Source organism: Labrus bergylta, chromosome 15, assembly GCF_963930695.1.
Source record: "Labrus bergylta chromosome 15, fLabBer1.1, whole genome shotgun sequence".
Classification (NCBI taxonomy): Eukaryota; Metazoa; Chordata; class Actinopteri; order Labriformes; family Labridae; genus Labrus; species Labrus bergylta.
This window is the reverse complement of record NC_089209.1, coordinates 21901844-22019391: the sequence shown is the minus strand read 5'-3', so window position 1 is coordinate 22019391 and position 117548 is coordinate 21901844. Positions and strand designations below refer to the sequence as shown.

At 39.9% G+C, this 117548-nt stretch overlaps 10 protein-coding genes and 1 non-coding gene across 11 annotated transcripts; 8 read left to right on the top strand and 3 right to left on the bottom strand.

Moving 5' to 3' along the window:
• Window positions 1-1417: 1417 nt before the first annotated feature.
• Window positions 1418-5245, bottom strand: sf3b6 (splicing factor 3b, subunit 6). The gene is made up of 4 exons (XM_020631522.3): window positions 5086-5245; window positions 3743-3861; window positions 2969-3107; window positions 1418-1964 (listed from the first exon to the last, which is right to left on the bottom strand). Exons 1-4 carry the CDS (start codon window positions 5113-5115, stop codon window positions 1875-1877), a joined length of 378 nt encoding a protein of 125 aa, XP_020487178.1. The 5' UTR covers window positions 5116-5245; the 3' UTR covers window positions 1418-1874.
• Window positions 5246-11971: 6726 nt separating this feature from the next.
• On the top strand, window positions 11972-28230 carry tdrd6 (tudor domain containing 6). Its single transcript, XM_029276928.2, has 18 exons — window positions 11972-17870; window positions 18109-18176; window positions 18289-18369; window positions 18515-18554; window positions 18776-18855; window positions 19007-19061; window positions 23043-23110; window positions 23199-23262; window positions 23389-23465; window positions 24565-24619; window positions 24788-24855; window positions 24943-24997; window positions 25207-25253; window positions 25345-25408; window positions 25520-25587; window positions 27302-27340; window positions 27461-27515; window positions 27655-28230. The coding sequence occupies exons 1-18, from the start codon at window positions 11972-11974 to the stop codon at window positions 27744-27746; spliced, it is 6975 nt and encodes a 2324-aa protein (XP_029132761.2). The 3' UTR covers window positions 27747-28230.
• A 1131-nt stretch (window positions 28231-29361) lies between these two features.
• On the bottom strand, window positions 29362-35394 carry pla2g7 (phospholipase A2, group VII (platelet-activating factor acetylhydrolase, plasma)). The gene is made up of 11 exons (XM_065963970.1): window positions 35091-35394; window positions 34492-34619; window positions 33775-33925; window positions 33202-33295; window positions 33029-33097; window positions 31648-31819; window positions 31234-31347; window positions 30910-31001; window positions 30543-30713; window positions 30306-30454; window positions 29362-30187 (listed from the first exon to the last, which is right to left on the bottom strand). The coding sequence occupies exons 1-11, from the start codon at window positions 35152-35154 to the stop codon at window positions 30087-30089; spliced, it is 1305 nt and encodes a 434-aa protein (XP_065820042.1). The 5' UTR covers window positions 35155-35394; the 3' UTR covers window positions 29362-30086.
• Window positions 35395-37061: 1667 nt separating this feature from the next.
• On the top strand, window positions 37062-44314 carry ints9 (integrator complex subunit 9). Its single transcript, XM_020631535.3, has 17 exons — window positions 37062-37160; window positions 37886-38013; window positions 38108-38168; window positions 38296-38358; window positions 38689-38828; window positions 39107-39193; window positions 39267-39387; window positions 40412-40546; window positions 40660-40771; window positions 40910-41090; window positions 41643-41703; window positions 42056-42227; window positions 42320-42444; window positions 42679-42846; window positions 43164-43262; window positions 43379-43516; window positions 43944-44314. The coding sequence occupies exons 1-17, from the start codon at window positions 37152-37154 to the stop codon at window positions 44118-44120; spliced, it is 1977 nt and encodes a 658-aa protein (XP_020487191.1). The 5' UTR covers window positions 37062-37151; the 3' UTR covers window positions 44121-44314.
• A 2717-nt stretch (window positions 44315-47031) lies between these two features.
• Window positions 47032-50765, bottom strand: glrx5 (glutaredoxin 5 homolog (S. cerevisiae)). The gene is made up of 2 exons (XM_020631549.3): window positions 50351-50765; window positions 47032-47741 (listed from the first exon to the last, which is right to left on the bottom strand). Exons 1-2 carry the CDS (start codon window positions 50640-50642, stop codon window positions 47569-47571), a joined length of 465 nt encoding a protein of 154 aa, XP_020487205.1. The 5' UTR covers window positions 50643-50765; the 3' UTR covers window positions 47032-47568.
• Window positions 50766-51005: 240 nt separating this feature from the next.
• prkrip1 (PRKR interacting protein 1) lies at window positions 51006-52676 on the top strand. Its single transcript, XM_020631523.3, has one exon. It carries the CDS (start codon window positions 51051-51053, stop codon window positions 51624-51626), a length of 576 nt encoding a protein of 191 aa, XP_020487179.2. The 5' UTR covers window positions 51006-51050; the 3' UTR covers window positions 51627-52676.
• On the top strand, window positions 52346-52623 carry LOC114920207 (small Cajal body-specific RNA 13). Its single transcript, XR_003808517.2, has one exon. It is a non-coding gene; the product is annotated as a small Cajal body-specific RNA 13 (non-coding RNA).
• A 1652-nt stretch (window positions 52677-54328) lies between the features above and the next one.
• On the top strand, window positions 54329-63546 carry clmnb (calmin b). Its single transcript, XM_029276935.2, has 10 exons — window positions 54329-54748; window positions 55229-55290; window positions 55386-55481; window positions 56115-56198; window positions 56307-56399; window positions 56522-56748; window positions 56837-57030; window positions 57374-57456; window positions 58488-60049; window positions 62319-63546. Exons 1-10 carry the CDS (start codon window positions 54664-54666, stop codon window positions 62443-62445), a joined length of 2613 nt encoding a protein of 870 aa, XP_029132768.2. The 5' UTR covers window positions 54329-54663; the 3' UTR covers window positions 62446-63546.
• A 6058-nt stretch (window positions 63547-69604) lies between these two features.
• On the top strand, window positions 69605-72327 carry LOC109982361 (alpha-1-antitrypsin homolog). The gene is made up of 5 exons (XM_020631541.3): window positions 69605-69735; window positions 69982-70609; window positions 70856-71126; window positions 71362-71509; window positions 71707-72327. The coding sequence occupies exons 2-5, from the start codon at window positions 69991-69993 to the stop codon at window positions 71896-71898; spliced, it is 1230 nt and encodes a 409-aa protein (XP_020487197.1). The 5' UTR covers window positions 69605-69735; window positions 69982-69990; the 3' UTR covers window positions 71899-72327.
• Window positions 72328-76160: 3833 nt separating this feature from the next.
• LOC109976286 (alpha-1-antitrypsin homolog) lies at window positions 76161-81651 on the top strand. The gene is made up of 5 exons (XM_065964011.1): window positions 76161-76299; window positions 76812-77436; window positions 77597-77867; window positions 78954-79101; window positions 79726-81651. Exons 2-5 carry the CDS (start codon window positions 76821-76823, stop codon window positions 79915-79917), a joined length of 1227 nt encoding a protein of 408 aa, XP_065820083.1. The 5' UTR covers window positions 76161-76299; window positions 76812-76820; the 3' UTR covers window positions 79918-81651.
• A 605-nt stretch (window positions 81652-82256) lies between these two features.
• Window positions 82257-94378, top strand: LOC109982326 (alpha-1-antitrypsin homolog). The gene is made up of 6 exons (XM_065964012.1): window positions 82257-82522; window positions 83591-83682; window positions 84181-84805; window positions 84944-85214; window positions 92902-93049; window positions 94031-94378. Exons 3-6 carry the CDS (start codon window positions 84190-84192, stop codon window positions 94220-94222), a joined length of 1227 nt encoding a protein of 408 aa, XP_065820084.1. The 5' UTR covers window positions 82257-82522; window positions 83591-83682; window positions 84181-84189; the 3' UTR covers window positions 94223-94378.
• The last annotated feature ends 23170 nt before the right edge of the window (window positions 94379-117548 follow it).

The following is a 117548-nucleotide window of genomic DNA, read 5'->3' as shown; positions in this document are numbered from 1 at the left end:
AGAAAGGTTTCAAGACTGATGTAGAGCTGGCTAAACACTGAAGCTTCAGTGTCCTCCACATGACAACCTGTGTGCACAGGACTCTTAGGAGGAGGGGGCGGGGGGAGACAGATATCTCCAATGTTTTGAATTTGGACTGAAGTACCAATTTTAAACATTAGGTGTCAAAGTTACATATTGCTCCTTTAAAGTGTGTGAAGTGACACTACAGGAAATCCAATTATATAAAAATGTTGGTTCAATTTAATTCACGCTGTTTCAGCCTGTGTTTTTTATGGTGGTATGATCCATATTTTTAGATTTCCAAACCAACCCATTTCCAGTGTTTCATCTATGTATCCTATCCAGGAGTCACATTTCTATATCATTTTATTCAATGTGGATGAAGTGCATCAATGAACCTTGGTACTAAGGAACAGGATAGGAACATCTCAGAGTTTGCTAGAAAGCAAATTTAAGTCCACTTAAAAATGACAAAGTATTAATATACGTTTACATAATACACAAAGAAACGTTGTATCAAATGTTACTTTAAGATCATTCATATGATGGTTTGTCCATCACGGTAAAGTGATGAATGTATTTTATACTTCAGCTCATCTTAAAACAGTGCAGATTCATTAAATACAACTCAAGTAAAAGCCTAATGTCTAATCTCAAAATCTGTCCGTTGTGTTGAAACTCTTGCTCTGTACTTCTAGATAGCTCGTGGAGGGCAGGATTACTGTGGAGTTCACACAAGTGAAGACTTGAGGTCTTCTTCCCCCACTACACTCGGTCTGCAAAGAACTGCAGTAAACTACACAGAGCTGATAATTGATCTTGAACTAAATGTACTTTCCCACCCAACATGGGATCATAAAGCATCTGAAAATACTAAAAGCCAGTGAAATTAAGTTTTGAAGATATATTGTTTACTGGCATATAATATTCTATGTAATGTTGCTTACCTACCACCAGATGTCACTGTTGAGAGATATTTGCTTTTATTGGTGAAAAGCCTCTAAAAACAGTTTTTCCTTCAGGGATTATTGTTTCCTAGGTGGATTTAAACAAGCAGCAACAGTAACTAGTGGAAATACAGTAACTCCCTTTTTAGAAATACTTTTCAGTCTTTGTAGGAAGGGGAAGGCTGAAATGTTTACCCATAATTCTTTGGTAAATTAGCATTGAATACTCAGGTTTTCAGTTGGAAGCTGTTTTCATCAAACATATACAGCCAACTGCAAAGTTAGACCTCTGAGACTGCATCCCCACCAGCTGTTAGAGGCTTCAGGCAAACTAGAGACTGGGAAACCCCTAACCCCTGTGCAAATGTGGAAAATACACAAGTCTATTTAATCTAAAGGGTTCACACAGAGGACAGCACTTCCACTATGTTATATCAACGGAGTGTAAAAAGTGAGCAGACTGGAGATTTTAGAAAAGGAACATTTATTTGACAGAATACTTTACATAGTCAGTACTCAAACTTGATTTCATACCACACTCTGGCTAGCTTTAAATTAAAGGTTTGTAAAAGTATGAAAAGGACTGACAAAAAAAAAGTGGAAAAACTATTTTCTCAAGCAGATTTAACATCTTACAAGGATTAACACAATGACCGATCAACGTCTGATTCCTGGAGTCGTGTTTCATGCTTTTCCCGTCTGTAAGACAATTCCTCCCTGTCTAGAAGATCACTTTCTTACAGATGGTCTATCCCACATTCAGAGGTTTCCAAGATGGACATTAACAAAATTATCAAATATAAAAGAAGAAGAATATTTTCGACCTGCAAACCAGCAAATCCTGACCAGCAAACAGTAAGTAGCTTGTAAGGATTGTAAAGGTAAAAACAAACAAGCGGCGGTGAAGGTGGATGTGCTGAACGGTTACTTTGGAGGGTCTGTGTTGATGCCGTATTTCTCTTTTAGAAGCTTCAGCTGTTCCTCTTTCTTCTTTGTGTCCATCTTCTGGAAAGCCTGGAAAGAGATGATAACACAGAGACAAATTGATTTATCCGTCATATTACTTTCTCATATTTATTTAATCTAAAGACCTATAATGTTGCTTTATTTTCTTCATTTATTCCTCAGGAATATAACCAGCAAAGGACAAAATACCCCCGACCCCACTCAAAAGGTTAGGGTAAGGGCCCACTCGTTACGGATGTAAAAGAAAAAAGTGATTAAAGTTTAAATGAACAAATACTGTCTGTGAAAGTTAAGTGTATTTAAATATGCTTAAATAGATAGCAAAATAATTCAATAAAAAGGAGGAGAACCCAAAATGTTATTCTAATTTCCACACGGATGTTCTTCTTCAGCATGTAATAGGCATTTTTCTCAAACATACAAAAGGTGAGACTAATTTATAATATACAAAAATAGGTTCTAGTCCATCCAGCAGAAGGAGACTCCACCATATGGTTTTTTCTACCATTATAGCAAAATAAATGCCATTCAATTCAACCAAATATTTATTTTCCTGCATCCTGAAACATTTTAATGCACCAGTTTGTGATTTTTCTGCTACATTTATAATTATGATCTATTCTTGTTTCCTGCAGACTGAGATTACAAACTGTTAAATAACCCTGACTTTTTTAAAACTCTAAAAACTGAGATCCAGTCCTCGCTTCCATCATCGCCTACCTCAGTTTCTCTCTGTGCATCTGCTCCTTTGACAATTACCATCAGGAGTTTGTTTCATTAACAACACAACTTGTATAATAAATAAGATAAATTCAATCTCAATTCTGTTATCACAGCAGGTGAGCCTCAAGTGAGAGGGCTTTTTTTAATGACGTAACAAAACTAAGAGAGTGAAGAGTTTAACATTTAACATAAGACGTCAGCCATCTTTGCATTTCAGAAGAGACGTGACAGCGGTCCTCTTTCTCTCTCTTTGATCATCTGCAGAGTTTACAGACACGACTGTCCTCCAACCTGAAGAAGCATACCGACACAGTATTCAAAATACATACCCTGTTTGCATTGTAGTAGAGGACCACCAGGTAACGGTTGCAGACGTTGAAGCCTGACAGATGGTCACAGGCGTTCTTGGCATCAAAGATGTCTTCATAAACCACGTACGCTGTTCCTCTGCTTTCAGGTGTGTTCCCTCTGAGAAGCAAGAGAGACCAAAGCACACAGAAAATAAATAAGAGAAATAACTGCAGTGTCAAACAAGTGTTTTAAAAACAGAAGTTCATAATTAAACATTTTGTAAGTCATGGGAGCGGCAGAGCGGCCCTGGGTGGGTGTGCACAGGTAATCCTGAGTCTGCCGTCATAAACAAGCATCAAGCTTAATTTGCAGCTCATGCTCGATGGACGCTTGCTGCTCTGTGTTTTGAAGTGACATTGCACCCTGAATTGAGGCTTTATGACGAGGCTGCGCTGGTGCGATGCAAGTTGAATGAAGTTCGGGGGAAAGTGTCACAGTGCGTTTGTGAACCAACTCGCCATTGAAGACGGCATGACCTGATTTATGAATTAAGAATAAAGTCGCTTATTGTCAAATTTATCTTGGTCATGTGCTAATGCGTTTGTCGCGAGGTGGGATGCATTGCTAGATTACTATTGAATGTTTTATATGTCTGTTTTTGAATTCAGTTATCCTATTCCTGCTCATCTTTAACTGTGTGCAGTTTCAAACTTTATCTCTTCACTCATCTCTATAAACAACGACAACCTAACAATTTGTGATAAGCACTTTCTTTTGCCCATTTGGCTGAAGTCCAGAGAGTAATTACTTACGTTCTGATTTGCCGTATCGGTCCATATTTCCCAAAGATATCGTACATCTCCTCAGCTGTGATCTTGTAAGGAAGATTCCTGATGTAGAGGATTCTGTTCACCTCAGGAGGTAACCGTATCTGCAGCACACAGCAACAAAATCACTTTTTAAACATCTTCAGCTTGCTAGTGAAACAACAAAGAGGAAAAGTTTTAAAACTAAAAAACACTGGTGTAAATGATCGAGGTCCAGGCACTGAGGACGGCTTGAAGGCCTTTGGTGTATAGGGCTAGAACATTTAAATTACACCAAAGCTTATTGTCTTGAGCCTTCTTCAGGGTGTAGTGACAAACTGAGACAAAGAAAGTAATTATCCAAATAATTGGGTCTTTTTTGGCGTTAAGTTTTCCTTCACTTTTATTTTATTTAACCTTTATTTTACCAGGCAGAATTACTTGAGATCAAATGACCTCTTTTTCGAGCACGGCCTGGCCAAAATGGCAGCAGCAAAAAAGAAATATAAGACAAACCCAAAAAGAAAGCACAGACATGAGAAAAAGAGACAAATACAGTCCAGAAGGTGAAGAAGAAGGAGGAGAAGATCATGTTAAACAAAAACACAACACCACAATACAATACACACTAAAAGAACAATTTTGTGATGGTGATAAAATACTGTGCAGTGAAACATTTACACACTCCGAAATAAGTAATAAATATAATATATTTTGAAGTATTGTCTTCCATGAGCACCTGTAGTTTCAGTGATATCAGAAGAGCTCATGTTGTCTCTCTTTTTTTAAAGATGTATTTACTTTGACAAAATGAATCTTTCTTAACAGTCAAAATGTTTCAACCAAAGCAAAAGTTTCAATTTTTTATTAAACTCTGAGAGTTTATCACCCAAATGTATACAATGTCCCTACTTTCTCCAAAGAGGAGTCAAACAAAGTTATTTGTTTACGTATAATTGAACACCTTTATGATTATCAAGGTATCAACATTAGTGTAAATTCTTATTATTATTATCATTATTAATAATAATAATTAAAATACCTCTAAAACTACATTTCACACCGCATATAGTCTCCCTACACTCTTACCGTCATCTGAACATGTGAGTTTAGATTTATAATGAACAGCTTGAGAGCTATAATGTGTAAAGTTAAAGCTATAATGTTTAATAATGTTTAATAATGTTTAATAATGTTTAGAGTTTAACGTCAGCAGTGTGATTGTTTTCAGTGTGTTAGCATGCTAACTGTTAGCTAGGACTCGGTAAAGACAGCTTCTAGCCATCACCAAGCCTTCACTCTGGGCTATTCCTATAAAATAATATACTAACCACCAAGTTTATACTCACATTTGCGCGTTTCGCTGCTTGCATAGCCATGGTAAAATCTTTTTAAGGGTCAATTAAGCAGCTGAAAAACAAGCACGCAGTTCCGAAACTCTTCACTCTCCACCTCAAAATGGCAGCAGTCGCCAGCTAGTGACGAACTTCCGGTTCAGGGCTGAACGACTGCACGGAAATAAAGAACAGTGCTGCCCCCCGCAGGGCAACAACAGTTATTACAGCACTTCACCTTTCCACCTGGGATTTTCAACATTCAAATTAAATAAAAAACGATGCTAAAGCCACCTTTAGCCACCTACAAGTTATATATTGTGACTAAAGTTCTATGAAGACATTTTTGGGCTTAGTACACATGTAATATTTGTAGAAACACCTACAAGTTTCAATCTATGTTTTCATATACTTAAAAGTCATTTATTTGAGATGCATGTAGGCTATCATTTATGGATGAATAAACGTTGATTTAGATTATAAAGGTCCCAGTTTGGACACTCAAAGAATCCCAGTCAGTTATGAAAATCTTTCCTGTAGAGTCAAAGCGTCCTTGATAACTATTATGTCAAATTTAGCCTATGAGACTGTTACATCACCTTTCTATCAATAAATACAAACTAAGTGAAGGTTTCAGATAACGATAGCATTGTATATTGTATTAGTTTATAGATTTGTTTTATTTGTAAAGGGACCATGTACAATTAAACCTAAATGATGCCATGTGATGTATAGAGCCAGAGTTAGCTTGGAGTTCATTTACATCTGCTGTCCCATACAACCAAAATACAATAGATGCATTGCTTCAAAAATAAAGAATGTCCAACAAAAAAAGGAGAGCTGGGGTTGATCAGCTCAGTTTATTCTGTTGCTGCGCCAAATAACAAAATTTACTATAATACTGTTTCTTTCTTAACATTATAACAGTTAAACAGCTCCACAAACCAAATAAGTAGGTTATTTGGAAATAACATGCTGGTGTATTGATGACAGAGCAAGTATTGCTTCATTTTATTTTGAAAGTAATGCCAATTTCTCATACAGAAAAACAGAATACTATAGTAAAGACCAGTCAGACATTAAAGATAGATAAATAAAATAAGATAAGGTTGAGCCTAAAAATGTGAAGCTGATTAAAAAAATAGATTTAGAAAAGAAAAAGATTGATACTCTATTTTCTTTGCAGGATGTTTGTCATTAAACTTGTTTGACATAACTTCCTCCATGCTGATGTCACGGGGACTGATCAATCACTTTACCAACCATTAACCTACTGGTGCCCCAATATTTTCAATATTATTCAAATACTAAGCCATGGGGTGTGTAATGTAAAATATTACATGCAGAATCTTGAAGCTATAGGAGCTGCCTGCAAAATAGTGTGAATGAAAGGTTTCAAGCCCATGATGAAATGATCAGGCCAAGCTCTGCTTCCGTTTGTATGTAGATCTGATAAATGACAGCTTGTGTATTGTTTGATCAACAGCCCCTCCATTCACAAATCACAGTTTAACAACACTTCTCTGTGGTAACATAAATCATGATGCTGCTCTTGCCACAAATTAAAGCTAACTGACGGTTTTGAAAACGTGTGGTGGCTGTTCTCCTATATCTATGTACACACAGTGGCCAGTATTGTTTGTTGTTGTTGCAGTCTTCCTCGGTGTAAAGAGGAAGTTGCTGGGGAAATAACTCTTGACGCAACACTTTTCTCTATCATCCTTTCTTAAGTGTAAGTTCTCTCTTACATTCTTTTTAAAAGCTGTCAGTTAAAGACACTCTTAATGTCCTGGATAAAGTAAAAATCTGTTCATGAAAAAAAGAGAAATGTATGCTACAGCAATTGAGGTGTAGGTCTATGCGTATGACAGAGAGAAAGACACCCTTTTTTTTTTTACATGAACAAAAGACCAACATGTTCTGGTTTGAAGAGCCTCTTAGAGAGGTCTTAACATAAACTGTTTTTCTGTAAGTTTAAGCTTTGAAATATGTGCATTATATTATTTGTATTAACTTTCATGAACAAGAGTCCTTTAATCCTCTAAGAGCTGATGTGCTGAAGAACATATCAAGAATTAGAGGACTTATGTCCCAGCAGGACCCGGACAGACTTGTTCAGCATGCTTTTATCTTCAGTCGACTCGATTGCTGTAACAGTGTCTTGACTCGTCTCCCTAAAACATCAGTCAGACAACTGCAGCTGATCCAGAACGCTGCTGCTAGAGTCCTCAGCAAGACCAAGAAAGTGGATCACATCACTCCAGTTCTGAGGTCTTTACACTGGCTGTCCCAGAATTTAGGGCTAAAATACATTAGTTACCTACCGAATAACAATGAACCATCCAGGTGGTCTGGGACAGGTCTGCTTGCATAGAGAAACAGTGCTCAGGTTCTTTGCTCCACATATCTGGAACAAACTCAGAAAAATGCAGGTCTGCTGAAATGCTCAGTTTTAAATCACCTGTTTACAGCTGCCTTTCAGTAAATTAATTTAATACATTTATTTTAATAAGATATTGACCTATAACTCTGCACTGTAACTGTTAATATTATCTCTTTTATATTTTAGCTGCTTTTATTTTGTCTTCTCTTTGATATTTAAGGTTATTTAATCATTTTAATGTGTTTTTCAGCCCTTTGTCATGATGCTTTTGATGTCTTTATGTAAAGCATTTTCAAACTTGCCTAGCCTAAAGTTAATTTCATTTTTGTTATATTTTGATTAAAAATTAAAACAACGAATTTCTATCGTTTCAAAGTAACATAAAATTAGAAAAGTAATCAGAAAAGATCGTTCGTCGTTTCTGCCTTTACTTGATCGTCAGGGCAACGCGAAAGCCACTTCCGGTGCGGGAGAGAAAAAAAGGCGAAAAAAAGCAGTCAAGTTTCTGCACGCTGCGTGGTGTCGTGCTAGTTAACGCTAGCTGATAATAACTAACCTTTACTAACTTTCGGTTTCATGTGGTGTTTTTTTTTTTTGTAATTTGTCGCTTGGATAAAACATCTTCGTCAGAAAAAAGACGGATCATCTGTCACAGCAGTGAACATCAGAACAAACACGGAGAGAGGATTAGCATAGACGGACAATCTGAAAAGTTTTGGCGGTTGGAGGGACGTTAGTAGCACCGCGGCTGTTTATGGATTCACCTGGTTAACTTACCTGGTTAACTTACAACTGTACTTTATTTGGCAGACCTCATTGAATAAAAGAGGTGAGTTTTAAGTTTGACAACTTGTTTCATGACCTGTAAGCTGACGTTTTTGATGTTAAATAGTACAGAAAATGAGTTAGCTTCATGTTGTAGATTGGTGAGTATTACTCAACAGCAAACCCGGTTAATCGATGTTTTCATTCAGTTGTTAACACAAACCAGACCAATATGAGACCAATAGATGCTGTTACCTTCACATAACGTTAACAGATCGATATTGTAGCTGATAGATTAGTTCTCATTAAATTGTATTGTCTGTTGACTCATAATTTCGACCCGTTTTTTCTGTCTTATTTACAGAGATTCAAGAGCATATTATACATCTCTGTGTTACTGTAAGATAGTTAAAGGTGCTAAATCTTTAAGGGCCTTCATCATTTCTTTAACTAATAAGGACGCTAATGTATGAGGGACAAAAAATGACTAAAATATAAATAAATAAATGTTGGGAGAAATGCATACAATAATGTGTAAATAAATACATAATTAAATTAAAGCATCAATACATATATAAATAAATATATTCATATATTTATTTATGTGTTTCTGTGTCCATGTTGTACAAGGAAAAGTAAATATGTAAATTAAGTGGGCCGTCCTAACATTACTGAAGTAGGATTGGTAAATTTTGAAAAACAGACAGAAGCAAATTTACATATATACTTTTCCTCTTACGACCTGGACACATAAATAAATAGATGTGTAAATGTAAAAATACAGAAATAAATTAATAACTCAATTAATGTGGAAGTGTATGCATTGATACATATATAACTGTAGAAATACGCTAATAAATGAATAAATACATGTAAAAATATATAAATAGCCTTTTTCATTAACAAAGTGTATTTATTATTTATTCATTGATGTATTGTTTTCAGCATTTAGATATTTATTGATGCATTTATTTATTTATTTATACATTATTGTTTGCATTTCCCCCAACATTTATTTATTATTAATTCATTAATTAATTTATACTTTAGTCATTTTTTGTCCCTCATAATTTACAGAGATTCAAGAGCATATTATACATCTCCGTGTTACTGTAAGATAGTTAAAAGGTGCTAGATCTTTAAGGGCCTTCATCATTTCTTTAAGTAATAAGGACGCTAATGATTCCCACAGTATGCAAGTAATTTTAGCTATGTGTTTTTTTTTTTTAAATGTCAGCCTACTCTGAAAAATAAGCTTTTTGTAATTTAACTGAACTATGGTGCAGTAGTGTAGATGTAGCAGTTCTTTGTTTGTTCACTGTTTTTATTAACAGTTTATAGAAATGTTAAGCCAACCCACCAAACATTTGAGTTTAGTTTAAAACTGCCCTTATCTATGTTCTTCCTAAAATAGAACACCCTTACTATTTTTTTGATGATAGATTAATTATTCCTCATTTGCAGGAAAAGTTGTTCAAACAAGATATTATCTCTTACTGACTTGGATTAAACTATGTGAACAAACAAGCATGGCCTGAATGTAGTAAGCTTATGTTTGTTGTAATTTTTCCTTTGACTCTTCTATTAATCCCCTTTAGAGTTAGTTTAACTGTTATTACTTCAACTAAACCCTACGCAGTCTATTTTGAAGACAAACAAATGCTTGATTCAATATCAGAGATATATCATGATATTTCCTGGGCCTCATGATTTCAGATTTCCCTCTGCTCTCTGCAAGACTTGTGTCAGCTCCATCATCACCTTGATAATCAGAAATAGAGGGATTTGGGTGAGTAATTTGGTATAATGGCAGTGTTTTCCCACCTCATCACACCACTTTTCCAGCAGACGTCTTTGAAAGTAGTTTAAACATTTGTTTCAATCAACTGGTTTCTAAGAGTGTACAATGATTCCTTACCTTTGGATTGCAGGAGTAAGGGCTGCTTGATTTCTTGTTCAACATTGATATTGCAATGTAATCACATTGCAGTGTGTAAATTCAAGTAAGGCACAAGAAGAAAAAAAAACACTCAATCCTAGAAAAAAATTGTGGCTTAATTACAATACCAAAACTTTAAAGGTTCTACTTTAACACGGCCTGTTTGGGTATTTAATAGTGAGTGAGTGATTAAGTGCAACTCTTTGCCACAGTGTATATAGTGCAATGACAGTTCTGCATGAAAAGTTTGTGTGTGGTCTATCTGTAAACATGCACATGAATTGACTACAGTTACAGACAATTCTGCCTGAATTCTCTAGGCATGTATTCAATTATATGATTGGCTTTTGAGTGCATGTATTCCAGTTATCAATGCCACCTCATCAATGTGCTGTTTAGCACTGGGGCTATATGTGTACAAGTACTTAAAGGTATGTGCAAGTACTTATAAGTGTGTAGTGTGTGTATATTTTTTTACTTGAACACAACACCAACAATAAAATACTGTCTCATAGCATAAAACCTTAATTATACCACTGATCTCTCTCGCTCCCTCTCCCTCCTCTCTATCTGCTCCGTGCTTTGTGTTTGGACCGAGTGTGCACTCACTCACTCTCTCGACCATAAAAAAAGAAAAACAACTGAAGTGGTTCTGCATATAATTCTCTCATATAGCCTTTGCATATAATATTCTGTTCCCCATAGCCGGTAGAGTGCGTTCCCAGCAGTTTGCTGATCTTGTTCTGTACCGGTGTCACTGCTATTGCTTACTGTCAGACTAACTTGTGTCATTTCCTCAAGTACAGCCACCTGCACCTCCCGTTTTTGTCCCTCTTTTAAATGAACAAGGCGATTGAAGTGCAGATCCAGATAACTTTCTTTGTCCAGCATCATATATTACTTTTCCTCGCTATGCTGCTTCCTCAGGGAGCTGCAAGATTTTTTTTTCTTAATCTCTGTCACTGCAGGTGGTTTGTCTGGTGTTTGCTTGTTATTGAGCAAAACGTGTTTTAAGGGTAGTACAATGCTTTTTCCCTGAACATTCATTTCCACATCTGAATGTTCTTTACATTTTTTTAACTCGATTATATATTTGAACTTTGAATATTCTTTGACAGCCCTATCTCCCACACAAATACACACACTCTCTCTCTGTCTCTCCTGGTGCAGGACTCTGATCCAGATATGATTATGTGTGTGCCAGCACAGCGGGACTGTGCTGGCACACATATTCCATGTGTACTTGCTTATCTGCTTGTCGATTTGGTTGGAATTGTGCATTAGGAAAGTTGTTTTTGTTATGGATTTTTATTATTAATTTACTGGACATTAAAAATGGGTCCACTCAACATGCGGACAAAAAAAAAAAAAATCTATCCTCTGCAGCACCTATAAAGTAGCCCAATTCTACGAGAAAATTGGGACTTAGTCAACCCTGCTCCAAAGTTTGAAAAAGTCAAATTCTTAACTTGGATAGGTTTAGGGGTATAGCTTACATTTGTAATGTGTCTTTTTAAATTTAGAGAAATCCATGAAATAGAAATGTTGGTGTGATTAAAATGACATATCAGGTGATTAATTATTTGTAAATAGAATTATTTAATACTTCACTTACTTTAGATACTTTTAGCAGTGCACTTAACCCATTTAAACTTGAACCGCAAGTAAAATATTCTTATTGTATTTTGTTTTAACCTGTATCATTGTTTGTGTGCCTGTGTTTGCTTACATGTTTTCCAGATAACATCTGGTGCCCCCAATCCTTGATCAGAGCTGATAAATGATGGGCATCTTGAGTTCATGAAACCTTCAAAATGACTTCAATATTAGGACTCCCTACACGAGGATCAGATGTAACAATCCTCATAACCAAGGTCCACTTGCATCCCCTTTGTGTGCTTGTGGAGTTCTGGGGAAAATTTAGCCAGGGGAGGGCTGCAGAATATGAGTGTCTGGCCAAAGAAATTCAGTCCCCTGAAAACACTTTAACAGAATCTGAAGGAAATTCTGGTGACCAGTGCTTGGTTCAGATTGATAGCACTTGGTATAGGTCCCGGATAGTCTCAAGAAATGGCTCAAACTACAGTGTGTTCCTCATTGACAAAGGGGTGACATTGACCACCTCCTCCAGTAAGCTTGCATGGGGTAAGAAGAACCACTTCCAACTTCCACCTGAAGTGGAATTTTGTGTGCTAGCCAATGTTTTACCACTCTCGCCTGAGAACAGATGGTCTCCAGTGGCTCTGGAATTTCTGAAATCACTCTTTGGAAAGTCTGTCAAGGCACATGTGCAAGATGTTTTGTTGCCACACAGAACATTTCTGCTGCACATCCCTTGCATATCCAAACAAATGTATGAGATGGGAATTGCCAAGAAGGTGTCTCCAGATGTGTTCCAGGAATATGTCCGTATGTCGCTACAGTCCCAAAGTGGAACTCAAGGTCCTCTAGGGAATGGGTGTACTCCAATGCTGAAAGGTGAGAGACTGCACAAACAAGAGCAATTCATGTACCCAGAGCTGCAAGCAGGAACAGTGGAGACAGTCATAGTCACAGATGTGACAAATCCTCTAAGGATTTTTTGCCAGTTGAAGGTGTTCTCTCAAGAGTTGAGAAAACTCTCAGAACAGATTACACAGTGTTGTGAGGGAAGAAAGACCAATTGTGTTATAGGTCCAGAAATGATTGGGTTTCCATGTGCTGCAAGGGGAAGTGATGGCAGATGGTACCGCTCTGTTCTTCAACAGGTATTCCCAACCAACCAAGTGGTAGAAGTGTTGAATGTTGACTATGGAACAAAACAGTTGGTTCAAGTGGAGAATGTCAGACCACTGGCTACAGAGTTCTTCAGGATGCCTGTAGTGACTTATAATTGCTCCCTCCATGGACTCATTGACAAAGGGGTTGTTTGGACAACCAGGCAGATCGACTATCTCAGAACACTCCTTCTGAGCAAGACAGTGATTGCCAAATTCGAGTACCAAAGCATCTCTGAGGGTGTTTACTATGTCACACTCTATGGGGATGAGAACACAAACATGAACAACTTGTTTGGTTCAAACTTGAGTTGTTCCTCAGAGAGTGAAAAAACACTTGAAGATTATGCCATTTGTAACACTCCATACAGGCGCCAGCATCCACCACCGCTTGAAGGATATCAAAAAAAGATGTTGGAAAAGGAAGAAAGGAAAGGAGTTGTAGAGAAGTTACCAGCTGAAGACCTGTCCCTCAACTCCTCACATGCTGCTGTTGTCCAGCATGTATCTGACCCATCAGAATTCTGGATCAAAACCCAGAACTATGCAAAAGAGTTGGATGAACTAATGGATGAAATATACCATCTGTACAAAGATTCAGTGAATAAAGTTGTAAGAAATCCTACAGTTGGCCTGTACTGTGCTTCCAAGGCAAAAGATGGTGACTTCTACAGAGCAACTGTGACTGAAGTTGGTGAGACAAAAATCAAGGTGTTTTTTGTTGATTATGGAAACACTGAAGTAGTTGATAGGAGTCACATCAGGATGCTTCCTGACAAGTTCAAAAAGCTGCCACGCCTGGCATTGAAATGCACACTGGCTGGTGTCAGGCCAAAAGATGAAAAATGGAGTCCCAGTGCCTGTGACTTTTTCAACACATCAGTAACAGACAAAGTACTAAATGTACATGTGATGGCAAAATATGATGAGAACTATGTTGTCCAACTAGCAGATCCTGAAGCAGAGGGAGAAAAAGATCTTGCTGTACTGATGTGTAGTTCTGATCATGCTGAAAGGGCAGAGACTTGGAGACCACTCAAAGCCAAAATGTCAGTGCAAACTGCTATTCTACCAACTGTACAACTTCTAGATGCCAGTCTCTCGGGAGTACAAATCAACAATGGATCATCTTTCCAGACCCAAAATGCAGTGGGCCTTGCCAGTAATCTAAGACAAACTCCTACCTTCAAGGAGCACATGTTTCCTACTGGAAGTGTCCTAGATGTCTGTGTGTCCTACATCGAAGGCCCAAACGACTTTTGGTGCCAGCTAGTACAAAATGCAGGATTCCTGAAATTGCTCATGCATGACATTCAGGCTTACTATGAAGGCAGCGAGTTTCAGCCTCCTGTAGAAACTGCTTGTGTCGCTCGCCACCCAGATACCAGAATGTGGTACAGGGCCCTTGTGATTCACAGACATGAAACACCTCATGTGGATGTCTTGTTTGTTGACTATGGCCAGACAGAAACTGTCTCCCTCTATGACCTACGGAGGATCCGTCCACAATTTCTCACTCTTCAAGGCCAAGCTTTTCGATGCAGTCTGTTAAATCCTGTTGATCCCACGTCTGCCACAAATGAGTGGAATGAAGAAGCAATAGCAAAGTTCCACAGCTTTGTTCAAACTGCTGCATCCAACTTTGTGATTTTGAAGTGTACCATCTATGCTGTTATGTACAGTGAGCAGAAGATTGTCTTCAACATTGTGGATTTAGAAACTCCATTTGAGAGTGTCTCTACCAGCATGGTCAATCTACTTAAAAGTGCACCTCCCAAGAAACCAGCTGCATCATCTTTCCGCCTGGACACATACTATTTCTCTACACACAATGTTAAAACTGGAACAGAGGAACAGGTCACGGTGACAAGTGTGAACAATGTCAGTCAGTTCTATTGCCAACTAGAGAAAAATGCTGATGTGATAAAAGATCTCAATATCAAAGTTAGCAATCTCTGTCATCAGCTTGAGAATGTAAAGCTCCCAAAAGTGTTTGGAACGTTATGCTTTGCAAAGTATACCGATGGACAGTGGTACAGAGGACAGATCAAGGCCACGAAGCCAGCAATTCTTGTTCATTTTGTGGATTATGGGGATACTATTGAGGTGGAAAAATCGGACTTACTTCCAGTCCCCAGAGAGGCTATTGACATCATGTCTGTGCCTGTGCAAGCCCTTGTGTGCAGTCTCTCTGATGTCCCTGCCGATGCTCCCGCTAAGATGAACAGCTGGTTTGAGACAAGTGTGACAGAATGCAAATTTCGGGCACTTGTAGTGGCTCGAGAACCTGATGGTAAACTGCAGGTTGAGCTGTATCACGGGAACACTCAAATAAATTCAAAAATCAAGAAGATGTTTCAGATTGAGATGGAGCATTCAGAAAATATGGTTGTTCACCAGGGATGGAGAGCACATGACACTACAAGAAATCCAACTCCAAAGAGTCTAAAAGCTGTTCCACAACAGGCTGAGGAAACTCAAACTGTCAGAAAAAATCTTTCTGACTCAAAACCAGCACATAAACGGAGGGATGTTGACAAGGATTTTAAGTCTGAACCTCAGCCTTCTCGCAGTCTTTGTGAAAATGGTCAGAAGGCAAAAGCTGCTCCATTAAGACTGTATCAAACTCCACATCAAAGGAAGGCAAGTGAAAGGACACCGAGTAATACAGAAAATGGGGTTGAGCCAGCAGCTGCCAACATCAAAGTAAGAAATGTGACTCTTCCTACAGAAACTAAACAGGTTGTCAAGTCCAAGTCACCTGCCACAGAATCTCAGAATGAAAGCAATGTTGGGAAACTACCTAAACTTGCTGAATTACCCTCAAAGTCTATCACATCAGGCATGGAAGCAGAAGTGTATGTCTCCCACTGCAACAACCCATTGAGTTTCTATGTGCAACTTGTCAGAGAGGAGGATGACATATTCTCGTTGGTGGAAAAGCTCAATGATGCTAAATCCATCCCCCAAACCAACATCAAAGATGTGCAACTAGATGACCTTGTTCAAGCAGAATTTGCAGAGGATTCATCATGGTACCGGGCAGTTGTAAAAGAAATTCATAGTAACGCGATGGCACTTGTCGAGTTTGTTGACTTTGGAAACACTACAATTTTGCCAGTTTCTAAGATAGGCAGACTCCAAAATTCCTTCTTGCAACTTCCCATGTACAGCACACACTGTATGCTGAGCCATGCATTGACTCTTGAAGAAGAGAAGGTGATTGACCCAGAAGTGGTGTCAGCATTCAAAGAAGACATGGGTGGTAGTGGAGAAAAGGTGCTCAAGTGCATGTTTATCAGGCAATCTGGATCTGTGTGGGAAGTCAGTCTTACAGACAGTGGTGAGGATATCGTTTGTAAAGTGCTTTCAAGGTGTTCAACTGATTGTTCGGAAATTAACTCAGGAAAATCTGAACAACTGAAAGATATACCTGCCCAGAACTCTGACATCAGGCAGGTGCCAGAGATCTTACAGGAATCACTGAAATCCTGTTCGCTTTGTTACCCCAAACAAGAGCTTTCAGAGGGACAAAAGTTAGAGATCTACATCACAACTACAAATGACGATCAGACATTTTGGTGTCAGCATTCAGACCCAGAAAAGCTTGATAAGATAACATTTAATGTTGCAGAGGTTGGGGATACAGCCAACCACAAAGTTATTGACCCAGGCTCTCTTTCCCCTGGTAGCCCATGCATTGCTCTATTTTCAGATGATAATCTTTGGTACCGCGCAGAGGTTATCAACAAAGAAGGGGATGAGCTGTTTGTTTTCTTTGTGGATTATGGAAACAAGTCCAAAGTCAGTGTATCAGATGTGCGGGAAATACCCCATGACCTGACTGAAAGTCCTCCACAGGCATTTTTATGTGAGCTGGTAGGCTTGGATGCCTCAAATGGATCCTGGGACAGCGGTGCAGTAGAAGAGCTGTTGGCACTCACAGTGGACAAAGCCTTGCAGCTGATTGTCACAAGAGTAACAAAAGAAGAAGGTCAAGTCAAATACATTGTGCTGATAGAATGTGAAGGTGAAGTGATGAACAAGGCACTGACAACCTGGTGGAGGAGCTCCATGACTGAAAACAATCCTGTTGCAGTTGAACTGACCAATTCAGACATAAGAACACTGCAATGTGACGATACAGTGGAAGAGACTGTGCCAACAGAGGATGAGCTAGAGTGCCAAAACAAAGAGATTGATGCTTCTGTTACTTGGGTTTACCCTCAAAGATACCACAGTGAAGAACAGAGTGTAAAAGACCCTCATAACTGTCTTACAGATAATGGGGTCCCAAAACTTGCAAGTAGTCCAAGAAACAGTAAAAGCTCTGTAGATAATGTTCATACTGATTCTCTTGATGTTTCTGAAGAGGAGGAGAGAAATCAGATTTCAAAAGAAGGCAATGTGACCTCTGAACCTCTAGTACTGAAAACCACAGAGAGCCTGACAAGTACTGTTTCCAAGGAAGGGGTGTATATGGTCCCTACTATGGTGGTGTCTCTAACCTATCCAAAATTCATTTTGACATGTGATGGTGGTATAGATGAAGCCAAGTTTACTCCTGAAACAGAGAAAGACACTGAGGAAGAGGGTGCCACAATGATGGACACTTTTGAACCTGATGACTTACAGTCTCAGTTGGATGAGAAAGAGGCCATAGATGAGTCAGGGATTGCAATGACTGACTTGGATTCACTACCTGGAGAGATTGATTCCTACATCATTGATAGCAGCTTGGATGAGACCATTTTATCTACTGAAATCAACACAGGGATGGAAAAGGAGAATGTTTCAACGATGGACACTATTGGGCAAGATGACTTATATTGTCTGTTGGATAAGAACCTGACAGAGGTCGGAGAGGATTCAGGGATCACAACATCGGTCTTGGAGTCTTCACCTGGGAATGTTCATATCGACAACATGGAAAGCAGCCTTGACACCATTTTTGCTGGTAAGCAATGGTTTATTAATCTTTTTCATCTTTGTTTCTTGGTTATACGCATACCATCAAATAGGCAGCTTCTAAAATTAACCCTTTGTAATTGTAAATTATGCAATTGTAGAAAATAACTATAAAAAAACAGTTGTATCATGCTCATATTGGCTTGTTAATTTCCATCAAAACATAACTGAGGTCGTATGTTGCTAGGCTGTAATGTTTTTTTGTTTTTGTTTCTTTGCATTTCCAGATTCAACTCATGAAAATGGGGATAAAGAAAGGGATGATTCTGTAAGCAGTACAACAACAGTGAAAATGGTAAATTATGCAACAATGCATATATAATTAGTATATACATGATGCATACTACAACTGACTTGGATAAATATTGGTATTTGATGAAATCTGGTTTGGTGTTTTTTTTCTAAAGTTTCCCCGTGAAGCCATTTGGCCAAGTGAGAGCCTTGATCCGTGTGAGACTATTGGCGACACTTCTGAAGACTTTAAAGAGGTATGTGGAAATATCTGTATCACTAGGTTCTATCTTAAAGTCTTCTTTAAAAAATACATTTAATTACTACTGACTGTAGTTGGTCTGTTGGCACGTTATGATTTTTTTTATGTTTCTGTTTGACTTGTGTGTTCTGTCACCTCAGACTGATTTAGTGCTGGCCTCCTGTGTACTTCCTGCGTCTGGTAAGGGATTGATTATGTTATTATGTAAAAATCAGTAAACATGCAACATTTTCAGGACAAGCAATTACATTATCCTTAAAAAAATGTCCCCTTCAGGTAGCTTCATAGACAATAAGGCACTCTTTGAATTGGGGTATTTTAAGTGGAGATAAATGCGTTGTACTGTGACAGACTGTGTTGAAATAAATGATTGACAAGTGTAATTGTGATTGTCTTCACAGAGGCTAACTCTGAGCAGGACTTCGTTGCTAAACTTGATGAACCAAAAGAAAATATGTCATGTGTTACTTCAAATGACAAGGTAATGTTCTCAAGAGCAATTACTCCTTTAGCTACTGTATGTTCCATGCAGAGGATTAATCTGTGTATGCTAGTTTTCGTTTCTGATATTGATAGAAGCCAGCTGTAAACACATTCCTCAGGCTAATGATGGATAATCTGTTCTGGTTTAGGACGACTTGATGACTGAAGAAGAGACTATGGGTCTTCAGGAGGACAAATGTTCAGGTACATTCCCCACAATATTTAGTTTGCCATATTGAAATGTATCGTAGTGACTATGAATAAAATGCCACTAATAGACTAAGTGGCCATTAACTGTGACTCATTCCTTAAAAAAATATAGCAAAGTCGAAATGTGTTTGATTTGTTAATTAAACTCAATATTGATAAAGTTTTCCAATACAAAGTGCAAAACTGTGACATGGCAGTAAAAACATAAAAATAAAATCCCCCACTGTCAGCCCCTTTAGCCCTGTTTCCACCGAGCGGTCCAGTATGGATCAGTACAGTTTGGTATGGTTTTGTTTCCACAGCCAAGCGTACTCTTTTTTTGGGGGGGGGTAAGCCGGATGCTGATAGCCGCGTAAGCTACGTAATAGCGTGACATCATAGCAGCGCGACACAGTATACCCCGCTAATAAATTCAACAAAAGAAGAACGCGACACAGTAAACAAAGAGCAACAATGGAGGACATCCAGCAATTCGTGGTCTTTCTCATTGGCTTGTTGTTCTTTGTTACAAAACGCAGTGAAGCTTTGTTTCAGACCGGCTGTATGCCGCGAGGAAAAAATACAGCCGTCCTTTATTACCGCTGTCGCACAGGAAGTGACGATTCTTTCGACCAATCAACGGACTGCAGTGTTTAGCTCCAGCTTTTAGGGTCGGATTTGTAGACTTGGCACTAGAGCTGTAATCGGGCCTTAAAAGTTAGGCCCGACAAGGCCCGAGCCCGACAGAATTCGGCCCGAGCCTGACAAGTACATTTTGATTGACAGCTTTTTAAAAGCCCAAACCCGTTTACAGCCCGACATTATTCAAATGAGCACACGCACCCAGCTCTTTTGCCTTTTGTCAAGAAAGAGTCATTTATACATTTTTTAACATCATTTATTCATGAACAACGTAGGCTATAGGCCATTTGGAAATAAATAAAATAAGTCTTCTGTAACATCTCAGCACTCTAAATAGGCCTACGTAAAACAATTTTCTTTCTTAACATGGGGCGCGCTGGTGGCGCAATGGTTAGGGCGCGTCCCATGTATTGAGACTCTCGTCTCGAGCGGCAGGCCCGGGTTCGCCTCCACCCGTGGCCCCTTTCCGCATGTCATTCCCCGCTCTCTCTCCCTGGTTTTCGACTCAATCCACTGTCCTCTCTCTGCATTAAAGGCACGAAAAGCCCAAAATAAATCTTTAAAGAATTGTCTTAACAAATTAAATCAAGATAAATTCTAAACTAAGATAAGTATTTGGCAATAACGAAATAAAGATAAAGGTTCAGCGGGATTTGCTTCGCCACTTCTCTTCACAATCTGGGCCGGCCTCAACACGACGGTGAACAGCAGCTGAAATTGAATTAAAGAATAATGCCAACATTAGCCTATATACTCCATCTACATTATGCATTTAATAATCAATAAATATTTAGTTATAATTTGAAAGACCTTTACTCACCAAGATTAGGCTACATGTTTTTGTGGAGGAAAATTATTGAATCCACTGTAGATGGCTTCAGCAAGGTCCTGCGCTCACTGATGGTGCGTCCAGCAGCACTGAAAACCCTTTCACTGCTGCTGCTACTGGCCGGGATGCATAGTACTGGTTTGGCTAATTTTGCAAGTTTTGGGTAGGATGGTTTGTTGATCTTTCACCAGCCAAGAACATCCAGTTCATTTTCCATGACAGCCGTTTCAATGTAGTGAGTGACCTCGTCATCTTCCCAGTCAGCTTGCTGTACATTTTCCCACTCTGCAAAATTTGCTCTTTTTGCGGGAGGAGGAGTGGGTTGGACTCCGGAGACCTCTGGGTCTTGAATCTCCACATCTGGTGCACCTGCAGCTATGGCTTGCAGAAGAGTGCGGGCATGAGCATGTACGGCATTCCTGTCTGATTGTGACAACATTCTCAGCTGGTTAAATTTTGGCCAGAGGAATGTTGCGATCTTGTGGAGGTCCTGTATTATCACTTTACGTGTGAGCCAGTTTTCGTGCCATTTATGCACGACAGCTTGCTGAGGGGAGTCCAGGGCATTGGGCTGACAGTAGCGTTTCAGTTTCTCAGACCAGAGACACACACGATTAAGTGTTGGATACTTGTCTCCCTCAAGTTCCCGCTGTGCTTCATAGAACGGCTTCAGAAAGTCTATCAAAAAGCCCAGTGTGTCCGGTGCTATTTTTTCAATGCGCACGCTCTCCCCTCGTTCCTCCAGCTTTTCATGGAGCTCATGATAAATGGCCTGTATAGAAGTCAGTGTGAGCCACACGGTACTGAACTGAGTGTCTCCCAATTGCAGCAATGTTGTTGACAGTTGCGCAGCCAACCCCGACTGTTTAACGTACCTCACTAATGCTTTAGCAGCAGAAAAGGTATCTCCTATGTCCGGAGCACTGTCTGCTTTGGATAACTCGGCATTGTCGAGTCCACGGCGCAGTACCGTATTAATGACATGGTCAATGCAGTCCAATCTCTGGTATGGCCGCAGAGCTAATTTAATGTTTGCCCCTCATCCGTCACCCATACAATTTTGCTGAGAGAGGAAGCGTCAAGGCCAAACTTTGTCACCAGTAGTTAGAGTATCTCCCGTTTGATATTTTCTCCCATCTTTGCCTCTTCCAAAGGGAACATTGTAGTTGTCAGGGTTTTATTCACCAGTTCCATATCCTCACTTATGAAATGGCATGTGATTGTCAAATAACTAATTTTCCGATAATCCTTTGTCCACATGTCTGTGGTCATTGCGACTGTGCCATCCTTCAACAAAGTCTTGAGTTTCTGTACTAAAGCTGTCCTCCTTTCTTCTGCCATGTCAGTGCACCTCTTCGCAATTGTCACATGGCGGGGAATAACAGAGTTTACGGGAACCCTCCCATACGCTGCCCCGACATTAATTAGTTCTTGCGCCAGCTCTTCAAACCCCTCGCCATTTACGACATTAAAAGGCCTAATGTCTTTACAGCAAAAGCTGACACACTTCTCCGTTACCGTTTGTTTCACCTTTGCAGGGATGGGTTTTGATGCTGTAATAAATGATGTGATAGTAGGTTGATCCTGGGCACTAGTGGCAGGTACTGAACAGCTTCGGTCAACATGCCTTATCAGCGACAAATACCCTGTCGTTTTGCTGTCGAAATTAACAGAATGCCGCATCTTTTGCATTTCACATAACCCACTGGCTCATTATTCTCAGTATGCACATGGTCAAAACTTGTCCACACCTCAGACTTTACTTTTTTTGCCGGTGCAACCAAAATGTAATCCCCAAAGGACAGCCTCCGTTTCACCTCCTCAGCATCCATTTTCGCATCTTTCTCGCGCTAATTGAAACGCATCACCTGACCGCTCATTTACTGCGCAAGCCCGAGCCCATGTGAAATGATAGAAATTAAACCGAACCCATCGGGTTCGGGCAAAGATCTTCAGCTCTACTTAGCACCCCAACAGAAGGGTAGCAAAAAGTAGGTCGGTACGGAACGGTAATTTGGGGACCGTTCCCGACTTTTGATAGTGGAAACACCACAAAATGCATGCCGTACCGCGAAGAACCGAACTGAACTGCTTGGTGGAAACGGGGCTTTTGTCTTAGTCAAACCGCTCTACTGAACAGGTAAATAATGTGACAGTGCAAATAACCAGAGGTGATCTTTGGCCCATTAAAGTTATGCAGCCAAAACAAGAAGTCACCACAAGCGTAATGCACAATATGGCCCCTGCGTACTGCTTTAAAGACCCTTTAGTCTTTTCCCCGTCCCCTTTTCAACATGTGGACCCCAGGAAGAATAGCTGAGCTCTCTGGTACATATAATGGGAATCCTAACATACAACAAGGAAAGAAAATACTTGTCAGTGAATAAAAACTTTAAAGAAATGCAAACTTGAGCCTTAATGTAATGAACGATTAATCAAGTTGTGCACATGCAGTGTGATACTTTTCAATAAGCAGGGAAGCACTCAGAAGCTTTTAGGCAACACATCTCTTTCTGAATCTGCAGACCCTCTAGCTGACACTGATGAAGCTGCCAGTGAGGGACACTCCTGCACAGCTTCTTCTCAATATCTGGTAATAGTTTAGCCAACACAATTCTAAAATTCAGCCTGCAAAAACTTCCCCCCTGATACGTGAATTCGGTCTCTTTTTGGTTGCACAGGATGATGGGGTGAAAGAGGTGACCTGTCCTGTTGAAGAGGCTGGTTTGGTAGATTTCTGCCCAGGTAAAGTAAAACAGATATTCTAACCATGAACCACATCAAGTTGCTGTTTGGTAGATGGGAGTGTATGCTTTTTATTTCTAAGTTTATCCTTCAATGTATCAATGATTTGTGTCCTTTGGACTGCAGATTTTAATGAGCCATGTGACGGAGAAGTCTCCAGTACACAAGACGATTGTCACTACTGTGTGACAGCAGAGGAAATGGTAATTTTCAACACACTCAGTTTCCCAATGTAAGGTACTTTATCAGTGTATTTATGCTGAGTTTCAGGCTATGTGATGTAGTAGTGAAAGCCTAGGTTTGCAAAAACTTAAATATGTTTTGAATTGGCTGGCAATCAAAGCGGCATTCACAAAAGAATCCCTGTATCATAAAATAAGTCTGGGTGTTAACTGGAGATGTTCCTAGGTGACTAATTTCAAAGTCGATTTAATGCCAATTTAAATTCAGACTGGAGTGTGGTTAAAGGTTAGCAGTGCTAGCACCAGCATTCTTCAGCATCCGGATGCCTGTCCTGAATGCGGTAACACATTGCTCTTGTTGATTTGCCGGTTTAATCTGACAAAGTCTTCAAACAACTTCACCTCCGTTTTCTAGATTAAAGTACTGCCAAACCGCTCTGCTCATACAAGGGTGTTTTCCCTGACATTCGTTTGGGTTGGTGGCCCACAACCCAAAGACACAACCTCCCTCCAACCCAAAAGAAGTCACAAAATACTTTTGAGCATTCGTTATATTTCAACAGAGCATGACAATTTTTTTTTCGCGCTTCACTGGCCTGTTCAGCCATTTGAGAAAAACATTTCCAGAATGCCAGTACGGTTTCTTACCTGTGATTGAGATTCAGCCTACATCCGTCTGAGTCTGAGTGGGAAAATGTCCCGAAAATTAGTTATCCAATAAACTAACTAGTAATTCTGATGTCAACTAGTGAGAATGACAGATCGTTGAGTTGGCTTGTCGCGCACATACCTAGGGTTGTGGACTAAGTTGTTGCCAACATGTCTTATTTGACATTTCAACATAATGTACATTTCCAAAGAACTAATCCCAGTATTACAAAATTAAAATGCATGACCAATAGCAGGAAGGTTGGGTACTTTTTAATAGGTTGATGGTAGTATTTAGAACCATTTGTGGTAGCTTGACATTCATCAAGAAAAGTAATACTCAAACATTGTTTGAAATATAGGCCTGGTTTCCACACCATAATGCTGATATTACATGTGAAGTACGTAAATTCTGGGAACTTAAATTTTATCTCCTTTTTTGCACTAAAATGGTGCATTTTCTTCAAATTAGGTCCAAAGAGAATCTCTTGTTTCTTGTATAGAGCTTCCTCATGAACAATCAGTTGGTGAGTAAATACACTGTAAAGGGGCAATGAAACATTCTGCAGGCTTGGTTAAAAGGTGTGATTTATAACAATTGTCAAACAGTTATTGGTCCTCTTGATCCCAACAATATTTGCTATAACAATATAATATATATATTTAACAATATATTATTGTAATTATCTTCACAGAAGCTCCCTCAAAGCATGATCTAGAATGTGGAGACATTTCCCTCCAGGATGAGGCCTTGAATAGCAAGGTAAGGTGACCTGATTTCTGTCAATAGAGAATGTGAATACAACGTTTAGCTTTTAAGATAAGTTTTTAATGAGGTGGTCTGTTTCAGAATAACTCAACGATTGAAGACAAGCCTGTGGTTCTGCAGGAAGATGAACTTTCTGGTTTGTTCTGTTTTCTTCGTTGTTTGGATATGAAGGTTAAATTAAAACATCTTTGACACCCCAAAATTAAAACCTTGTCAAACCCGCTACATACTATATTTCCCTTTTGTATACTTTAAAGACAAGTTTACTTTAGTTACAATGAACCAATGTCAAATTTGAACACTGCATCCATGAGATATTTTTGTCGTCTGTTTTTGTGTTTACAGCTCTGCCAACTGATTCTGAAGTTTTCTCAGTTTCCTGTCCAGATCTGGTAAAAGAGATAAATCGACACTCGGCTGAAATAAGACATAAGAAAAACATGTGACACTGACAAGTGAAAGGTTCCTTTGTTGCTTTTTTAGAATAACCTGGTTGAAGAGGTGACCTGTCTTGTTGGGGAGATCTGTCTGACAGACATCTGCAGAGGTATCAGACTGGATAACCGAAATGTGCCAGCACTGCAATTTAAGCTGCAGAAAGAGATCAAATTCTGTTGGTTTGAAAGCCTGATGATATTAATACTTCTTTGTTTTGAAGAACCACCGAAAGACACAGAAACAGAAGACAGAGAGCAGATGGTGCAAACATCCACCGAACAAAAAGAGGTAACTGTGATTCGCTTATATGCTACATGATACATGGCCCATAATAACCATATCATGATATCACAACAATACAATAACACAAGAATACAGAAAGCCCCTTAAAAGGATCAGTGCAGGATTAATGTATTCACTGATGTTTGGTGTCAGTTTCACCTCTTATTATGCTTCATTACTTTAATTCCTTTTCTCTGCTGTCCAGCATTATCTCGCTGTGCTCTTCTTTTTGTCAATTAACTTCTGTTCACTTCACCGTCATTCATGTCAATAGCACCACTGTGAGGAGGCAAATTGCCAGGAAGTCTGTTTAACCCTGTTTTGTATTTTTATTAACATGTAGATTTTGTATGACCAATGATTTGACAGTTCTGTCCGCAGATAAGGAGAACAGTATATCACCCCATTTATATTTTGTCCCACCCAGAGTGTTAAACTTCAGGAAGAGCTGTTGCCTAATTTGTGTGAATGCTCACACATGCTCAAAGTAGTACTAAAATTCCCCATTAAGTACTACATTTTCCAGATTTTAATTCCAGTGTTTCTGTGATAAATGTAAATTTTGTAATGTATACCCAAAATATTTAAATTAAGCATTATCTAAGTATTTTTATATAATGTTTTTCTTTTCTTTTTCTGTACAACATTTCAAGTGTCCTTCACTCGGGGCGTTTAGTCTAATCTAACGATCCAATCAAATTCATCCCAATGTCATGTCCCGCCTTCTATCTTGTGATTGGTTCTATCCCATTTCAAGTGGAAATGCATCACAACACGGCAGTTTGACTCTTGAAGTTGCGTTTGATGGTGATGTTGAAATGTGAAGCCTTTGTGATGTAGATGGAATGTGTGAGGGGGGTAGCAGTGTATGCATACGCTGTACAAAAGAAGTGGATGTAGCCATGGTGATGTCACCTGCCGGTACTTGTTTTTTTTAACCCAACCCTTTGAATCTCATCTGGTAGGCTGTCACCATCATGGTATTTTGAAACCATAAAAGGTCATGAGAGGGTAAATAAGCATGGGCTATCTATTTCCTGGTCGATAAGCATCAGTGGTAAAAACCTGTTTGTCACAGATGACATGCCCTAAAGCATTGCACCGGCTATATCCTTGATCTCTTGATTCTGCTCCAATTGGTTCCTTAAATTAAAGAATAAACTTAATGCTATATTGGAGAAGACTTTAAACTAGTGATTAAAACCTGAATGAAAATGTCAACCTAAGTATTGACTTAACTGTAGAAGTGACAAATCTTAGTTGTTTTTGCAACCACTGAAGTCTCCCGCTGCTGGCTTTTAGAAGGAATGCAGGCTTCAGGCACTTCCACAGTGCCTTAAATGTTGTAAGAAGAGGCTCCTTCTAGTGTATTCTCTGAGTGTCTGTAGCTGTAGATTTGCTTACACACAATGTTAATAAGGCACTCATGATCTGTTTGTATTTCAGTGCTTGGACTTGTGCCCTTGATGCTCAGTAGGATCGTAGGTTGCCCCAAATAATGTGATTTGGACTTGTGTACAGTCCAGTACATTTGTAAAAAAAGGGCCACTTTAATTTGAACCTTGAGAATGTTAATAATTGCACTCATACCCTGGTATTATTGTTGATGTAAATATGATGATGATTCCACTAAACATGACATGTAGTTTTCAAATTCCACATGATTCTCACAGTAACCAGGTTTCTGATCTTCTTCTGTCTCTATTTTTCACCATCTTAGCCGTTACTCTCACTACCACCAGAGAGTTCAGAGACCGAGGTCAGTTGCTCTTCTGTGAGAATACTGTATTTTCTACTCAAGCTAGCTGCCAGGGCTGTCATAAGGATACAAGTGCACATGTGAACACTTGTTGTCTAAGCTTGGTTGATGATTTTTCAGGATTTCAATGATGGTATGATGGAGGAAGAAACGTCCTCTTCTGATGACAGTTTTGGTAAGTGAAGATATAAATAATGCGGGTGAATTCAGCTTCAGTTCACAACTCCATCTTGCTAATTTCCACTGCAGGAGTTAATCTACATAAATCTACAAGTTCTGTATGCAATTTAAAAAAAGATAACTTCCTTCCTTAGAAGATCAGCTGTTGAAAATCACTCATCTCTCGTTGAAGATAAATGATGGTTCTGCAGATTCTCTGCCTGTTGAGCAACAGTCAAAGGAGTGACAACCTTCTGTTCCCTTTACGAGTCTTTATCAGAGACCTAAAACAGAAATGTTTCTACTGTTCTTTTCTTTTAAGTTGTAAAAAAAAAAAAACAGACTCAAGTTCTTTCTTTGTTGTGTTCCTTACTCGATGGCAGTCTTGATTATTGGATTTACCTGCCAGGTTGTCTTTATCCTTTGGCCCATTGGCTGATTTCATTGTTCACATGAAACAAAAACATAGTTAAAAGTGCCACTGTGCAACAACAGCAGTCATTATCTCAAGATTTTGTTATTGGCACCTGCTCAGCCTTACTTTGGGCACTGTTGTGTGACAGATGATCTGTCCTGATAAACTGATGCGATGCTTTGAAAGGGACTGAATCTTTGGTTTAATATAAAAAAATGCAGCAGTTTTCAAGAAATGGCCCTGTGTTCTGTGTGGATTCATGCATGTGATGAAGCTGTATTTATGTTGGCACAATAAATATCGTTAAAGAGCCAAAGGGACGAGTCTGTTGTTCTTTTATGTTCCCTTTGTTGGTGAAGCTGAACATACAATGTGTGTGATGGTTCTTTTTCTGCCCCAAATTAACAAATAATCACTAAGAGTAATAAGTTAATAAGAACTTATTGACACTGCTTCTTTGCCTCTGATTATATAATAGTGTACAGTGTTTTATCAAATAGTGATGGTTTGAAAAGGGTCCAACCTTCCCAAAAAACTAGTTAACCTAATTTTTTTCTAAACTGGAAAATCCACCCTTTTAAGGTCACATGCAAATTTTAACAAACACTTACCATGTTTTGTAACACTTGTGTGCCTACCCTGTCTACAACCCCCCTCCCCCCAAAGTATGAGAAAAGTCCATCCTCCCCATCTATTGCCTGCTCCACTTTTCAGAAAACGTGATAAAATCAGAGACAGTAAATATTAATGGATGAAGCCTGAGTGACGTCAGCCATCTGTTAGGCAGGAGGCCCTGGAGGCTCATCAGTAGCAGCCGCCATGCTGGACGTCCTGTCTCAGCCTAACTTTCAGTCAACATAACGACAGGCTGAGAGCTGGAGTGGATTTTAAGCCTCCTGATTAACCGTTACATCACGCCCACCTGTCAATCATGTACTGCTTCAAAAACTGGCTTTTTTTGGCTGTGGTGTGTATCTGACTGGGTTCTCTTGGTGCCAGCCTCAAGTGGTCACTCGAAGAACTGCAGGATTTTGCTCTTCGCATTGGCTTCATTTTCCAACACCAGAGGTTGCCACTTACATCTAACAGGCCAATTGGAGATTTTTCTTTCATGACATCACACAGGTCAGTAACCCCTCCAACAACTACGTGTTTGTTCTACCCTCTGAGTCTGCCTTCTACCTGTAAATAATCGGACATGGAGCGAGAGAGCCAAAGCCACCCAAGCCCTTCCAGAGAGGGGCTGGGTTACACACAGCTCATTTACATTTAAAGCTACAGAAACAGTCTGTTCTGAGCAGGGCTGAAATAGAGGGGTTTATAGACATGATCAGAGTGGATTTAGAACAAGAAACTTCACGTGTTTATAGGAACTCTAAGAGTTATTTAAACTGGTTGAAAAGGAGAGAAACAAATATGTGACCTTTAACTTAAGTGTCAGACAGTGTGTTTGTATACAACCCAGGTTTATTGGATTTATGGTGTGTATAAATGGCACATGTTTACAAAGTATAAAAGTAGAAGGCTGTCACAGTGACTCAGGATGAACAGTGTGAACACTGAGTTATGGCACATTTGTTTTTAGTGTTGGTGGAACCCTTAAAATTAAACTCATTTGCTAAGATGGCTATCTACTTAATGTAATTATACATTTTTGCTATCATTGGTAGCTTTTAACAATGCCCATTTCAAGCCCATTGTTTGGACATATTCTCATTCAAGGCCTAGTTACATAATCACACAGCAATCATAGTATAACTTGTCTCTGTTGGAAGGTCATATCCAAAAAGACAAAGGAAAATTTGGGTGAAATAACATAATCTCAGTCTGCTAAAATAGAGTCCAAAATCAGAAAGATTAAAGGAGTTTTCATCGAGGTGATAGTGAGATTTTCACAAACGGTGAAAAGAATCATTCAGCTGCTCATATGCAACATTCAGGCCTCATGAAACGAACACTGATCCACTGATTGTTCTATGTGTCCAGACAAAAAAGTCTGTCCTACTGGTGAGGTAGACATGATCTTTCCTTTCCATTACCACATTAAAATGTTATCCTCAGTCTTTACGCAGTGCTGAGTAGACCTGGCCTATCCTTCTTGGACCGTTCTACTGAATCCCACGCAGCAGGAGATGAAAGCTGACGGCCAGAGTCCTCTGTATCCTCTGCTGTTTAAATGGCAGACTGAAGCACGGTAACATTCGTTCCTTGAATTAGGTTTTCATCTTGCCCATCAATCAGAGGATCCCACTGGTTAAAGTTTTTCTCGAGGCCTGTAAAAAGCATGATAATGTTCATTCAGGACTGTAGCACAACTGAAAATGTGCATTTCTGCTCTTAACATGACACAGACTTGTGATGCACTGCAGGAAATGTCAGTACTATTCATACCTAGATGGCGTTGCAGAAAGGCGAGGGTTGCTCTGTTGCTGAGGTCTAATGCGAGCTCTGGGTCGATCTCTCCCTTCAGCTTCATCAGCTTCCCGATCCAGTTGCCCGTCAGGAAGGTGAAGTCTGGGAAACTCTGGTGGACTGTTCCTCTGAAGGACAACAAGAAGGGGAAACCTGTAACAGACTTTCACACCGTCAATAACACTTTGTATCCATTGAATCAGCTTTCATTTCTACCTGATTGTGATCATTTTTCTCTGAATGACAGCCGAGTCCAGCTTCTTCATGCGGCTGATGTTCCCCGCCCACTGAAACTTCTCCGAGTTGATGAAGAAGATCGGCTGCTTCACACGGGCAAATATCTCATCGTCTAAAGGGAACATCCAGGAGTCCAGTGCAATGCCACACCTTAAACAAGTGGAGGTCAGAGAAGGTTGTCGTAAAACACAAAGAAGATAGATATTACTTTAATAATCAGATCTAAAACTTGGTATTGAGCTACATTTCACGATAATAGTTTCCCTTTTTTTACTGATACAAAAAAAAGATTGTTTTCCAACAAAACAGAGAAATGAAGATGGATGAACACTGTAAGTCCACATACTTGAATTTAACCTCTTTGCACAGCGCTTCAATCACTGTTGCTCCACCAAATGAATGTCCCATCACAGCTATCCTACACATATCCATGGAGTTCTGTCGGCCAGGGGAAATAAAAACATGGTGAAAAACAAGATCACTGAAAAAAAAAATCACCCTTAACTGTTATAAGGTATAAGGACACGTTTGAAAAGATGAAATATCTTCTCTTCTTAATCATTTAAAGAGGTTCAGCCTGCAGTAATTGCCAGGCGCTTTGCTCTTAGTCAGACATCAGATGTCTAAAACCAGACTTAAAAAGTCAAAGGTGATAATAAAAAAAGTTTACCTCCAAAGTTGTCCAGTCAAACTCTGTTTGCAACACATTCTGCACTGCTATTCCTGAGTTGATTTCAGAGAGTTTGTCCAGAGCAAGAATGCATTCATCTCCTCTCTGTTTCACCTTTGAAAGACAATGATTCATGTAAGTGAGGAGAAGGGCAAAATAATTCCCTACTGAAATGGTTTCACATTAATCTCGAACTGAAACACAGTCTCAACATAAAACAGAGAAGTATTTCAAAACAAAGGCAGCATGAAATGCCAACGTAGGAGAGAGGAAAGTTACTTAAGTGAGACAGAAAAAAAACACATGACAGGCTGAAGAAACAAGGATGTGGTTTTTAGTTTGCTTAGTGAGTCTAAGTTCAGATATGTTGTAATGCAGCTGCTGTCATTCAACAGTGAACTGCATGCTTCTCACCTGTCTATTCCGGAGCGGGAATTCGCTCTCCCCGTGCCTCAGACTTCTGTAGTACATCCACTCTATAACCAGGTTGTCTTGAGCTGAGGCGGATGTGTTCGGCACGTTTTCACTGGCCTTTTCAGACTCGGTTTTCTCACGGTAATAATACGTAGCTGACGCTGACTGGTCTCTGAAGGCCAAAGAAACACACAATATGAAATGTTTAAAAGTCACATACATTACATACATACGTATATTATTGCAATTCTTTTTTCAGAGTACCGATGAACCTTGACACCTTTGAATCGATTTATTACGATTTTACAATTCATTTTTACAACCCTACAGCTCACTTACATTTAAAGGTACAGACACAGAAACTGTCTGCTCTGAACAGGGCTGAAATAGAGGGGTTTATAGTAATGATCAAATACAGGATCAGAGTGGATTTAGAACAAGAAACTTCACAGACATGTTTTGGGGAGCTCTGAGACTTATTTAAACTGGATGAAAAGGATGGTAATATGTGACCTTTCAATGAGTAAAAACCGGCTGAATACATAAATGTACTGTAACATTGACAAAGGATGGACTTTTATTATTGTATTGCTTGTATTTGTACATGTCCACTTAAAAGTAGTCTTGCAAAAGCAAAACAAAGTTGAGCAAAGATTAAAAATAACTCCCATTATGTTAGATGTAAATACTGGGTAAGCGTGAGATCACATCTTCCATCCTGTTTTGTTTGGTCAGTGACTAAGCGTACTAATTTGGCAGTGTGACAACAACAACACTGGCTGAATGTCTGGACTGACCTCTGACCATGCAGCATGTGAAACATAGACTGTCCCGTGTCACAGCTTTGAAATACGTCACCACACAAGCACATGCAGTTTGGCCTTCACCTAGCTGCTAAAATTCAGTGGAATACCACTTCAGTCCACATTGAGCGACAAACTGTGGCCATGGTTCATCTCCATATGGTCCCCTTGTCTCTATACTGAAAAGAAATGTGATGAGCTGGTTCGTACTATTGTCCAAACACCCTTTCCATTCCTACTCCACAGATAAACAGACAGCCGCTTGCAGGAGGGACTGACCTCTGTTATTGTTTGTTTGGCTAAAGTTCAACTAGAATTTCCTCCAACCAACACGTGACATTAGTTTCTAATTTTAGCGTACGTATGCTGTACACGAGCCTACAGTTTGAACAACTGAAGATTGAATACACCATGAATTACAACGTCAGTTCTGTTTGAATTACTGCCACACAGACAATCTGGTTTCTGCTTACTTCAAGAGGCTCCCTTCATTTGTAAAATAAATAAATAAATAAATCCACAATAAGAGAACATATGAGCTTAAAGTACATTTAATGAAGTTATTAATGTACTCGTACCTGTGTTCAACGGACGCCACAATGAAGCCCTGAGAGGCCAATTCTGCACATATAGCTGAATACAAAGTCCTGAGAAAACACCAAGGAGACATCCATTAGACTCGTCACTGAGGCTTATGACCAATTGATGATGAGCAAACATCTAAGCAGTGTCAAGATTGTTTTTTTTATACCTAAAGGCTCCGAGGCCGTGAGAGAAGACAACCACGGGACATTTCTCTTTTGATTTAAATGGAGCATCCAAGTAGGCTGGGATCTTAAAGGACCCTGAAAGACACAGATTATAAAAATAAAAAAAAGATTTAAACAGCACAATAACATTGTTAAGAAACATTACAGACATTGTACTGTAGATTACGAGGACTTTATAGTGCTGACGAATATGACTATCATGCCCACACATTTCTACACTGAGACAATGACACCAATTTACAGAATTTAAACTAACAAGAGTGGGATTCATTTAAATCCCAGTAGATATGTTTGCTTTTGTTGATGTCAAAGTTATTTTTTCCTCTTGATTACATGGGTCCTCTCTGTAAACATAACATTTCAATAATTACATTTCTTTTGCACAAGCAAAACTCTGAACTTATCCAGGATCAAACGTTCACAGATTATTCCACAAGTATATTGAATATGTCATATATTAACAAAAACTTGTGCAGAAATTGCTCATATGGTTGTATGGAAAGCCTGGAGAGAAGATTTTACACCAGTAAGAGTACTAACGGGAGGTAAATTACCAAAGAGGTAGTTGAAAATCTTTTCACTGAGAGACCTGTTGATTTTCATGAAGTCTGCGAGGCCGTTAAAATATTCCCTACATGGCACCCAGTCTGGTTTCTCTGCTTTTTCCGTCTCCTGACAAGGATAGTAGAGCCGGAAGAAGCTGCCCTGTAAACAAGACAGAGTGAGGGGTTTATGCAGCAAAGCGTACACACTTTGTTTTGTTATGGACTGACCTGAATGTCCCAAATGGGATTACATTTCTCATACACATACTATCATGTTGAACTTTGGAACTCTTGTCCTCGTTGAACCGAGGCAAGATCGACCAATGAATGGAAGTGGGAAGTGATTGACAGCTTTATAGCAGACTAAGCTTTCTGCTGCCAGTGTCTCATATCATTTTTTATGTGTGGTAATCAAGTAGTTCACACATGGTGCTACTCTTAAAAAAAATTAAAAATAATTGTATGTATGAATTGTCATAGTATCACTAAGACCATACTGTAAAGTTTTACATCTTAAACAGATCACGATCTCCATTTCAGTTTTCTCTCAGTTTTAAAGTAATCTTCCTTTCTTAAGTAGTTATTTTTGTCTTATTTGTCATTGTTTTGTGAAGAAGAGATTATGCTACACCGCCACTCCTATATAAAACATGTCACATCCGAATCAAACAATAAACTTTTAAAGGATTTTAATACACACACAAAGTGTATGTATGCTGGCTTTACCTTTTCAGTGTGGTCCATCATGAAGTCAGTACATCCCACAGCATGGGGGCCCTTGGCAGGAGGGATCCCGAGATGATTACTGCAGGCATTGCCCATGGTGAAGAAACTGAGCGTGTATCTCTTCTGGTCTGTTAAATACCAAGACACTTGCTCCATAAAATGCATACAAGGGAAGCAATGACTAAGCACTGACAAGGAGGACAGTCACACTTATCAAGATGTGGTTTTTTTGTCACATGCTGTCAAGGCAACAAGAACTTCTGTAAAGCTGCTGCTGTTGAGTTAAGGAAGTGAATATTGACATGATTATGAATACAATTCTGAATAAAAACTCTTACAGCATCAAAATGCTTAAAAACACGTTTCTAACATGAGTGATATCTTGTGTTTTTGAATGTGTGGGGACTTGTGCATGCTGTCAGTTTTCACCACGTGTTTGAATTAGTACTGCTTATTATTAACTCAAAAGTAACACAAACATCGTTATAATCTGTGTGGTGTGACAAACAAATCCATAATACTTTAACTCATTATTATCAGATTATGTAACTAATTTGACGTAAAGGAAATGTATAGGTTAAAAAAAAAAAAAAACATACCTGTTCTTGCCCACTCGCAAATCCGCTTGACTAAAAACTGTACAAATCCCCCATGAGAAAACATAGACCTCAGTAGCTTCACAGCCAAGCTAACAATTGCATTTTCTTGTTAGCTGCTAGCTGTTAATGTAAGAGTTTAACAAAAAGTAAAACCGACTGTAGATACAGAAGCACCAGGGTGGCAGAGTTACACATCAGTTGCGCAACATGTTCACGAAGTCATCTTGACTTTCTGTGATAAATGAAACGGCTTGAATCACTTGGGAGTGGTTTGACAGCTCGTTAAAGTTGGTGTTTAGTTAGCCACCGCTAGGCTAGCATGGGAGGGGCTAAGCCGCAGAAGTGAATGGTGATTGGTCGGTTCGACGTGTAAGCCCCGCCCCCTATCAGCGGCGATGTGATAGATGTGTGATAAATGCTGTATCAATAACAAGCCTAAGAAAATGTCTTACAAAACATTACATCTAATCTACCCAGTCAAACAGGTCTTAAAAAGGTTACGTGATTTATGTGACTCTTGAGCAAGATTTCTCATGTTTTCATTCACTGTGTTTCAACAAGAATATTTAGATGAAGATGAAGCCAAATTACATTTAAGATGGATGTTGACATTAAGGAGTTTGATGTACTTAAATAATACAGATAATATTAGAAATGAAATGCTGTGTCAACTCATTATTATTTTTAATATTCACATGAACAATTTAACTGAATCCAAACCAACTTTCCTTTACTTTATAAATGAAGCAGAACTTTTGTATTAAATAATAATAAGAATAAAGCTATTAAAACATTAAGAATATTGAATGACAATGAAATGAACATGAGCTCATGGTGAATGTAACTTCGTTGTTTATATGTATGATTATGTATTTTCTTCTGCGTCCAATGTTTTAAAGTAATATTGTAAAAAACAAAACAAAAAAAAAAACAGTTTGTTAATAAAAAACGACAAACCAACTAGGACAAGGGTTTGCTGTCAAGTACCATGTTATAGGCTTTTCTTCACCTGGCTGTCCTTTGTAAAAACACGTAAATACAGGTCTAGCGAGTCTGTTGCCTGTGGCCATGTGCACTTGTTGACAGTAATTATCAGTGTTTTTATTGAACTTAACTTTTCAGGAACTTCTTGCAATAAACTGATTTTTTTAACCGTCTTTATTGACAAATTTAACATATACATAAAATGTTTATATAAACTCTTAAAGAGGATGAACATACAGCAGCAAAATACACAGGAACAAGTTAATTCAAACATAAATCAAGACTAGGGGGGATTATATATAAAAAAATAAAAAAATACAAATCAAACTTTTCCAAAAGAAAACATCAGGCAAATGTAAGCAGACAACAAACTGGAGCAAGGACAAATAAATTCAACAAGGGCCAGAAATCAAAACAACAAGAATTTCGATAAATCAGCACTAATCTTTCTAGCAATCCTGCTAGATTTCATTTTTTTCAGAGATAAGAAAATAATATTTAAAATCATTTATAAACCAGTCAAAGGAGGGTTTGCTGTTTCTCCACTTACTACAGAGAATATGATATTTATTCATGAGTAAAATAACATTTACCATGTCAGTAATTGAAGGGTTTAAATTATCCATAAAATAGAGAATACTATAAGTATCAAAAGATGTGATATCATTAATTTTTAGCGACAACCAACTTCTAATGTTGACACAAAATCTTTGAGACACAGGACTGAATAGAAACAAGTCTCTTCAGATTCACCACAGAAAGCACTGAAGGCTTCACATCTAAATTTAACCTTTTTTTTTTTAGAAATGCAGCAGTTGGATAAATCTGGTGAATTATTTTAAAATGGGTTTCTTTCACTTTAGGGAAAACAGACATCTTAATATATATGTAATGTGCTTTAGTCAGAAGAGAAAGCTCAGTGAAGTGATGTTTTAGTTTGTGACTGTAGAGACACTCCAGCCCTGTAGAGGGCAGTAATGAGACAGAGCCGGACAAACACAGACACACAGTGGGAGGATGCAGTGTTAGCAACCTGACCACTTACAACTAATAAATCACCCCTAACTTGTGGTGAAAATGAAATTGGTGAGTAGACACACTTTTAGCGATTAAAGTAACATAGTAATCCCAGCTGACTATAACAATGCGTCACTAAATCGTAAGGAAAGCGAGTTTAGATACTCTGTTAGCTTCGCAGCTATCATCAGTGTATCTCACACACTGGGGCTAACACATGGATGAAGATAACAGGTTGGGTTTGACAACTACTTCATGAAGTCACATGTTTAATCTTGTGTTGCCAAACGGAGCATTTGATCTTAAAATAAGACTTACACTTAGGACTGTTTTTTTTAAAAAGACCTGTAGACTGAAGCATCTCCTGTTGTTGTTGTTGTTGTTGTTGTTGTTGCTCTGTTTGCCTCCATCCTTCTTCTTGCATCTTTTTCTATCCCACTTTCCAAGACCAACACAATGTCTGTTCAACATAAGTCTGGTTTTCTCGAGGTTTCTGCCTTAAAGAAAGTCTTTTCTTTCCACTGTAACTTTGCTAAATGTTTATTAATGTTGAACTCATGATGGATGAATGTTGGGTCTTTGTAGATCATAATATAACAAAGAGTGATATCTTTTACCTGTTCTTTTGTAAAGTGTCTTGAGATAGCATTTCTTATACAAATAAAGATTGATTGATTGATCAGGGTGATGTCGTCTTAAACTTGCTTGTGCTGTATCAACCAGATAAATTATGGTTGGCACATCGAAGTTGTTTCCATATTTATCACTGAAGACGTTCCTTTAATGTGTTTCAGTATTGTCTGTCTGGTCATCCTACATTGCCTTGCAATGTTCTCAAATTCAAATCCACCACGATCATGCTGGACTGTGGGCTGGACACCACATCTGTCCTGAACTTCCTGCCTCTTCCTCTCGTTCACAGGTGAGTCACCAACATCTCCTTTGTAACTTTCATGTTTGGCTGACCTTTTGCTTTAAAAAATAATATTATATTTGTATGTTTTTGTTTCTTTCAGCCCCAGACTCTCCAAGCTGCCTGGTTGGGTCTCTAAGGATGGGACGGTAAACTTAGAAAAGGTATGAGGGATTGTTTTTGTTGTTTTCAATTCACTGAGCAAGCTGTCTGCCTCTGTGTCTGCCACCTGTGAATAACTAAAGATTTGACAGCGATGCTAAACAAGGCCTTTCTTCCCGTCTTTTCCAGGAGCTGAAAGAGTGTGCAGGAAGAGTGTTTGTGGACTCACAGCCGGAGTTCTGTCTCCCTGAGGTAGTCAAATCAGCCATCACACATACTTTGAATTATGTAGCAAGTTGACCTTTGGCTATAGATGTCGGCAAAATGCTTTTAATTCATATTTTAGCTGCAGGAAGTTGTGCTTGCAGACTAAAAAAACAAACAAGAAAGCCGCCTTGCAAAATTAACAAACGAAAATATTTGTGTTTATCAGTAATATTTGCTGCATGGTAGCTTACCAGTTCAGGCTTTTCAGAACTACCATAACTTCCAGAATCCAGTTTTTGATCTGTAAATTATACTGAAATGCTCCACTTTATATAAACAAGTATATAAATCTGTCCAATAATCTTTTCCTCATAGAGAGAACTGCTGGATCTATCTACTGTTGATGTCATCCTGATCTCCAACTATCACTGCATGATGGCCTTACCGTACATTACTGAACGCACCGGCTTCACAGGGACAGTGTACGCCACAGAACCCACCCTGCAGATCGGCAGGTGGGACATAAAAGGGGCAAAGGGTCATAATATGTTTTTTTTTATATCAACTGAAAGGAAAAGATGCATGTTATCATCACACCGTTCTCTATGTTGCCATGGTTTATTTATAGAGATTATCTTTAGGTCTTCTTCAAAGCTTTGAATTAAATGTTGTATTTTTGAGACGTCACAGGAGAATAAACTCTGGGTGATATTGTATTGTGCATCAGAACACATTGACTTGGGTTTCAGATAATGAATTAATGCATTCTTATTGTTTTTTTTTTTTCTCTCAGACTGTTGATGGAGGAGTTGGTGAACTTCATGGAAAGAGTTCCCAAGGCCCAGTCTGCCACCTGCTGGAAAAATAAGGAAATCCAAAGGTGGGTAACCTGTTCAGTCAACACCAATGCACATAAAACTATAAGACATGAATGAATATGTTTTATACATCAGGATGCTCCCTGGTCCACTAAAGGATGCAGTAGAAGTGTGGACGTGGAAGCGAAGCTACAGCATGCAGGAAGTCAACTCAGCACTGAGCAAAGTGCAGCTTGTGGGTTATTCACAGAAAGTGGTAAGAAGTTGTTTCTTCTAAACTGTCTGCACAGTCACACTTTAACACTGATGTTAAACATCTTACCTTTATGATTCATATCAGAACAAGTTCAAAAACAGCATTTTATCATCTTGAAAATAGAGCCAGAATTAGGGGGGTTGTTTCTCATAAAGACCAAGAGAGGCTCGTCCATGCTTTTATTTCAAGTAAGGTTGACCACTGTAAAGGTCGTCTAACTTCCTAAAAAGACGATTAAACAACTGCAGCTCATTCAAAATGCTGCAGCTAGAATTCTGACCCGGACCAAACAAATGGAGCACATTACTCGGGTTTGAAAATCACAACACTGGCTCCAAGTTAATTTAAGAATACATTTAAAGTGTTTTTACTAGTTTACAAGTCACTGAACTGTATAGGCCCAGAATATATTTCTGACATGTTTAAAATGTTTCAACCAAGCAGCAGAAACCTCAGATCTATTGACTCTGGCCAGCGTGTTCAGTCCAGAGTCCTGACTCTGGTCACATTGTGGTTAAATAGCATTTAGTCACTACGCTGCCTGTAACTGCAACAAGCTGCCATCAGAGATTAGAAGTGCTCTAAACATAAACATTTTTAAATCAAGGTTAAAAACATTTATTTTCTCGTGTGCCTTTGAATGAGCCTTTAAGGTTACACTTTATTTTTATCATTGCACTTCACAAATAATATCAATCAATATAGTAAATCTATCTATCTAGCTAATCTAATCTATTAATCTAACTGCTTTGAATTATTTTAATGTCTCTTTTAAAAATGATTTTATTCTCTTTGATTTTATGGACGCCTATTTTGTCTGTATTTTAATTTTATTTGAGCCTCATATTTGTGTAGTCTCCCCTGTGTAAAGCACATTGAGTTGCCATATAAATAAAGTTGTCTTGCCTTGATGTCAGACAGACACATTGTCAGGCTTCACTTCATACAACTCATCAGACATCAGGCTGTGATGACTGTTTGTACTACTTGGCTCCCTCTTATTTTTTCCCTCTTCTTTATCCAGGAGTTGTTTGGAGCTGTACAGGTCTCCCCCTTAAGCTCTGGTTACTCATTGGGCAGCTCCAACTGGATCATCCAGTCTCATCATGAGAAAGTGTCTTACGTGTCGGGTTCATCCCTCCTCACCACACATCCACAGGTAGGTCAACTGGCCTTAAGCCAGATGTGACTACACATGTGGGCAGAGACGAACGTGCAGTGATGAAGGTGGTGATGTAAACATTCAGTGTTTGTCATCTGCTCTTCTCTAAGCCAATGGACCAAAGCTCCCTGAAGAACAGCGATGTTTTGATTCTGACAGGCCTCACACAGATGCCCACAGCCAACCCAGACGGCATGCTGGGAGAATTCTGCAGCAACCTAGGTAGGTTCAAATTTTCTGGATAGGTTGAACAGACTGTTGGATTATTACAGTTTTTCCATTTTGAAAACTTTCCTTGCAATGTTCCATCTTTGGTTTGAAGTGTTTTATTGTCACTATGATTCATCTCTGTACCTGTAGCCATGACAATTCGAGCAGGAGGAAACGTGCTCGTGCCATGCTACTCCTCAGGGGTGATATATGACCTGCTGGAGTGTCTGTACCAGTTCATCGACAGCGCCAACCTGGGCACCACACCGTTCTACTTCATCTCACCTGTCGCAAACAGCTCGCTGGAGTTCTCTCAGATCTTTGCTGAGTGGTGAGGAGCTATTCATCAAAGTTTACGTTGAAGTGACTTTCCTGAAACAAAATGTGTGAAAACGTGTCTGTGTTTGTACATCGGTTAACAAAGTACGAGCATTTCAGAAGTTTGGTTACTTTGAGTTCAGCTTCTTAGTCCTTTGGCAATGTTCGACTTTTAAGATGTCTTAGCTTATATAACCGCAAAAATGTGTATAAAACATCCTAAAACATGTCACCATATACATCTTGTTTACCTTTTCAAACAATACAGAAGCTGAAGCTCGAGTGAATTCTTGAACTTAATCATTTATTGTCTAACCGCAAGAGTTCTGTGTCTACTGGTTTGAATTGATAAAGCTACAGTATTTGAATTTTTGTGTTTCCTCGTGATAAAAGCCTAACCGTACATTGTTTACAATAAAGGTAAACAGGGCTTGTTTACAATAAAGGTAAACAGGGCTTGTTTACAGTGTTGCTTATTGTCAAAGGTCACCTGATACACTACTTGTCCTCTGCAACTTTCTCGATTTATTCTCATTAGATTGACTTTTTATGGTTTTTATTTCAGGCTTTGCCACAACAAGCAATCCAAGGTTTATCTTCCAGAGCCTCCGTTCCCTCATGCAGAGGTGAGTCCTGCCGCTGCTTCTCACTTTGGTGAAGAACTGTGCACTATTTCAGAGATCTCTCTAAAGCCAGTCAAAGCTTGCAGAGGGTTTCTCAGACCAAATGTAGTTGCCTGACATTAGAACAACGTGGCAGATTCTCCATTACAGTACAATTGAAAAGGTTATTTCCATTTATGTGTTATTGAGCATTCCACTGGGATAGCAGTTTACATTTAGGGAATGATTTATTACATTATAAAATATAACACCATTAATAAAGTCTGAGTAAGAGAATGGATTTGAAATAACGGAGTCTTCGCACCCTCTACTTTCTGCACAACCAACTCTAACAACGCCTGCTTCTTTGTTTCAGTTGATCCAAACCAACAAGCTGAAGCACTACCCCAGCATTCACGGAGACTTCAGCACTGACTTCAGACAGCCGTGCGTGGTTTTCACTGGGCACCCGTCTCTTCGCTTCGGGGACGTGGTTCACTTCATGGAGCTGTGGGGAAAATCCGGCCTCAACACCATCATCTTTACTGGTAACCAAACACATCAAGTGATGAAACATATTTCTCCTGTTATTTTAAAGCTATGCTTTGCCTCTAAAAGTACTTTTCTTACTTCTAACCAGAGCCAGACTTTTCCTACCTGGATGCCTTGGCTCCGTATCAGCCGCTGGCTATGAAGTGCGTCTACTGTCCCATTGACACGCGGCTCAACTTCCACCAAGTCTCAAAGCTGCTCAAAGAAGTCCAGGTAGCGCCCACACTCCATTGTCATGACACTTGTACTTCATGTAGTTGTCCCTTTTATAGAGATTAGAAATGTACTGAACTTATATGAAAAAGAATGAGTTTATAGAGGAGGTTTTTGATATAAGACAACAAACGGCAAATAGATAAATATTTTATCCAAATCAAAGTAATGTATGTCAAATCACTGTGTCCACATCTAGAGTTAAACCATGTCCTGTCTTTCCCTCCCCCGCAGCCCCTCCATGTGGTGTGTCCAGAGCAGTACACTCAGCCCCCACTGACCCAGTCCCACCGCTCAGATCTGATGCTGGAGCTGCAGCCTCCTCCGATGCCCTACAGACGCTGCTCTGTGCTCAACCTGCCTTTCAGACGCCGCTATGAACGTGTCTACATACTGCCTGAGGTGAGTTCACACAAGAGCAGGACCTATGGCAGCTAGAAGTCTGGGAAGTGAATATGTTCCCCTTCAACTTGTCTGGTAAATAAGGACCCAATAGACTCAGATGACAAGTGTGGAATAAAAGATCAAATCAGTACTTTTTGAAACAGGTGCTGAGTGCATTCTTTGAATTCTCTCCTGTGTTGGTAGAGACGATGACAAATTGCATGCAGAAAGCTGTGAGAATGAAAGAATGAGATGCATTACGGAGATATTTAAACTGCTGCCGGAGAACAGGTGGCACATTTTAAAGTCTAAACGTCAGATTTTTCTCTTTCAAGCTGGCCAACTCCCTGGTGCCCTCTGAGATTAAACCTGGCATCTCCCTGGCAACTGTGTCTGCCGTGCTGCACTCCAAAGACAACAAACACACACTGCAGGTGAGTGTGTGTCCGTCACACATGTTCATATGACATGTGAGCATTAATATATAAAGATGGGAAGTTTTGATTCCATTGTTAATGGAAAAAATGAAAGTTTCTCTCTGTGTTTCCAGTCGGTGCCCAAACCCCCTCCAGTGGCCCCGAGCAAGAAGAGGAAGCGGGTCATCGAAGAGCCTCCCGTTGTTCTGGCCCCGAAACCTCTGCTGAGTGGAGCTGTGCCGCTGGATGCTTTCCTCTCCACATTGCAAAAGGTATTAAACCTGCAGACACCTGTTTGTAGCAGTATTCAGCACTTAAAATAGATTTGTTTTTACTTTGCCCACCCCCCATATTTACTGCAGCTTTTGTGACTTAATCTCATCAGCTCTGATATTACAGTCTCCTCATGCATAACGCTGACAGGATTTGTAGTTTATTGTTTCAGAAGCCAAGGAATGTAACTCAATAGATGAAAAGAATACAACAGAACTAAGGGTGCACTCGTATTGCATACTGCCTACTGTAAGCATGCCCCAGCAATAAATATAAAATGAGTTTAGTTTAAAAAACACACCTACCTAAACGTAGATGGACACTGCTTTTGCATTTCTGTTTCCATGAAGCCATGAATGAATGACACAAAGGGAAAAACAACTTCATAAAAACTGTACTTTGCATACTTCCCTCTCCCCTGCGCAGCATGGTATTACAGAAGTTAAGGTGGAGGAGACAGCAGACGGACACATTCTTCACCTTCAGGCGGAGGACACGCTGATTCAGCTTGAGGAGGACGGGACACACATCGTCTGTGACAACAACGAGCCGCTGCGCACAACACTGCGAGACTTGGTGCTCCGCTTCCTGCAGAAACTCTGACCTGAATCCCCGTCATACCTCATTGTTAGTTTTTTTTTTTTTTAAATATCTGTTTATTGAACTGCCAGACGATGTTAGAGACAGAGGACGTGAGGAACGACTGGACTGTCCACAACTCAGCTGTATCTAACATTGTGAAACATTTACAGTAGTGTTACTGTTGTAAAATATTTTGTATTAAAAGATTTCATCCACTTTGCAAGTCTCTCTTCACTGCTACTTCTTATGAAAGAAAACCTCAACAATCAGATAAATGTGAAAACTTTACTGAAAGCTGCTCTCGCTCATCTCAGACAATTGTTACTGGTAACTGGTTAAAACAGAATGTCTATCTTGTGTCAAAAATTGGATCCCTGCATACATTGAATCCTGATTTCATGACATTTGGTGAGCAGCTCTATGACTGAATCTGTTGCAGCAGGTTTACAATAATCTGATGAACCAGGAGCCTGAAAATAGAAACAGGTTGGGTGCTTAGAATTTGGTACCAGAAGTTCATTTGAGGAACAGAAACAAGCACAAAAAGACTACGAGATCGATTGTTACATTTGTAAAGAATGAGTGTTAATGATGATGATGGCTTCATTCCATTTAAGATTGTGGGTCCTTGTACTGGAGATCTCTGCTTCACTGTGAGGTAGAATTATATGCAGCAAAGAATCCAAAACAGTGGTCTCCATGTTTACATGTCTACACGTTTCAGCTTGTGGCCTTCATCAGGCTCATCTCTCATGGATGACCCCGATGAAGACCCCCGATGAACCGGAGGGTCGCCGGTTCAAGTCCCAGTGTAGACCAAATGTGGAAGTTGGTCTGGTAGCTGGAGAGGTGCCAGATCACCTCGAGCAAGGCACCAAACCCCCTCCCCACCACCAGCTCAGTAGCGCCCACTGTGGGCCACCCCGTCACTCTGACATCTCTCCCTTAGTGCATGTCCATAGGATCCTGTGTGTGTTGCATGACTACAGAGTGTAAAAACTGAAATTTCCCCTTGCGGGGATCAATAAAAAAGTAAATCTTAATACCACTAGTGTTGCTGCAGCCTTTCACTCTCCATGCACCTTGGTAGTTGAAACTTTGTACTGTTGGCTGAGATCAGTAGTCAGTTAAAACATCTGAAGAAGAAACTCTCACATGTTGAGTGCCATAACAAACGAAGAAAAAGGAACATTCAGGGCACTCGCTATTTGTGTCACAAAATATTTAATTGGTGCAGGGTTTACATGTGGCTAATAATATGCTTTCAATGTACAATACTTTACAGTGTACTACATGACCATCGCTTTCATAATACAACTGTGTGCAGCAGGAGGAAAATCTAGGATTCAAAGATGTCAAAGTCTCTGAGGCTCGTTGAGAACTTCAAACACAAAAAAAAACACTCCCCGACCCCTACAAAAACAGACAATTCAACAAAAAACCACAGACTTACACTGACGCAACAAACTTCAAATATAAATGCTTGTCTCTTGTTTGTCCAGATTTGCTGCAAAATCAGTCATCAAGTGAGAGAGAGAGAGAGAAAGGTAACAAGGTGAGTTTGTTGCGTTTCAGCGAGTGTAGACGTTAGAAACACGAGGACACATTTTGTATGTTGTTCAAAACAGGGAAATGAAAATAAGGGACACTGATGTTGGTTCCATCAAAGTCATACTGATGTGTATGTGTGTAATGAGGTCGGCCCGTCTCTGTCAATTCGAAGCTTGTTCCAAAGGCAACTGGACTAGGTTGAAAATCTTTAAACCAATAGCTTCCACTAAGTCCAGTTGGCTTTGGATCAAGCTTCAAATCTACCCTGACCTGGATGACTGAGAACAGACCCCCGTGTCTGTAGATCCCTCCACTGTTAAAACCCTTTGTTGAACAGGTCTTTAATGTGTGAACAGCAGTATTGCCCCCTCTTTTTTGTGTACTGAAGTCACAGGCAGTGCATTTCTGTTTGGAGTATGATGACACATTTTCACACCCTGAGGCTCAGTTGGTCTAACACACACACACACACACACACACACACACACACACACACACACACACACACACACACACACACACACACACACACACACACACACACACACACACACACACACACACACACACACACACACACACACACACACACACACACACACACACACACACACACACACACACACACACACACACACACACACACACACACACACACACACACACACACACACACACACACACACACACACACACACACACACACACACACACACACACACACACACACACACACACACACACACACACACACACACACACACACACACACACACACACACACACACACACACACACACACACACACACACAGAGAGAAAGGTGACCAGGAGATGTAGCAGGACTGTTAGGAGGGAAAGATGATAAAGGCTGGAAACGCTCGTGTTACCTAATCAAAACCCAGAGAGGGAACCTTTAAGTCTCTCTTTGGCAGTAGAAGTTCAACCTTCATTGTTAATGAGTTCACTAACAGTGCAGATAGAGTTGGATCATCATCGCTGAATTCACCACTTAAAGCCTGCTGGTAAGGTTTTCAAACTGATCTCCTGTAACTATGGTGATTAGAGTGTGCAGGTATGAGATGAGGGGTGTAAAGTGGAAAAATATGAAAACCCTTTAAAATGCTGGGGGAGGAGTGTAAAAATCAAAGAGCCCTCTGTGTGTTCATTGAAAAGGTTTTGTTTGAAATGGATCATAATGACTTTGACTGTGATGTGAAAGAAGGGAAATGTCACCAAGCTGGTCCAAAGCTTGACTGTTTTATGTCTCTTTTTTTTTTTTTGCAGCTGAAGGAAGATGATAAACAGTGTAGACTACCAGCAAAGCGCCAAGTGGAAGACAGCACAGATAGCAACTAGCAGCAAGTGGAGGCTGACATTACTGAAGCAGAATATTTTTAATAAATGTGAATGTTGTTAGGAATAGACAACTTAGTGATATCAACTTAAAAGGTATGTCAGTGCTGTTTTTAGCAACTTGGAAGTGTGACCCCCAAATAGCAAAATAATATTGATTAAGATTTACAAAGAAGACGTGAAATCTTGATATGAGTCAGGTAAAAATGATTTTGGATCTCTGTGCAGACACATTATTTCCCTCTAGATTCAAGTCCTTGCTGGCCAGGTGCATATGCTGCGAAGTAAAGCAGTGCAGCTCGAGCTCTGTAAAGCACTCCGTGTTGTTATGATGTATGAAACATGATGATGCGTGGATGTTCACGACTCGTGATGCAGTTGCTGCTCCTTGTAATTTCATCTGCACTCTTGCTGTGCCGTATTTGCCGGAGGAGGTGAGTCCGTTTTGTCCATGACTGCCTTGTGAGTTGATTTTTCTGCGATCATCTGAGTGGGGAGGGGGATTTAACCTGATACATGTGTGTCCTCTGTCTCGTCAGTGGTTTGGAGTTTATCCTCTTCCTCTACTTAGATTCTTTCTCAGCGTTAAGCAGTGCAGAGCTGATGCCCAGCTTCTGTAACTCGTCCACCAGGTCTCCATTCTGGTGCATCTGGAGCAGGATGTCACAGCCTCCCACAAACTCTCCGTTGAAGTAAACCTGAGGGATCGTGGGCCAGTTTGAGAAGTCCTTGACTCCTGTGGAAGGCAAGTGGCATTCATGTCAGAGTCATAAATATACTCAAAACATTAACGGATCAGGTGTCAGGTTTAGAAGATCACAAGAGGAGTACAAACAAAGGCTGCAACAGCAAGAGATCCTCACTGAATATTAATACATTTACATCTATCTCCAGCAATGTATGTTGTATTTAATCTTCATATTTAAGACTAGTAATGCTAAGTTAAATCCTGGTTGTATATATTCCCATTCTTAAGTTTTTTTTTTAGTGTTTTTTACTCATATTGTGTGTTTGGACAACCTGCTGCTGTAACGCCACAATTTCCCAGTTTGGGATCAATAAAGTAATTCTATTCTATTCTATTCTATTCTAATCAGCCCCATTAAAGTCAATGTTTCACTGTAGACAATATCACATGTTCCGTACAATTACTGTCAGTTGCAAAGACAACAAAAGGAATTGAAATAGGGCCCGACAGATATGGAATATTTGGGGGGCGATATCGATATTGGGCAGAGAAGAAAACATTATACCGATCTTTCTTGGATCTATGTTCTATCTGTAGAGATAGTTAAATATACACACATCTATTGCGTTGATCCCTCAAATGCAGTTAACATACTTTTTTATTATTATTTATTGTGGAAAAGATATACAGTATAACGAAGACAAGATGGTCACTCAACTGGAAAGTAACTGGGCATGTACGTACATCTCAACTCTCTGGAGAGTGATGATGCTCGTTGTAATCCATATAGCGCCCTCTGCTGGTGACAGTCAGAAACAGAACTACTAGTGTAATACTATGATACTCAAATAAAATACTATTTGACTGTTTATTAAATCTAGCATTATCTGCGCATATCTGAGATAAAATGAGTCGATACCAATAGTCACTGGATATGCTAATATCGGCTAGCCGATTAGTCTGTTGGGCTCTTATTAGAATATATCATTTCTGGGGTTTATACCACACAAACACTTCTGTGTCCAAGTTATGTAGGATTCAAGTGCTAGATAACCCCAACATGGTACAATTTGATGCTCCAGACCAGAGAGTGACATGTTTATGGTATGATATCTATTAAATGTCTTAAATATGGATATCCCCAGTACTTATCAATGTTAATCTCTGTTATAAGGAAGTGAAATTATCTTTTTTTACCCATGAAATGATGATGCCTCAGAGTTTCCCCCCTCAGTAACAGTACTTAGTATGATGTAAACAGAGGAAATAAGGAGTTAGCATGAGCCGAGGTTAGCACAGTGACTCATTCTTCAGCAACTGAAACCCAAAAACAGGCAGAGCTCATATTATCACCAACTGTTTAGTTACCGAGTGAACTCATACTGTATAAGTACGATTTATAAACACCACATGTACCAATTTAATATGTATTGAAACAACAAATGTGTTTGTACACCTCACTGTTACACTGGAGAAGAACGGATTGTTTTCTAATGTTCCCTAACAATTTAGTGTAAGACGACATTTTAAAAAGTTAACAGTATGTTCGAGGTAAATGGCCAAAGTAGCGCGTTCCCTTTTAAAGCCCTTCACTGAAAATGTGCTGAGAGACCTTGTGTTTATAATCAAATGATGTTGAAGGAGCAAACTACTGATTGTACTTCAGATGAATTTGTTAAACTCGAGTTCCTTTTAACAAGTTACAACAGCTGTAGTGAGAAGTCGACTCTACAGCAGCACATGTACATGAATCCTCTGATGTGTTTTACTACTGCTAGATTCAACACATTACATTTAACACTGACACCAGAAAGCTCTGTTTGCAGCCGCTGTTCTTGCTATGAGGTAAGATTGTTTATCTACAAGGTATTTGGACAGAACTCATTAGATTAAAAAGGGATTTTTCCCTGCACTTGTTGGTTTGCCAAAATGTGTGTGTGTATGTCGTTCCCTGAACTCGCTCCTCTTTGGTCAAAGTGCTTTTAGTGTGTTCTAAAGTCAACTTAAACTAGAGCTATTAGTTGGCTTGACAGATTTCCAAACAGGATAAAGGATCATTCCTTGTAAAATAAAGTTACTCTGAATGTAAATCCTTAGTGAGAAGTCTTGAATCCAAACTTTCTGTGTGCAAATGTTGAATCTGTTGATTGTCTTATTATTAATGTCTTCTGTATGAGTTTGGGTGTTTTTGTGGTTGAAACTGTGTGTTGCTGTTATTCAACATGCCATGACTTGGCATAAATCTGCTGTTTCTGGCCTCAAGCGACAACATCCTTGTTCCTTATGTGCTGCCTGCCACCATTCAAAAACACAGGAGACTTCAGTAGCTTCAGTAGCAGTAAATGTTAGACATAATCATACTGACGGTGTCATGTTTTACTCAAGAGCCACACCCTGTGGTCCTGCTGCAGAGCACTGATAATAAGAGAACAGTAGAAGTAGTTGAGATGGTCGTTGTCAGAAGTCTGATATACCACAGAAAGAAAAGTCGTGTAAAAAACCAGGACAGATACAAGGGGATAATATTTACATACCGTACAGGTTACAAGCAAACTGTTTGGTGACACGTTCACTGTCCATTTTGAAGAATGAAAAAAGACTTTCAGGTGACAACTTGTTGCTGTCATGTCCTGAATGGTTCACCTGAGTTTACTGACCTTGTCTGAGGTCCTGGTCCTCCAGCACGTTGTACGCAGCATACTCGTCTACCCCATGCATCCTCAGGATCTGAACAACTGCATTACTGAAGCCACACATGGGTTGTGCCGGTGTCCCCTTCATAAACACGACCACTTTGTCCTTCTTCACCATCTCACCAAGGTCTTTCTTCACGTCCGCGCACAGGAACCGGGCCGGGGCCGACCAAGCGCGTCCGTCGGCTGGTCTTGGCAGATAGGCTGGTGCCCCTGACCGCAGACACCTCGCAGTGATTTTAATTAAACTATTCATAGTCTTTGGTATGTGTTACCTTTGAACGAGGAGGAGAAATGTGGTAGAAAGTGACCAGCCGGTCCTGTACGAGGCGGAATAAATGTAGTGCGTCAACACACTTCACGTTCGCGGAGGAGAGGCGGAACTTGAAGGGTGATTGGATCCCGAAAACTCTAATCTGAATGCTATTGGTCCAGCTACACGTCAATCACAACAGTCGATAAAGAACAAAGGCACAACTTCATAAAATAAAAATAATACCGTCGCGAAAATGTCACTGTCGCATTTGTTAATGAATTTGGGAAAAGCAGCCACAAGAAAGTTAAATACAAAATAAAAATATTAATCCCCGGTTACAAAAGCCCTCAAGTACTTCCGGTGCGACCTGCGCAAACCGGAAAAGGACCACCAGCGAAAGTTTGAAAGATGGCGGCGCACGAACAGAAGAACAACAAGCCGAAGAAAAGCGGAGGTAAAGAGGCTCAGCCTCTGATAATCGCCAAAACTCCGGCGGAGGAGCAGCGTCTGAGGCTGGAGAGGTTGATGCGGAACCCGGACAAGCTGGCTCCCATCCCGGACCGGCCTAAAGAGTGGAACCCGCGGGCCCCGCCGGAGTTCGTCCGAGACGTGATGGGCTCCAGCGCCGGGGCGGGCAGCGGAGAGTTTCACGTTTATCGACACCTCCGCCGCAGAGAATACCAGAGGCAGGACTTCCTAGACAAGATGTCAGAGAAGGTGAACGAGGACGTGGACTACCTGGATAAGGTGGAGCTAAACAAACAGGCAGCCGAGGAGAGGACAGCAAAGCGCAGGAAGAAGCGGGACAAGCTGAAGCAGAAGAAGATGATGGCAAAGAAAGCAAAGCTGGAGGCCAAAAACAAGAAAGATGACGACGGCAACAAAAGCTCGGAGAGCAGCGAAGAAGAGGAGGACGATGATGATGAGGAGAAGGAGGCCGAAGATGATGCCGAGGCTCCTAGCTTCATCATGGGGAGGAAATGACACCCTCTGTCCTCTGCAGGGTGATGGACACCCTCTGTCCTCTGCAGGGTGATGGACACCCTCTGTCCTCTGCAGGGTGATGGACACCCTCTGTCCTCTGCAGGGTGATGGACACCCTCTGACAAGACAGGACACTGCAATTAATGCTCCTCTTTACATTGTGGGTGGATTATTATAAAACCATACTGCAACCTGAACAACCAGAGGAGACCAACATATTATGAACCAGTTGAAGAGCCCAGTACCAGACAATCAGCCTTCTGTAGAAGAACTGAAACATAAGTGCCGAGTTGAATAGGCAGAGAAACTATCTTCACTGGACAATGTTAAGCATACAAGAGAAGTCAGACTCCAGCTTGTAAAAGAGACAAACATGTTGAGACACCTATTTTTCTTACAGCTTGTCTGATTGATGTTTGTGGTTTCCAGGTCTGCTGTTGTCTTCAAGTGCTGTTTGAGTTTGTCAGTGTTTTCAGATTTTTTCCACATGCTTCTCAATGATTTCAAATTGTGATATTGTTTGGGAATCCGCTTCGTTTTACTGGAATATTCTCTATGTTTTGAATGAAAACATAATAAAAACAATGTTTTGATTAAACCATGTACACTTGGGGTGTTTTGAAGTTAATTCACATATATGACATGAGTAAATCATGATGTTAGTTTTACGATGTAATGTGTTGAAGAGTGCGTGTAAGTATGACTGAATGATGTTCTCGACTTTGCAGCCTTGTGAAGTTGCTCCTTGCAACCATTATTGCTCGTGAGCTCAACAAGGATGCAGAAAGTATCTCAAAGAATGAAAAGGCGTGACTTCTAGAGGTTTCTGGAGTTTCACGTGCGATGTTCCTTGGACACAGTCCTGCTTTCCACGGAGGTGATGGGCTCTTCCTGTGTCTTTCACCTTTCTTGAGGCAGGTAGAGAAAAGTACTCGACAGCGAGATATTGTTTGTCACAGGAGAGATTACCTGTCAGACACTTTCAGCTGTCACAATGTCTTCACATTTTCTTTACATGCATAAATAAAGTGCGTTTTTCAGAAACTTCAATTTCAAGTTTTGTTTTGTAGGTTCTTCACACTCATGGAAATAAACTTGACGCACGACAGAGCTGATAGCAGATCAAATGTTGTTGAAGGAAAACACGACTGAGCCACATAGTCTGACAATATGATGACACTTCTTTAAATCTAAATCATGTGCCTGTTGTTGGATATTTAAAATCAACCCCCTCCTGCTCCCTTGTAGTTAATTTTCTTGAATATTTCCTGCTCCTTTGTCCTATTATCTCAACTTCCCGTGGCAGCTCACCCCACAGTTTTCAGGAGTTCTGCATATGTGTGAAAGCAGTACAAGTGATGTCAAAGTGTTTCCGGTGTGCTGTAACTGCATTTGTTTGACACCTACCTGACCGCAGCCGTTATGGGTATTAAAAATAACTATCTGGAAATAAGCAATGTTGTTGCTAATAGTCTGTTTGCATTTGAGTGTCCCATAGAGACATCAGAGTATTTTATAACTCGTCATACATTGTCACAATAACAAAGACTACAAATTATAAATCAAAGCATGTCTCTGTATGTTTAATCAGCTCATCAGAGGCTCAGGACTGTATACGCTCTCCTAGCAAAAAACATCACTATACAACACAATACCACCACCATACACCAGAATTAATGAAAGTCACATATCAAGTGTTTAATATTTTGATATTTTTAAAACAAACCCTCCAGAAAGAAGTAGAAAATATAAGATTTTGCTGTGATGGTTGTTTGTTACGGTGGTTTACTTTTGTGGTCTCCAGGGAGCCAATCTTTTAAAAACACATCTTTTAAAAACTTAATTCTTTGCACTTTCACAAATCACAATGTATTTGTATAGCGCCAATTCAGAATCAGAATCACCAATTTTTGAGACACTTTACAAAACATCAGTCCACCATGAGCACTAAGCAACATTTAGTCAAGTTAAAGTGGAAAGGAAAAATGTCCTTTAAGAAGCACAAACCTCCTGGAAAGTGGGCTGGAGGGAGATGGAGAAAGAAGGAGAAGGACAGAGACAAACAGAGCAACAATAAATAAGATAGATTTATAGCTACATTGTCAGTCATAATGCTAAAAGTATGAGTAGTAGAAGCAGCAACAGCTACTGTAAGTGTTAAAACAGACTTTTGCTAACATTAGCAGCTGTAATGATGATGAAACAGGGACATCTGATTATGTTGATTATTATAGAGGTTGAAGTTGAGCAGCTCTAAGATTCACTTTAATATATAGAATAATGATAATAGATGTAAGGCTGATATTATAGATGTAGCGGTTGGAGTCTGGAGGGGGGGGGTCCATATCACCAGAGAGCTCAGGAACTCCCAGGAAGATATGCGGTTATTAACATGCATAATATAAGAACATTTACAGACAGTGACGTGCAGAGATATGATGTGAATGCACGAGAGAGGGAGAGACAAGAGCTCTATGATGATGACATTAGCTGTTGGTGATCAGGGTTATATGGGCCAGAGTAATAAAAATAAGCTCAGAGAAAAAAGCAAACTTTGGCCACATCTGCTCATTCCTGCCGACTACTCACTCCCTCCCTGTGACTCTGAGCTAACATGTCTCTCTGTCAGTGAAGCACTCTGCCATACGAGAAAGATTTATTGCAGACATCTGTGTAGGGACAAAAAAACAGACACTCAAAAGAGTTACACCGGCTGATTTTTTCTAACAGTGGACGACTTAATGCTTCCAAAGAAAAGTTTTATGAACCACACACTGCTGAAAGGGTTCAGGTTGAGTTGTCTCAGGGGAGTGGATGATAGAGTTGATCAACATTTTGGAAGGAGGTGTAAGCATGTTCAGGCAGGACGCACTGCCTCACTCTGCCTACCACCTACGTCTACTTCTTCACTTGTAGTCTGTGAGGAAACCAATGAGCACCTCCAATGGCTACATGTGCCTTACATTCAAAACTGTTCTCTGTTCCTGTTTTAATCTCGTCAATGGATCATAAAAAAAGGAAGTGTGACTGACTGGAAATGAGAATGCAGGACAAAGCGGATGGGGATTCACATGAGAAATCAATGGGGGAGTTCAGCGATGAACATGTTCAGCAGCCTCAAGGTAAAAATGAGAAGAAAATCTGTTTTAGGTTTATTGTTAGGATTAAGCCACTTTGTGATAATGATAAATTGTGTTATGACACACATACAAAATTAAATACTATCTAAAAAGACCACATTTACCTGAATCTCTCCATGTCATTTCAAGGTAAGCGTTATTGCGTTATTGCATTTTGTTGCCCAATCATACCCAATTGTCTCGCCTGATGATAAGTGTCTGAAAGAATGTGTGATGCATGTGAAATAATCGATATAAAGGGGTTCAAAGACGTGTTTGGTCATCTCTAATGTCTTTTTTTGCTGCAGTCTTTTTGTGGTGCAACACTAATTTCCAATGTTCTTGAAGACTCTATCCTTATCACAATCAACACAAAATCTCCTGTTTGCCACTCTTTCAAAGCAGCCTTTGCCAAAATATTACGTGTCAACTGGAACACAACACTATCCTCTCTGCCAAGTCCCTGTTTTGTTTTTCCAACAGATGACAGGAAAGCAGTGCAGAGGAGAACATTCACCAGGTGGATGAATGCTTTGCTGCAGAGAGTAAGTCATAACACAATGCAGTTATACTGATACTTTATTAATCTATTATTAAGCTTACATGCAGTCATATTGTTTACAATTATTTTTAGTTCCAGTGTGATCCTCCAGTTGAAGTGCACGACCTGTTCACAGACATTCAGGATGGCAGGATACTGATGGCTCTGCTGGAGGAGCTGTCTGGATGCAAACTAGTAAGAGTCATGCTTTATAATAGAAAAATGTATTCACAGAAAAGTAGAAAATATGATTAAATATGTTTTAGCCTATGTGTGAGTCTATCGAATCCCTTAAATGAAACAAATAAATCTGAAACATTGAAACCACTCCCATGTTTTGTAAAGCAGACATGATCTAGCGGCCAGTGAGCTTGGCTTAGCGCAAAGAAAAGAAGCAGATGGTGAACATCTATTTGCCATTTTTACATTTTTACATTGTTGGCGTGGACAACTGTTAAAATGTTGTACTGTTGTGAGTTGTATAAAATAATAAGGAAGAGTTTACAATTAGGCCTATTTATTGAACAGTTAAGGAAAAGATAAATATGCTATTACTTTGGCAATTAGACTCTGTCATGACAACTTTATGAACTCAGAGGGCAAGTGAGGCTGACAGCAGGATAGGATAGGAATCAAATAAGTCTGTTTAAAAAAAAAAATGTTTGGACAGAGCTAAGCTAGGTTTCCCCCGTTCCATAGGCAAGTTTAATGTCTGTAGCGTCATATTTGCCGTACATGAGCGTGGCATCTGTGTTTTTATCAGCGCAAATTGAGTTGGTTCCACAAATGTTGAACACTTCCCTTAATTACTGTAATTTTTCTGATAAGCTCTACAGGTATAGGTCATCCTCTCACCGCATTTTCAGACTGAATAACATTTCCAAGGCCTTGGCTTTCCTGGATGATAGACATGTGAGTTTATTTGCTTTAATTGAACACAATAATATTGTTCAGTCATGTTTTACATTTACATCTGGAAAAACAATACTTCAGATGAGGTCTCCTCCCTCCTCCCTACAGGTGAAGCTGCTTGGCATAGATGCCTCTGGGATTGCTGATGGCGTCCCTGCTGTTGTTCTTAACCTCGTCTGGAACATTATCCTGCATTTCCAGGCAGGTCTAGTTTAAATCAATGTCATTAATCAATCCAAAATGTAATGGATTATTTCACCTGCCTGGGTGGTTGTCTTTGTCAACGACCTTACATACCACTCTGCTTTTCTACTCTTAAACAGGTAAAGGAGGTTACAGGAGGCCTCCAGAGGCGTTTGTCTTCAAGCCTCTCTTCCTTATCGATGAACAGTCATCCTTCCTCCAGTGACCTCTCACCTGAGCCGAGGGACTTTAGCAGCCATTCCTGCAGTCCAACGCCAAGCAAAGGCAGAAGAGCCACAAGAAAGCCAAAGTATCATGGGAAAGCATTAAAGACTCTCCTGCAGTGGGTCCAAGGATGCACATTGAAGTGAGTGTGGAAATAAGAGAATCTTTTACCAAGAATGTTTTGTGAATTTTGTGTGAGCTGACTTTTTTTTTCTATTGTGTAATTTCAGTTTTGGGGTGGAGGTGCTTGATTTTGGGAAGAGTTGGAGGAGTGGGCTGGCGTTCCTCGCTATGATTAAGTCAGTAAACCCATCCTTGGTTGACCTGAGGGAGAGTTTGACTAGAGAGCCAAGAGAAAACATTCAATTGGCTTTCAATACAGCCCATTACAGTCTGGATATACCACCTCTGCTGGAGCTTGAAGGTAAACACTTACTGAATACTAAAGTGGATAATATTGATCCATTTTCAAGGTCAATATTTATCTGCACCATCGCTTAAACAGTTCTTCCACTTCTCCTACTCTAAGAAGTTGCTGGAGGCCCGTCAATCTGTAATGATACGACCCATCATGTAGCCACAGGTGTATATCAAAAGCTCACTAGAAATGAACAGCCAAGTTTATCACTTTATTGACAATCTTTTTGGTATATTTTCAGTTGCCCATGGCACCTAAACTAGTCCTCTTACAGAAGGGCTGTCACCTTGGTTACCTCTGAATGCACTCTTAAACTCTTAGATTAAACAATCTAGTTTTCTATCTGCAGATGTGTTGTGCTCTTCACCTGATGAGAAGTCCATCATCACCTATGTGTCCATGTTTCTGGTGCATTGTTCGGACATAGAGGAGGTTAGTATGCCTTGAATCTTTTTACATGTTTACTTTTTTGACTTCTTTTTGAGATATGGAGTACATTTCTTCCATTTACACTGGATTATTTTAAAAAATGAAGCTACGCAAAGCTGCTAGCTTAGTGTTTTGATATTAGTTACTCATGAAAACGCAGGCCCACGATTGTCAAAAAGAATCAAAATCTGTGTATCAACAACTCTTTTTTAACACATTATATCTTGCTTGTTTTACACAAAAACTCACATCTTAGTAAGTGTATTTATACATTAATCAATTTCTAGGTAAACATGTCTCAATACACTCATTATAAGCCTGATTTATAAGACAAGTCCAACATTTTATTTCAATATATTAAAAGCAAAAAACAAGGCCTAAATTGTTTGTTAAAGCAAAATATCTGCCAATGGAATATTACATTTTACTCGCTGAGTGTTGTTAAAAGAGATGTATTTATCTTAATTACAAAGTACATTTATTAATTACAACAATTAAGGCCTACTTTTTTGCTTTTAATATCTTGAAATATAATGTTTGCTTGTTAGATAAATATGGCTAATAATGAGTGTATTTAGATATCTTTGGTTAGAAATAAGACAAGTTATTAGAGTTTTTGCAGTAACATTATGTGTATTTTCCAGAATTCATGTGCAGGAAAATTTGCTGTCTTGGTTAGTTAGTTGAATTGACTTTGTACCGATAAAGCAAAGAGATTTTAATATTGCTGAAGTCATTTCTAGACATACTGTGGTCAGATTTTGTTCCCTGTGGACACAGCCAGACAAGCTGCCTTCTGTTTTCCAGTCTTTATGCTAAGCTTGGCTAACAAGCTGCTGGCTGTTTGAAACACTATGAGAGCAGCATCAATCTTATCGGAAAAAATAGTTAATAAGATAATTTGCCCAGATTTCTAATCATTTTTTGAACCCCAAAGACATTTTCACATTTAACAATCACTGGATATCCTCAAAGATACTTACATTATTTGCACTGATGTGATGTACTAAGAAGTCATAAACGCTTTGTTACAGAACAATGCCTCAGATGTTGAAGTTCCTGCGATTCCACACTTTGGATCACTTGAGTCTGTCACTTTTGGAGAGATCAATGCCGATGAGCCAGAAGCCAAAGCTCTGCTCATAGGCTTTGAGAAGAGCACCGAGCAGCAGCTATGGAAACAATGGGCCAGAAGACACTTACTTCACACAAATGGCGCAGTGACTCCTGACCTCTCCTCCAGTTGTGGTGACATCTTTTCAACCTGTCACAGCCAAAGCACCACTGAACAACCAGCAGGCAGTCCTGAAACCTCAGCATTCACCAAAAAGAGAAGCAAATATCGAAGTGTTTTCAAGCCACCCAGTCCGCTGGATGCAGGCGTCGTCAGCCTGGAGATCCGATCATGGATGGACGAAGCATCTGGAGGTCAAGGCTACAGCAAGCAAAAGGCAGGTGAAAGTCGCTTTTCTCTGAGCTCTGAGGAAGGAGTCTACAACTTGTCAGCACTGGACTCAGATGAGGAGGAAGCCTACAGCTACATCCTGGAGCTGAATGAAGAGGATTTCCAACCAAATGATCAGCTAACAAGGAAAGTACCAAGGGTTGAAGAGGAAACTGCAGAAGAAATGTTCCTGAACGGACAGCTGAGTGAAGAGTCCAAACCTCTGGAAGTTCATGAGAATCCAAAAGCCAATGGATATAAAGACCAAGAAGTCCTTCTCAAACAAAACGTTGAATTGGATAAGTCAGAGGCTCAAAGGGAGTGTGATTGGGACAAAAATGACAGATGTTCCAAAGAGATTGCAAACAATGGATCAGTGTTAGCCATGCAGTCAGAGAAAGATAGAAAATGCAGAAAGGGAAAGAAAGAGGACAGAGTTGTTGGACAAAGTGATGGACGTGGTGAATATTGTGGGGAAGACAGGAGGAAGGAGAAGTCAGATAGTGCTTATTTGATGACACATGGGTGTACTAAAACCGAGGTTTTGAATGATGAAATAAAGGAAACAAATCTTTCTGAGGTTGAGAAGGCAACTGAGAGAGGGCTTTATGAAAGATGTGGACAAGTGGGTGAAAAGAGATTTGGAAAGGAAGAAAAAGACAAGGAAAAATATACAATATTTGAAGAAAGGAAGTACAGAAAGGAGAGGAGGGAAAAGGAAGGTAATAATGTGAAGGACCAAGAGAAGGGAAATCAACCAACTGTTTTCAATGAAGAAGGTTTCAAGGTAAATGAAAACACATTAGTTGACCAGCCTGAAGTCAAAGGAGCTGCTGCAACTAGAATTAACACAGAAGAAGATAATGGCAGCAAGGAGACCCCGACAGTGGAAGATTTGACTTCTCAAGATGAAAACAAGAAAGAGTACAGGGATAAAGTCAAACATTTGATTGATGCTGAGGAAGTTTTAACCAAAGAAGAAAAAGACATGGAACTTCAGGTCAAGAGACGAACACTGTCTGTTAAGAAGGCAACAATAATGGACCACCGTGGTAAAACTCCCCCCCAAAATGACACTAATGGAGGGGTTACAGTCCATAATGATGACAAAGGTTGGACTCCTGCTGACAGTGCAACTTCTCAGTCGTTCAGGTAGGTCCTGACATTAGTAAGTAACCTTATTTAGAAGCATTACACTCTTACTCCACTAACATCTCCAGCACATATGCAGTTTCCAATGATAAATGTGACACACTGAAACTCTATTTAAGTGAATTAAATGTATAAGCAACATGGTTTCATGATTCAAAGTGAAGAAACTTATGTGGAAAGAGTGATGTACCAGGTAAAAAGTCTATATCCTTGCTAGCCGATGAGCCATTCAAAGACAAGGATGCAAGTTGAAAATGGGTCGCTACTCCTTACTATAAAGCTAGCTCCAGTATTATGTAATTAAAACATTGTTCATTCAACCATAACCCTTGGTTCATTTAGTTTGCTTCTGTATAAAATATACTGGAACAAGTAGAACTTGGGTATTCACAGTCAAAAAGCATGTAATCCGAGTTTTTGTTTTGAGAAGAGAAAATAAACAGCTGATCAGAGTAGTTGCAAACATGAATACTAATCTGCTGCAACAAGTAAAGAAAAGGACAGTGTGAACACCAAATTATTCTCGGAGCTCACACAGGATAGACGCTAAAAGCCTTTTTTCCCTCTAATATAATCTTTAACCTCACAAAACAGTGTTGTGAACTAGCGGCAACCCCAAATGTTGAAAAAAATGAAGCCAATACACAATTGCAAAGAAAGTACCATCCCTGTTGGTCCACTCCAAATATATAATATATATAATTTAACAGCAGAAATAAACATGTCTATAAGGCTGGAGTTGAGGCAGGTTTTAAGCCTCCTGACAGACAGCTCCAGTGCGCCTGTCCATCAGTCAGGTCAGCCACGTACCTTATTCTTATCCTTCATAAAATCAAAACAGATACGTTATCCAAAAATAAACCCCTTGTACAGTGTGAGCTTATAAAGACATGCGCTATTCAGATTGTTTTAGAACCAGGCTCTAAAAATGTTTAATTTTTGCATGGGGTGTGTATGTGACTTTAAGAGCTTCTGCAGCCAAACTCAAGCAGACACTTGAGGACCTGCAGGTTTTTTATGCACTTCTGCATTGGCTTCATTTTTCAACACCAGAGGTTGCTGCTTGATGATGTCACTGAGACAATGTTCATGTTTTATACAATGTAGTTACTTGATTTTGCCAATCAAAGCAAACCTATAAGCCACTGATTAGTAGCTACAATCTGAATTGACGTGTAGACTTCCGTGTGGCATGGCAATGACTCAATTCACAAACATTTGTGCAATCGTACTCATGTGATCTACATACACTTATCCATTATAACTTGAATGCAAACACAGGCTCGATGTTCAGTCCACGCTACAAATAACAACACTGGTCAAAAAACTGTGCCTCCAATGGTAGGCTGCTCACCTGGCATTGATTACCTCTTCCTGTACTTGTACATTCATCATACGCCATTGTGAGTATGCTACCCACTCAGAGGCGATTCTAGAGTCTGGTGGGACCCAGGCAAAAATCTATTGGGGGGGCCCTCTCTCCTAAAGACGGGAATGACACATAATCCCACTTCTTTTCAGAACTTTATCGCCAAACATTTTCAGAACATTTTCAAAATGTTTTCACCAAACGATTTCAGAACGTTACTGTCCAAACGTTTTCCGAAAGATATCGGCGTTGCTTGTCAACAAGCAACCCACTGTGATAACTAGAAATTACAACCAAGAACACACACTGAAAACACAGCAATTGTATACAAAAATGGCTTTAACATATACAGACTTCCCCATGACATGCCCCTTGCCTCATTTACAAGATTATTAGATTAGACTTGAAAGAAGATGAATACACAGTTGAATCAATTTCTTTCTTTCTTTTTCTTTTTCTTTTTCTTTTTCTTTTTTTTTGGGGGGGGGGGGCTTTTTTTGCCTTTTTTTGAGAGATATGACAGTGGATAGAGCCGGAAATCAGGGAGAGAGAGAGAGAGTGGGGAATGACATGCGGGAAAGGAGCCACAGGCCGGATTCAAACCCGGGCTGCCCGCTTGAAGGACTACAGCCTCCATACATGGGGTGCCCGCACTAACAACTGCGCCACCAGTGCCCCTTGAATCCATTTCTGAAACCATTTACCCCATACACATTGCTTAATCTTAAACAACGATTTTATAAGTGCTGACGGATGAATGGTCTTATCATTTACAACAACTGTACAGAAATATACCCTTAGAAAAATGTAATTGGACCATATAGTTCCTCTTTATAAATGTGAATTTAAAGCGCCTTTCTCTGGTTCTAACACTTTCATGTTTGCTCTACTATCCAACAGAGGTGCAGGATCTACTCTTCGATCTCTAGCGGCCTCATGTGGCACAACCCCATTAGAGCTGGAAATGCTCTTGGTCCTGTGGATCCTGCTCTACTGCTGCTTCATCCTGCCCCAAATCAACCTCTGATCCCATAGCAGTGCATCGTCCTTATTAAGACATGCTGATTCTCCCGGTTCCCATTAGTGTGCCAAGCAGAGACACTTCGGGTGGAATCTTTATCTGTGTCACTTAATTTCCCTCAAGGCACCTTAATGATTTTTTGTTTCGTACTGGCAGCAGAAATTATTTGTCATCTGGTTGTTAGTTTCAGACAAACACATAATCCTGTTAAACCATTTATAACACACTTTTTCAGCTACTTTGGTCTTAAAGTTCACAAATGATTAGACATGTTTTGTGGGGTGTTTGTTCTAAAATGCTCTGTTTATTTGATGTATTTAGCAGAAATAGTCTTTTTGATTTCAGTTGATGTTATCATCCACAGGGTGGCATCGCAGCATCGCAGCAGCTCTCTCAAATGACAGACTCTTTTAACAACATTGTGTTTACTGCTGAGAATCCCATATGAGCTGCTGTTTAATTAGACGCTGTATTGACATGGTGAGATTAATCTCATAGTATTTAATGAGCACTTTGACATTTGGCAGTCTGTCACTGTGTCACTGGTTGCTTTGAATGTAAACTGTTTCATTGTTTTTTATGTCCCAGATAGGATATAATAGTTAGACTTGGCTTTTTTCCATTACATTTTCTGTGAGATATGAATAATAAAGCAGATACTGTATCTGGGTAAGAGTTTGGTTCTTCCCATGAGATAGACCCAGCCATGTAAATCATCAACCATTGATAATTGAGGGTCACCCTCATTAACTATGATGCAGTGAATACATATATAAATGACAAACAAATGAGTTAAGCTACCACAGGAAATACAAATCAATAAAAGAGCAATAACAACAATAAAATATATATTATGAAATTAAAAATGATTTAAAAGGCTTCAAATTACTAAAATGATTAGTCAACAATAAAAATAAAATCAAACAGTTACAGGGAGGTATTGGGCAGTTAAAAAGAATCAAAGTGACCAAGAGGGATAAAAGTGCTCAATTTCAGGTGACGTTGTAAAATATTCCAAGCAGTTTTTCCGAGTTAAGTCTTAGCATGAGGAACTAAAAGGAAATACTGTATTTGTATGTGCTGAAGACATAAATTGTTGATTTTTACTGTTTTAATGTCATGAGTTTGTGTGCACATGTGAAACTAACCCGAACTGCAAAAATGAAGTATGCATCAGTTGCACAAGTGTTCAAATTCCATGTTGCCCAGCATGTGTATCAAAGGGGGAATGAGTGTTCCCTGTCCTCACTGTCCACTACAACGCACACACACACACACACACACACACACACACACTCATTCATTGCTGCTGAAATTCTAAGAATATAAAAAAGCCACCATTGTTTGTTTGGAGCTCAACCCGAGGGTCAAAAGCTCAGCCCAGGAGATCAATACACTTTCAACAGCACCTCAACCCCCGCACCCAGCCACAAGAACAACACTTCCCCCCCAGCTGGACTTTGGGTGGTCATATGTGAGCCTTTTTTGAAACTGGCCAAGCCAGGAAGGGTGGAGAAGAAATTATTAAATGTCTCTCACTGTTGGAATTGCTCAGCCGATGGCCCGGTTTTGCAAAATCCTGAGAAAATTTGCCAGTAGGCCTCTGCAAAGGCATTAAGAGGTTAAGCAGCAACAAAACATCAGCCCTAAACACAGCGTTGGCCTTTGAACTGTACCGTTTCCTGGCCGCCAGAACCACTCCTGAGCTGGGGATCCATTAAAAGCAACAGCCAACACATCTTGTTCTTGCCCTTGGGCTTTATGTCAGCAGCGGACTTGCTATCCCGAGGGACGGGCTCCGTGAGCCAGAGCCAGGCGCTGGAGGCCCTCAGAGGAGAGCATACATTTCTGCTCATACACATCTTTAGCATATATCTTCTCTCTCTAGGATGGTGGAGGTGGGGTTCAAAGGGCAGGGTCTCAGGCTTCGAAAAAGGACACAAGACTGAATTGGGGCCAGTGCGGGGGTGGAAATTTGAGAGGCAGGTTATCAAAACAGGTCTGTTGCAGTCGATAGTCCAAAGGTTTGAAATGGAACTGAAGGTGGGATTCACACAGAGAGTCAGCTTGTATAATACTGGACAGTTATCACAGTCTCTCCAGGCTTCAGCAAACTGGACCCTCCACCTTCAATATCAGCTTTGAGATGATGAAAAAAAAACTTGACAAACTTTACTTAATTATAAGCACTTTAAAGGTAGTGTCTTGTTGTATGAGTGATGACAGCAGATTTAGACATAAATGTTCACAACACGAGGTTTGAAAGAAAGATGTTTCACTTTATTGCTTTGCAGAAGAGGAACTCATCCCCATGAAAATGTATCAAAACTTAAAGCTTAAATGGAAATGAATTGCAGCTCAACTAGAAAGGCATAGTCAGTACAGTTCCAATATGTGTTCATTTTGTCAGTGTTACACCACCAACTAAATAAAAAACTAAGCACCTGTTGTTCTACTTAAAGTGAACAGATAACTTGTGACTATTGGTTGTTTTAAATTCTTGCAGATGATGCATTGTATAGCTGTGCAACTTATTTTTGACAGTAAATATACGATTCATATTTAAATCAGAGCCTTCTCTATTAATGGTAAAAAAATAAATTTAAACAGACAATCCGCCTCCAGCTAAACACTTGTGCCATTTTGTTTCTGATAATCAGTTTAAGTTGCATCAAGGACTAATAGAAGTCATTCAGAGAAGGACATTCACAACGAAGCCAGATGGAGCTTGTTTAAAGGATGAGTGAATTTGAAATGATGTTGCATGTGTCATTTGGCATCACATTTGAAATGCAGTCCACAGTATCACTTTCAAACTACAGACTAACATAAGACTGTGACCTTCCTCAAGCAAAACTATGAAACCGACATCATTACAAATTGTGAATGTAAATTTACATTTCAATTTGGGCTGGCAGTAGCTTAGGCTGTAGGGACCTTGGGAACCAGAGGGTTGCTGGTTCAAGCCCCGGTGCGGGGCAAAGCATTGAAGTTTGTCTGGTTGCTGGAGAGATGCAAGATCACTTCCTGCGTACTGCCAATGTGCCATTGAGCAAGGTTAGGGACCCCATACAGCTCTGGCACACACCCACTTTTACATCTTTCCATTAATGTATGTCCACAGGTCCTGATTGTGAATGTGTGTAATTCAGACTTGTATGTGTGAGAAGCATGTCTCTAAATAACAGAGTGTAAAACCAGAATTTCCCCTCAGGGATTAATAAAGTATGTAAAAAAATAATAACTAAAGTTTGAAAATCCTCCTTTAAAGTGATCTAGTTATTGTGTTATTTGGTTCTGCAATGGTCCATGAATGGCGAATGAGCATCACCAACTCTACATTATAATTCACATTCTCTTCTTTGAATGCTACTTAAAACCCTATGAAAAGGGTCTGTTGGAGCTATCTAAAAATGTTTCCCACCATATATGGAACTTCATTTCCCCTCTGTTGTTACAGTTTTCTTCATTCAGTATTCCACTCTGTCTGTCTGCCAGCCACACCCACCTCATCAGCCAAATCAACTCACCTGTTTGTCCCTGACCAGCCAGCTTTGTTGTATCCTGGAAATATCCTCAGCCTTCTGTCCCAGACGAGGAGTTCTGTCTCTGCCCTCCTGGTTCCTGTCTGGCTTTTCCCAGCTCCTCAGCTCCACTTTTTCCTGTTTTCCCCGTGTAGATCTCTGGATTCTACCTGCTGGCTTCCTGACTAGCCTTCTGCCTTTTTCCTCAGTAAGCTCTTGCAGATTTAATCCTGAACTCTGTTTACCTGCCTGTTGAACTTGTACCTGCCAAATGTATCAGTAAAGGTTATTGTCATTGATCTTGAGTTTCCTGTGTGCTGCATTTGGGTGCACTGCAGTTACTGGATTTTTCTTTTGTTTACATGATGAATAATTCTGAGTAGAATGAAAATAAGAAGTAATTACAGAACTTTCCAAACATCACTGAGGGAAAGCCTGCAGACCGGGTCCCACAAGTTGTAACAAGACAACTTAGAGCAAATCCATTTAAACATTGATTGTTGCTTTCACAGGCGGGCATAAATCCATTTCCCTAAATTCCAACTAAGGAAATCTTAAAGCTTAGAAAGCCGTCTGAGGACACCTGGGGTATTGGCTATTTTCTCAGACTCAGCCAACGTTTGAGGGTTATCTCTGAAGAAATAACTGAGACCTGTCAATGTTAACAGAAAACCTAAACTTTCCTGGTCTTCTTTATCAGTCAGGGACAACAGTCTGGCTTTAGGAAAGGTCACATGTGCTAAAGTAACATTTGGGATTTTATGACTTTCATTCACTTCCATTCGTTACAAGCAAGGGAACAAATGAAACATTTAATTCTGGCAGCAGAGCAAAATTTGCATCTTTCCATGAGTTCAACTTTGGTGAACTTTGACTTGCAAAGTCGCAGCCTCAGCAGAAAGGCAAAAATAGTTTGTTTGGTTAGCTGAACATAGCCCCATTCACATTTAGCACAAGAAGATATAAATGTACAGGCAAAGGTAATTTATCAGAATTTCTGTGACTGTGCTCGAAGCACTTTGTTAAGGAACATATTCCATGTGAAAAACTCATTATCATTAACTATGAGCAACTTACATGCTGAACTGTTTTCCATTCTCTCATTCTGTCTGGTGCACACATTCACCCGCGTGTTCTTTCAATCTCTGTTCTCTTACTAATTTGGTTTCTCTCTTGTTTTACCTGGCCACCTCATGAGGTTTAGAGTTGGCAGAGACAAAGTAGGACTATGGGAGGAAACCTGACATCACCCTGGACTTCTCTGTTCTCCTGAGAATTACATTTAAGAGACCATTCATGTCAATGATCTATGATAATGTTAGGGGCCTCCCACTGCTCATTCAGAGAATGATTGATTCCACAGATGTGGAGAACGAATATTGCACTCTCCCTTTGGACGTTTCTTGTTTTGCTTTTGGTATCATCAAGTGCATGTCCAGAGGGGTGTTCTGGGGTGGCATGGGTCCCCCTTGAAATCTTATTGGCCACCCCAGGTGCCACTCCAAAATCCAAATCTATGATTTCATATTTGCATAATCAGAGGTGGGATTTTTGTACAAATCAACTATTATGGCTGTTTTCAAGGCTAATGGCACTTGCTCATTTGTAAAAATGCCCAAGGAGAAACTTGTGCACACAGTCTGACTTAAATAACTTCCAATAAATGTATTTTTTAGTTAGACAGCATAAGTGTTTGCACGTCACTTTCTACATACATCTTTGTTTTGGAGACCCTAAAGAATGAAGCTAAGGAGATTTACATGTTAACAAATTGTGTTTCTTTCATTTTATTAGTGGGGATAAACAGGGTAGAGAAAATAATTAGCTTTTTGTCTGCCAACTAAGTTTCATGCCACCCCTGCATAAATCAGTAACCCAGGTCGTCCACCCCATTAATATCTGCACACATCCATGTGTATAATAATGCATTTGGTGACATTTCTACAGCTTTGGTTTACAAATAGTATGACATATTATGTTGGAAAGAAAATGCATTTACAGCTATTTTACTGAAGTTTCAGAGTGTTTTGTTTCACCTCCAACTTCTCTAACATTACATGAGGATTTATAGTTTATTTTCACAAAATGATGAAAGGGATTTTAATGGCAGACATTTTCCCTGTAACTAAATCTCTGCTTTTGTAGCAAACACATAAAACACCTTTCTTCTATTGCAAAAACATTTTCTCTTCTGCCCCCCCCCCCCCCCCCCCCCCCCCCCCACTCCACAACCAATTTCCTGCCTTTACATCTCTTTATCACCTTTCACAATTATTGGAGATGGCTTAACAAGAACATCAAGGCTTATTTCCCTCACACAAAAGGTAAAACTCATCTCTTACATTTTCCCTGTGAAGAAGAGTTCAGCAGATCCAGGACGCATTAGAATATTTTTTTTGTACCTCAGCAGTAGACAGCCTTGAAGAGATGTCCTGATAATATTTCACACTCTAAAGAGATGATGAATAGAGGACAGCTTGATGAACAGGACAACAGATTTATCACAAGTAACAGAAATGTCAGCATATTAATCAAGAGGAGCCTTGACAACCCCGCGATTGGAAGCCAATCGGAAGAGCCGATGGTTCCCAGAGGTGACTTACATCACTTTTCTATCAGGCTCCCAAGACGTATAACCCTTAAGCATAAAATATGACGAGCAGATGGGCCAGATGTATAAACGATGCAGACACATAAGAACCCATATGCTGTTTTCCATATGAAGTGGTGTTTTATGAAGGAAGGCTTTGCTGTGAGAATGGGTACAACTAATATTTTCAGACGCAGGTAACGGTGTGATTATTACAGGCCAGTAGGGCCACTGTACAATATGTGAATGGAAGTTTATAATGTTGTCAGGGACAGCTTTAGAGTTATCTTTTCATGAATCATAGACATCTAAGTCTTTGATCATGACAGCTGTTAATTTTCTGACACAATGTTTAGATTTATTTTCAGGCTTTTTTTATGACTTTGTATATGAAGACAGGACTGTATAGAGTCAGAAATGGGGGCTGGAGAGATTGGGGAAAGACTTGCGCGAAAGGAGCCACTGGTCAGACTACAACCTAGTTCACCCACTTTGAGCAGCCTCTGCACATCGGGTGCACAAATTTACCAATGAGCCAGGTAATCCAAGAAATCTATGACTCAGGGCCACAACAGCTCGATTTGGACATACTTGGTTGACATCTTTTTAAATTGTTCATATGTGTTATGCTCAAATGTAGAGCCTTAAGTTTGAAGCCAGTGTGAAACTTATGTTAAGAGTGACGTGAAAAGTGTTATTTTTAGGTTTGGCATTGCTCAAAACCTGGTTTCATGAAACTAGCATGCTGTACTGCAAAAAAATTCTAATCTTCAACCTAAAATTAATATTTCCACTTAGATGATTAAAGAAGGGAATGTAGTTTGTTAATCCATGCAGCTGTTTGTTCCTCTGCAATCTGACTGGCCAATGATTTTGTTAGTTTATTTTGAATCAGTCTGTTTCATTGTTAGCATAAAATATTTGATAATTGCATTAAAGAATAGATACATTTATAACACCCATTTTCTTAGAACAGCTTGTTAGCTCAGCAGTGATTCTTGACCCATGACTTGCTCAGTAAGTTACATCAGACATAAAGACAGTCATGCCAGATATCTCTGGATAGAGAATGGGGACTGTGCTTGGTTAATTTTTGACCAAGCTGTCAGCTGACTTTCAGAGCTCCTGTATATATTGAGAAAACTGCTGGCAAACTGTCTGCTGCAAAGGGGGACATTTAAGGTAACCATGGCACTTTGTTGAAATACACAATTTTATTGTCATAAAACTTGTGACTTCAGACGCATTGAAGACTTGCCTTAATCTGTATAAAAAAAACATGTTTGGAAAATTGAAGCTTCATAACTTAAAGTGTTAAGCAAGCTTTTGTCCAATTGTAATTTTGTTTTTGTTTTAAAAAAAAGCTCTATTGCTATCATACATTCTATTGTTCAGCTGATCTAACTTCTTTTGATTTCCACTGGACAGGCTGTGAAGATGCGTGGTGTTTTCAGTAGTTGTGCACTCGCAGTTCTGCTGCTGGCTGCAGCCTTGGCAGACCACCACCACCACGACCACGACCACCACCACCACACTCACGGAGAAATGAGCTGTCACAGGATTTCTCCTTCGAATGCTGATTTTGCCTTTGCCCTCTACAAAAGTCTAAGCGCCAATGCTGAAGCTGGAAAGAACATCTTCTACTCGCCGCTGGGCATCTCCACTGCTCTGTCCATGCTGTCTACAGGGGCCCGAGGTGAAACCCACAGCCAGCTGTTCTCCAGCTTGGGCTACAGCGCTCACAACCAGGAACAGGTGGATGAGTCATACAAGCATCTTTTCCACATGCTTGGCCACAGCCAGGAGCAACAGCAGCTGGATGTTGGTAATGCTGCTGCAGTGCGCTCTGGCTTCAACCCAATGGAGAAGTTCCTGAATGATGTCAAGCAGTCCTACTCTGGTGAGGTCCTTAAAGTCGACTTTAATAATCCCACTGAGGCTGCAGCTGAGATCAACAGATTCATCGCCAGTAAAACCCAGGACAAGATCAAAAACATGGTGAAGGACTTGGACCCTGCTATGGCCATGGTGCTGATCAACTACGTCTACTTCAGAGGTAGGATAAGTACACTTATAGAGAGATTGACGAATTAGGCTAAGGATGAAGTTAGCTGTCTGCTTTAAAGAACACATTAAGGACACATCATTGTTTCAAGTAAACGTGCACATGATTTCCTTGAGTAGTTTAAGGAGATTGTGGTCTGAAAGATTCTGAAAGAATGCATGACTAACAGAGCTTATTTTAGAACAAGTAACCACAGGCTACCAGTTGACTTGCAGTCACTTTAATGTTTTCAACCAGGACAGTGGGAGAAACCCTTCGATGGTAACCTGACAGAGAAGGCTGACTTCCATGTGGATGAAAATACCAATGTTCAAGTGGACATGATGAAGAGGACAGGTCGCTATGACCTCTATCAGGACATCGACAACCACACCACAGTCATCATGCTGCCCTACAAGGGCAACACCTCTATGATGATCGTCCTACCCGATGAGGGCAAGATGAAGGAGGTGGAGGGCTCCATCAACAAAGACTACATTAAACACTGGCATGACTCGCTCTTCAGGACGTAAGAGAGACATTTGATTACTTTTGAATTCCAATTCTCATTGGTTGTGTATAGATAGAGTATCAGTGTGGTAATTGGGAATGTCTTGATATTACTTGGGCTACAGAATAATCGTGTATTAGATACAATTAACTTAAACTAGTGACTGAGAAGGTTTTGAAGTGATGAGAATTTATTGTGCAGTCAATTGTATAATTATGTGATGCTGATGATAGTTGTGTTCTTTGTTTCTCAGTTCTGTGGATTTGTTCCTGCCAAAGTTTTCCATCTCTACTGATGCTTCCCTGGATAGCACCTTGAAAGAAATGGGTATAACCAACGCTTTTGCAGACAACGCTGATTTCTCTGGCATGTCTGATGAGGTTAAACTTAAAGTCTCAAAGGTAAGATCATCAAAAGTTCCTCTTTTTATTTGTAAGGAATTGCAAACTTTAAAAGATTACGTGTATTCCGTTGCAATTGCTCATGGAGGAATATTAACATGTTCACAAATAGTTTATAGTTAATGCAGGATACTGAAGATGCTGCAGATACCCTTTGGTAGCTTAGCATGACCTGCCTCCTACTGCTTCCTCCACAGGTTTCCCACAAAGCCGTGCTGAGCGTGGATGAAACTGGCACAGAGGCAGCAGCCAGCACCACCATCGAGGTCATGCCCATGAGCATGCCTGAAGTCATGACACTCAACAGACCCTTCTTGGTATTCATACTTGAACACTCGACAAGGAGCATCCTCTTCATGGGCAAGATCAACGACCCCACAGCCATGTAGAGAATCCAAGAAATTTAGTCCAACATTTTAACACTGGAATAGGTTTTTTTTTTTGTAGCGTCAGGACACATATGTAAGATCTGAAGAGATGTCACAGTGGTTTAAGAACATTTGGGGTATGATGAAAAGAGGATGGTTTGGTGAACAAGACAACAGATCAATCATAAAGAACAAAAATGTTGCTCAATTTGAAGTCTTCCAGCATGACACATTTATTACCATCAACTAAACCTGGCACGGTGAACCAATGTCTAAATACATTATATTGTATCCAGGTAGCTTTTGTTAAAGTTATAGAATAAAAACAATGGTGGATGTTCACCTTTGAGACATCTGCTTAAAAACTGAGCCTATGTATCCTATTGTGTTTTTGCTGTTTCAACATCCTTCAATATCAACTGAAATAAAGACTTTGTCATGAACAACTGGCCCGATACGTATCCTTAAGTAATTCTTTGGGCATTTTTGCCTTTAATGGATAGCACAGCTGAAGAGAGACAGGAAATATGGGGCAGAGAGAGCGGGGATGAAATGCAGCAATGGGCAGAGGTCGGATTTGAACCCACAGCCGCAGCAAAGAGGACTATAGCTTCTGTACATGGGGCACGCAACATAAACTTTACATCGGCGCTCCCATGTATCTTTCAGTCTTTCCTTAATTTCACAATCTAATCATCTGTAACAGGTTCTGTATATTTTCCAACATCAATTAATGAAAAAACATTTAGGGAAGTAACCAACATTTTTTAAAAGTTTTATATGAATCTCCTTATGCCCTACTTTTGATTTTTGATGGAGTATAAATTGACTTTATTTCATTATTTTACACTTTTCTAACCTTCTAACCACTCAAAGCACTTGTCACTATTAGGATTGTATGAACCTTATATGACTGTAACTATATCTGGATTTTCTAAAGTTTAAACACATAAATACATACATTTGTAGCACCGATTTTAAGACCAAAATTTACCCAATATAAATAATTTTTTGTACCCGTCATATCAAATGGACTGACTTGCCATAACTCTTTGGACACAGTGCAGAAAAGAGGCAGCCCCCTTGTTAATTTTTAATAGGACTGTCAGCAACATCTCTTGAATCAATTATAACGGGGACATTTCTGCTAAACTGCAGTTCAGGGGAATTTGTTAGGCTTTCATAGAAATAAGCAGAATGCATAATACAACCTATCAAGAGCTGTGACGTACAACTAAGCGACATTCGGAATTCATTACAGTTACATAAAGCTTACAGTTTGTGATGATATGATGTATGAAAAAATGAACAGTTACTTTACTATTGTCAGCTTTAATCTTTTAAATGGTGACATTAGCAGATTATATTATTTACGTGGTTGCATCATTAGTTGTTTTTTGTCAGTCCTACTTTCTCTTGCTTACTATTTCTGGGGATTTTAAAAGATGTAGCCTATGGGATCCTTAGCCACAAGCTGTCTTCTCCCAATGTTCAACTTTACAATTTATGAAAGATTGAAAGCTGAAGCTGCTACCTGAAAATAAACTCTACTTTCAGAATACTGGCCTCCTCCACTACCCTGAAACAGAGAGCCAGCTAATCTGCAGCTTGGATTCTAACTTAAAAAAGACTCTGACTGCCTCCTACTGGTTCCTCTACAGGTGTCCAACCCGGCCATGCTGAGCATAGATGGACGAAAGACAGCAGCTACCACCACCTGGTCAGTGGAAGAGTGGTGATAACATTTTTCTAATTTGTAGCCTTGATATTTTCCAAAAACTGTGTTTTAAACAAAAGAAAAATGTATTGCCTCTCCCTGCTTCCTGCTTATGTAGCCTACTTTTTATCTTGGAGTCAACCTGAAACAAGGAGACAGCTTTGTAAATAAGACACAAGATTTATCATACACAAAAGAAAAGGAAGTTCATTTGCAGTGACTCATGAATTACCATAAGCAACCTGGAATTGCTTGGGTGACGAAAAGTCTACATACATTTTATTCAGTAAAAGGTTGTTAATTGAAAATTTGTACGTTTTGCCGACATTTCATTAACCTTGGTATTGTTTAGCTATATTAAGTTTATTGCCTTACTAATGGATGGAAGTCCATGGAATCGGGGAGAGGAGCACAGCACATCATTGTTTAGGCTAACTGGTTGACATAAATGGAAAAATGTGTTAACTCGTGAGAGACTGATCTTACGTTGTGTTATCACATCTACAAACAGGGCAGTGACAGCATGATGCTCTCTGGTATTGTTACATTAAGTGTGTATGTCTGACTGTCAATACACATGTGTCAATCAACTTTTCTACACAGTGAGAGTCAGTTCAGGCAGTTCAGTTCCCTCTAAGGGCGCTGAGAGTCGGCAGCCTGTTGCAGCAGCTCCGACTCTTTTTCTTTATTTCGTCTATTTTCTTGCTTTTATTAAATATTTTTCCTCCTTTCACCCTCTACATGGTGAGCTGTGGCAGATGGGCAGCTCCTTCAGCCAACGCCTCATCCCACCCAGGTGCAAAACAGAGCGCTTCAGGCACTCCTTTGTGCCCACTGCCATAAGACTGTACAACAGCAGCCTATGACAACAATAACAGTCCATCCTTGACACTAAACTTCACCCCCATAAAACACTACCCACATGACCTGCTTCATTAGTATCTATGTATTATTGTATTATTATTATTATTTAGGTCAATATATATATACATATATACTGTACATTCTATATATTTTATTATATTATTATATTAGTCCATATTATATAACATTTAATTATATTACACTATATTGTTCATATTGCACTATATTATATTATATTATACTACATTGTTTTATATAACTGCACTCTGCAGTACTGTGGTACAACACTGCCTCTCTTCTCTGCTGTTTACATTACTTGCTGCTATTTATTTATCATACCAAGTCACTTTAATCACTTGTCACTTTATCTTCTCATTCTCTGCAAATACTGTCTCAATTCTCAATTCCCCCCAGTTAACTTCATCATTCATTTTGTACTGTATATACCCCCTGTTTTTATTTTTATTTTTAATTTTTATTTATCTTATCTATTCTGTTTAATGTGTATTTGAGCTTTCTTGTCTGTGCTGCTGTAATGCCCGAATTTCCCCTCTGGGGATCAATAAAGTACTATCCTCCTATCCTAACTGAGTCCACTAAACAGTGTGTGTTTATTCCTCCGTATATTTTGGTCTGCTTTTGGGTATGCACATCAGCTTTGCAAATTGAGTCTGCTAACATTACTGTATCTAACACCCTTTCTTTGTCATCATGTGTTCCAGCTCCAAGGTTTAGCTTGTGGAATGATGCATTTATGCACAAGGACACGGCATATTAACTATTGCAGACTACATTATTTACAGAAATAAGTTTCATTTCTATCAAACTGACTACCAAAAGCTACATAAGGTTGCTACAGAGGCCCAACAGTCTTTAAACAAAGGATTTGTTGTTGTTTGGTGACATTATCTTTAACACAGGGGTGGCTGTGGATCAACTGGTAGAGTTGTCACCTTTCAACCAAAAGGTCAAGGGTTCGATCCCCAGCTGAGCAACATGTCCAATGTGTCCTTGGACAAGACACTTAACACAGCATTTTTCCCACTGCTTCATTACACATTATTTAACATTGTTATACTCTGAGTCTTGTAGCTACCAGATACTTAAATACCACATCAATTTCTAAGTGGCATGGGCTCACAGATTGCCTTATTTATGCTCTTATAGATATTGCAATTACTTTGCTTCTCTTGTATGGCTCTAGCTTGTACAGTGTTTTGTTTCTGGTATATTGACAACTCAAATCAGCCCTAGGACACAAGGCAGGTACAGTTAAAATGCAGTTCACCTGGTACATTTTTTTGGAAATATAGGGTCTGCGTAGGAAAGCATCCTGAGAGGCAAAACATTGCAAAGGGTCCATGTAAGAAACAAAATCTTGATAATAGCGGAGACATAAACAGAAGGGAAATTCATCAGGTTATAAGGCTTGAAAGCAAAGTAAGAAGACAGTTGGGTAGGAATAGGAGAAAGGGTTAATGGCATGATGAGGGGAGATGTTTTAGTATTTGAGTGACAGTGGGAGACATAAAGGGGTAAGGGCCTTTGTGTGACTGATGAAGAATGATATGTTTCAAATGAGATCATTATTGGAAGTGCAAAAACCTGGTGTATAGGATAAAAACACAAGTTATATACCTGGTGTATATAACCTTTAGACCAAACACCCACCTGTTCAATATAAGTACTTATCACATGTTGTGTTTGTTGCATGATGTTGTTGAATTTCCAGTAAAGCTGCTCCTGGTTAATTTTTAACAGATCTGTTGGCTGAGATTGTAAGACCGACTGAATATAATATCAAACTTTCTGCTAAGCGGCACTGAAGAGGACATTGATTGGTAAGAAAGGACCTCCAATGAATTCATGCTTTGAGAACTTAAACTTGAGAAGTGAGATGCATTTGTATTTAGTTAGTCTTTTAAAGTGAACCCTTGAGAAAATGGTGACAGTATTTGTGGCAGTGGAAGTGTAAATATTTAAGAACATCCTGGTTAAATGTGTCAAGCTTTAAACTACTGTTGACTTTATCCTTTTGATTCTCAATGTTATTGTGAACAATGTTTCCACTTTACCTCATGTTACATTTTGTGTGCCTTATCAATTCATTACTTATTAATTTGGTAGGTCACCAAATGAACTATAGAGTGACATAATTATATATTATATATATATATATATATATATATTAATTATATGTATAGTACAGTGTTTCCGCATTACCTCATGACACATTTTGTTTATCTCAGCAATGAATCACTCATTCATGGGGTTGGTCACCAAATAATATATAGTCAAATAGAATGGACAAGCTACTAAGAACTTTCTCAATGTTTTCCTGTCATGTCTACAGGCTGTGAAGATGTGTGGTATTGTCAGTAGTTGTGCACTTGCAGCACTGCTGCTGGCTGCAGCCTGGGCAGACCACCATCAGAGCCACGGCTCTGAACACAGCCATACCGGAGATATTACCTCCAACAAGCTGTCCTCTCCCAATGCTGACTTTGCATTTGCCCTCTACAAAAGTCTGAACGCTGAAGCCGCTCCTGGAAAGAACATCTTCTACTCGCCGTTTGGCATCTCCACCACCCTGTCAATGGTCTCTGCAGGGGCTCGAGGGGAAACTCACAGCCAACTGTTCTCCAGCCTGGGCTACAGTGCCTTCAACCAAACTCAGGTCAATGAAGCGTACAAGCACCTCTTTGACATCCATGGACGCAGCCAGAAGAATCTTCAGCTGGATGTTGGAAATGCTGCTGCAGTGCGCTCGGGCTTCAGTCCTCTGGAGAAGTTCCTGAATGATGTCAAGCAGTTCTACCAAGGTGAGATCTTCAATGTGAACCACAACAATCTCTCTGAGGCTGCAGCTGAGATCAACAGATTCATTGCAAATAAAACCCAGGACATGATCAAAGATATGGTGAAGGACCTAGACCCTGATATGGCCATGGTGCTGATTAACTACGTCTACTTTAAGGGTAAGAAGCAAGTTTCAATTTGTGATTTTTTTTGTAAGCCAAGATGGATTAAGACACACACCATTTACATGTAAATAATAGAAATAACATTTTGATTACATTACAATGATTTTTGGTCAGATATCCACTGTTAATACATAAGATATTTGTGGTTGTACAGGAATGTGGGAGAAACCTTTTGACAGTGATATGACATATAAAGACGACTTCCAAGTGGACAAAACCACCAAAGTTAAGGTGGACATGATGACAAGAATCGGCGACTACAAGGCTTACTGGGATCAAGAAAACCACACCACTGTTGTCATGCTGCCGTACAAGGGCAAAGCATCCATGATGATCATCCTGCCTGATGAAGACAAGATGAAGGAGGTGGAGGGCTACATCACCAAGGACTACATCAGACACTTGAAAGACTCACTCCACATGAGGTATGTAGAATCAAATGTATTGGTTAGTCATAGATTGAGTTTGTCAAAGATGAAGAACAAGGTCCAGTAATCTTTGATATGATGAAATAAACAGGGCTGAAGTGATTGAGAAGATGTTGACTGGAACATATATCGTCATAATAAAACTAAATTAGACAATCTGAAAATCATTAGTATATTCTGTTGGTTCGGACACAGTGTTGATGTTAGAGTCAGAATCTCGAAATACAAAAGCACCATCAGGAACCATGATCAGAGGTCACCTCTTTCCTGACATTTTAATTTTGCTTGTCTCAGGGCTTGTACGTTAAGATTGACAGGGATGAGTCAGTTAGGGCCACTACTGTGCAGAGGTGACAGAGAGAGGCCTTCTGGATTCATTATCTACAGACAGAGTATCTAGGGTCTGAAACAAGGAGCTTTCATTTTCAAGCTTCTTATAAGTGTTGTGATGGACAATGCTCTGATCGAAAATGAACTATTGGTAATGGTAGGACTTCTATAGCACTTTTCTCGTCTTCTGACTACTCAAAGCGCTTTTAGACTGCAGATAACCCCTGCCCATTTACACCCATTCACACACTGATGCCAGAGCTTGCTATGTAAAGTGTCCACCTGTATTAATTAATCCATTCAGCAGCAGGAGCAACTTGGGGTATCTTGCCAGACACACAGACATGTACCCACAGGAGCTGGGAATCGAAACCCCGACATTCCGGTTGAAAGATGACCAACTCTTCCACTGACCCACATCTTTTATTATAAATTACTGCTTCTTAGTAATTTTCCCATCTATTCAAACTCATTTTGTGTAAATGTGTTTGTAATTTTTTGTTACCAGAATTCTCTGTAATTCAATTCACTTCATTTTGATTTGGATTGTATTCATTTTGTACCAATTTTGCTTGAATATTTATGTACAGGTTTGGCACTTGGCAACAACTGTTTATAAATGGGTCACACCCACATAATGTCTTTGAAACGCTGATGAAGGCTGAAACGTGTACTTTTCTATTAGTAACTCTTAATCTTTGCTATTATTGTGTGTGCTGACATTTCTTGCAATCAGTGTCCTTTGTTTCTCAGCTATATAGATCTGTCCCTGCCAAAATTTTCCATCTCTGCTGATGCTGACCTGGAGAACACACTGAAAGAAATGGGCATAACTAACGCTTTTGAGAACAATGCTGATTTCTCTGGTATATCTGAAGAGTGCAAGCTTAAAATCTCAAAGGTAGGAGACAGTTTCTTCACAATTTTATGTTCAAATGAACAACATAGGGATATTCCTTCTCAACAATATAAGCAGTAGTTCAGGAATATTGCAGATTTGATATATATTGTAGCGTTCTGCTCACTGAAGTTAGGAGACGTCATTCAGCTTGCATGGGGGTTTATTTCCAAACTTAAAACAGGCTACTGTAGGCCGTAGCCAACGCCAAAAATAACAACCCTACAGCCTCTCTCCTAGTCACAACAACGTCGGCTAAGCTCACGCACACACACACCGCAGTCCCACCTTTCCTCAAGCTCTCGACCAATCACCCACTTGAACAACCTGCATAGACACTGTCATAGGCACATGAAATAACTGACAGGCTTACGACCTCTCAGAACACTGGTGTCAATCTAACACATTCACTGACATTAGGGACAAATCAGTAACTGCCAAAACAGTCATGAAATCTGATCCGTTACAATATGATAAATATCATATCAAATCATACTTGATATATATACAATTGATAACTATTTCCATAGGATTCTAACAATGCTGAATATGACCTTGTCTGAAAAAGATCTCTTAGGTTTGTTCATATATCATGACTCATGAGTCTTCCTTCTGTCTTTTTCACAGGCGTCCCACAAGGCTGCGCTCAGTGTCACTGAGATGGGAACAGAGGCAGCAGCTATCAGTTTCACAGAGATGATATTTTTGAGTTTGCCTCCATCAGTCACTATCAACAGACCCTTCCTGGTTTTCATCGTGGAAAACACCACTGGAAGCATCCTCTTCATGGGCAAGATCAACGACCCCACAGCCAAGTGAAGACACACACACTTGGAAATTAAAGGGATACTTCACCTGTTGAAACATGAATCTGTATTGACATTGGGTCATATATGTAGTAGAAATGTGAAATAAATAAGTTGGTGCCTTCTTGACCGAGAAAAGGCAGAAAGTGTCTTTAGTGACCTCACTCTGGGAGTGAGCTCCCACTCACTGATCTGTGATAGGTCTGTAGCTTCAGTGGTCTAAAATATGAGGAACTAACGATGTAGTTTCACCCTGCTGACCACAACAGCCGCCGATGATGCAAAATGGTGAATTTTACATCATCGGAAGCTCCTTTTGCAGACAAGAAATACAAAGATTTACCGTCTCAGGGGAAAATGAGGGCGGGATGCATGACGATTTAAAAATACTACCAGGTTTCTAATGACACAAAGCTTAATGCAAATGGGTGAAGAATCCCTTTAACAATCTTGATCCAAGAAGAATTGCATTCCCAAAATGCTTTGCAAAAGGGGAAAATACTACCACCTTAATGGAAAAGAAATGCGAAAGGCCACAACTCTTACGGACACACCAAAACACAAATGAAAATATCACAACATGGACGCAAACACAACAACACAACAGTAATGCAAATAGCTACAAGAAAAGTTGCATCCTGTAGGATCTTGTCTTTGTTTCTGTCGGACTGTTATTCCCGATCGACAAGTGGAAGAGAATTTTTTTTTCTTCTAACTTTATAAAAACATGACAATCGTTTTGTACAACACAAGAAGAAAGCAGTACAGGGGGACAAAAATGACAAACAGCACATAAATAAATTGTACAATGTTAAAGGTAGAGTCAGTAGATTTTTCCTAATTAAATATATATGCATACAAAAGTAAAGTAAAGTAATTGTGTTGTATTGTTTGCATTTATGTTTTGATGTTTCCATTCAGAGTGATGGCCTTTGCGTTTGTCTCTTCTCTTAATGCGTTTGTGTTTTTCTCTTTTCCAAAGCATATTGACAATGCAAGCTGAGGCTTCCGGGCCACCGTACCATCAAGCCAATCTCATCATGATAAAATCACTGACTCCTCACCCATCTTAACAATACAAATAGGCAGAACACGTTTCCATAGAAACCAATGTAATCAAGATATTGTTATTGAGTTGAATTCAAAGGGGCTATATGTAACTTCAAAAATACTGTGCCTGCAGCTACACCACATGGCCGTTAGGCGAACTGAACCAGTAACCTGTTGCTCGCTCTCCCTCGCGTGCTTGTCATACGTGCTCGTACGTACACAAACGAGCATCACCATCGGCCGCGAAACACTGGATATTTACCGGCATAATGTTTACAGGGGAGGTAAGTGGTCATACACGTGAAAGTCTGTGAAGGAGTCTGTGTAGTGCTTGAGACCGGTCGTTTATTTGTACTAACAGATTTCATATTAGATTCATTCTCCATCCTACAAACAACAGTCTCTGCAGGCACTGGCTGAGACCGGGAGTGTGTGATGAGTTTGTACTGTTGATCTCTGTAAGCGGAGCGGAGTGAGGAGGACTTTGAGAACGTGCATAAAATGTCACTTCCTGGAGCTTTCGTGGAAAATACGACCCGGGGAAACTTTTTATACAGGCAACACAGATAGACAGTGAACATCTACTTTTTCACATCAGTTAACCGTTCGCTTATTAATGGGCGATAAAAAACTAATTATACATGTAAAAAGTTACATATAGCCCCTTTAATAAAATTCAATGAAATAAAATAATATTTGCAGATTAAATAATAAAAGATTGAATTGAATTGGAACTGGTTGGTCTTTTGCTTAAACAAAAAAATACACAAGTGCCCTAAAAAGTTTTCATGTAAATTTTTTGTTGTGGTTGGACAGCAGGTCATCGCTACACTATCTTCTAATAATCATAATAAAATCTATGACCTGCTAATCCTGTTTCTAAGACAATGAATACATTATCATTATGAATCCGGCCATGTTTATCAGCAGGACCATAACACAAACTTAGTTTTCTGGTCATTAACACTTTTATGATACTTTTGATACCTCCAAAAGAAGATGAGTAACCTGATGGGCAAATCCCCCATGTGACTCATCACCCTTTGACCTGTCAACAGTGTTTGAGTGTTTACACAATCAGTACACATACACTTTGTCTCCCCTGTCATCACCACACACACTGACATCTGTAAGGGACATGAGTAAGAAGTGTCTGAATGACACAGCGGTGTGGGCTGCTCTTCAGAGGTGTAGAAATGCTTCCAGTCTGTCTGCTGTATGTAGTCCTGAATTTGCTGCACAGGTTTCTTGGGTCTTTTGATCACAGTTGCTTTTATTTATGGTGAATATGTTTTTGCAAGTTAAACTTACACAACTACTTACGTCAAACATCATGTACTCAGTCTGTAAGGACTTGGGTTGAGAACTGGACAGGTTTGCCAGTTCAAGTCCCGGTCAGACCAAAGTATGGTAGTTGGTCTGTTAGCTGGAGAGGTGCCAGATCAGTGCCCGATTACTGCCCAGGTGCTCTTGAGCAAGGTGCCGAACCCCTAACAGCTCTGGCGGGCTGTGTAGCAGCCCCACTCTGGTTTGGACTCTGACATCTCTCCATGAATGCATGACCACAGGTTTGTTTGTGCATGTGTGTATATCAGGCCTATGTCTGTGAGAAGCATGTCTCCAGAATTTCTCCCAATAGGGATTTATAAAGTAGATAAAATATTGTGCAAAAAATGTAACTTTACCTTCCTTTATGTGATAGATGCTTATTTTCTCGAAGATCCCTAAAAGATACTGCTGTAGGTTAATTTCTGTGCAGCATAAGATCTGCTAAGACTAATATTGAACAGCCTGTGCAGGGGAAAAGTGAAGCAGAAATATTTAGAGCTTTTCATGTTGACTGGTTGCAGTACAGGTCATAAATCCCTGCTCCATGTTAACAGATGGAACATGGTGCAAACTTTAAAATTAAATTACGCATCTAAGACATTTTTCTGGAATATGGATAATAGTTAGTTCTTATCACTTTGATTAATTTCCAAGAGTGTTAACTTTTCTGAGAAGTTTCGTTTTAATGGTTCATTAATGTAAACAAGAGTGTTGAGCCCTCCATAAGTGAAGATCTGCTTCACCCACACAAGGATGTGGTCTGCTGTGGACTGTATACCAACCTGAGGGATTTTTGTGGTTAAATGAGAGCTTTAGGAGGCAGGCGTCAATTCAGAGAATCCATCAGCCAGATCCCTGCTGAGCATGTCTTGGCTCCAAGCCAAGTCACCAGTGCAATATCAGCACCCCTCGCAGGGGTATTTAAAAAAAAAAAAAATTTCTACAAGAAGGAGATGGAGAGGTGTTGCCCATTTTCATGTCCAGTCTATTTAACTTGTTTTGTTGACAATGCAGTAAATTAGCATATTGAAATTAACTGTATAGGAAAGCATCCTGAGAGGCAAAACATTCCTTTCCATTCCTAAGGGCCTTTGTGTGACTGATGAAGAATGATATATCTCAAATGAGATCATTATTGGAAGTGCAAAAACCTGGTGTATAGGATAAAAACACAAGTTATATACCTGGTGTATATAACCTTTAGACCAAACACCCACCTGTTCAATATAAGTACTTATCACATGTTGTGTTTGTTGCATGATGTTGTTGAATTTCCAGTAAAGCTGCTCCTGGTTAATTTTTAACAGATCTGTTGGCTGAGATTGTAAGACCGACTGAATATAATATCAAACTTTCTGCTAAGAAGAGGACTTTTCTGCACTGAAGAGGACATTGATTGGTAAGAAAGGACCTCCAATGAATTCATGCTTTGAGAACTTAAACTTGAGAAGTGAGATGCATTTGTATTTAGTTAGTCTTTTAAAGTGAACCCTTGAGAAAATGGTGACAGTATTTGTGACAGTGGAAGTGTAAATATTTAAGAACGTCCTGGTTAAATGTGTCAAGCTTTAAACTACTGTTGACTTTATCCTTTTGATTCTCAATGTTATTGTGAACAATGTTTCCACTTTACCTCATGTTACATTTTGTGTGCCTTATCAATTCATTACTTATTAATTTGGTAGGTCACCAAATGAACTATAGAGTGACGTAATTATATATTATATATATATTAATTATATGTACAGTACAGTGTTTCCGCATTACCTCATGACACATTTTGTTTATCTCAGCAATGAATCACTCATTCATGGGGTTGGTCACCAAATAATATATAGTCAAATAGAATGGACAAGCTACTAAGAACGTTCTCAATGTTTTCCTGTCATGTCTACAGGCTGTGAAGATGTGTGGTATTGTCAGTAGTTGTGCACTTGCAGCACTGCTGCTGGCTGCAGCCTGGGCAGACCACCATCAGAGCCACGGCTCTGAACACAGCCATACCGGAGATATTACCTCCAACAAGCTGTCCTCTCCCAATGCTGACTTTGCATTTGCCCTCTACAAAAGTCTGAACGCTGAAGCCGCTCCTGGAAAGAACATCTTCTACTCGCCGTTTGGCATCTCCACCGCCCTGTCAATGGTCTCTGCAGGGGCTCGAGGGGAAACTCACAGCCAACTGTTCTCCAGCCTGGGCTACAGTGCCTTCAACCAAACTCAGGTCAATGAAGCGTACAAGCACCTCTTTGACATCCATGGACGCAGCCAGAAGAATCTTCAGCTGGATGTTGGAAATGCTGCTGCAGTGCGCTCGGGCTTCAGTCCTCTGGAGAAGTTCCTGAATGATGTCAAGCAGTTCTACCAAGGTGAGATCTTCAATGTGAACCACAACAATCTCTCTGAGGCTGCAGCTGAGATCAACAGATTCATTGCAAATAAAACCCAGGACATGATCAAAGATATGGTGAAGGACCTAGACCCTGATATGGCCATGGTGCTGATTAACTACGTCTACTTTAAGGGTAAGAAGCAAGTTTGAATTTGTGAGACACACACCATTTACATGTAAATAATAAAAAAAAGTAATTTTGATGATCTTAATAAAGTATAATGATTTTTGGTCAGACATCCACAGTTAATAATTAAGATAAGTTGTACAGGAATGTGGGAGAAACCTTTCAACAGTGATATGACACGTGAACACGACTTCCAAGTGGACAAAACCACCAAAGTTAAGGTGGACATGATGACAAGAACCGGCAACTACAAGGCTCACTGGGATCAAGAAAACCACACCACTGTTGTCATGCTGCCATACAAGGGCAAAGCATCCATGATGATCATCCTGCCTGATAAAGACAAGATGAAGGAGGTGGAGGGCTACATCACCAAGGACTACATCAGACACTTGAAAGACTCAATCCACATGAGGTATGTAGAATCTTTGGTTGGATTAAGTTTATGTTTTTCAAAAAGGATTTCTCTCTCCACCTTTGGCCTTCCTTGTGTAATCTAAACAGACCAAGGCATTAATTTCCAGTCAAACCCTTCAAACACATTCTCAGCACTGTGAATGTTTCCAGCTCATATCACCCCAAATCTCAGGGTGTTTTGAAACACCAGTCATTAAAGTCTTTTCACCACAAGTATTGCAGAATTCTACACTTCTACAATTCACTTAGCAGACGCTTTTATCCAAAGCGACGTACATCAGAGACAAAGTACAACACAAGCAAGGATCTAGAAAAAAGGGAACAATGTCAGTAAGAGCAAACGATCAGCTTTGAGTCCGATTGGACACACAGGTGCTGACAGGCATTGCACAGAGGCAAAGCACAACATTGACGGCAGTTCTTGAGAGCTTTAATCAGTATGGAAACCATCTTATAAGTCATCGTTATCAAACAAAAACAATCGTTACAACCATCATCATCAATGATATCGAAACCATGATCATTAAGTAAGTAGGTATTCATGAAAGAGCTGGGTCTTTAGCTTTTTCTTAAAGATGAAGAGGGACTCTGCAGATCGAATAGAGTTTGGAAGTTCATTCCACCACCGGGGGGCAACAGAGGAGAGGACTCTAGTCAGAGACGTATGATCCTGTTGTGAAGGTTGGATCAGACGCCTTTCATTGGCAGAGCGTAGTGGGCGGGAGGGAGTGTAGACCTGGATGAGAGAGTTAAAGTAAGGAGGAGCCGTTTTTGTCGCTGTTTTGTAAGCGAGCAGCAGAGTTTTAAATTTGATGCGAGCAGTAACTGGGAGCCAGTGTAAGGAGATGAATAGCGGAGTGACATGTGCTCTTTTAGGAAGGTTGAAGACCAGTCGTGCTGCTGCATTTTGTATCATTTGCAGAGGTTTGATAGTGCATGTAGGAAGACCTGCCAGTAGAGAGTTGCAATAATCGATGCGTGATATCACAAGATATGTAGCGTGTAGCGTGTTCTTACAGGTAAGGTCTGATTTTCCTGATGTTGTACAGGGCAAATCGACATGACCGGGCAATCGAGGCTACTTGAACCTTAAAAGTTAGCTGGTCATCAATCATGACACCCAGGTTCCGCGCAGACTTTGTGGGCATGAGTTTGGTTGTTCCAAGCTGGATATTGATCTGTGGTTACATAGAGGGACTGGCTGGGATGACAAGGAGCTCAGTCTTTGAAAGATTGAGTTGAAGGTGCCGTTCATTCATCCATTTAGAGATATCAGCAAGGCATTATGAGATTCTTGCAGAGACTGTAACATCGTCTGGCGGGAATGACAGGAAGAGCTGGGTATCGTCAGCGTAGCAGTGGTATGAGAAGCCATGGGAGCGGATTATTGAACCAAGTGAGCTTGTGTATATGGAGAAGAGAAGGGGACCAAGCACTGACCCTTGAGGTACCCCTGTGGATAAGCTGTGCACTTTGGACACTTCTCCCTTCCATGACACTCTAAAGGATCGCCCAGAGAGAGCAGAAACCGATAATAGTTTGGCCGAAGGAATTCCGTTTGTGTTGTTTGCAGCCCATGAAGCTGTTCTAGAATCCATGTCCATATCCTTGTCCATGAGCGCTTGCACCGTGCCAACTCCATTATCTCCATTGTGGTTTGAATACCTCATGAGCCAGACTGTTACACAGTGCGCATGCGTCGGCGTCTCCGCTCACTGGAGAGAAGCGCTGCCAAAACTTTTTACTTTTTATCAAGTTTTAACTTCTTCCTCGGTTATTCTTGTGTTTTTAAGTTTTTAGTATTTATTCAACATAGATGAACATTTTTAGCCTTTGGGTGTTTGGACATTACTTTTAAAGTGTGGTAATCACTGAAGCCTGCTGCTAGCTTAAAACTGTTTGTAAACATCTGGAGCTAGCCATGTCTGTGTGTACGAACTGCGAACATCACTACTCACAGTTAAAGGACGATATCCAACGCCTTAAGTCCGAACTTCGGAACAAAGACCATTTGATTGAAGGCTTTGTTTCCGTGGCTGCTGCACAGTCAAAACACATATCTCTGGACCCATTCCAACCTTTGATCGTGGTCCTGAGCGTTTTAGCCGTATCCTCTCCCTGCACACCTGGCTCCGGCACGCTTGCAATTCACACAACCTAGATTTTATTGACAATTTTAACCTGTTCTGGAACCATGCTACACTTTTTAAAAGCGACGGGATCCATCCAAATCCGTTGGGCAGTCAAATGTTGTCCGCTAATATCCAGCACGCTGTCCAGTCCTTAACACCTGTATGACATCCATCTGAGCACACACCCACTTCCAATCCCCTCTCACCTGTTTCACCTCAGAACAATCTACTCACAGCAAGCCCCTCCCCCACTCCTCACACCTGGTGTCACTCTTTTTCTCCTTCTTCTCTGTCCTCCAATAACTGTCATACACTCTCTACTGTCACAGACCACAGCACTGAATTCACTATCCCTGTACACGTCACATGTAGACTGTCTCATCAACATCTGTCACCTGTCAATTACTGTAACCACTCCAATCTCACCCAAGTACGCCTCCAACCTCTCCCACAACCAACTTTTAATTGCACTTCAGCTAACTTTGGTCTTTTAAATATCAGATCCCTTAATAATAAATCTTTTATCTGCCTTGATTTTATAAATCATAATAATCTTGACTTTTTTATTGTCACTGAGACCTGGTTGACCATGGGAGATTGCAGTCCTCTGATTGAAGCAACCCCCCCTGATTTCACTCACCTTCATCAGCCCAGGATGTCAGGCCGGGGAGGGGGGGGTTGCTGTTATTCATAGAAAAGATTTTAAATGCTCTCCAATTATTCACACTCATTTTACATCATTTGAGCATCTTGGTTTTATTGTTAATTTAAAAGATCCTGTGCTAATTTTAATCATCTACAGACCACCCAGACCTAACAATGTTTTTATTGCAGAGTTTTCAGAGTTTCTAAGTATGATAAAATCCTTGTTTTAGGTGATTTTAACATACATGTCTGTTGCCCCTCTCAGTCCCTTGCGGGTGATTTTATGGATATTCTAGAATCTTTTAACCTTACTCAGGCAATACAGGAACCCACTCACTCTAAGGGCCACACACTTGATCTTGTTTTATACAGTGGTCTCTGCCCTAACAACTTTGAGACAAAGGATATCTGTGTGTCAGACCACAAACTGGTTTTATTCAGAGTGGTTCTATCTCAGCCACCTTTTATTAGCAAGGCACCTGTCCGCAGCAGGGTTTTTAACTCTACGTCTGCTAGCAAGTTTAAGGAGCTTTTTATTTCTGTCTCTTCAACTGCCTTTTACCAACATTTTAACACAGAGGAGCTGGTCTCCTCTTTTAATCTCACCTGTCAAACTGTGCTGGACTCTGTTGCTCCCTATAAAGACAAAAAACCTAACAGAGTCCCACAGCCATGGCTAAACGAACTGACTCAGGATCTAAAAAGAGACTGCAGAAGGAAAGAACGAAAATGGAAAAAAACAGGCTTGCATGTATTTTATGAAATATGGAGAGATTCAGTGATACAATACCAAAAGGAAGTTAAAGGTGCAAGAGCAGCATTTTATTCTAATCTGATTTTAGCCAATCATTCTAACCCCAGAATTTTATTTAAGGTTTTAGAATCAATCACCACCCCCTCCCCTTCTTATTTTACTGATCCTTCTCAGGATCTATGTGAGAAGTTTTTAACTTATTTTACTAATAAAGTCAAGGACATTAGGCAACAAATCATCCCCCCAGACCGTATTTTAGACACCAGCAGGGAACTTAACAGTTATTTTAGCAGTTTTGAGCCGGTGTCCTTGACCTTTTTAGCTGAAATTTTAACCCATATGAAATCAGCTACGTGCAGCCTTGATTTTATTCCCACAACATTTCTCAAAGAGGTTTTTAACACAGTTGGACCCAGTATTTTATCCATTATTAATAGTTCCTTGGCGGAAGGTGTAGTCCCCTCTGCTTTTAAACATGCTGTGGTCCAACCACTTTTAAAGAAACCCAACCTTGATCCCACTGATTTTAACAATTTTAGACCAATCTCAAAACTTCCATTTTTATCAAAAGTTTTAGAAAAGGTGGTTTCAACACAACTTTTATCTTTTATGACTGAAAATAACCTCTTTGAGAAATTCCAATCCGGTTTTAGAGCTTGTCACAGCACAGAGACTGCCCTCCTCAAGGTAACCAATGACCTTCTTTTAGCAACAGATAGAGGGGAGGGCACAATTTTAATTCTTTTAGATCTTAGCGCAGCTTTTGATACTGTTGATCACACAATTTTAACTGATCGTCTCAGACATTGGGTTGGTTTAAAGGATACTGCACTTAGCTGGTTTTACTCTTATCTTTTAGAAAGAACCTTCGCGGTCACCATCGGTAACTACTCCTCCTCTACCTCTAACATTACCTGTGGTGTACCGCAAGGTTCGGTTTTAGGTCCCATTTTATTCTCCATTTATATGCTGCCTCTTGGCCAAATAATTGAACGCCACAATGTCTCCTTTCACTGCTACGCAGACGACACACAGATATACCTTCCTTTGAGACCTGAGGACCCTAGGAGCCTAGCTGCTGTCAGAAACTGCCTAAGCGATATCAACTGCTGGATGGCGCAAAACTTTCTCCAACTGAACAATTCTAAATCTGAAATCATAGTATTCAACCCGCCAAACACCACTCATATCTCAAAGAGCAGCCTCGGTCCCTTATTCACCAATGTCCAACCCACCGCCAGAAATCTAGGAGTAACATTCGATTGCAATCTCACCTTTGAATCCCATATCAAAACAGTTGTCCGATCAAGCTTCTTCCATCTACGCACCATCTCCAAAATTAAAACAATCCTAACCCAACGAGACCTTGAAAAGATCATCCACGCCCTCATCTTCTCCCGACTTGATTACTGTAACTCCCTCTTTTCCGGAATCACAAATAAGTCACTGTCTCGCCTCCAGCTGGTCCAAAATGCAGCAGCTAGGCTTCTTACTGGTTGTAACAGACGACATCACATCACTCCAATTTTAGCTTCATTACACTGGCTTCCTGTACGTTCTAGAATCGATTTTAAGATTTTACTCATTACTTTTAAAGCACGGACGGGGCTGGCTCCAAGCTATATAACAGAGTTACTGACACCATATGAGCCAGCCCGCAGTCTTAGATCCTCGGGTGGGAGCCTCCTGGTCGTTCCAAAGTCGAGACTTAAAACTAAAGGTGACCGGGCCTTTTCAGTCAGGGCCCCTCGACTTTGGAACGACCTCCCCGAGGAGATAAGACTCGCAGACTCCCTCAATTCTTTTAAATCCCTTCTTAAAACATACTTTTACAGACTTGCTTTTATGTGATGTCGTCTTCTTAATGTCTTCTCTTACTGGTTTTACTATTTTTATCTTCTTCTACTTCTTACTGTCTTTTATTTATGGTCTTATCTCATATTTATGCTCATATCTTAATCTCCTCTTGTGTTTTAACTTGGTAATTTCTTATCTTACTTACTTTGTCTATTTATGTTTCGTATTTATAGTTAATTTTTATTTTTATTAATATTATAGTTTTGGGTTTTTTGATCCTTTAACCACTTGTTTTTATTTCCTTTACTGCGCTTACCTTCTCATTGCTTTTTATTTGCTTTTATCTCTTAGTTTCTTACATCTTTTTAAATCTTTGGTCCTCTTGGTCTCAGCTCATGTTGTTGGGTTCTTGTGTTCCTGGGTTCTTATGATGGTTCTTATGATGGTTGGGTTATATATGTCTGGTTGTGTATCGTGCACTTTGGGTTCTTTTCTGTTGAATTGTTTTTAATTATTTTTGGTGTTTTGCATCTGTTATATTCTTACTGTTGTTAATGTTTTTCTGTGTTTAGTTTGCTTTGTTCTTGCTGTTTGTCAAAGCACTTTGTAAACCTGTGTTTTTAAAAGGTGCTATATAAATAAAGTTATTATTATTATTATTATTATTATTTAATAAGTGTGATGAAACGTAATTATGACCGCTCCGCTTTCAAGTTGACGATACAATACTGGCTTAACAGCCTATACCTGGTTCTGCACTTTCCGCTAAATTGTCCGGTCCATATGGTCTTAGTGACAGACTATGTAATTGCCAGATGTGTCACATAAACATTCTACAGCCATATTACACCGGGTCCAAATCTACTCCTGTTCCATACTGCTTCCTACAAAGTATGATGTTGTAGCTATTGTTTTGATTCTCATTGATCCATCACACATCTGATGATGAGAATGATTTGAAGATGTGTCATTCCTCACTTCAAATTGCCAGATTGCCAAACTCAGAGATGTTGGAAGTGTTACCGTCCCAGTTAAGCTGCTTATCATCTGCGCAACCAAATGGAATAACTGCCATGATTAACCGCTTTCTGTGTCTCTTTAAAGATGTTCCAACTGAAACCATCACTGAGAGAAAAATACTTGCAGAAACATTTTACTACTGTACTATCAAAACTTTAAAAAGTTAAAAATACTGACACTCTAGTACATAACTAAGGTTTAAATTAAAGACTTGTAATGGAGTTCATTCATAGTGTGGTAAGAGTACTTTATAACCATCTCTTGCATCCCACATCTTTATCAAGGGAACCTAATTATGTTTACTGTATTATGATACTTTACAGACCTCACTCACTGCTTGCTTGGAACGATGATGTCGCAGTGGCCTCACTCCCCTCATGTTCACGATGTACCCTATTTCCGCTTCCCTGTCTCACACCTGCTCCTCTTGGTTTCTGTCTGGCAGTGCCACAAACCTCTCCTCCTCCACCTGTTACAGTGGGTTAGTAGTAGACCAGGTCTGCAGTGTCTTTACACACTTTTTGGCGTCTTGATTCAAGTTTCTTTTGTATTGTATCATTACATATCCCAGGGATCGTTTTGTAATTTCCTCTGGAAACTTTTAACCCTGAGCAGGAGCAAACAGAGTGTGGAGAGGGAGCTGCAGAGATGGCCCAGTAGGAGGAGTGATTGGGCAAGCCAACTGTCATTATCAAGATAACAGCCAATGGGCCGCTGCCCCTGCTATGTTGGTGATAATCAATTAAAAAGTGAATTATGATATAAATCATACCGGCCCTAAATGCGTTGGCCCACCGGGAAAATGCCCAGTATGCCAGATTACCAGTCCAGCCTTGGTTGGGAGTGTTGCATCCTGTAGAGCTGGTTGCTGATCAATCCACCTGTGCTGAGACGACTGATTGGTGAGCAGCTGCTAAAACCGATAAACCAATCAGATTGGAGCACCCATCGAGTCAGCCTAAAGAAGCCTGTCGGTCCTGTGATTCAGCAGCTGCTCAATACCAAGATGTAGCTGTGCCAAATCTTAGATTTTATACAGCACTCAATGGCCCTTTCAGTTTGCCTTACTTTTGTTACTGTTTTACTTCTTTGTAAATAAATAACTTTACTTATTTACTTAATTTATTTTACCAACAACAACTAGTTCTTTGTGTTACTTTCCTTTTCCATGAGCTGAGGTCGTAACAGAGGATGAATAAGGTCCAGTAATCATTGATGATGTAAAACAATATGAACTATTGATTGAGAAAATGGTGACAGGATGAGATGTCTTCACAAACTGACTTCATCTTTACATTTTGTTGTTTCTGACATTGTTAATTATCTTTGTTTCCCAGTTATATACGGCTGTCACTGCCTAAATTTTCCATTTCTACTGATGCTGCCCTGGAGAGACCCCTAAAAGAAATGGGGATAACCAACGTTTTTGAGGACAGCGCGGATTTCTCCGGCATATCTGAAGAAGTCAGGCTCAAAATCTCAAAGGTAAGAGACAGGTTGTTCTCAATTTTAAAACAACATTATGTAACTTTTCAACTTTTAAAGAGTAGTTTCAAAGGTTTATTTTATAGCTCAATAACTTTTCAGATTGCCTACCTGCAATATGTAAATTCAGCAGCGGGCCAAGGTAATCTCGTGAGAAGTGCGTATGGCTTCATCACATCTGTTAATACACAAACCTTTATTTATTAAAAAGAAGCCAATGTGCCTGTTTCTGCACTGTTTGATACATTGGCTGAGGATAAGAGAAAAAGGTGACAGAAGAAGCTAAGAAGAGAAAAAGAGAGAGTGACCAACCAAGAAGCAGAGTGTACATCCCTGCAGATATTAGTCATAACTGATTACGCCATAATAAGGCTGTATTGTTATTGGTGTCATTGTTGTCTCAAGTTAAGCAGCTTTACAGGATGCAGAAAGTCATATACCCAAGTTATGTCTCAGGTTTGCATACTTATGATTTAATTAAATCCATCCTACGCCAAAAGGTTGTCTCTCATTGTTGATCTTAAAGTTAGCTTTATAAGTTTGGAACGTTACAAACCGGCATGTCTAAACAAGCATCACCTTCTCCAATGTAGCCATTTAGCCACAGCCTGTAGATATGAATATACATTAGATACACGTACTCCACATGCAAACAGTTTGAAAACAATAGGCTGAAGATGCTTGCAGCGTCATATTTGGTAATCTGGTAATATTATTATACCTTGTCAGTCGACATATTGTTGCTTTAAGTTTGTACTTACATAAATATTAGTTCAGGAATAACTGCACTCTTGTGACATAGATCCCCAGAGGATGCTGAAAATTATTATGAAAATTGTATTTTCTGAAGAAAAAACACAATTTATATATGGATATATGGAGTGCCTCTCCTCAAGGAAGTATATCAAGTATATCAATTTAAAAGGAAAAAATTGTTCATAGACCTTTCCCTACGATTCCTTCCTTCTGTCTTTTTCACAGACGTCCCACAAGGCTGCGCTCAGTGTCACTGAGATGGGAACAGAGGCAGCAGCTACCAGTTTCGCAGAGTTTATTTACTTTAGTTTGCCTCCATCAGTCACTATCAACAGACCCTTCCTGGTTTTCATCGTGGAAAACACCACCGGAAGCATCCTCTTCATGGGCAAGATCAACGACCCCACAGCCAAGTGAAGACACACACACTTGGAAATTAAAGGGATACTTCACCTGTTGAAACATGAATCTGTATTGACATTGGGTCATATATGTAGTAGAAATGTGAAATAAATAAGTTGGTGCCTTCTTGACCGAGAAAAGGCAGAAAGTGTCTTTAGTGGGAGTCTCACTCTGGGAGTGAGGTCACTGATCTGTGATAGGTCTGTAGCTTCAGTGGTCGAAAATATGAGGAACTAACGATGTAGTTTCACCCTGCTGACCACAACAGCCGCCGATGATGCAAAATGGTGAATTTTACATCATCGGAAGCTCCTTTTGCAGACAAGAAATACAAAGATTTACCGTCTCAGGGGAAAATGAGGGCGGGATGCATGACGATTTAAAAATACTACCAGGTTTCTAATGACACAAAGCTTAATGCAAATGGGTGAAGAATCCCTTTAACAATCTTGATCCAAGAAGAATTGCATTCCCAAAATGCTTTGCAAAAGGGGAAAATACTACCACCTTAATGGAAAAGAAATGCGAAAGGCCACAACTCTTACGGACACACCAAAACACAAATGAAAATATCACAACATGGACGCAAACACAACAACACAACAGTAATGCAAATAGCTACAAGAAAAGTTGCATCCTGTAGGATCTTGTCTTTGTTTCTGTCGGACTGTTATTCCCGATCGACAAGTGGAAGAGAATTTTTTTTTCAGTAATGAGTAATCTAATTGATTACTCTTCCCATCATTATAACGCCGTTACCGTTACTGCCAAAAGATGCGGTGCGTTACTATGACTGAAGCTGTTTTTCATCAGACCAACTAGATCTCTAAGCTGAGCGGCAGAGATATTTCTTACTGTTCTTCCTCTTTGGTGAGTGCGAACACGAGACAACCGCATAAATGATGACGATTGGCTGAGGTAGAGTAAAAATTTCATAGTGAGCCAATCAGAGGTAGTGTTGGGCGGGTGTTGTTTACACAAATTCGAAAGCATGCATAGTCAGACACACAACAACACAAATGAGTCAACGAGAAACAGGAATGGGGAGCCCAAATAATCCAACAGTAGCCTTCTTTAAATGGAAGTATAGCCATTACTTTTCCATCCAAGAAATTAAAGGAACGAGTGTAATCGTGAAATGCACATTATGCCCTGGAGTCAAAAGCCTCTCCACGTCGGTGTTGAGCAATTCAAACTTATTGAAACATCTTTCAACGCTACATGCTTCCACGAAATTAGTGGCCAAGAAGACTCCCGAAGGAGAAGGAGACAGTGCCACAAAACCTAAGCAACCGAAGCTTGATTTTACGGCCCCACCACCACACGTTTTGTCTCAGGCCGAGCTAAACAAACTGGTAGCCAGGTATGTTGTGGAGGATATGCTGTCATTATTGATGGTTGAGTCGGAGTCATTCAGAGCACTAGTTGCCAAAATACCGGTCAGAGCAGGGGTTGGCCTGCCATGTAGAAAGACGTTTGTGAACTATATAGACGCCCAACATGCTCAAATGAATGTCGAGAAATTAGAATATTTGTCTACCACAGCAAACAAAACATCTATTAGGTCATTTTTACGGATCCACTATATAAACATAGTAATTATAATATCTACAATAGTACATGACATTTGATTGGAGGCTAGTCTCACTTTGTCCCACAGCAACATTAAAATAGTTTAGATTTGTTTACACTGTTTCTGTTAATTATTGATTGTATTAAGTGTCCATTTCATTATAATATTCAGATTTATCATACATAATTGAACATGCACATGTTTTTTAAGTTCTGTTAAAGAGGGTTGGAGGTGGGGTCCAAATTCTTTGACACATTTGAGCATTTAAAAATTTACTTGAAAGTAACGCAATAGTTACTTTCCAAAGTAACTAGTTACTTTTATAATTTGTTACTCAGTAACTACTTTAGTTACTTTTTGGGAGAAATAACTAGTAACTGTAACTAATTACTTTTTTAAAGTAACTTGCCCAACACTGCAAACAAGCATCATCATCGGCTGCGAAACACTGGATATTTACCGGCATAATGTTTACAGAGGAGGTAGGTGGTCATACACATGTGAAAGTCTGAAGGAGTCTGTGTGTTTGTATTCATTCTCCATCCTACAAACAACAGTCTCTGCAGGCACTGGCTGAGACCGGGAGTGTGTGATGAGTTTGTACTGTTGATCTCTGTAAGCTGAGTGGAGTGAGGAGGACTTTGAGAACATGCATAAAATGTCACTTCCTGGAGCTTTCGTGGAAAATACGACCCGGGGAAACTTTTTATACAGGCAACATAGATAGACAGTGAACATCTACTTTTTCACATCAGTTAACCGTTCGCTTATTAATGGGCGATAAAAAACTAATTATACATGTAAAAAGTTACATATAGCCCCTTTAATAAAATTCAGTGAAATAAAATAATATTTGCAGATTAAATAATAAAAAATTGAATTGAATTGGAACTGGTTGGTCTTTTGCTTAAACAAAAAAATACACAAGTGCCCTAAAAAGTTTTCATGTAAATTTTTTGTTGTGGTTGGACAGCAGGTCATCGCTACACTATCTTCTAATAATCATAATAAAATCTATGACCTGCTAATCCTGTTTCTAAGACAATGAATACATTATCATTATGAATCCGGCCATGTTTATCAGCAGGACCATAACACAAACTTAGTTTTCTGGTCATTAACACTTTTATGATACTTTTGATACCTCCAAAAGAAGATGAGTAACCTGATGGGCAAATCCCCCATGTGACTCATCACCCTTTGACCTGTCAACAGTGTTTGAGTGTTTACACAATCAGTACACATACACTTTGTCTCCCCTGTCATCACCACACACACTGACATCTGTAAGGGACATGAGTAAGAAGTGTCTGAATGACACAGCGGTGTGGGCTGCTCTTCAGAGGTGTAGAAATGCTTCCAGTCTGTCTGCTGTATGTAGTCCTGAATTTGCTGCACAGGTTTCTTGGGTCTTTTGATCACAGTTGCTTTTATTTATGGTGAATATGTTTTTGCAAGTTAAACTTACACAACTACTTACGTCAAACATCATGTACTCAGTCTGTAAGGACTTGGGTTGAGAACTGGACAGGTTTGCCAGTTCAAGTCCCGGTCAGACCAAAGTATGGTAGTTGGTCTGTTAGCTGGAGAGGTGCCAGATCAGTGCCCGATTACTGCCCAGGTGCTCTTGAGCAAGGTGCCGAACCCCTAACAGCTCTGGCGGGCTGTGTAGCAGCCCCACTCTGGTTTGGACTCTGACATCTCTCCATGAATGCATGACCACAGGTTTGTTTGTGCATGTGTGTATATCAGGCCTATGTCTGTGAGAAGCATGTCTCCGGAATTTATCCCTATAGGGATTTATAAAGTAGATAAAATATTGTGCAAAAAATGTAACTTTACCTTCCTTTATGTGATAGATGCTTATTTTCTCGAAGATCCCTAAAAGATACTGCTGTAGGTTAATTTCTGTGCAGCATAAGATCTGCTAAGACTAATATTGAACAGCCTGTGCAGGGGAAAAGTGAAGCAGAAATATTTAGAGCTTTTCATGTTGACTGGTTGCAGTACAGGTCATAAATCCCTGCTCCATGTTAACAGATGGAACATGGTGCAAACTTTATTATTATTTTATTAATTATTAATAGACACACAGCACCTTCTATTGGACAAATACGATTTAAATCAGTCTAGTGCAAAGTGAATAACCCAAACTTGATGACTCCGCGATTGATGTTACCAAAATATTAGTAATGAAATATGTAAAAGCATCTTTAGATCCTTTATTTTCTCCCTGTACTCAGTTACATGTTGTATAAGCTTACCTAAGAACTGCTTTTAAAACCATTTCTTTTAACCAACATTATTTATTTATCCATCAAATCACTGCACTTTATCTGTTTAATTATTTATTCACTGCACAACAACGTCTGTTTACTGAGCTATGTCTCTACTCATTTAATGTAGCACAAGTTATGCTTAATGTCCAGTTCATAGCTTAGGATATATTTTTACATTTGAACAGATTTGATGAGGCTGCTGTACGGGATTGCTTCAGAGTTTAGTTGTGTTCTTTTATACAATGACAATAAAGTGCCTATCATATTATCTTATTTAAAATATATACTGATGTAAAACAAGATTAACTTTAAACTCCTTAATTTAAATCAATAACAATAATAATAATAATAATAATACATTTTATTTATAAGCGCTTTTCAAAAACTCAAAGACACTGTACAATAGTTAAAAACAAAGAACAGCACAGTAAGGGCAGACTAACAGATATTGCAACATTACACACAAATCATAAAGATAACAACAATAAAGGTAAACTACAGAAAACAGAAAATACATCACAATCATACATTAAAAGCTTTTTAAAAAAGAGGTGAGTTTTGATAAGTGATTTGAAAGTAGGAGGGTTGGTGCAGTGTTGAATGTGTGTAGGGAGTGAGTTCCAGAGGGAGGGGGCAGCTATGGAGAAGGCTCTGTCCCCCCAGGTTTGGTGCTTGGTTCTAAGAGGGGGAGATAGGAGATTGGCTTTTGAGGAACGGAGGCTGTGTGCAGGAGTGTGAGGGTGAAGGAGAGCCGTGAGGTAGGAGGGGGCCTGGTGGTTAAGGGCTTTATGTGTGAGGAGAAGGATTTTGAATTGGATACGGTAAGGAACAGGGAGCCAGTGGAGATTAGGCAGGACAGGGGTGATGTGTTTGCGTGTTCGGATGTGGGTGAGAAGGCGTGCAGCAGAGTTTTGGATGTATTGAAGTTTACTAAGGACTTTGGTGATGTGCCGAAAAGGATACTGTTGCAATAGTCGAGTCTGGATGTGATGAATGCATGGATTAGGGTTTCAGCAACAGAAAATGAGAGTAGCGGACGGAGGCGGGCTATATTTTTGAGGTGAAAGAAGGCAGTTCTTGAGCTGGGTGACGTGGTGATCAAAGAAGAGCTGGCTGTCAAAGATGACTCCAAGATTGCGGATATGAGGGGAGGGGGAGAGAGTGGAGTTGTCTATTGTGAAGGAGAAGCTGTGAATGGAATTGGTGAGGGATTTGGGGCCGATGAATATTATGTCCGATTTTGCATAGTTGAGAGAGAGGAAGTTGGTGTGTCAGGGTAGAACGGGTTTCAGTGGTGATTGAATTGGTGGAGATGTAAAGCTGGATGTCATCTGTATAACAATGGAAATGGAGACCATGCTGGCAGATAATGTTACCAAGGGGGAGCAAGTATATGATGAACAGGAGGGGAACACGTACTGAACCCTGGGGGAGGCATTGGGACAAAGGAGCTATAGAGGAGGAGCAGTTATTGATGTTGATAAACTGTTGTCTGTCGGTGAGGTAGGATTGTAACCAGGAAAGAGCAGTGCCAGTGATGTTGAGTGAGTGTTCTAAGCGGGATAGAAGAATACTGTGGCTGATGGTGTCAAAGGCTGCAGTGAGATCAAGGAGGATGAGGATGTTGAGGAGGCCAGAGTCTGAGGAGAGGAGGAGGTCGTTGGTGACTTTGAGGAGAGCTGTTTCTGTGCTGTGCTGGGAACGGAAGCCGGACTGGAATGGTTCAAACAGGTTATTGGAGGAGAGGTGGCATTTGATCTGGGAGGCGACAACACGTTCCAGTATTTTTGAATTACAGGGGAGGTTGGAGATGGGGCGGAAGTTGCGCATGCTGCCTGTATTGAGTCCAGGTTTCTTGTGGATGGGGGTGACGGCTGCCAGTTTGAGAGTTTTGGGTACTGAACCAGAGCAGAGGGAGGAGTTGAGGATTGAGGTTATGAGTGGCGCGATGGCTGGGAGACAGTTTTTGACAAGACTGGATGGGATTGGGTCGAGAATACTGGTGGAGGACTTCATGCTAGAGGTGTTGATGGAAAGCTCATTTGGGGACACAGGGGAGAACTGAGACAGAGGTTGGGTGATGAGGTGAGGGGATGCGGGTAGGGATGAAGAGGGGACAGTGAGAGTGTTGAAGCTGCTGTAAATGGTGTCAATTTTGGATTGAAAGAATGAAAGAAAAGCATTACATTTATCAACTGTGAAGGAGGGAGAGGTGTTGTCACTGGGTTTGAGGAGTTCATTTATTGTAGAGAAGAGAGCCTTGGGGTTGGATGAGCCTGAGTGGATTAGGTGTGAGTAATAGGTGGACCTGGCTGCGCTGAGAGCTTCCATGTATTGTTTGAGGTAGTCAGAGTATGATTGGAAGTGAACTGTTAAACCGGTTTTCTTGTGGAGTCTTTCGAGCTGGCGTTAGCAGGATTTCATTTTCTGGAGTTCGGGAGTGTACCAGGGTGCATAGTGTGCACTCAAGGATCCATTTTTCTTTTTCTAACTTTGTTTAGTGTTTCTCTGTGGGGAAACAACCTTTGACAGACAAACTTTAGACACTACATTTTTTTTACTGGTAGGGGTATGTTCAAAGTTCAAAGCATGTCACTCTCAAACATTAGCACTAATGATTCATATTAAAAGTGATGAACCCTTTATAAGATCCAGAGTAATGTCCCTGTGACCATAAAGATGAGTCAGTCCTGAGTCATCCAGTTTTCCAGTCTGGTGTTACTAAGGTTATTTAGACCAAAATTCCAAGGCCATTTTCCATGACCATTCTGTTCCTCTGCAGCAGGGATATGATGTACCTCAAACATTCAACAGGGAGCTGATTGAAAAGAAAGCACACTGACTGGAACATGGGAGGTGCAGTGGCCTGGACAGAAGAGTTATACAATCCCTGACTAAACATAATTTGAACCAAACTATTGAGACTTTGCACTATTGGTGAGGAGAAGTGCCATTTGAGCCCTAAACAAACAAAAATCACACATCCCAATCCCATGCAATAACTGCCTGTTTACCCTGCTGCGATCTAGAAAACAATACACAAGTGACATGATTTGGTTTCTTATTTTGTAAATTTTCAGAGTTTAGATTTTCTTGTATTTAGTTCTCATTCTTCCCTGATAGTGTTGTTTCCTTGTGTGTTTTCTAGGTTCGTCTTTAGTGTGTTATTTTGTAACTTCGTATCCTAGTGTTTCTTTATGTTCTAGTGTGTTTTGTTACATTCTTGAGTTCTGTGTGTCTTTAGTGTTTCATGATTTATTTTGTAGTCATCCTCAGTGTTTCTTGCCTTGTATTTATTCCTGCCTCTGTGTGTTTCCCTCCAGTGTGATTGCCCTCCTTGTCTTCACCTGTGTTATTAGTCTCACCTGTGTTTGATTACCCCTGTGTCGATTTAGTCTCAGTGTTCCTTTCCTGGTGTTGTCAGATCATTGTTGAATGTGATTCTATGTAGTTAGTTCGTGGATGTAGTTTGTCAGATGTAGTTGTATGTTGAGTGTAGTTGTTGTTACCCGTATCTCCTCATGGCTCCTTATGGTCTTTACCTTTGTGATTTTTGAAGTAAGTTATTGTTTGCCCTTTGGCCTTTTTGTTTCAATAAATATTTTTAGTCAATTCTGCACTTGGGTCCACCTACTTTGTTTTTTCTACATGGTCCGTGACACACAAGTATTCCTGCTGTACCACAACACCAGAGAGCAGCTTCTTACTTCAAGCTGTGAAGAGCGGCCCCTCTACATATTTCCAAGATGGATAGCGAGTCTGCTTACAATAGTCGAGGCGAGTTGAGATAAAAGCATTTTAACCCTCTCAAAGTCGTTAAAAGAAAGAAATGGCTTGATCTTAGACAGTTGCTTCAGCTGGAAGAAGCTAGATTTTACAACAGAATTCATCTGTTTGTCCATTTTAAAATCACTGTCCATTTTCACACCCAGGTAGGTTACTGTGGGTTTGACATAAGGAACAAGTGGGCCAAGGTCTAGGGAGGCATGACAGGCACCACTGGGTCAAAATATTATGACATTAGTTTTACAGTCATTAAAACTTAAAAAGTTCAAAGCCATCCAAGCTTTGGTGTCCTTAAGATACTCCGATAGTGGTTCTAGAGAGTTTGGGTTTTAGTTTTAACGGCAGGATTAAAAACAGTGCATTAGTTTCAGACCGTAGTTGCATCTCTATTAACATGTTAACCCTGACAGCCCTACTGTGAATGCAGGTTATAAAAGTACTTTTTGTTTTGAAGTATTTCTTTCAGATCAATTACATAAGCTAAGTTAAGTTCCTGCTATCATACTTGTCCTTGCTTTGGAAACATCACACACTCAAGATGTGTTCATTAGTGTCAAGCTCCACGACTCTCCCTCTTCTACTGAAATCTCTCTGATCTCTGCTCTGCTTATTATTCCTGCCTGAAGAAGATCAAATGCATGGAATGCATGCAAATCACGCCATGATGTGACACATCGTGAAGTGAGTATCTATAATGCAAACGGCGTCAAGTTGAAGGGTGTGCGGGTCCTCTCACATACCTCTACACGACTCATTCAGTCCAATGTTGACGAGAGGAGAAACAGGCTCTCACTGAAGAGGTGCTGACTGGCAGACAAAGTCGGAGAAAAGACGAAAGACAAAAGTGACGAGATGATCAGGTACACATTGTATCTATAGTCTAATGTCTGACACAGCGATGACATTCAGAGCAGGTACTGCTGCAAACTGAAGAGGACCTACTTCAGCAATTCTGTTTGTTGGCTCACCAGCTGTCTTATGGTGTCATTTCATCTGTTTGTTTTTTCTTCTAAATTATAGACTTAAGGTTTAGTTTGTTTCATCACTTTGTGGTTGCATTTTAAAGGAAGTTTCAGTGAATCTCAGCCTCAAAACAAACTAACTCTATTCTCTATAGCTTTACTTCAAGCGACCAGGGAAAACTTTTGGGTGATCGTTGGCAAACTGTGAAAAAGGGCAGTAGCCCCTCCCCCAGGTGGGTGACACTCCTGCAGCTAAGTGTTTGCTCTGCCCTCTGAGTCTGCCTTCTCACAGTAAATAAGTCATTAAGAACAGATTCTTATTTACAAAGACGGCCTGGAAAATAATAGGGCATGGAGTGAGAAAGCCCAAGCAACCCCTCCCAGAGAGGGGAGTGGTCAGACACAGCTCATTTGCATTTAAAGCTACAGACACAGAAACAGCCTGTTCTGAGCAGGGCTGAAATAGAGGGGTTTATAGACATGATCAAATCCAGGATCAGAGTGGATTTAGAACAAAAAACTTCACAGACATGTTTTGGGGAGCTCTGAGACTTATTTAAGTTTGTCAAAAAGGAGTATAATACGTGAACTTTAAAAACAATTTGTGTTTAACTTAAAAGTGGAAGTTGAAAATGCTGTTTGACGCTCTCTTCCTGTCGCAGCTGCTCACGTTACATGCTGCAGTGTTTGCACATTGATGTTCCTCTCCCAGCAGGTGCACTTGTTTTTTTTGTTGTTGTTCATATTGTTAAATCCTTTTTGTGTGTTTGTGATGAGTGTGAAGTGTTAGTCTCTGGTGGAACAGTGGACATGTAGTGGAAAAGTGCAGCTCTGCTTCCACCTCCTGTTGGGTGTAGTGGGTGCAGAGTCTGTATGCTATGGGAAGCCAAGTCTGTCTGTGGTGTCTTCTCTCGATGGCGAGGCCGTTCTCACTGAATGTGTACATCGAATTACTTACTTTTTGGAATGGGACTTGTAAATAAGGGCACTTCTCATCTGTGTGCTGTACATTACGTTGTAGCTCATTGTGAGCTTCACCAGGGTGTCTGGTGTTTGCAGCGTCGGGATCACTCACAACTAGTTTCTTCGAAGCCTGTTGTTTAGCTATGGTGCTCAGTGAGATTAGAATGACTATCATTGTTGGAGGACCAAGTTTTCCTTTCTGCACATGGACTACAACTCACCACTATAGCATTTTTGTTAACCACAAGCTGCTGGTATTTCCGAGACAGAATGCTCCTGCCTGAATGATCATCAGCCTGTGTGTGTTTACTGCCTGCAACATTTTTTTTTGTTGTCCTAAAAGTATGAAAGTATATGAAAAAGTAACTCCATATCAATAAACACAGAAGTGATTTTACTTTCTACAACTTCTAACCACATTTTTTGAAACAGAGGATGAATGACACTATATGCTTCAAAAAGAGAAAACTAGTGTGCACTCATTCAAGCCAAAAGCAGCAGGGGCAGGACAAAGAAATGTATGAGCTGCAAAAAAAAGGCAACGGTCCGCAAACATGTTCCTCTCCCAATGAACAACTTTATTTAAACAGGGCAAAGTTTCAATTCAGAAGATCTTCCTCAGGCAAATGTCCCCATGCTCACTTATGACAAAAATCTAATTTCATTAATCGTACAAGGAGTCTAGAATATCATGATTTACTCTTGTTCAGTGTGTTTGTTCCTTGTTGTTGTTGCTTAGTTGGGATTTGCAGTTTTATTTTGTCATTTGTATCATTGTGCTTCTCTGTATGTTTTTCTTAGTTTAGTTTTCAGTGTTTCCTGTTTTATTTTGTAGTTCTTGTCCCTGTGTATCTCGTCTACTCTTATGTGTCTGTTTGGTGAGGAAGTGACAGGGAATGCTAATGGGTCATTGTTAAAGGAGGTGCAGGTGAGATGTTATGATTGCAGGCATAACACAGTATACCTTTTCTCAATGTTCAGATTCCTGATAGAACGTGATCAAATAATCACAAGTCATCTATTTTAGACTTTATGTTATCATGAAATGATTGAAAACCTTAAGTTGTTGCCATCAGGGGAATGTCACATCAGCTTCACCTTCACTGTTTGTCGTATCTCTTCAGGTTTTAAACTATGCCACTTTTAATCTGATGTTTTCAAATTATCTGAACTCTTAGTTGCTTGTTTTCATTTGTATCATTGTGTTTCTCTGTATGTTTTTCTTAGTTTAGTTTTCAGTGTTTCCTGTTTTATTTTGTAGTTCATGTCCCTGTGTAGCTCGTCTACTCTTACTTCCTCCCTTTGTGTCTTTCCCTCTATTTTTGATTGCCTACATAAGTTTCACCTGTGTCTGATTGCCCCCTGTATTTAGTTTCGGTGTTTCTTCCCTCTGTGTCAGTTCATCTTCAGATTTCCCCCGGTGTTCCTGTTTTGACGTTTCCTGTTGGCTCATGGTTTTCTTCTTTTGGAATTTTTTTGTTGTTGGATTTTGATGGACTGAGTTTGAATTGAACTGCCTTTGATTTTTGCCTTTTGTTAAAATGAACCTTTTTCTGATCTGCAGTTGGGTCCAGATCCCTGTTTTTTTCTGAACCATGACAATAAGAATCTATATTCGTCCCTTTTTCATATTAGTGTAATCTGAGGGAGATATTCTCACCTTCACAGATACTCATCTAGAAAACAAGCAACTAAGAGTTCAGATAATTTGAAAACATCAGATTAAAAGTGGCATAGTTTAAAACCTGGGGAGATACGACAAACAGTGAAGGTGAAGCTGATGTGACATTCCCCTGATGGCAACAACTTAAGGTTTTCAATCATTTCATGATAACATAAAGTCTAAAATAGATGACTTGTGATTATTTGATCACGTTCTATCAGGAATCTGAACATTGAGAAAAGGTATACTGTGTTATGCCTGCAATCATAACATCTCACCTGCACCTCCTTTAACAATGACCCATTAGCATTCCCTGTCACATCCTCACCAAACAGACACATAATACCTTTGCTACATTAACACACACAGACAAAAGGTCACAAGTATTTGGAGGTTTTCATTCCTTATCTATCATTATTTCCAAATCGTCCTCCTCGGAGGACAAATTATGATTCCACAGCAACATTTGAAATATGAACTGTATGCGATAACTGAACCATAAATCAGTTTCAATAAGATAAGATTCATCTTTTTGCCTCAGCATAAAGAACAGATACACAAGATATAGGAAATTTATCTCAAACACAGCAACTCTTTAAGCATTTCAAAGATGTACTGTATACAAACAAAGTAAGAACAACAGAACTAAAATGATTTGCAATAAGTAACGGGTAACCCAATGTAGGTTTCACTTTGAATTAAGGTTACAATATACAGGATTAGCTCGCTGTTTATTAGCATGCTAATAAGTAGCATACTGACTGCTTATTACCCTCTTTATTACTGCTTAATGACCATACTAAGCAAAGTATATTTAGATCATAATTCATGTACAATGACTTCCTAACTTACTATCAATAAGCAGTAATTAGGAGGTGTTGAGGGCAAACTCTGACTCAAACTCTTAACAGGGCCATAAGTCTAGCTCCTCCCCTCTGTCTCCCCCCGGTTGAATGAACTACCAAACTCCATTTGATCGTCAGAGAGACACCTGCACACACAATGATATTGATGATGGTGATGATGATGATGACTAGGATGTTGTGGATAGATTACCAAGGAACTAGGCCACAGGTTTCCTTGCTCATCAGGGGCTATAAACTGCACCTGTGATGTTCTTCCTCATCCTCCCTCATCTTCCTCTGTTCATTCACTATAACTTATCTTTTGTTTTTGGCTCAATTTATGTTTTCCTGCCACCTTTAAAAAACCGAAGGCCCACTTATTTTGTACCCTTTTATGACAAGTGCAGTATTTTTGTTTAGTTCCCTGATTTGCGATCCCTGTCATTCAGATGTGTTTGTTGTCTCTGGGGAAATGTACAATGATGATGGTTTTGATGCTGTTGATGTTGTTTAGAACTCTCAAGGACATCTGTCATTGTTGTTATTGATAAAGATATGTGACCATAAAAAAAAAGTGTCTCTGTTCACTTCCTGTCAGCACTTGTGCGTCCGATCAGACTTAAATCTGTTTATTTGCACTTACTGACGTTGTTTCTTCCTCTCTAGATCCTTGCTTGTGTTGTACTCTCTGATGTACATCGCTTTGGATTAAAGCGTTTGCTAAATGAATTGTAGAATTGTAGAATAAAGGCCTATTAGCCACAGACTGTGATCATGCAGAATAAGGTACTAATAAGTGCTTAATGACTTATAAGCAGCCAGTATGTACTAATTAGCATGCTAATAAGCAACTAATGGTGAATATTGTGACAAAAATGCGATTTTTCTGTAATAACTAAATGTGTAAGATAATACAAATTGAATATCAAACATCACAACAGTACATGTACTGATCTCAGTAGTCTCTGTTACTTGTTCGCTGTGTTATCAGGAGTTTGATAGAGAACTTGATATCAGTTGTTCCTTCTCCGTCAGATGACAGTTTTTCTCAAGTTACACATTAGCTTGGCGCAGGGGCGAATGGTTAAACCTCCAGCAGGGGAAAAAAAAAGAAAAGAAAAAGAAAGAAATACAATTGAAATGCATGTCCTGAGTTGTCCAACCTTCATGCTGCCTGTTCTTGTTTGGCTTACTTGCACTAAACACTGATAAGCCAACATTCAGGGAAGAGCTGTTTCCAGAGCTGGAGGGTATTTTCACACAGCAGCTTTTCTCCTGACATCACGCCCAGGGTGGATGACAAGCTTCAGGAAGCGGTTAAAAAAACTTGTGATGGTAGTAAATAGGATATCAATGATGTTGTGTTGGTCTAAATATTGTCTCGTCCTCCGCATGTGATTGTCTTTTCAGTTGCTGATTATTTAAGAAAAGGTGAAAAGATATATATGTTTGAAGTTGATTTTTTTCTATATGCATCTTGCAAACTGGATTGCAATAGAATGGAAAGATGGAAAGAAGCAACAATGGCATACACTATTAAAACTTGTATTAGTGTAGCTCTATTGAAAGTTCAGTGGGGAAGGCTTTATATTGTTCATTCTCATACTGTGTGACATTGCTCCTCCACGTATGCTCACTCATTTTTCTTGTAATCATCAGCTGTTCACATCACCTTGTCCAACATCTGTCCAATATCCCTGCTCCACTCCCTCATCTTAGCCTATCACAATGCTGCTGTCTTTGTTTAAATATACGGCTTTCTCTGTCACCAGTCCATTCATGCCATCGTTATGTGCAACGTATCTCCCCATCACCACCAAGCCTTCTCAGTTTCATCACCTTCTTAATCCCATCACATCAGCCTCAGATCCCATCATCAATCATCTTCCCCTCAACACCAACCTTCACAGTTTGGTTAGCCTCTTCATCCCTTAAGCTCCGGACGAAATCTTCAACTGTTTCGGTCAACCTCATCAGATGACATCATCAACCATCTTCTCGTCAACCCTATAGTCTTCACAGTTCGATCAGCATCTGATGACATGACTCCACTGGATGATAGATCTTGCTGCAGCACTGGGCAGACATCTTCAATTACCTCATGTCTCGCTGTGTAGTTCAAGCACCAAAGATTCTCTGTAAAATAAATGTTTTTTACTTGTCTCTCCCGATTGAATCCAAGTAAGTCTGGAAGTAATTCATGTTACTTTATAAGTATGATGTGGAACCTTCAAAACTTCCAGTACTAAAACACTAAGAATGGACTCAAACAGTGAAGTAGTTGGAGTATTAGAACTTGTGAGCAGTAGTTCCATTTTGAAACAGATTTCAGAGTAGAGAAAGGAGTGTTTGCTTTATTTCTTTTTTCACTTTCTTTGAGTTTTATAATCAGTTTCATTGAATCATTTGTGGAAAAAAACCTTGTTATAAAAACATGTTTTTGTTATAAAAACAGGACACAGAGCAGATACACAACCACACAATCATCTGTACAAACTGTGAAGAAGAAAAAAGGATTAAACTCGGCTCTATACTCAGCTGAACAAGTTGATCACACACATGCACCAGTAGGTGGCACTGTTGTGTCACCGGAACAGAGTGGGCTCTCTTGCACCTTGCTATATTGTTCACTTAACGCTCTGCTCATTAGAGTTTGTAATTCAGACTGAAATTAAAGCACAGCCACTCCTCCATTCTTTGTTCTGCTTTGCACATCAAAGTCACTTGATTTGAAAGCTTAGAAGGTCACCAAAAGGTTATTTCACCTATCATCAGCTGTCATCTGTGAGCCAGGGAAACACATTGAAGGGGATCTCTACCAAAACACTGAGAGGGAATTGTTTTTCAGTCAACTTGGACGGGGTAAACAGGTGCAAAAGAACAAGAGGAAAGCTTTTATGTGTCTGTGTGGAGGACTGAAAGTGTGTTTCTAATCACAGATTAGCACCTAGTTTACTTTGGCAATAACAGTGAGAAAGGGATGTTTATTTACACAAATCTGGAGTTGAGATCCAAGATCAGAGGGGTAGTTTAAAATTCTGTTTCAGGGTGTACTTCTCATTTTGAGGCACCCCAGGATCACACACTCAAATGGGTCTTCAAACATGCCATAAGGACGCATTAGGAACATCACACAAGTGTCAATGATAAAAAACCAAAAAAACAGCGTACACAAGTGACAGAGACCTAACAGACTGAGTGCCTGAGTGTAACCTTGTTAAAAGTGCATCAAAGGAGGGAGGCAGGAGCTGGGCTGACAGAAAGAGGCTGCTCCTGCATCAAAGACAAACAATAAAGAAACTGATCATGTTTATTATTTATGCCTGCTTTGCCAAAGTGGAGATGTACAGTGAGAAATCGGACTGCTTTCATGATCAGGCCTGCGTGTCAGAGACGAGATAAACTCGCAAGAAAGTGAACTAAAAATGGTTTGTATGCCGAGCACACGTGGCTGTGTGAGGCTTTATTACAGTAACTCATGCTGACAGTCAAAGGCGCATCACTCACTAACTGCGCTGACCTATGCATCTGTGCCCACACACACACAAATACACACAAACTGTTACTGTGTGAAGTTCCCCTGCTCAGCAATAGCTGCTGCCTCGATGTGTTTGAAAAGTGTTGTTTGACGCCATGACCCTAAAATCCAAGCGTGTCTTTGCTGTTGACAAATGGGATTAGACGTAGCACGTTTTCAACAGAGAACCCGCTGTGTTGGAGGATTGACTGCTTCTGTATCTGCGTTGTACTGTATCAACCCAGGTCAGTGCTAAGACAGCAGCTGTGTTTCATTATTATTCCCCTGTCATATCGCATCAACCCTGCAGCATCACAGCGCTCTGTCCACGTTCTACACACGCTGACTGTTTTCTTTTTTCTTTTCTTTTTTAACACCTGCAGCTCCAAGGTGTGTGGCAGTATGTGGCTTATCCATCACGTCTAATGTGTGGTGAAATTGCTGCTGGCCTATTAGGGACATCCCTGAACTTAAAAAAAGACAAACACACACACACACACAAACACACACACACACACACACACACACACACACACACACACACACACACACACACACACACACACACACACACTACTCCACCACCTACGACCTGTCTGATGGCGGCAATCAAGAGAGATTTACAGGATCATCATAGATACACTGCAGGTGTTGACATAAGTAGCCCAAATGAACTTGCTCTCTAAACTTGCTGCAGGGCTGTCTTGTGCTTTCATGTGCATGACTCTAAAGCTTAGACTTTCCTATTGCATACTTTGATAAATATATCATCAAGTAGTAATGGAAACTGCTGCACATTAGAAGAGCTGGCGGGACGCTGTAAGAGAATTAAAATCCAGTTAAAAACACACTTAACAGCAGGACTCGGTGTGGAAAAGAGATCCTGTTGAGGAGATGTTGACCAACATGTAATTAAAGACAGAGTCTGTGGCCTTTTCCCAAAATAAAATAAAATAGACTTTCATACAAAAGTAATGCTGCTCAATCATCACTTATGGGCGTCCATACATGTGTTGTGGTGACTGTGTCTGCAGAAACCCTGTCTGTCTGGATTTTGATGTTTTGTTTTGTTTGGGTTGACTCTGGACGTTTCTGGACGTGGAGCTGGTGTGTTTCCCCCAGCCACTGACAGCACGCAGGTGAGTTTAGGAATTCAATGATTGGACACGATTCAAACCAGTGAATATGAAGGACCCGTATGTACTGAAGCGGCAAAGGCAAAGAAGAGAAATACAATCATAGTGAAATGCCAAGCAGTTTAAGCTTGTTCAAAAACGAGGGTGAACCTCGGGTTAGCTTTTAATTACGTTGGACAGACAGCTGCCAAACACCGGTGGTTAGCTTGTGCTAGTGTGCGGTAGCTTGCAGCATAAGGTACAAGCAGTAAACCGACACTAGGGCCTGCAGTGAGTATGTGCGTCTGGGTGCAATGAGCCTCGAGGGAAGGCCCCGTTTGAATGTTGTTTTCACAAGCTTCAACGAGCAATTCTACTAAGTTGTTTTTTTACAGTTATGATAAAACTACTAGAAAAAGATTCCGGTTTATCTTAGACTGTCCACATTTTCTCTAAGTAGTTTCTTCCTGATTAATTGGATTAACAGCTGAATGGCAAACAATTAATACAGCATCTTTTTATCATCCTTATTTTGCACGTATTAGCTCATCAAGTGGTGGAACGTCCAAACTATTTGTTTTCCACATGAATAAGCTCACCATTGCATAATTAATATATGATTAGCAAAGACCAGACACAACAAAAACAAATCAAGTCAGATCATGTGAAAAAAATAGTCATCATGCTTAGTGTTGTATAACATATCTTCTAATGAATGACTAGATGATATCGAGATAATTTCAAAATAAATGATTTCTTTAATTGAAATCTACATGAAATTATCTTTATTGTCTCTTATTGTTTCTAACATTATACACATTCATAACGTTTGAATCAATGTTCTGATGATCTTGAAAGAAATCTGTTCCGTTTAGTATAAAAAAAGATTTTTTCAGTGTTGAATGAAAGTTTGGTGGGATGATGCCTTCAAGGGAAAAATGGTAAATGACTGTAAAGTAATTCTAAGTATGTGGTCATAAAACGTCCCTAACATGCTCTCAGAGTGATGAACCTCTTTCCCTGAAAAGACACAAATAGTCACATTTGATCTGTGCGACATGTAATGAGAGGTAACAACAGACGTATCATTTCACACCTGGTTCAGGTTTAAATTTAAATCAGGTGTTAATATGGGACAGATGTCAGTTAATGGGATCTACGGTGTGTTGATGAATCAGTGTCATCAGAAATTATAGTCTATTTTTAAGTTGATTACTATAGTGTCAAATTCTACCACGTCTATGCTTCTCGAGAAAACTTTTCTGTTATATTCTGTCGACCTAACAGCAATATAAGCCTGCTCTGGGGAGATGGCCTCTTTTGTTAAACGACTTCTGCTGAACTACAAATTCACCCCCCAAAAATGTTCTTTGCCATTTCTTGGTTCATTGTGCTTTTCCACTCACAGAAAAGTGCAATTAGCACACTAGCTCAATAATGAAAACCTTGTATCCGGATGATTTACTTTGCACTTAAAAGAACAAGTTTAACTTCAATAACAAAAATGACAATTTGAAGCTGTATGGGAAAACCTACAGTGATAATGAAGTCACTGCTCCTTCACAAGAACACAACAACCTTTTACATCTCACTTCTGTATGAATAAAAACCAACAATACTCTAGAAAAAATGTCATTTAATGTAATGTAGACATACTGATGGTATCTTTACACCTATGGGCATTACTAGCTGTTTGGATGTTTACACTGTTGACAGATCAGAAAGAGTTATGCAATTGTTGAATTTGATTTTACCATATATTTACTTTTTCTTTTATTATCATTTAATCAATTTATCATTTACTTCATTTATTTTATTTTTCTTTTATTATCATTTAATCCATTTATCATTTACTTCATATATTTTATTTTTATTTTATTATCATTTAATCCATTTATCATTTCATTCATATGTCATATAGTCATAACAATTTTTTTTTGCTTTTACATATCCTGTCAATCATGCATACACCCGCGGTGCCTATGCACCTGTGAGGTCAGGATAAGTGTGCCGTACTTTGAGCAAAGCCACATACGAGCTCCTAGGTGTATAGCTCGTATGTATCACCTGTGTTACCTTGTATGCCTTGACATCAAAACCACTTATGAACTTGGTTGAACTTGGTATCAACTGTGGATGTATCAATGCAAATCTGCATTGTTGAGGAGTCACAGAATCTTGAAAAAAAAGAAGAGACAGTTTGGCTATAAAAACACTGTGTAAAAGCTGATCGGGGTTCTTTTTTGCTTTTCTAAAGGACTCCACGTCACTCTGACTTTTGAATCCCTATTTTGGGACTTAGTCTCTGAGACCAAGATCTTTTAAAACCTCAAGTGCCTACACTCTCGGGTTTAAACTTTGGTCTTTGTGTTTTGCTTTTCTTTTTACATTTTTATATTTTTACTTTCACTGTTTTGTATTTGCATTTATATTATCATTTGAAGTTTTTTAAATAAATTTTTTTGGAAACTTTTTGAAATAATTTCTTTGACTGAAATCATTTACACCACAAAGACCGGAGTCTCCCTTAAGGACCCTGTGAACCTTGGAAGGTAAGCTTGAGCAGTCACACCACGGCACACTTCTACTGACTTATATTACACACCTCATACAAACCTAACATTTTAGCTGGGGGGGGGGGGGGGGGGGGGTTCACAGTTATTCCCTCTCCGGGGGCTAATCTGGAGTCCTATACTCTTAACTCTTCCACTAGGAAAGAGTAGACAAGCAGGTTGGTTTGGAGCGAGCTCTCATTTAGTTATAGGAAAGAGTAGTCTAGTTAACTAATGGGTGGTGAGCTTCCGTTAGCTATAGTAAAGTTATTCACCCCTTTTTGCCTGTCCAGGACATGTTACAACAGACACAAGAGTCTCAGCCAATCACCTTTAACCACAGTGGACGCTGCCTGATTGCTCCAGATCAGCCCCAATGTGTCTTAAAGAGCCAAACACAAATCCAGACTTCAAAATCTCAGAGGTGAGGTCAGGTCACATCCATGAAGTCTTTTAACCTGTCAACAGCCTGCCCCCTTGTGGCTGTTGTATATTGCCTGCAGCTGAAGTAAACATAAAGGAGGTATTTCTCTCTGCACCTGCAGTAAAATGTTAAAATAAGAGTGCTCTGCTGTGTCCGGAGGCACACTGAGGCACAGAACACCGAGACGCAGAGCTGTAAAAGACTGCAGCTGCTGATTTGACCCTCAACGCTCGGAGTGTCAGCAAGTGTAGCTTTGACCCTGCAATATCCACAACACAACGTGGGGAAAAAATAACACAGGTGAGCATGAGATTCAGCTGGAAAGTAGAAAAACACTGAGCCAAACAGGGTGGTGTCATCACTGACAAAACGCTTCCGGGCAAATCTTCATCGCTTCTTCTCCCTTCCCCTCTCCGTGCTGACCTCAAGCTGCTCCTATTCTTTATAATTTCTCAAATGAAAACAGAATCTGAAAGTCCTAACATTACAAGCTGCAGCCTCACACAGCAGAGAAGTCCAGTTCCTAATGAGCCAGGCGGTGACATGATGAATTGACAGAACCGATCGTGTTCCCGCAGCTCGGAGTGGACTGTAATCAAGATGAATGTTTGTTTGGGATTGCTTGTGACTGTTGAAGGCTCAGAGTTGTAGCTGGATTTTTGACAGCAGAAAAAAACGATGGTGGACAGAGCGACATAGAGAAGGAGAGAGAGAGAGAGAGAGAGAGAGAGAGAGAATCAATGGGTCATCTATTACATCCAGTGCTTAATGAAAAGCCTCTGCTGCAGATGAGCACAGTGCTGCCAAAGGGAAGTCTTCAGAGGCTCTCTCTGCCTTTAGCCTGATGTCATGATCAGTTTAATACTCAGGCTGCTCGTCTTCCACTATTGACCCGCTGCTTAATGGCTTTCCTTGCACTGCCATCATTCAAATAGCACTTCATTGTTGTTGTTTTTTCTACTGATTCTTTCTGACACCACTTATCCATTACAACACTAAAGTGTTATCTGTCTGTCGCTCTGTCTGCCGCCTTCTAGTTTGATGTGGAAAAACTACAAGCACCAAATTCCCACAATCTGCGTTAAGGTCATTTAACTCTTTCACTGCAAAGACTTATAATATAGAACTAAGTGATTTAATTATAATAATAATTATCAAAGTGTACTCTGACATAACCCGTAACCTTGATTTCAAACTGACGTTGCTAACAGGGATTTGTATTTAGCTAACTTCAGAACAATACAGGACTCCTATAGCTTTCTTTACACTGCTTTTTGAAGTTTGCAGGAGCGCTGGAAGTCAGGCATAGTTATGGCTGCAGGAAGAAGTCATTTGATTCGATGATGTCATACTCTCTGCTGCGTGAATTTATGATGTATTACTTATTTGAATGTTCAGGATGATAACAGCAGCTCAGACAAATTTTAGATTTTTTTTTTTACACTTCAACAGACAACAAACAACACAGAGCGTCCACACAGTTGAGCGTGGCCTACGACTAGCTTATAGTTTATAACTCACAGAACAGTGAGGGTGTATTAGGTGATGAGTGGATGATTGAACAGCTAACTCGACATGAACTGTAACTGTTAATATGAAACAGCATCATCCTGATGAAGTAGAGACTTCAGTCTGCAGTTGTTTTCACAATGGGAGTCTTCTCTTCTGCACAACAGCTCACTGTAACAGCAGTGAGATCAAGCTGTGTGATGGGTCGCTCATTGGTAAATGTTATGATAAGAATTCCCATAAGTCTAAATGATTACCTTTGAACATACAGTAACTATATCTTGTAATTGAGGAGATTGAGGAATTCCACTTCTTCTGTGGCTAATAACACCTCTTAACAGACATATTCAGATTTACTGAATAAAGTCTCAGAATAAACACTGCACCTCAAGGCTGGATTAAAAACCTTGGAAACCCTCCATAGAACGGCAAAATGGTAAGCTACCGACCACAAATATCCCTGTAACGATACGTTGTATGGTTACAGAGATATTATAAGTGATATGAGTGCTACCCCAGGAGATCGCGGACGCCCTGGTGGGAATCAAACTCAGTCAATCTCAGCAGGAGTTGGTCTGTGACCACTAACTGCCGCCTGGTGGCTCCGTGGTGGATCTTGCTGAGTGAACTGAAAGGCAGCTGCGTCTGAACATAATGTAACCTCTCAATGTCAGTGACTTGTTAGTTTGTGGTTTACACAAGTCTCTCAAACCTTCTGCCTGTAAATAGTTTTATTTGGGCATTTTTCTGCAATTTGCAAAGTTTCCTGGCACATGCATTCAAGTTAGGATCATGAATCCTATTAATTCTGTAATTTTCCTGTCAAGGCTTTGAGCTAATGCAAATATAAAAGGGAAAAAGAGGACATTCACAAATCAAGAGACTTAAATACAGTCCCCAAAACAAACAACTGAGTTTTTTAAGAGCTTTTTACAGAGACTTCACCATCAACTCTGGCGCTGATGATGATAAGAACATCGACTGCCGCCCGGGCCTTGTTGCCGAGCGCTGGTGCCTGACCCCAAACTAGCTTAATTCCCACAGCCAGGTTCTATGTAACTATGTGAAAAAAGAGTTGTATGTATACATTCAGTATATGAGTAATGTTGTCTGTTCTGTATAGTGGCAGATTGCACACTCTCACAGTGGTCCACTGTGCATTTTAAAGATTTACTTTTTGGGGCATTTTCTGCCTTTTTTGGAGAGACAGGACAGTGGATAGACTTGGAAATCAGGGCGAGAAAGTGGGGAATGACATGCGGGAAAGGAGCCACAGGTTAGATTCAAACCTGGGCCGTCCGCTTGGAGGACTACAACCTCCATACATGAGGCACGCGCACTGACCACTGCGCCACCAGCACCCCGGTCCACTGTGCATTTTAGACCAAATCAACTTAAGTTTTTCTCTGACCAGCCCATTACCCAGGCAAATAGCTTTATTAGTTTATCAATTTTCGACATAGCCAATCACGTCTTTCAACCACTCCCACATTTGCCACAGTGCCAATACAAATAACAATAAAGATACCTCATTGGCTCCTGTTGGATGTCCCTATAATGGGTCTGATCTCGGACCAAGAGACAAGCAGAGTTCACTACAAAATAAGCTGATGAGATGATTTTCATGAAAACATTAATTCCAAAAAACACTGCACAACTTTCTGAAATCCAGTTACTGAGGCAGATCTGATCAGTTCGATGTCATGAAAATTAACTTTCTGAAGTGCCACCTCTTCAAAAGAAAATGCAGTTTCCAGTCCAGACCTTTGAACATATTTATCATTTCAGCTGCTGTCAATGTTGTACAGTATGAGAACACATATGTTCGTTACCTGCAGCATGAGCCCACAAATCTGTGACCTGGCAGTGTTTTCATCTCAGATGTGTTCAGTGACGCCGCGGCGTGTCCTTGTTAAAAATGCTCTCGGCGGTTTATGTGTCCGCTGCAACTGTGAACCGTGGCCCAGGGATTTATAACACCTCATTACTGAGCCATCATAAAACCCTCATGTTTATGAATGTTAATGCTCCTGATTTATGTTTAAATGTCATCTGTATGTCGTTGAAAGGTGTGTTAATGAGGGAGGGCGAGGGTGGGGGTGAGGGATGTACACTGGTGCACAGACTGGTTTACAGACTGGTGTACAGGCGGA

What these genes read in the sequence shown, in the direction of transcription:
- tdrd6 (XM_029276928.2), top strand. Translation starts at nt 11,972, where the DNA reads ATGACTTCAATATTAGGACTCCCTACACGAGGATCAGATGTAACAATC. An exon ending in CCTTGACACCATTTTTGCTG is followed by an intron (nt 17,871 to 18,108) that starts GTAAGCAATGGT and finishes TTGCATTTCCAG; the next exon opens with ATTCAACTCATGAAAATGGG. An exon ending in ATGAGGCCTTGAATAGCAAG is followed by an intron (nt 24,856 to 24,942) that starts GTAAGGTGACCT and finishes GGTCTGTTTCAG; the next exon opens with AATAACTCAACGATTGAAGA.
- sf3b6 (XM_020631522.3), bottom strand. Translation starts at nt 5,115, where the DNA reads ATGGCTATGCAAGCAGCGAAACGCGCAAAT. An exon ending in CCGATACGGCAAATCAGAAC is followed by an intron (nt 3,108 to 3,742) that starts GTAAGTAATTAC and finishes CTTGCTTCTCAG; the next exon opens with AGGGAACACACCTGAAAGCA. An exon ending in TCTACTACAATGCAAACAGG is followed by an intron (nt 1,965 to 2,968) that starts GTATGTATTTTG and finishes ATCTCTTTCCAG; the next exon opens with GCTTTCCAGAAGATGGACAC.
- prkrip1 (XM_020631523.3), top strand. Translation starts at nt 51,051, where the DNA reads ATGGCGGCGCACGAACAGAAGAACAACAAGCCGAAGAAAAGCGGAGGT.
- LOC109982361 (XM_020631541.3), top strand. Translation starts at nt 69,991, where the DNA reads ATGCGTGGTGTTTTCAGTAGTTGTGCACTCGCAGTTCTGCTGCTGGCT. An exon ending in CATGACTCGCTCTTCAGGAC is followed by an intron (nt 71,127 to 71,361) that starts GTAAGAGAGACA and finishes TTTGTTTCTCAG; the next exon opens with TTCTGTGGATTTGTTCCTGC. An exon ending in TTAAACTTAAAGTCTCAAAG is followed by an intron (nt 71,510 to 71,706) that starts GTAAGATCATCA and finishes CTTCCTCCACAG; the next exon opens with GTTTCCCACAAAGCCGTGCT.
- LOC109976286 (XM_065964011.1), top strand. Translation starts at nt 76,821, where the DNA reads ATGTGTGGTATTGTCAGTAGTTGTGCACTTGCAGCACTGCTGCTGGCT. An exon ending in TAACTACGTCTACTTTAAGG is followed by an intron (nt 77,437 to 77,596) that starts GTAAGAAGCAAG and finishes GTGGTTGTACAG; the next exon opens with GAATGTGGGAGAAACCTTTT. An exon ending in GCAAGCTTAAAATCTCAAAG is followed by an intron (nt 79,102 to 79,725) that starts GTAGGAGACAGT and finishes TCTTTTTCACAG; the next exon opens with GCGTCCCACAAGGCTGCGCT.
- clmnb (XM_029276935.2), top strand. Translation starts at nt 54,664, where the DNA reads ATGAGAATGCAGGACAAAGCGGATGGGGATTCACATGAGAAATCAATG. An exon ending in ACCTCTGCTGGAGCTTGAAG is followed by an intron (nt 57,031 to 57,373) that starts GTAAACACTTAC and finishes TTCTATCTGCAG; the next exon opens with ATGTGTTGTGCTCTTCACCT. An exon ending in GCAACTTCTCAGTCGTTCAG is followed by an intron (nt 60,050 to 62,318) that starts GTAGGTCCTGAC and finishes ACTATCCAACAG; the next exon opens with AGGTGCAGGATCTACTCTTC.
- glrx5 (XM_020631549.3), bottom strand. Translation starts at nt 50,642, where the DNA reads ATGAATAGTTTAATTAAAATCACTGCGAGGTGTCTGCGGTCAGGGGCA. An exon ending in GGACCAGGACCTCAGACAAG is followed by an intron (nt 47,742 to 50,350) that starts GTCAGTAAACTC and finishes TGCCTTCCACAG; the next exon opens with GAGTCAAGGACTTCTCAAAC.
- LOC109982326 (XM_065964012.1), top strand. Translation starts at nt 84,190, where the DNA reads ATGTGTGGTATTGTCAGTAGTTGTGCACTTGCAGCACTGCTGCTGGCT. An exon ending in TAACTACGTCTACTTTAAGG is followed by an intron (nt 84,806 to 84,943) that starts GTAAGAAGCAAG and finishes TAAGTTGTACAG; the next exon opens with GAATGTGGGAGAAACCTTTC. An exon ending in AAAGACTCAATCCACATGAG is followed by an intron (nt 85,215 to 92,901) that starts GTATGTAGAATC and finishes TTTGTTTCCCAG; the next exon opens with TTATATACGGCTGTCACTGC.
- ints9 (XM_020631535.3), top strand. An exon ending in GGACGGTAAACTTAGAAAAG is followed by an intron (nt 38,169 to 38,295) that starts GTATGAGGGATT and finishes CGTCTTTTCCAG; the next exon opens with GAGCTGAAAGAGTGTGCAGG. An exon ending in TCCTCACCACACATCCACAG is followed by an intron (nt 40,547 to 40,659) that starts GTAGGTCAACTG and finishes CTCTTCTCTAAG; the next exon opens with CCAATGGACCAAAGCTCCCT.
- pla2g7 (XM_065963970.1), bottom strand. Translation starts at nt 35,154, where the DNA reads ATGTTTTCTCATGGGGGATTTGTACAGTTTTTAGTCAAGCGGATTTGC. An exon ending in TTGCGAGTGGGCAAGAACAG is followed by an intron (nt 34,620 to 35,090) that starts GTATGTTTTTTT and finishes GGTATTTAACAG; the next exon opens with ACCAGAAGAGATACACGCTC. An exon ending in GTGGCGTCCGTTGAACACAG is followed by an intron (nt 31,820 to 33,028) that starts GTACGAGTACAT and finishes TTTGGCCTTCAG; the next exon opens with AGACCAGTCAGCGTCAGCTA.